This window comes from Myotis nattereri (assembly GCF_964212035.1).
Source record: "Myotis nattereri genome assembly, chromosome: 5".
NCBI lineage: Eukaryota > Metazoa > Chordata > Mammalia > Chiroptera > Vespertilionidae > Myotis > Myotis nattereri.
This window is the reverse complement of record NC_138080.1, coordinates 58963399-59107577: the sequence shown is the minus strand read 5'-3', so window position 1 is coordinate 59107577 and position 144179 is coordinate 58963399. Positions and strand designations below refer to the sequence as shown.

At 39.7% G+C, this 144179-nt stretch overlaps 1 protein-coding gene across 4 annotated transcripts; it reads left to right on the top strand.

Moving 5' to 3' along the window:
• Positions 1-49143: 49143 nt before the first annotated feature.
• On the top strand, positions 49144-132873 carry HHIP (hedgehog interacting protein). 4 transcript variants are annotated; one of them, XM_081091825.1, is made up of 14 exons: positions 49144-49956; positions 55734-55926; positions 62406-62562; positions 63391-63592; positions 104372-104523; positions 104942-105115; positions 105887-106030; positions 109549-109670; positions 112274-112397; positions 113470-113600; positions 117332-117413; positions 127403-127551; positions 131133-131261; positions 132086-132873. In XM_081091825.1, the coding sequence occupies exons 1-14, from the start codon at positions 49678-49680 to the stop codon at positions 132094-132096; spliced, it is 2049 nt and encodes a 682-aa protein (XP_080947951.1). In that variant the 5' UTR covers positions 49144-49677; the 3' UTR covers positions 132097-132873. The 4 variants fall into 4 exon arrangements, with proteins under 4 accessions (XP_080947951.1, XP_080947950.1, XP_080947949.1 ...); XM_081091824.1 differs by having other exon boundaries at positions 49169-49956; positions 131133-131257; positions 132086-132689; XM_081091823.1 differs by lacking the exon at positions 132086-132873 and having other exon boundaries at positions 49169-49956; positions 131133-131985.
• Positions 132874-144179: the final 11306 nt, after the last annotated feature.

Sequence of the window (144179 nt, the reverse complement as noted above, 5' to 3'; positions counted from 1 at the left end):
ATGTACTTCTGAGACCCGCCAAAAGTTTTCAGAGACAAAGTAGGGATGGAGGAAGCATTCTTGCTTTGCTGTACCTTAAGCAATGTTCTGAGATTCCCAGTTTATTGCTTTCAGAGGCTATTAAGAGAAATGAAGTTAATCATCTGAGACTCAGGATGCTAATGACCTGAGTGTGGGCATCGTGCTTCCCGTCCTGAGGGCAAGTTCTTCTTTTTCTTATCAATCAAATCTATGTGATTCTCTTGGCCTCTATTCGTTTGTAAAAGTTCATGTACAGACAACTGCAAAGAAATACCACACCTCGGCTTCTATCACCTTCTAGTCTTAGCTCTTTGTGTTGGAGACTTGGGCCACAAAGCGAAATTAGAAATGTCAGTTTGGTGAGGTTCAGACATTAGTTTCATATTTGCTGTCTCGACAGCCACCCAAAAGGACAAATGAATAAAACATTCAGCACAGTATTGTGAGGGAGGGGTGGGGGGATTTACGTCATCTATTAATCAGTGACCTAACCAGAACAACACTAGTGAGTGACTAAAGAAAGATGACCCTAGGGGGAATACAGGGGGACTCAGACAGGCTTTGGTCAAGGCCCCCAAATCTAATGTAATTTCAAGCTGGCCTCAAAATTCAATTTGTGTGGAACCTCTAAGTCATGTATTCCGCAACGACACAGCGTAATTGCATTTGAACGGCTTCCAGCACAGCCCTGAGAAAATGCCATGTTCCGGGCCCTGAGTGCCCGCAAGGAAGGCGGCCCAGATGACCACACAGGAGGCCGGGCTGAGTAACGCCGTCTGCGGGTCCCACCTGCTGACCGTTGCCCTCCACAGGAAGCACATGTTTCTGCTTAATTCCTGCCAGCTTTTGGCTGTCAGGTAGGGCATCTGCCGTGGGCAGCTCCCAAGGGCTGCCACCTGGTGCTGTCCGTCGGCCCCAGACCAAGGAGGAAAAGGGAAGGCATTCATCTATGTGCTTATTTTTCTGTGTTTAGGGTATTTCTTGGGACTTAGAGTTTTCACTTGGCAAGCGAACTGGTCTCTTTAGTTAGGAGGGGGGGAAAGGAATTTTGCTTGCTTTCCTTTAACTCAGAGTTCCCTTCTTTGGAAAGGCTGTTTAGTAATACCTGGTTCACCCTCATGAAATCCATGCAGCTCCTTCAGAATACCTCCAACCTACTGGAAAATATGCTCAAAAAGTATATCCTAATCATCGGCATTTGAATAGCTATTAAGTCTCATCATTTTTAATGTGCAGTTATAGACAATTACAAATAGACAAAGACAAAGTTATCATTTAATCCCATTAAAAAGAAAAGACAAAAATGAATAGAAATAAATGTCCCAGGAGAAAAATGGAGCATTCTTAGAAAAGACCATTTTTGGCTCCTGTCTCAATAGTTTACAACATGCAAAGGAATAAAAGATTCTCAATCAATGTCAACAGTTAGAAAATATATCAACCTCAAACAGGCTGCTTCTTTTGATCCAAAATCAACTTATTATATAATTCATTTAAACTCATAAGTTGTGTTTGCAACGTTCCATAAAGTCAATTAGGCACAATGAAGTTGACTAATGAGGAAGTATGTTTTGCTTTTACCAGATTCCTTTAAGTCATTGGACAACTGTGAACAGGAATCAACACCTAGGATACGACGACAAAGGGTTCCTATATGTTTAGGAACTCTTTCCTGCCCTAACGACGCAGATATTTTTGTAGTGGCTTCTTGCTTGGTTTACCCTACTGATGAGTGACAAAAGCAGTCATGATGATAATGTATAAAGATCTTGAGTTAAGGATAGTATTGGTAGTAATAGGAAGTTAGATGCAATCAAATGCTGGATTTGCTCAATAAACTTTAGATTGTATATCAAAGCACCTATAGCTATTTTTTTAAAGTACACACCCAAACACTTATTTACATTACCATAAACATTAAGTTTGTTATCTCTCTAGCTCTGAATCCTATCTTTACCTCTGAAGCAATTCTTTTCATCATGTGATTTTTTTTCCTGTATATAACAGAGGATTTGGGAGGAGTACAACCATCACATTATGGCAGAAGAGAATGTTCGGAACTTCAGAAACACATTACTGTGGAAACTGGTGTTCAGAAAGTCAAGTGGAAAATGCCGTGAGTTGGTTTCTCCTTAATGGTATGTTTCGCACTGGACAGAATCACCGTGGAGACAGAATCAGAGGACCCTCCGCCAGCATAGTGATGCACGTTTTCTAGTAAATATAAGCACTTCACTGCCTCTATTTGCAGGGCCATATTTTCATTCTACCTGTGTATTTTAGGAAGTTCAATAAAATATTTTCTCAGAAAGTATTCCGGACATGTGAAGGCATGAGGTGCCAAGTCATACAAAGAACTGGATGCAAGAGAGGAATAGGAAGTTGAATGAGTGAAAAGTGGTTGGGCAAAGAAGTACAAAAGGGATTTAAAAACACACACACACACACACACACACACACAACAACAACAACAACAACAACAAAAAGGAAACAAGCAGAATGATCCTTCAGCATAAGAGGAATCAGACCATACCGTTCAGAGCAGAGACTGTTTTCGTAACTTCTTGTTCTACAAAAGGTGTCTCAATGATCTTAGACCTCTGATGAGCTGCCTGTGCTCACTCACTGTTAAGGGGAGCCAGGAGCCATGAAGCGATTTTAACTTCATGGGAGGTTTTGGAAACATGCTTTCTGTGCATGCTCCAAGTTCTCATCTGTGTACTTAGCCCCATGCAACAACTATACTGTCCTGCTAGTTCTCCCAGCATCCCTCAGGGTTGCTGATGGAGACAGAGTGGCTATCACAAGGGGATGCAGGCTCCCCACACCTAGGGAAAGGGCTTTAACTCAACAACCCTGATGAATGCCCAAGGGAACTCCTTCAAGGGAAGTCTGCAGCCGAACACGTTAGCTAAACTGAAGCGATTTTTCTGGGCAGGCAGAGCATGTGCCAGGCTTACAGGTCAGGAACATCTCAGCCTGCCCCTGGATCCCCTCTCCTGGGTTTTCAGCTGTGCTGCTCAGAACTGCCCGTCGACATGCAGGAGAGCTTGCTGCATTACATTTTTTTAAAAAGGATACAATTAGCCGAAACCGGTTTGGCTCAGTGGATAGAGCGTCGGCCTGCGGATTGAAAGGTCCCAGGTTCGATTCCAGTCAAGGGCATGTATCTGGGTTGCGTGCACATCCCCAGTAGGAGATGTGCAGGAGGCGGCTGATCGATGTTTCTCTCTCATCGATGTTTCTAACTTTCTATCTCTCTCCCTTCCTCTCTGTAAAAAATCAATAAAATATATTTAAAAAAAAAAAGGATACAATTACAAAGAGTTCCTAAGTGTCTAGGTAGATTCTATATTCATGTTCACAAAACAATATTGCACATTACTTGTCTCTCATTCAGCTGGCTCTAAAGTGGAAACAGCCATCCCCCTGCGTGCACTGTGAGAAATTCCTAGGTTTTGTTTTATGAATTTTTCATGGAAAGCAAAACAATGTTTTTGTTTTTGGTTGTGGTGTGTGTGTGTGTGTGTGTGTGTGTGTGTGTGTTTACAGAGAATTTTCAAAATGTCTTGAACTTGCTTTGGGTATTTAATCAGATCAGTTTTTTGTAGTGTTGCTTCCCACCTTCCTGTTCTTCTCTCATCCAAACCCCAAGTCCTGCAGCCACTAGCCCTGGTTTGATAACCCTGCAATTGGAGGGTGGAGTGGGAGGAGAGGCCTCATACCTTTGTTTTTCTGGTTCTCCCCAACACCCTGGTGGCCTACTTGGGTGTCCCACAAGCTCTCAGTGGAAAATAGTGCATCCCTTTTAGCAACAACCCCACCTAGCATGAGCTCCTGAGCTATACTTAAACAAGGGGGGAAGCGAGCTGGAATGATTGAGGCCTGCGTTATGCCATGCAAGAAGAACCGTTTCTCTCCATGGTGGCGGGCCACAAAGTAATTTCGGCTTCTACTTTGGCAACCCATGGGGTAGAGGGAGTGAAGTCATGTTATTTTCCAGTATGACAGAAATGCAATTGGTGTTCAAGGGTATATTTTCAGAGGAAATTTTCAACAAAGCTGAAAGGGTTCCTTCTTTTTTAACCTAATAAAAAAATATCCAGAAGGACATTTTTCTGTTTCCTAAGGCTTCTAGTCATGCTGAATTACCTTTTTATGTAAGGAAAAGGAAATTGATTCTGTGTAGCTCAGAGTAGCCATGTCCTCACAGCTGCACAAAATGATCACACGCTTTCATAGGGTGTCTTCAAAACAGCCATGTCTTTTGTGTTTTGCAATATTTATAGAAAAATATGGATTAACTTCATGGCCCAGCTTTTGAAGCATCTCAACTATTTAGAGTGTTCCCGCTAAGCACTAAAAACACGCTGGGGAGGAGGCGTGAAGATGTCAGCGTTCGCCTCTTGAGAACTGTGAGCTGAGCCTCCGTTCCTCTTCAATAATCAGTATGGAAAGTGCTCAGGCAATTTTTCCTAAGTACAGAGTGACTAAAATTTAATACTCACACCCATCTATTAAAGTCCTGTGACGTAAAAATCTACTTCTGGGGCTGGACCCTATTACAGCATTCCAAGACCACCTTCTGCCTCCATTCTATTCATACCAACCATCTTTCCTTTGTGTCCCATGGTACCCAATGTCTTTGTCTATCATTCAATCATATTTCTTATAACATTTTATTATATAGATCATTATACCAACTTGTTACATGAATTTCCGCATGAGTTCTTAATCATTGCAAAACTACCAAGGTCAGGGACACACCTAGAACTTACCGATGACTAATACATGTTTGTTGAAGGAAAGAATGAATGAGTAATAGGCAGTCAGAACTGACATAAAGACTAAAATATTTACATGTTTTAATATATATATGCATATGTGTGTGTGTGTGTGTATGTATCTTTAAAAGACACCAAAAGAATAAATAAAGTCACTTTTTGTACAGAATCTTGAAAAAAAGAAAAATAATTTTCTGACCTTACTTGTATACTTTCTAAATAAACTCCCTTTTTGGAGAGCAAACAATACACATGCTTTTAACAAGATGGCAACATGAGGAGTCATGGTAATGGCAGGAAGACAGCTAAGCCTGAGCAAAGCTAGAGTCTGTGCTCAGGATAAGAAAGGAATTTCTCTCTAGGTGGACCATCCTCACTTTAGACCTACTCTAGGATGCAGTTTTCCCTTTTTAAAACCACCCTGCTGCTATAAAAAACAAACAAATAAATAAGTCTAGTTGTTTGTTTGTTTTTGTAGTAAAGGGTTGAAAGCTTGAATGCACCCTATTTGCCTAGTTTGAATTCTACTGGTGGAAAGAAAAAATATGGACTTTCTCTCTTTTGCATACACTCAGGGGACTGGGCACAGAAATGAAATAAACAATTGCTAGGACTCACAGACATTACACCGAAAGCCTAATAACATAAAAGACTTCTCTAACATCAAATTTATAGACATATGAGAGCAAATTTATTTTTAACAAAAGTAAAAATAAAATTACTGTGGAATATATATATCATATAGATGAAATACTATACATATTGTGCATCCCTATAAATTAGATATTCTTTGGGGAACATTCATGTTTGTAATTAAGAAGTAATTAAGAATATTTAAAGTTAGGCATCCAAAGCTAGAAGCCTATGAATTGCAAAAAAAGCACTCTGTTACCCCAAAGAGAGATTTTATAAATAGAAGATTTTGTATATAAGCCTATTTATCTGTCTGGTAAAGAATTGAAAACTGTCTAGAGAATGTGATCTAAGCAGGCAAACAATTCAGATAATGTAAATTGCAGTTCAAGGCCTAATACATACAGAAAACATGTTTAGTCTAAAAAAAAACAGAGAGACCTAAAATGGCATGCAAATTCTGAGAAAAGTTTTTCTGGGACTGGACAATATGGAAACACTAAAATGTAAATTAAATCAAGGAGACTTTGCAGTTTAATATGATGTGTCAAGATCGCTGCTCTGAACAACTTGTCCCAAGCTCCCATTCAATTCCCACGGAGACATGCAAAATTGAAACGAAGGCGAATTATCTATTGCAAGAGCTAGAGATGAATTTTCATAAATAAAGCAATCTGAAAACAAAAAAACAATTGATAATCTATCCATGCTTGACCTCTTCAAACAGAGCAGCCCCATATACCTAGAAGAAGGGAAGACCTTTCTACTGATGTCCAGGACAGTGACCAGAGCCCTTTACTAATAGGAACACGGGGCCATATTTTTCACATCCATTTTGAGGCTGAATATTCCAGAAAATAAAGGAGCAATAACTTAGAGAGGTATTGCTGATTATGCATTGCTTTCTTAGTGGACAGAGATGGGAGAATCCTATGGCAAGTACCGTATTTGCTGAAGATGCCATTGGTTTAGCGTGTGAAATAACAGTCTGTGGGCATAGGGACCTGGATGTTGTCACTTATTTCACTGCCCTTCAAGGCCTTATGTTGACTGAGGCAAAATTAATAAAAGAGGACCCACACAGAGATGTGAGCTAAAAGATTGTTGAAATAGTAGGACAGTATCTAGATAGAAAATGCACGTCAGCTACAGGGGGACTGAAATTTGGTTGGCTTTCTTTTCAGCAGGAAAGGTCAGAAGACAATGAAACCATAGCTGCACACAGTTTTGCAAAAACAAAAAATGTTTGTAAGCTAAAAGTTTAATACCCCAGCTACAATGTTTTCAGTGTGAGAAGACTGGTCCTTGGTATGTCAGGTCCAAAAGCAAGCAAACAAAAGTCACATGCCCTTCTAGAAAAAATTATAAGACATATTGGTCAAGATTTATTTTAAAAATAACAGCCTCACAGTTGGAAAGTATTCTATAAAAGCATTGGTGGTAGAACTCCCTAAAATCTATTAAACACAGTTGTCTAAGTAATAATATAAATAAGTAAAAAATGGAATGCAAGTTCCCCAAGCCAATTTCATAGATCAACTATAGATAAACTGACTATAAAATAATAATAGTTTCTATTGATTGTTAGTATGTGCTAGACATTTACTCTGAGAACTCCTTTAATCTCAGCAATAAAACTTATAGGATGGGTGCCACTGCTATCCCTATCTTCCAGATGAGAGAATTGAGGCACAGAGAGCAAATTGTCCTAGATTACATAATATCCTAGAAACTGGATATAATAGTCTGAATTTACAACTGTGAGATTTTTTTAAAACTTAAAATTGGAAGAAACTGGTGGTAAAATCCCTTTGATGTATTATACATAGAAAAAAACCCAGAAATTTTTATTATTTTTTTGTTGTTGTTAGTCCTCACCCAAGGCTATTTCTCTATTGATTGTTAGAGAGTGGAAGGGAGGGGGAGAGAAAGAGAGAGAGAAACATCAGTGTGAGAGAGACACATTCATTGGTTACCTCCTGCATGCGCGCCCCAACCAGGGCCAGGGATTGAGCCTGCAACCGAGGTACACGCCCTTGACCGGAACCAAACCTGGGACCCTTCAGTCCACAGGCTGACACTCTATCCATTGAGCCCAACTGGCGAGGGCCAGAAATTATTTCCTTTTCTGCTTCTATAACTTTCTAATTGATCTCTTAATTTTTGTCCTCTTTTCAATTGACTCTTCACCTACCAACCATAGAACATGGCACCATCCTTAAAGTTCTCCAATGGCTGCTCACTGCACTTGGAGCAGGACTCTGGCTCCTTCGAGTGTCCTAAGTAGCCCTGCACATTCCAGCCATTCCCTACTCCTTCCCTCTTATCAGGAATTTGGCATACCCTTCTCAGCTTCTGACATCTTATGCTTTCAAATATATATATATATTTCATTAAATATAGGAATGATATAACAAATATATTTGAATCAATATGTTTATGTCTTTGTCTTTCACTCATTACACTCCAGCCACACTGCTGGACAGATCTGAACAAATGTTGGGTCTAATAGAATAGAAAGTTATAGGGTAACTAAAATACCATTAAAGCCAGGGCAAAAATGATCAGCTGTCACCAAAACTCTATGTAGAGATAAGACTATAACCGTAAATACTATTTTTTAAAAAATAAAGATTACAGATAAATTTTAAAACGTAAACACAAACTGATGGTTGCCAGATGGAAGGGGTTGGAAAGATGGGTGAAAGAAGTAAAGGGATTAAGAAGTACAGATTGGTAGTTACAGAATAGTCATGGGGATGTAAAGTACAGCGTAGGGAATATCGTCATATAGTCAATAATATTGTAATAATTACATATGTTCCAGATGGGTACTGACTTATTAAGGGGAACACTTCATAAGTTATATATATATATATGTCTAACCACTATGTTGTACACCTGGAACTAATATAATATATAATGTCAACTGAAATTGAAAAAATAAAAATTGAAAAAGTAAATAAATAAAGTTATGCTATTATTTTTTGAGAACAAACAAAATTACACATAAAATATTAGAAAAATATAATGCTATTTTTTTAAAGAGTAAATTCTTAGATCTATAAGGTTATTTTCCAGTTCTGATTATTTTTTTAAAATCATAAAAATTTAATCAAGGAAAAATTAAATTGAATAACAAATCTAATATGGGAAAGAAAATATATAGGGATGAATTCTTATAATTTTAAAATCTTAGGAAACACTATGTTAATAAAAATGTAAATATTAATATTCAGTGCTGATTCCACAGCATACTGAACAGTACTTGGGACAGGGAGGTGTTCAGTAATATTTGGTGAATACATAAATCTTATAGAAAATTATTACTTGTCTCAAGAAGTAGAAAGCCTGAAAAGAACAACAACCATGGATACTTCATGTTACCAAAGAATTGTCTCAAATTCTGAAATCCTCTCATTCCATAAAACTGAGCACTTACTATATGCTAGGAATGACTCTAGACCAGTGGTTCTCAACCTTCCTAATGCCGCGACCTTTTAATACAGTTCCTCATGTTGTGGTGACCCACAACCATAAAATTATTTTCGTTGCTACTTCGTAACTCTAATTTTGCTACTGTTATGAATCGTAACGTAAATATCTGATATGCAGGATGTATTTTCATTGTTACAAATTGAACATAATTAAAGCATAGTGATTAATCACCAAAACAATATGTAATTATATATGTGTTTTCCGATGGTCTTAGGCGACCCCTGTGAAAGGGTCGGTCAACCCCCAAAAGGGTCGCGACCCACAGGTTGAGAACCGCTGCTCTAGACACTGAAAATACCCATCTTCCCCTTCTCCCCCCACAAACGTCTTCATAAAGTTCTATTTCTTTCCTTTTACCATGTGTAAAAAAATAACCCCTAACCAAACAGGTGATGACTTGTGCTATGAAGAAAACTACAGCAGAGAGAGAGGAATAAGGAGGGGGCATCCATGGATGGTCATCCCTCAGGGGAGTCAGGAGCAGCAGGCCTGAAAAAGATGCGGAGTAGCCTAGCCAGTATTGCTCATTGGTTGAACATTGATCCATGAACCAAGAGGTCATTGGTACAATTCCTGGTCAGGGCATGTGCCTAGGTTGCAGGCTCAATTCCCAGTGGTGGTCATGAAGGAGGCATGAACTGGTGATATTTCTCTCTCATCAATGTTTTTATCTCTCTACTCCTTTCCTCTCTTTCTAAAAAAATCAATGAAAAAATATATATATTTTTAAATGAGGAGTATAGCATGCAGATAACAAGCAAAGCCGTTTCCAGAGGGGACAGAAAGTGGACGAGCCCTAAGCTGAAGGCACGTGCCTGTGCCTGGAACTGAGTGAGCCAGGCAAGAGCAGTAAGACCAGGTGCCATGGGCCTCAGAGGCACTGCACTCTTAGTAAGAAGGGAAGCCATGGTGGTCATGAGCTAACCTCCATTTGAAATCCATGCTGTGATTGTGGTGCTGAGAATAGACTCTGAGGTCCAAGGTAAAATTTGGAAGAACAACTTTAATACAGGTCATTGCTCTAATCCCAGCAAGAGATGCTGGTGGCTGAAACCAACAGGGTCGCAGTGGAAGTGGCTAAGAGGTAGGGCTTTGGGTCTATTAGTGGCCAGATTGTGGATTCACTCTGATCAGGGAGCTGACAGGATTTGCTGATGGTTGGGAAGAAATTATACTTTAAGACAGTAAAACATCTTATAAGCTGCAAAAAACAAAGAAACAAAAGGAAGTAGAGCTCTGGTTGAGTGCAGAGATCAGTAACTTGGCCTATATAAAAGATAACCCATTAACAGATGCTGGGATATATTTTTTAACTGAGTATATGATAAGCATGGCTTTACAAATCAAACCTATGGAGAATAATTATTCAATAAATGGTGCGAACATAATTCATTCCCGATTTTTAAGTCATTTTTAGCTATAACGTATGCCAAAGAAATGGTAGGTGAAGAGATAAATTTAATGTCAATGATGTTTAAGGCAAATGTTAATATAGAGAAGACACTGTTGATTAACTTTTATCTGAACTCAGTAGCCATAGAACTGTTAAGTTAAACAGCAGCGAAAGAAATCACAATGAGGAAAACATACTAGGGTGTTAACTAGATAAAACATAGAACTTCTATCGGTCAAAGATGTATAAACAAAATGAAAACCAAAGAAAGTAGAAAATTTTACATAAATATAACAACAGATAGTCAGTAATCTAGTTATACAGAAATTTGTTAAAAATAAAAACAAAACGCAAATCCTCATGACCATGCTTAGAAACTAATTTAAAGACCAAAAACAGAAAGAGGAGCTCAGTGGAGCTGTGCTAACACGTTTCTTTCCGGAACCAGGAACCATGGGGGCCATAATTTCTGCTTTCTTAAATTCCCCAGCTTTGAAAATACACCTCGATGTTTCCAGATAGAAGGAAGACTGGAAATGTAAAGCTGAAATGGTTAACTAAATGATGATACTATAGAACGTTCACGTAGTCAGTGAGCTATAGCTTAGACATATGGGAAGAATTGCATTTGGGAAGAAATATCCAAATAATACTTATGAGTGAAGGAATTAAAACTAAGAAGGAGTCCTAACTGGTTTGGCTCAGTGGATAGAGGGTTGGCCTGCAGACTGAAGGGTCCCAGGTTCGATTCCGGTCAAAGGCATGTACCCTGGTGCAGGCACATTCCAGTAGGGGGTGTGCAGGAGGCAGCTGATCGATGTTTCTCTTTCATTGATGTTTCTAACTCCCTCTCCCTCTCCCTTCCTCTCTGTAAAAAAATCAATAAAATATTTTTTAAAAAACTAAGAAGGAGTTCTAAAAATTATAGGTTTAAAAATGAAGTAGCTGTTAAATGTAAAATAATTTTAGCATTACATTAAATATACACAAAATGAATGTCTATATTAATATGTAGAAATGTATATTCTCTTATAATTTAGAATGAAAATGGTTTATATTCAATATTCCTAATTTACAAATTACAGTATGCTACTCATTGAATATAAGATCCCAATACTTTGCTGTGGATAAAAGGAGCAATAAAATACTTGATATAAAATGTGAAAATGTCACTCAAAACCACAGTGGACTGTCCCTGGAATATTATATGCAGGGACTAACAGTCGCTGAGCATCTAGAGAGAAAGGAAATTGGAACGCTCTCAGGAATTGAGAGGTTTATGAAAATAAACTTTAGAAAGCAGGATTCCTTCTCACAGGTGCAAAATTAAAATAATACTAAAAAAATGTGCTATGTGTTTACTGTGAGCCAGGCCGTATGCTAAATTCTTTCAATACAATATCCCATTCAGTCCTCCCAACCAGCCCAGGAGGGAGGTATTCTCATCCCCACGTTTCAAGTGAGGAAGTATGTCTCTGAGCTTGAGGTCACACAGCAGAGAAGAGCTGAGCAGGGACCCCAAGGTGGGCCCGACTGACTCCAGAGCACGTTCTCTTAGTTGTTAGCATCCATGGGCTGTGGAAACAAGCCACATGGGCTGGTCTGCCACCTATTACACCTCGGGGGTATTCCTTAACATTTCAAAGAGGGAAACCCAAGGGCAAGTATTCTGATCCCCAGCAGCACCAGTGGCATTCCCTCCCTGGGAGGGCAGAGCAGGATGAAACACAATAGATTCAAAAAGAGTCTTCATCCACTTCTTCATCTCTCCAACAAACATTTATCGAGGCCCTGCTATGCACCAAGCATGGTGCCAGGCACTGAGTGTTGAATTCAGAATCAATTTCTCAGGGCAGAAAGGTATGCTTAGGGTGAGCAGTCTTGGCTTTTCTAGCTTGAACTTATGCAGGACAAGCATGCTTTCAAAAGAGAAGCCTTTTCTTGTCCTGGCATAGTGAGCACGATAAACCACAAATCTGACACGTGTCCTTCTGTCTAAATTTAAACCATGTACGTTTGAGAGGTGGCACATTCGGACTATGGGTATGGCTTTCTGAACACTTGAAGAAAACAACACTAGGTCATAATTTGGGAAGGCTAAGACGCAGCCTACTTTTTAAATGTGAAATCTGCTGAGATTCCTTATACATCTAACCCTCTATTCCCAGGGACCAACAAAATAATTTTAGAGCTGGTTTATTTTCTACTATGATTTAATTTTATATTGTCAATGCTTCCTAGTGTTTATCTTCAAGTTTCTACATCCTCTCTCTCATGATGTCAATTTCGGGAGTATTGCAATATGCCCTCTATAAAGCCTGGGAAGAGAGCACAAATTTTCCTTAAAAAAAACAACAACAACAACATATAAAAGAAAAGGATTAGATGGGGGTGAAACTGTTCTGAGAGCCATTATATTCTATCTGAGCAAATAAAATCATCGGGATATTTCCATAGTTAAATATGCTCTTGTAAATCATAGAGAAGTTAATTTTATTGATTGAATTTGATCCTGGCTGACAACATTTTCCAACTTGGGAATTTTATATTTGTATAAAATATTTGGAAAATAATGGCTTTGTATTCACCAGCCACTGAAAGTCTCTGTGTAGGACAACAGACTCCCCGAGGGATGGCTCCGGCTCAAGTCATTAGGAAGGTGAGGCTGGAGCCCAGGAGGGAGGAAGCAGATTGCGTTGCACATGAGCATGACCTAGTGGCTGGTTCACTGAGTGGCATTTATGGCAGGAATAGAAAAGACTACTTGTCTGTTCTCCAACTGTCGGAGTAAGTGACGTATATGCAGCTGTTGCTCACCCAGAGGTGAAGAACAGGAAAGAAAAGCATCCTAGGAAGAAGCATAGATGAAAGGACATCCACGATCTCTTAATAGTCAGCAGTTGGATCTCCCCACGGCTTTCAGGACCCTGGACCCATCAAAAGCACTTGGTTGTCTATGTAAACAGAATGCTCTTACGGATTCTTCACAAGGAACCAAAAATGATAAACTTTGCCTCGTACTGGCTCCCAAGTCATTGTGGTGAGTTTATTTAGACTGCGAGACACTTAACAGAGCTGGCTGTGGTCAGCATGGCTTGCCATAGTCACTCCATCAGGGGCTTACTGGCCAGTGTGCAGTTATATTGCTAAATAATGTAAATATGATGCATTCACCTTAGAGAAATGTAAAGCTGCTATGTTTCCTAGCCAGACATGCACTATATAAGCCTAAGCACTTCTATTGTCCCTTGAAAACATGGCTTTGCATGCCTGTCAACATCTTGATTAAAATTGATTAGATGGCAAATTATCAGAAACACTTTTTATAAACCCTCAATGATAAGTATTTCACCTTAAACACATGACTATTGATATAACAATTAATATTTTCTTCCTATCAGATTTGATAGATCTGGACATTTCCTAGCCAGAATTGTGGACTTACTACAATATTCCTATAATCAGTGTCTCAGCAATTTTGTGGGAAAATAAGGCCAGAGATACAGTTTCAGTCCTGCTAAAATTAAAATTAAAAAAGTCAAGTCTCAAGTACCTCATTTGAAAATTATGTTGCATAAATTTGCATATTATCTTCATGAGGCTCATCTGTATAAATTTAGATAATTGTTGGGCCATACTGCCTATATACTCAAATTCATTATTGAGCAGTAAACCCATGAACTGCTAAGAGATTTTTTTAAATGATCACATCTCTGATTAGAAGCAAAAGTAGCAGCATTGGAAGTATGATATAAAGTATGATTGAGTAAAAAGGGGTATGGACTAGAGTACAGAGACCTGGGCTCTAGTTTCTACTTAGTCTTAAAGATGCTGCATGATCCAAGCCTTCCGTTTCCTGTTCTCAGGTCATTGCTGGAGGGGGCGATTCACAATGTTCTCTATTAGAATGATTCATGTTGGAAGGACAGGAAAACCCAGCTCAGATTAGCTTAAAGAACAAGGGTTTGTTTTTATTTAGGGAATGTGAGTCCAGGGGCAGGCTGTAGGGCTGGGCTCACACCCCACCTCAGTAGTATCACTAGAGACCTGAATCTCCAGCTCTCCGGCCTGGTGTCAGCATCACTCTTGGTCTGTCCACACTCACAGTCACCAGACAGCTTCCAGCATCTGAGGATACACAGTCAGAGACAATGTGCCTGCCTCACATTTAAAACAAAATACTTGTATTTTTACTCTGATTTAAACTAATGGGGACTGCTACCCAGAAGTGCCTCGGCTGTGTGGGTGAAAGCTGCTTGCCCTCTGAAACTCTGCCATTTATATCCAGTACAAGAATTTTTTAAAGCAATTTGACCTTCTACTTTTCTAAGTTTCGTGGGCCTCATTAAATTTATGCGTTTATTCAACAAGCACTTATTTAAAATCTAAATCATGAACCCTGGCCCACTCCCAAGGAGATTACAGCCTGGTTAGAGAGATAAGAGAAACAATTATTTCAATAACCAAAGGAGAGATTGTATAAAAATGAATTAAATCAGAAACAATGGGTGTGAGGGAGGTATGATGTAGAATATGGGGCGAGGCATAAGGCAGCAATCTGAGGAGCAAAGAGAAAGTGGCCAAAGAACAGGCTGGATGGGGAAAGTGGGCAGAAGATGGCACAAAAGATTATAGGGGTCAGACTTTGAAGAGTCTTTGTGTCCTAGTAGAGGAAGCTTCTACTTTCTATATAAATATATCCAGGTTTCTTTGGGGAAGTGGAACACAAGATTGTAATTTTCAAAAGACAAAGTGTGATGTAGGTTCATGAATATAGGTGGCCAACTCTAAACTGTGTTGATTGTTTCCTTTGCTGTGCAGAAGCTTTTTAGTCTGATGTGGTCCCACTTGTCTGTTTTAGCTTTTGTTGCCTATACTTTTGGCATCATATCCAATAAATCATTGTCAAGGCCAATGTTAAGGAGAGTGAAACTAACAATCCACTGAGCCATGCTACCTTCTGAGAGAATAAAAAGGGAGTGGTTTATTAGTTTCAGGTGAAAGGAATTCAGTGATATACCTTTTTCTTCTCAAATATAAATCACCTTTAGCTTTCTGAATTACTACTGCCTCCAAGTTAATATTCTAGAGCAGGTGGAGAGACTGAAAGGTAATGAGGAACCTTGAGTGTGGGCCAAAAGACAGACGCAGATGGCTGTGAATCAAATAAATACTCAGTTTCTTCATTCCCAGGTGAGCTGAGGCTCTAGGAATTTGGGGAAATCTCTGGAGGATGTAACTTTGGATCAGAGAAGATTCCAGAAATGTATTTGGAACCACTGCAGAGGGAAGAATTCCTAATGTAGAGGAACCTACTTGAGCAGGGTGAGCCCTTACAGAATTGCATAAAACTAAATTTTCATCAGTGTCCTGTGGGACTTCTTGAATGACTACCATCCTCTGGATCCTGTATTTTCTTCTGTGCCTGTCAAAACACCTGGAGTAGATGTTCCTTTGGAGGAAAAGAAGATCAAGGTAAAAACAAAGCCCCCAAAGCAGCTGTGCATCCTTGGAGTCCCCAAGGACCCAGCATGATCCCACTGTTTCCCAGAGATTCCTTGGGTGTCACAGGGCTGGGCAATTAGGCCCCAGTGGTCCAGTCTCTGACCCTTAGACCCCGAGGCAGGCCTGCTGATTAACTTGGAAGCAAAATGTCCTTTCTGTATTGCTAGGTGCCATCTTCATGACGCAGTTTGATGTACAACAAAAGGTATTAAATTATGGCTCCATTCCAAGGAAGAGGCCTTACTCATTGCCTAAGTGCAAGTAAGAAATGCACAAATTTATTTCCAAATGGGAGGCAGCGGGTGACCGTGAACCAACTCCCATGGCCCCATAGCTGAGGCCAACGGAGATTTTAGCTTCATTCATCTCCCGGAAAACTGTTCAGCCATGGACATCAGCTGGAGTTTGAAAGCAAAACAAGTAATGCAGAAAAGGGAAGAATTTTAAAGGAGAATAAAACCACCACAACAAGACAAACAACCCCGAATCACAAATGAGAACACTCCCATTGGCAGAGACACAAAGGCAATATTTTGACTAGAATGAATAGCCCCAGAAAAAATTGTTCTCCAATATCAGACACAACCAGGCCTTTCCTTCCATATGAGACATGAATGTCTCCTTTTTCCACTTCATCTTTTTCAGTTATCCAAACAAAATTTTAGCAGCAGAAAAAAATAATGAATTTAGTCCATTTTAGGTCCAATATTTCCTTGTTAATGTATTAACTCCCTGGCTGTAGTCAAACAGGGCACTCCAACTCCAGAATATTTCTTTTTCTTTTATCACCTTCAGAATTCCAATGTCACCTAATAACTAATTATACTCTACTTCATTTTCAAGAAGTAGACACCTTAAGAGCACATTAACTTCATCCTATGGAACCTTTGGGAGACTTTGTATAGCACAGAAGCTGACTGCTATTTCTAATGTCTTTTCTCTAATGTTTGTTAGAACACTTTCACTTGAGCCACTCTACCAAGAAGCTGTCTAATTAAAAGTGTACACAAAGGAGAGGATCCCCACTTGTGGACTAATATTTGCTTAACAGTCTTCATCTCCCTAGTGCCACACTATTCAAGCACTCTGTAGACCTTTCTCTAGCTGTCGTGATGGTAAGTGAAGAAAATTTGCACCGTTTCTGAGTACAGCTTATGCCCAGAGTCTAGTATTTGGCCTCATGTTTCTCATAACTATTTGTTAAACAATGCCTTTACTTTCATTTGAGAGTAAGGGGCAAGCGGCAAGGACAGGCTGTGGCCCGAGGGGTTCGCTCAGGCCAGTTCCTTGACTGTGACTTGCCGCTCCATCCTCCAGAAGCTGGAACCCCCATTGCTCCTCTTTTATGTAACAATTTTGAACATAAATGACTGCCATCCTGCATAGTGGGATTTAAAGTAAACATAATCACAAAAGAGAGAGAAGAAGAGAGGAGAGGAAGAGGAAGGAAAGAGAAGAAAGAGAAAAACTGTCGACAGAACCAAGATGATGGTATAGGCAAACATCCATACTCACTGCCTCCCACAACCATACCAAAATTACAACTAAAATACAGAACAACCATCATCCAGAACTTCCAGAAAGCTGGCTGAATGGAAGTACTACAAGTAGTAGTAGAGAAGTAAAGAAGAAAGCACATTGAGACTGGTAGGAGGTGTGGAGGCACAGAACAGGCTGGTCCAGCACCCACATGTGCCACTTTTTAAATCAGGAAGAAGATTGGCTATGTAGAGGCCGCCTGGAGGAGCAAGGGGTCCCAGCCCCACACCAGATGCCGAGCCCAGGGTCCCAGAGCTGGGAAAAGAAGTCTCAACAAGCAGTAAGAACTACGGGCTGTAAAAACCAGTGCGGATTGGGGCTCAGTGACACATAGGTTACTGGAGACCCAGCTGCTCCTCTTAAAAGTCCAACACACAAACTGAACTTACAAGCTCCCACTTCCTCTGAGCTCCAGTACCAGGCGAGGAGATGCATAAGAGGAGAATCTGGACAGTCTGGCATCAGGGCAGGAACTTGGGAGTGGCTTTCTCCCAGACGGAGGTGCTTGCAGCAATCATTATTCCTATGCTGGGACCTTTCTGGTTGCAGGGCTGACTGGCAGTCATTTCTGTTTGCTCCGCTCTGTTGATTCCCTGAGACTCCACCTCATCCAATTTATAACCCCACCCAAGCTGCTTGCAGCAGCTTTTGCATATAAATAGCTTGTTCTTGCTCAAGGTAAAATTTCTCAAAGGAGCTGCAGCTGGGTCAGGGAGCCCCAAACCTATCAGTAAAAGGCCCAAGACCAGCACCAACACCAGCCTGCCTTGCTTCACAGCTGGACCTCGTCTGGGCACTTCCAAACCTGATACAAAGAGGAAGAATCTGCAGATCTCTCTGTAGCTCCTGCTGGGTAGCTCTAGGCAAGTGGATGACTTTACACCTCCCAGGAGACCCAAGAGCCAGTGTACCCAGTGGTCAGTGTTAGATCATGCCAGATTACAACTTTACATATCCATAAGCAACACACTCAAGGAGCAGACTCAGTGAGCACCAAAGCTGCACTGAAGCAAGTCCTGTTCCATAAGGGTATCTCCTGCACAGCAGCTCTCCCACTGTAGTTGCAACTGGTCCCCACAGCCAATTGGCCTGGACGTCAATTCCTCCCAGTGACACCAGCACCAATCAAGGCTAAACTACAACAAGACTGTGCACACAGCCCACAAAAGGGTGCACCAAGTGTGTCCACCTCAGGTGATTGGGGAGGCTGAGCCACTGGGCCCTATAGGACATTTACTACACAAGGCCACCCTATCAACTCAAGGAGACTTAGCAGCTCTACCCAATACATAGAAACAAACACAGGGAAGTAGCCAAAATGTAGAGGCAAAGAAACATGTCTCAAATGAAAGAAATGGAAGAAAGCAAACTACTGGATATAGAGTTCAAAACCATGGTTACAAGGTTATTCAAGGATCTTCTAGAAACCTCCAAGAGGGACTTAGTGAGATTTTCAAGAATCTTAGTGAGAATGCAAAAATAAATAAATAAATAAATAAATAAATAAATAAATAAAGGAAAAGGACCAATCAGAAATTAAGCATACACTGACTGAAATAAAGAATAATAATATGCCAAAACCGGTTTGGCTCAGTGGATAGAGCGTTGGCCTGCAGACTGAAAGGTCCCAGGTTTGATTCCGTTCAAGGGCATGTACCTGGGTTGCGGGCACATCCCCAGTAGGAGATGTGTAGGAGGCAGCTGATCGATGTTTCTCTCTCATCGATGTTTCTAACTCTCTATCTCTCTCCCTTCCTCTCTATAAAAAATCAATAAAATATATATTTTTTTAAAAAAAAGAATAATATACAGGGATTCAACAGTAGACTAGAGGATCCTGAGAATCAAATCAATGATTTGAAACACAAGGAAGCAAAAACACCCAACCAGAAAAGAAAAAAGAAAAAAGATCCAAAAATATGAAGATAGTAAGGAGCTTCTGGGACAACTTCAAGCATACCAACATCCTAATGATGGGGGTGCCAGAAGAAGAGAGAGAGCAAGATATTGAAAATCTATTTGAAAAAAGAATGAAGAAGACTTCCCCTACCTGGTAAAAGAAATGGACTTACAAGTCCAGGAAGCACAGAGAACCTTAAACAAGAGGAACCCAAAGAGGACCACACCAAAACACATCATAATTAAAATGCTAAGGGCTAAAGACAGAGAATCTTAAAAGCAGCAATAGAACAGCAGTTAGTTACCTATAAGGGAATGCCTATAAACTGTCTGTTGATTTCTCAACAGAAACTAAGCAGGCCAGAAGGGAGTGGCAAGAAATATTCAAAGTGATGAATAGCAAGAACCTACAACCAAGATTACTCTACCCAGTAAAGCTATCATTTAGAATTGAAGGTCAGATAAAGAGCTTCACAGACAAGAAAAAAGCTAAAGTAGTTCATTGCCACCAAACCAGTATTATATGAAATGCTGAAGGGTATTCTTTAAGAAGAGGAAGAAGAAAAAGAAAAAAAAAATATGAACAACAAAATGGCAACAAATACATATCTATGAACAATTGAATGTAAAAATCAAATAAGAATCTAATGAACAGAATAAACTGGTGAATAAAATAGAATCAGAGACACGGAAATGGGACAGACTGATGATTCTCAGAGAGAAGGGGAGGGTGGGGCAGGAAGAGATTAAACAAAGATGCATGTATACATTAGCTATGGACACAGACAATAGGGTGGCAAAGGCATGGGGCAGGGCAGGCACTGGGTGGAGGGGAGCTATGGGGGGAGAAAAGAGGGACATCTGTAATAATCTCAACAATAAAGGAAACAAACAAACAAACAAACAAATTGTCCATATAGAAAGAGCTGGAACTGCATTAAGGTAGCCATTGCCTGAGCTCACTGCTCTTGGCTCTAGGTGATGGTTGGGTACAATCCAATGTTGTCAATCATTCACAGCCAAAGCTACCATACACTTGAAGCTGCAACACAGAACAGCAATATCAAAGAGAGGAAGGGTGAAGAGAGGAAGAATAACATCTCAGTGCCTTGAATGTTGCTACACCTTTGCATTGGGAAAGATTTCAAAGTGCCCTCCATTACTTTTTACCTTTCCTCTACCTGACCTTCATTTTCCCCTTCCCTTGTAACCTCACGGCTTCCTCTTGGGAAGACACTACACAGTGTATCTAAAGGCAGGGATCCCTTCTAAACCGTGGAGGAAGGTGGAAGGCAAGAAAGACGTCGGCTTCTTCACACCTCACACACGTGCCTCCTTCATCCATGCTTCCCACCAAACTTCCCAGCCACCTTTGCTGCTGTCAGTGGCTTCCTCAACACTGTGGTAGACTCCATCATTTCAAAACCAAGATCCCCAACACCACTGTGCCTTCTTGCCCATTTCAGAAAAGATTTTTAGCCTGCCTAGAATGCCTAACGATCCAAATGCCGTATCTTTTTAAACCACCTCTTCATTGCCATGGTGCTTTGATGCATTCCAATAACCAAACTCAGAGCAAAGCTATTTATTTACCCTCCAGGGGCTTAATAACAGCATGGCTTACAGGCCTCTCAAGGCTTTGCATTCTTGCTCCCAGGAGCTCTCAACTTTTTTTTTTCAGTGTTATTATACAATAAAGCTCTCTGTATAAAATTAGTTTTCAATTGAGTATTTGAAATAGAGAGGGGTATGGCAAGTCGTATTTACCTTCACAGTTTCATATCCATTCATCTTGAGAGGGAGCATGTGTCTCTTTTGGACCACTGGGCACTGCCGAGCAGAGCCAGGAAGTACAAAACAGTGTTCTCCTTCTGCTCACCCATAAACCATGCTCCGTGTCCGGAGCCAAGCGAGGCAGTGAGTACCGCTCTCCACAGCAACTAAGCCTGTGGTCTCCTCTCCCAGCCTCCCCAGGAAACAGAGCCTAGAACTATAGTTGATCCACCTCCGAATATAAGTGTTTTACTGTCTTCCTAAGGACAACCCCCCTCCCTCTGCCCCAAAGTCATTTTGGATTTTTTCCCTTTACAGGCCTCCCTCTCCCCCCAGACCTCTCTCTGCTCAGTCAACATGGCAGTTGTTTCTGGCTGGGCCCACTGGGCAGTAAATAGGTCAATTATGACAAAAAGGTCCCAGTTGTTGCTGCTGCTTCTTGCTGCAGGTGGCAAGCAGGTTCCTGTGTGCGTGATTCCCAAGAGGCTCTACTTATTATCAACAGCGTATCTCACTTGTTGTTTTTTCTCCCCCTCTGGCTCCTGGCCCATTTCTGCAAAAGTAAGAGTGTCGTTTCTTCAACAAATAAAGGATTTCCTCTGCGCACTCATAGGTTTGGTAAAACTCCATTACTTTAAAATTTCTTTGCCCCACTTAGGAGTTCTTTCCAAAAAGTGCTGCGCCACAAGTGCTATTGGATGGCATGCACTGTCAGGCTGTTTTTTAAATTTTCCTTTTGACTACAGCACTTGGAAAACCTCGCTCACCTGCCTTAGCCTGGGTTCTTACCAGGCTGTGGACTCGCTTATTCAGAGATTAGGTATCTAAGTCCTTTTCATTTACCTACCCTTTCATTAGGAAAGGAATTACATGGCATCAGAATTATACCATTTGATTTTACTACTGGTTGGTTAAGTCTTTACTTTGCAGAAAGGGTGTTGGAGCAATCGATGGAGAGATCAGGATTTTAAAGGTTTGAAATAATCTGTAAGTATTGTAGCCGTTTGCTGAGTGCTTCCCCCAGGCACTGGACTGTAGGCTTATAGACACTGCTTTATGTAATGGATTCAATAATCTTATGGGGGTCTCGTTACTATCTTCATTTTATGGATGCATAAATAGGCCCAGACTTTTTAGTCCAAAAATGGTCTCAAACAAGACAATATCAAAGCCGCATTATGAGTATAGATTTTATTGAATCCAAAACTTGTGCAACTAGGTACCCTGCCACAAGCCCTCTTACTGACAAGCAAATGTTTCAGTTGGCCAAACTCTCATAATGGTCATTTAGAATTTAAGGCACCATAGCTGCTAGCATTTTGTTATGGTTGTTGCTGGATCCTCTATCTACAGTTTTTTTAAAAATCTGGACCACAGATCCGCAGGACACTGGATATGCGTTTGCCTCTCCTGAAGTATGTAAGGCCCATGTGCTGAATTCGGGTCATCTGTGGACTCCTGTGGCCTGTCATGTGGCAGTGTCACAACCTCTCCCCTTACTTCAGACCGACAGCCTGACCATTGCAAAGCTCTCTCAAAGACATCACTGAAATACTTCAAACATGTCCCTGGCCTGACATGTTGAGAGTTAAATATGATGTTGCTCTCAGGTTTTTCTCCTAAGACGTTTTAGCATGTGCTCAAATTTCTCATTAATCCCAACCTCATTCATGCTTATGACACAATTTTCATACACTGTACAAGTGAGACTACCCTCTCATTCCAGACAACCCACTTGAGTCAACTTCCACACGTAAGCCATCCAAACGAATCTGAATTTACCCTGACATGCAAACGGCTTTTAGAGTTTTTCTACTCCCATCAGCATCAATGATTAATATTAATAGTAGACATTTGTACAATTACTTCAATGCATATTTCACATGTATAATTTCACTTCATCCCCACAACATGAGGCAGATCCCATTTTACAGGTGGGAAAACAGACTCAGAGGGATTGCTAACCTACCGACAGCTCATAGCCAGGGAGTGGTAGAGTTGGCAATTAACCCTGGGGCATTGACGCCGAAGCCAATGCCGCTATCCTGGTGCCAAACTAGCAGATACTTCCTTTCTAGAGCTTTATAGGGACCTATAACACAAGTCAAAATATGCCCTTTCGCTTTTCCCTGAAGGAAGGAGTCCCAGGGTAAACAAAAAGAGACAAAGAAAAACTTAAAGCCATACCAAGTGTCTTAGAAAACATTGCAGAGATGAGCCATTATCAATTTATTAGGTGTTTTTTTTTTCTTTATATGAGAGGAATATGGTTCTGCTGACCCAATCACTTATAAAGTTCAAGTTTGAAATATTAGAACTAATAGTCCATGAAATATGCTTATTCATAGAAGCTGGTTTGAAAAATCTAGGTTGCTAGCAGTAATAGACATCATAAATTATGATAAATATGTATTCCCTAGTCATTTTGCATTTTGGAATGACACAGTTCCACGCTCATATGAGGCAGGTTTTAAACAATGTGCAGTGCTCCCGGGTGGATTCTTAAAGCTTGAAAGACAGAAAGGAAAGGCCAGTAGATTCTGATAAGGAAGAAGGAGTGTGGCCAGCATGGCTCAGTGGTTGAGCGTCCTCTTCTGAACCTAGAGGTCACGGTGCAATTCCCGGTCAGGGCACATGCCCAGGTTGCAGGCTCGATCCCCAGTAGGGGGCATCCAGGAGGCAGCCGATTAATTATTGTCTCTCATCATTGATGTTTCTATCTCTCTCTCCCTCTTTCTTCCTCTGAAATCAATAAAATATTTTTATAAAAAGTAGGAGAAGAAAAAGGAATACAGAGGTCTGGTTAATATTATTAAACTTTCCTAACAGTATTCATTTCTTTACTGCTTTCTAGTCACCTACCACCTCCAGAGATGACCAACAAGTGCCCCATCCCTTTCATTATATCTAAGCGTGGTAGCTATTAGTCCGTGAATGGTGCTACTGACACATGGTAGGGTGGGCTCCTGGGGCTGCTTTTTATGTTCATCTGCTCTCTCTCCCCCAGCTGTCCCCTGTGCTACTCATGCATTTGTGAGCATCGGTAAGACTACTGACAAAGGTCGAAGCACATTTTGTCTGTGGCACTGATGAAACCTAATTAGCCCAGTTATTCGACCAAAACCCATGATACCGGAAGCATCAGCTTAAGTGTTCCAGCCAATCAACACACTTGGGGGTGTGATTTCATGTGATTTCAACACTTCCCATACAGTGTTCACTATTCTTCTAAAAGGAAGCATGGAGGCCAAGCCAGACAACCTGGGTAAGTGACTGCCCTGCCACAAATTAAGCATGCCATGCTGGGCAAGTCACTTAAACCTCCATGACTCTCGAAGCACCTGCTTTACAGGTTGTTGGCAGGATTAAATGAGTTGATACCTTTAGAGCATCATCACTCGCCTTTACCCAAAGGATGAAGTCCATTTCCCTTCTCATGATTTAAAAAGCCTTCAGTTTGCTCTCCGGTCTCATCTTTGCCATTCCCCTTATAGCTCAGGCATCAGCCACACTGAATGTCTTTTTCTTCCTTACACATATCACTCCCGTTTGCACACACTGTTCCTCTTCCCGCCTCCCCATCCCTAACTACTTTGCCCTCTTTCTCTCTCTCCCTCTCCTTTAAATCTTAGATCTGACATCGCCTCTCCCCTCACCATCAAACCTGCACCAGAACGCTAGGTACTTTATATACAAAATCAATCACTTGCTCACTTAACAAATATTTATTAAGCACCCAGGGACTGCTCTGGGTTCTGGATAGAGGGCACAAGAGGGCCACGGTCTCTGCTACCATGCTAGATGGACAAACAAGAAAGTAAGTTAGATAATCAGTGCTCAGTAACATTTGTAACTGTTCATGATAAATTGGATAAAGTTTTTAGAAATAATTAGTTTGTACTCAAATTATGAGGAAAAATCCTTTATTTTTAAGAGATTTTTGGAGTTAAAACTGTAGATGAGGATGATAGGACAGAGAAAGGCTTATGAGGAGGGGACGTGGATATTGGGTGACCCAAGAATGAGTCTCTTAGGAGGGGATGTTGGAGCTGAGATGGGAAAGGTGCGTAGAAGCCTGACATGTAGAAGTCTGGGGCAGAGTATGCCAACCTGGACGAGCTTCTCAAGCAGTAACCCATAGGGTGAAGCTGCACGTTAATGATTCTCTCATGATCTGCCTCCTGCTCTAGACGATAAACTCTCTCACTGTGGAGATCATGTTTTGTGGCCCACGTGGCCCAGTGTGAACACCAGTGCCTGGCACCGAGTAGATGCTCCAAAAACATTTGTTGAAGTAATAAAAGTAATCCATTAACAAAATAAAAGTAGCTAATTATTAAAGTGTTAAGTGAGGGATGACCACTCTAACATAAGAATATCAAGATCTTAAAGAACCACAGAGGAAGATAGTAAAATCGACACCCAGTGATCTCCAACTTCCACCTTTCTGCCTTGTCCACTAAATTTGGGAGCCATGAGTTGCGCACATGGATCACCAGCAGTGCCCGTCCACCAGCAGACACTGGGGAAAGAAAGGCCTCACTCTGGGATGCTTGCCAGTGCGGTGTAAGAAGTGTTTGCTAAAGAGCAAAGCAGATGCTGAGATGCCGTCATAACTAACGGTCATGCCCAGTTAGTTAGAAAAGCACCCTCCCCCTAATGCAGGCTCACACCTTTCCCTCTCCCAGCCTCATGGGCCCTCCCTTTGGGCCCAGCACCCTGAGCTACCCAGCATGCCCAGCAGTGAGAAGACACTGCCATCCTCACTCAGAGCATGATTCCATGCGCCAAACCTTAACATGAGAAATAGTCCCTAAGTAAAGCCCCTCCCTAGAGCCCCTCAGAGCTTCTCCTTACTTCCTTCAGACTAGAATCCCTTCAGGGCTCTTCTGGAACCCTGTGGTGTGAAAGATACATGATCACAAAATCAGAGGCTGAAAGAGATATTGAGAGACAATTTGAGTTAAAGCTTCAGAGACATTTAAACAATCTGTAGAAGGGGAGAAGCTACCATCTATATTATTTTAAGTCCTATAAGCAGGAATTCTATGATCTTTCATAATAACTCAAGTTATTGACAGTGATGGGTGACTTACTTCTCATCCCATGAAGATCAGTCTTTGCTTAGATCCAATAACATTAAAAGTTATCAGGTGCTACCCACCCGGTGTGGCTCAGTGGTTGAGTGTCAATCTATGAACCAGGAGGTTACAGTTCAATTCCCAGTCAGAGCGCATGCCCGGGTTGCAGGCTTGATCTCTCTCACATTGATGTTTCTATCTCTCTCTCTATCTTTCTCCATTCCTCTCTGAAATCAATACACACAAAAAAATTTTTAAAGTTATCAGAGGCCCATATTAAGGATATGAGGGTTTAAGGAGAGGATGGGGTAGAAGATGACTCAGAGCTTTGTTGTCTTGGAAACTGGATGAATGGTGGCAATATTCACATTAGAAGGGACATCAAGAAGAGTTGTGGGAGAAAAGGCAAGGCTTACTACTAACTTCTTAAAACTACTGTTGACTAGAACCTTGATAATTTTAGCACAAGTTGAGACAATGAAACAGGAAGTATCAGTGCTGGACACTGCCAGAGAAGAAACACACTAATTAGTTATGTTTTTCCACCTTGCCAAATCTGTCTTTGATTTGCTTTCCACAACCCCTTTGTTGTTTGGCAATTGCTCCATTAGTGGGTGGAATAAAACATACAGATACAACATAATTCAAATAAGCTCACTTTGCTACTTGTCAAACAAAGTTTTGACTACAAGAGGAATTTTCCATAAAGAAACCTAATTAAAGAATATTGAAATTCACACACAAAAATGGTAAAGGTCATAGGATAAGCAAATAGATTTCCTCCTTTCAAACAGCCCCCTAAAAGCCCTTTTGATTATTCCCTCCAACATGGCTTAATTTATAAAACACATCCAAAAATGTTACCTATAAAAGTATAGCAATATTATTCTTAACTTGCATGTTAAAACTGCACCAAATAAGATCACAGTTGTATTTATGCTAAGATTCATGGATCCTTGTTCTCCTTGACTGTTATCATCAATGTTAGGACACCCACAACTTTACTGTGACTCTTAAATTTTAATCATATTTGAGACCCAGAAGTCAATTGTAAGAGTTTTAACTGATTAAGCAATGTTACAATATAGTTATTCCTACTTGTATTACCATGCATGCTATATTAGTTTTCTTTTTTAAATTGAATTTATTGCGGTGACAGTGGTTAATAAAATTATATAGGTTTCAGGTGTACAATTCTATAATTCATCATCTGTACATTATATTGTGTGTTCACCACCCATAGTCAAGTCTCCTTCGATCACCATTTATTCCCCCTTGACCCTCTTCTATCTCCCGCCACCCCCTTATATTGGTTTTCCATTAGCAGCTTAAAATAATGCCCATTTATTGGCTCACAGTTCTGTAAGTCATAAATCTAGCGTGGCATGACTTTGTTCTCCACTTAAAATAACACAAGGCTGAAATCAAGTTGTCAGCCATCTGGATTTGAAAGTTCCAGGATAAATCCACTTTTTATTTGTTGTTGGTAGAATTCAGTTCCTTGCCATTGTAGGACCGAAGCCCCCACTTTCTCACCGGTTATTGGCTAGAGGCCATTCTTAGGTGCTTTCCATGTGGCACCCACAAGCGGTTCATATGATGTTTGCTTTCTTCCAGGCCAGCCAGTGAGAAGCTCTAGGGCTTTCTCTTCTACTACCAGCCAGAGAAAATCCTTTGCTTTTAAAGAATTCCTGGGATTAGGTTAGGCCCACCCAAATAATCTCACGATTTTAACATCTCTGATCAGTAACCTGGATTACATCTCCAAAATCCCTTTGCCACAAGGGATTTTGGTAACATAATCACAGGAATACACCAGGAGGCTGAGATCATGGGGCCACTTTAGAATTCTGCCTGCCATACGTGCTATTATATCTTATCTATCGTTGTTTATAATAATTCTCATAGCTATAAAACATTCCTAATAAATCCTGAACGTGTCCCTTTAGTTAATTTCCAGAGATATTAAGTTCCTCTCTTCTTTTCTCTACTTGACTTTTTAAAATTGTCTTCCTTTTGCCTTACTCCCTTCTAGTACACTTCTTTGTTTCTTCTTTCCTTTATGTCTCCTTAATTGTTTTTTCTCTATCCATCTCCAAACTCCTTTCTCTGTCTCCAGGTAAGGATATTGCCATTTCAAGTGTATTTTACACAGAGACACTCTGTAATTAGTTATAATGATATGCTATACTTCTATGTGTCGCTCATCAAATCCTCAAAGCTTATAAGCCTTAATTATGCCTCACAATGTATTTGTGAGGATGAGGAGGAGGATTATTCCATTTTACGGATGGGAAAATTAAGACTCAAAGGGATGGAGAATCATCCTTAAATCATCCAAAAGAGAGGATTGGAGCCGGGTAGACAGTCTTCTCCAACCTTGATAATTCTTAGGGCGTTTTTAAAAGTCCTTCCCAATGATTGTCACTGTAGAACATACAGTTCCTTCATTAATCTCCCTTCATTGATGGTATCTCTGCTGCCTACTGGAATCCAGGCAGGCATGGCAAACTCGGGAAGGAGCCACTGATGAGTCACTTCAAGGCCTGACAAAGAGTGAGGAAGGAAATTGTTTAGGAGAAAGAGAACCAGAGCTCAAACTCAGGAGCAGCCAGAATTAACTGGGGAGAAAGGGTATCAGACATGGAATTACCAAACCCCTAAACTAAAAGGGACCACAAAAGCCATCTAGTTCTCACTCGACAAGTAATAAAAATATGGCTTAGAGACATGAAGTGGCTTAAACTTTATTCCAAATTGAGCCCAGAGCTGAGCTGGTATCAGAGTCCCAGTGCTGGGATGCCCAGAGCAATGGTCTTTTAGCTCACTGGTCAAAACAAAAATCAGGACCCAAGAATTTTGGAGCATAATGATCCCCTAACTTTGAAATAAAAATCCATTTGTTTAGCAAAGGGACAGGAAAGAAAAAACATGTTAAGAACAGCTATGTCTGAATGATTTGCTTTTTATATGTTTTCAATGTTTTACAAATATTTTATGTGCTATTATCATCAGAGCAATAAATATAATTTAAAGGTATTTGAAATTGTAGAGATTGTTGCAGATTATATAGAAGTTCTATTCAAAGTAACAAGGGAATATATGCCTTCCAGCCTCTTCTGTTTTATATTTTCCTCTGAAAAGCTTTCACATCCTTATAATTTTAAAGGGCTCCAAATGCAAAAATAGCATGCTTGAACTCAGCATCTCACCTATACTCCCTCCTTCCAGCTACCTGTTGTGCCTTCCTGACTAGATGTCCTTCCAGAATCTCAAACCCAACACAACAAAAACCAAAGCAGATTTTCCCGACTTCTATATTTTTTGAAATGGTACCACCAATGTTCTAGTCCATGTAAGCTACCAGGATATAATAATATAACCACTTTAATTGGCCAATGTACGTAATGCAGAGAAAAAGTGTTGAAATTTTCAGGCATTTCTGGGAATGCTTGAGAGACCTGAATTGAGACTTTAAGGTGAACAGGTATTGGTCAGGTAGGCAAAGTAGAGTGCATAGTGTATTTGGAAAATGTCATATCTCTAATCTGACTAGAAAACCTATTGCATGTAGGGATGGACACTGAGTACAAAAAGTGGTCTGAAGCAAAGATCTAAGGGGTCTTCAAGTCATATAAGAAGTATTAACTTTGTTTTTAATGGTGAAGAGCTATTGAAGAAATTAAGTGGAGGAATGGGATAATTCAATTTGCATTTTAGAAAGACAAGCCAGTTGGTAGTGTTCAGGATGGTCTGAAAGGAGGGAGGGAGCCAATATGGATGCTACTGCAACAGTCTTGGCCAAAGATAATGAATGAGGAGGGAGAGGAAGAGGGATTTAAAAACTCTCAGGCATGTAGATGTCATAGGATATCATGAGTGATCAATGTAACAGGTGAGAGAAATGGGAGTATCAAGGACAACTCCATGTTCTGGCCTGTGCAACTGGCATCATTAATCAGGTAGTTTCTGTTGCTCATTTGAAATACGTCTTACACTCACTCATTCTACTTCTCCTGTAGTCAACCTAGTTCAGGACATATTGCTCTCCCATCACTACTTTAAGAGCTTCTGACTGGTATCCAAGACTAGAGTTTCTTCTCCGGTCTTTCAGCCCATTGTATATATCATCACTCAGTGCAATCTTCAACGTCTTCAAACGTTCGCTATTGCTTACAGCAATATCAGGCCAACTCCTTCCAAGGCCTCCTCAGTTAGGTCACAAACTCTACCTTCAGTAAGACTTTTCATGCTTCCCAATTATTAAAAAAATTGATACCTTGGACCTCATTAAAATTAAGAATTCTTCTTCATCAAAAGGCAACATTAAGAAAGTGCAAAGATCATCCACATGGTCGTGGGAAAAGAAGTTTACAACACAGAAATGGCTCATATCGAGAATATATAAAGAACTCCAAATCAGTTTGAAAAAGATAGGTAATTCAGTAAAAAATTTGGAAATAATTTTAAACAGGAAATTCACACAAAAAATATCCAAATGGTTAATAAGCATGAAAAGGTACTCAGTTTCGTTTGTCATTAGGAGCAAATTAAAGCCTTACAACAAAACCAAACGTTAGTAAGGACAAAGAGCAACTTAAACTCTCTATAACTGAGTGCATGAACTGATAAAAATCACTTTAGAAAACTATTTAGTAATATTTACTAAAGTTGGGCATACTGTTTGACTGGGGAATTTAATTTTTAGATGTATACCTAACAGGGGAACCTACATATGAATACAAAAGGACATGTACAAGAATGTTCTTAGCAGCATGATTTAGAGTAACTAAAACTACAAAGAATCTAAATGTCCACCAACAGTAGAATAAATCCTTAAATTATGGTAAGTTCAGATATTGGAATGCTATGTAACAATGGAGATTTGCAAACGACTGTTCACAGAACTACAAAATCTCCTAACTACGCTTTTATCAGAACATGTCCCCACCGTTCAGTGCACGTGACTGTACTGCCAGTGATGTGAGGAACAAACTGTCCTTTGTTTCTGATCCAGAAGTGTCATGTCTCTTTGGCTGGATAATTTGTTAGTTTGCAAGCAGGGTAAATGCTCAGACCTTTCATACGGCTTGACATTGATTTGCCATAAAAATCACAACATAAACCTTAGTTCATGGCATGAGCATCAGACATGGGCTTCATTTATTGCACCCAGAGGGAGACACTGCACCTTCCAAGGCTGTTTGCTACTAGTATATCCTTGACAAGATAGACTCTGAAATAGGCACTCGGTGTCTGCTCTCAGCACCTGCAGACATACAAGAGACCCACGGAGAATCGTGGCTCGCTAATCCATAGGGAAAAGAAGCACTCAAATATTTAATGAGTAGCTAGCTACCTTTTGTCTGCCATGATGAACTTTCTTGCACGTTAAACTTACTATAGGCTCAATATTTAAAGCTGTTATAAAACAGAGGGTTGGTGATATAACATTTTTAAGATTACTTGAGCACAGAGTTCACATGGTGGAAGGATGACAGTTTTCGAGTCCTGAGTCAAGATTTCCACAACTTCTTCTAAATTCTTAGCTATATTATAGTAGGGTCTTTTTAATATATATATATTGATTTCAGAGAGGAAGGTAGAAGGCGAGAGAGATAGAAACATCCGTGATGAGAGAGAGTCATTGATCGGCTGCCTCCTGCATGCCCCACACTGGGGATTGAGCCCACAACCTGGTCATGTGCCCTGACTGGGAATCAAACTGTGACCTCCTGGTTCTTAGGTCGATGCTCAACCACTGAGCCTTGCTGCCCAGGCTGGCAGGGTCTTATTCATACCCCAAACCCCTTGCCTCAAGTTCAGGCATTGAAGGAAGCTGGTACTATTTCCTTTATCTCTATTTTAAAGGACGTTTCAGGTAAAAAGTGACAGGGATGATATCAGCCACTGGGGGGGGGGGGGGGAGTATATATATATGTATATATCAGAGAGAGAGAGAGAGAGAGAGAGAGATGGTCACTCCCCTTTATTAGTAGAAAGGGAGAGAAAAAGAACTAAAGTTGCTAAACAACGTAAGAAGTACTATCGTGGTAAGAGAAGTGACATCACAAAGGTCAGGATCATCAAATCATGCCAATATTTTTATTTCTAAAAAGCCATTATCCTTAGAAAGCAGCAAAGGGAAAGCAGCAGTTGTGGATATTGTGTGAGTAAAATATTTAATCATTCAAGCAAGCAGAATTAAATATAATTAAATAAAATGGCTTCTCTAGAATGTGACTGCAAGATTAAGTGTTCTTTTTGCAGAACCCTATGGAAAAGAAAACAATTAAGACTCAGCCTTAGGAACGCCCATGAGTGTTAGTATCCTTTCCAAGTTTAAACTAATAGATGATTTTTTTGTTCATTTAATAAATAAGTTAAATAATACATCTTTTGAATGAGTTAAGTGTAAATTAACCAGAAATACTCGTCCTTGGTAATAATGCCATTTATAAAATAATTTAGTTTGTTCAGGGTGCTGCTAATTTAAACAAGGTAACGGGCCCTGCACATGACATTCTTGCATTAATTCGGAGGTTCTTGGCTAATAGTATCAGAATTTCCAAAGGACATTCCAGAAAACATACACATAGTAGGGACATTATCATAACAGGCCTCATAGCCATCACTCACCAAGACCATCTTGGTCCCTCTACTCTTTCATTCAGAAAATAGTCTCTGGAAGGAAAAAAAAAGAAATAAAAAGAATGATGGGGCTGAGGGAGTCGTTGGAATAAATTGCGAAAACGGAACATCTATGTTTCTCAGAATCACCACTTTTCCTGTGGAGTTGCAGTGAGTGCTGTAATTTATGATATTATCTTTGCTTTCATGTTGTCTTGGGTGAGACTCCTTTCCATCTTTCCCTTTGAGTCATGTGGAATGGCTACTAATGGGAACGATGACAACACGGCCTGAGTCATACAGTCAAAGGGGAAGAAAAGCTGCCGCAGCTGATCATCGCTTCTCCAGATGCCACGGCAGAGGTAAAGCAGCCGAGGATATAAATTATAAGTGCAGGGCCTTTCCTAGGCAATGGCAATTAAACAGAAAATCGATAGACAGTGATAGATCACGTGTTTATTGTGTGGGATGTCTTTGGATACAAAATACCTTCCGGTCTTCAAGAAATTGGCAAACCAGTTCCAAAGACAAGCCATAGACACATAGGCTAGCAAATAACACAGTGGAAATCTCAATCTTCAGTCCTCTGCCCTTCACCAGACGGTTCTTTCTACCGCCACACGCCCTGAACACAGACCAGGAACAGCATGTAACCGCGCTTTCATGAGGTAGGGACATGACTAATCAGTTAACATTCCACAGGAATTAGTTAACGCTCCTGGAGAGAATTTCCTTAAATATACATTTTTATTGATTTCAGAAAGGAAGGGAGAAGAAGAGAGAGATAGAAACATCAGTGATGAGACAGAATCATTGATTGGCTGCCTCCTGCACGCCCCCTACTGGGGATGGAGCCTGAAACCCGGGCATGAGCCTTTGACCAGAATTGAACCCGGGACCCTTCAGTGTGCAGGCCAACACTCCATCCACTGAGCCAAACCGGCTAGGGCCTGGAGAGAGTTCTTGATCCATGGACTATAGTCTGCTTGAATGTAATCAGAAAGGTAAGAAAAGAATTAGAATGTCCTGACCCCACAGACACCTAAGCAGGTGAGTTTCAAGATGGCAGTCATCATAGTGTTCAATGCTGAATTTACTCATGGGTCCTTTTCTCAAAGTGCTCCTCTCTTTTGTGTCTCATGATCCCACCTTCTCCATTCACAGTAGACCTTGGAGTTTAAAACTCTTCACCACCCAACCACCACATCCATTGGCCACTTGCTACCCAGTGTGATTTCAGAGACAGTCTAGCATTCACCCTTATGCATCGAGTCTTTTTACTGCACAGCCACAGTGATATGCCATTCATGGTTGTTAGCTAAGACATGTTAATGCAGTCCCCTGTGTCCTTAGTCTTTTCATGAACTTTTGTAACTTCTGTGCTTGAAATGACTAACTTCTTAAGGAGATTGGGTTTGCCTCCATCAGCATTTCACTGAGAACTGAATTTCAAATTTGTCAGTGTTGTAACTGCTGAGCTGTTCTTTAGCAAATGTCACAGGAACAGATATATTGCACAGTTTGAAACCAATGACTAATATAAAATTATGGACTATTTATGCAAGATGTCACTTCACATTAGCAGAAATATCTGAGGTTCAACTTACCTTAAACACACTTATAAAAACCGTAGTAATTTACTCAAAGACATTTGTTTCCCACAAATGATCTACAAGTAACTCTGTTTCTCTGGATTTAGATAACCTGAGAAACTTTAAAAAAAAGAAAGAAATGTTTTAAAGAGCATTTAGATTATAAAGTTACAAGAGGAGTTTGTCTTGTGGCTTATAAAATGGTTTTGAAAGCAATTCCAAGAGAGTGATGTGAAATTCTGTGAGTGAAGCAAGCATCGGCAGAGTAAGCATCTGGTTTTCTTTCCAAGGTGACTATTTTCCAGGGTACAATGTCAGCTTGCCTGTATAGGTTTTGAAGTGTCTGTTTAAAAAAAAAAAAAGGGACTTTTCCACTTAAAAATTATACATACCCATCATTCAGATAAAATATACTCAATTTTTCAATAATAATAGGTATCAATTTTGCCTTCAAAAAAATACAATTTTTAAAAATATACCAAAATGTTATCAGTTTTTATCTTGGGGTGGGGTATAGAAAGGGATTATGATGATTTTTGTTTCTTTTGTGGTTTTCTGTATTTTCCACATTTTCTACATTGAGAATGTATTTATTTCATAATCAGAAAAAAAACATGTGTAAAGTTAGCTTATTCACATTGTACTCTGGGGATGTTAAACAGCACCATTATTCTTTCTGAGAAAACCCCAAATTTCCTTTCAAGGGGGAAAAAAATAAGGTTTATACAAAAATTATATAACCAGACTCTGGTTGGCACCCTATTGAAAGAATTTTCTTTGAGTGACTTTCATGATCCAAAATATTAATTCAGCACATTTCAATTTTCTCTGCTCTGGGTGGTGCATTAATTTCCTCTCGCTGACTTCCAGGGAGCTCTGAGCGTGAAGGAGCCATCCAGGGAGAGGCGCTGAAGCCTGGCCTCGCAGGCGCTCCGCATCTCCTGCCCTGGTTCTCTCCATGGTTTGTATAGCGCAGGGTTCCTTTTGGCCAGGAAAGCATTTGTTTATGAAGTTTTCCTTAAAATGCCTGTGGATTTTTAAAAGAAAACTTCTTTAGAGAAAAAGCATGTAGGAGGTTTTCATAACACAAAAGCTTTGAGAAAATGGTAAGGTTTTACACAATCATTTGCTTCTTTCAATCAGAGTAATGTTGCTTATCCAACTTGGGACAGGCCTCTATTTTTTTAAGGTTCTTTTGAGATGGGTAGCCACTAAAAAATTATTCTGTTTGTAAAATAATTAAAATCCCAGCTTTTTCACTGACTTAAGGACTTTCTTCTTTATGCGTGTTAGCTCTGCTAATTCAGGTAATAGTATAAAACCCAATTTAACAGTTACATATTGATGAGTAAAAGTTAAAAGTTAGGTTCTTCTAGTTTTCATAGTTTACCCCCAGCTCCCAAAGGAATTATTATTAGGGAATAACAAGCACTATTTCTCTAAATATATGATTCAATATTTTCTCTTTAACATTATCAGCATGACATTAGACATGAAAATCTGATTTTGTCAGTGGAAACCAGAAACACCAATCAGAACGGATAAGTGCACCCATATGTTCATAGCAGCACAATTCACCATAGCTAAGATCTGGAAACAGCCTAAGTGCCCATCAGTAGATGAGTGAATTAGAAAACTGTGGTACATCTACACGATGGAATACTATGCTGCTGTAAAAAAAGAAGGAACTCTTACCATTTGCAACGGCATGGATGGAACTGGAGAGCATTATGCTAAGTGAAATAAGCCAGTCAATGAAGGAAAAATACCACATGATCTCACTCATTCATGGATAATAAAGACCATTGTAAACTTATGAACAATAATAGATACAGAGGCAGAGCTGCCTCAAACAGATTGTCAAACTGCAGCAGGAAGGCCAGGGAGGGTTGGGGGCAGGAGGGAGGGGGGTAAGAGATCAACCGAAGGACTTGTATGCATGCATATAAGCATAACCAATGGACATAAGACACTGGGGGGTAGGGGAGGCCAGGGGATTGTCAAGGGCGGGGGGGAAAAAAAGGACACATATGTAATACCCTTTGTAATACTTTAAGCAATAAAACAATAAAAAAAATTTAAAAAACTTTTTTTTATTGATTTGAGAGAGAAGGGAGAAGGAGAGATAGAAACATCAATGATGAGAAACAATTATTGATCATCTGCCTCTTGCGCGCGTGCGCGCACACACACACACACACACACACACACACACTGGGGATCAAGCACATGCCATTGGCCAGAATTGAACCCAGGACCCTTTAGTTCGAAGGCCAATGCTTTAACACTGAGCCAAACCAGCTAGGGCTAGTGGATTTTGATTTAGTAATGAAGTAATGGTAAAACAAAAAAATTCCCAGGTAGTTTTAGATTAGACAATTACTTGTCTATATTTTTAAAGGCCACTTACCTCTGTGTTATTTTATTTTTTGTGTGCATGGGCCTCACCTCCATCTAAACAGCATGAGTGAAATGGTATTGGTTAAGAAAGTATCAGCAGGCCAGGGCATCTTTCACACCTCTGTGAGATACTCTTCCCTTGAGAGTGGGTGGGACCTCTGACTTGCTTCTAACCAATAGAATACAGCCAAGATGATGAGATGTACATGATGACATCTATGTGATTACATCACATAGCAAGATTGTAATGGCCACCTTGAGAAGACACCCTCTCTCCCTTGCTGGTTTTAAATAAGTAGCTGCTGTGTGGTAAGATGACCCATATCCAGGGCCATGTTATTAGCAACTGAAGAGGGCTTCTGGCCAACAGTCAAGAAGAAATGGAGGCTTTCAGTCCAACAGCCTATAAGAAACTGAAAGCTGCCAATGACCACAGGAGCCTGAAAGCAGACCCTTCCCCCACTCTTGCCTTAGTTGAGACTGGAACCCCAGCCACCACCTTCATAGCAGCATTGAGGGACACTGAAGCTGAGCCTGTACTTCTAACTCACAGAAACGATGAGATACAAAGGTGGAGTTTTTTAAGCTGCTAAGATTGTGATGCTATTGTTATGAAGCATATATAATTAATAGAGAGGATGTAGTCAATGAGAGGAATGTCAAGCCAGAGGTAACCATAAAGCACAGGGTGTTATCTCAGAAGGCGGTGGGGGAGGTGTGGGGAAGGAAGGGGTCAATGGAAATGAAGACAATATGGAAAAACAGGCTGAGTTGTCTGTTCCACAGAGATCAAGATGTTATATACGCAATGAACTTCAGGCTTAAAGATGTATGATAAAGCAGGCACTGAGGACTCCCAGCAGTGCCTATGCTGAAAGGTGTGGTCTCAGATTGGCAATGAGAAGATGAGCACAATGCAGGGATGTCTGTATTTAGGGTAAAACTATAACATAGCTTTTGGAATCACCACAGGGAACTGACTGAGAATGATCTTTCGACATGTCTGTGTTTGCACCAAACTACGTGGCCAGGGTAAGTTTCGTCAGCTCACTGAGGTTTTGTTTCTTATGTAAAATGTATCTACTTCATTGTAGGGTTGCTACAATAATTAAATGAGATGATATATGCACCTGGCATAAAGTAAGGGCTTAAAATATCTTCTTCATACTTTAAGATTTTTCTTATTGATTTTTAGAGATAGAGGAAGGGGGAGAGAGAGAGAGAGAGAGAGAGAGAGAGAGAGAGAGAGAGAGAGAGAGAGAGAGAGAGAGAGAAAGAAATTGGTTGCCACTGTTTCCTGCACATCTGCTACTGGAGGTCAAGCCCACAACCTGGGCATGTGCCCTGAGCAGGAATTGAACCAGCAACCTTTCGTGCACAGGGCAATGCTCAACGAACTGAGCCACAATTACCAGGGCATCAAATACACTCTCTCTATTGACTTTTCACACAAAAAACTTCATGTCACAAAAATAATTGAGCAAATGAATTCAAAGACAAGGGAAATGCCACATAGGTGTTGAAGAAAGAAAGCTCTTAGAAGAACCTATATAAAAAAATAGCCATTCACTTATACAAATAGAATAGCACAAAAGGACATGAGAGATGCATTACATCTCAGAGGGCATAAAGAAAGAGGAAAGTGGTAGTTTTGAAAGAAATAAGATAAGGCTAGAATCTAGCCTTATAATACCGGCTCTTCCACAAAACACCGACTTCGGCACATGGCCCACGAAGTTTCCGTCGCACTGTACGTGCATGCCCGCACGTGGTATTTTGGGTTGGTCCCACATGCAGAGCCTCTTACTTTTTCAGGTTGAAAATAAAACCATTCTTACTCAGGTGTATATTAATCATGTTAAGCTATTCTTTAAAAGCAATAAACAATGCACATGTGGTGATTAGAAAAGAATTATTTTTCATAGGAAAATAAAGTCTGACTCCATATGTTTTGGATTCATTCTCCCAAAAATAAACCCAAAATTCCTCATTCCTTTACCAAAAAGGAAAAAATAATCATCTGTTTTAAAGAATATGGAATCCTGACATTTTGGTTAATTTACATTTATAACTCTCCAAATATATTTCAAGAACTGGTTAATATTTAAGAATATATATTTCAGATATTTTAAGTAGGGAAAAAAAACACATTTTATGTAAGGTAAACAAACCAAAACACCAAAAGTTGAATCTTGAGGAACCTATGGTTTTATGACACACACGTAGATTTTAAAGTTAGAAAGCTTTCTCTTATATCCAACATTTATTCTAAATTTATGCATGTGAAAATATATGTAATGTCTACAAAATGCCCAGGTGTTTACAACATTTAATAAATGAAAATGTTTGCGGAACTTCAGGCTCTTGGGTAGGACATAAAATTTAGACATATTTCCAACAAAGAACTGAAGAACTTCTTTATAAGTAAGCCACTCATTTTGAAAATAAGTGGATACCTGCTATTCATGAACTTTAAAATAAGGCAGACTCTGTGGTCTCAAACCACACCACACAAATAATTTTTTAATTATATCAAATTCTATCAAATCAGATATATGGTTGCCTTACATGTAATGGTTTCTTTGGTCCTAAAATTTAATGGCTAAATTTTTGTTTCAGTCTGTGAGAACATTCTTTCACAAGTATATCTGTCCCCTTCCAGACCATGTAACCACAAGACTATTGCAAATCCACATTTTTAACTACCAGATAAAGGTTTTTATAACATACCATTTTTTCCAGGGCAATTATTTATAAGATAAATAATATTTTAAATGTTTATTTGAAAATGTTTAAATGTGCATATATTTAGGTTTGATGTAACTGTTTTCATATTGAATTTCTCTTTTATATTTTAAAGAAATGGTTTTGCCAGATTGTTAAATTGTCGCAATTGCGCACAGCTTAGTATCTTTAAGGATTAGTTCTGTATCTTGATTAAGGTGGCCTGTATTGAATAAATAAGTCTTAGCATTTTTACGTTACCGTTGAATTAAACATATCTAGAAATAGAGCATGTTTTCATTCAATCATTAGTAAACATTCATTTGCATAGGTTGTTTTCGTGGATTAGTTGCCAAACATGTAGTTAAATGATACATAGATACTCATTGAGGAATTAAACTTTCCTACAGGGTGGTCTTGATATGAGTCAAAGCCAGAAAAGTAATGCTTAGTTTCCAAAACACCTAATGCACACAAAAGTAATTAATTCTATAGCTGTGTGGGCTTTCAATTCTGTGAATTTATAATGTCTTCCACATTTTATTAATTGTTTACATAGCTAAGGTATTATACTTTCTTACATCATTTACATAGGGTTGAGATACAAATGAGTTAATTTAATTGATGTAATCATTAATTACTGAATCATCTCAGTTGTGATTGCTCTGTTTATGAGGTAATTTCATGATGCCACTGTTTTCCATTATTTTATAATTAAGTCCCATTTCTGCACACCCTCTGGTCCCATTAACTCACCCTTCCAATTCCATCGAAGGAAAACGTATTAGCAAATTACACGCTGCAGCTGATTCAGGTACAGTATTATAAGAAATTGACATTTACTAAGGAAAAACTCTAGCACATACTATAAAAATAACAGTTTAAGTCACTACCATTAAGTGAGGCTATTTAAAAAAAAAACCCGTTTTAATTGACAAGATTCAATTCCAAGAGACACAACTCACAGCCATCACAAGAAATCTTCACAAGATACTCCTGATGCAATGCCCAGGGGTCTCCGCCCCACTTCAGTCTCCCTCACTGACACCAGCTCTAGTCAATGTGCAGAGTGAGGATGTTCAACGGCACACCCACAGTCTTGGAGACTCAAACACACATTTGAGATGCAAGGCCGTCTGCACAAAAGGGGCTGGTGATAGTGGCCATCGCAGCCCCTGCAACTGTGGCCAGAGACAGTGAATGCTGCAGATAGATTCCACCTAATTCAGACATCATTCCATCCTGATTCAGACACGATTAAGGACCAATTGCAGACACTTAGTAAAGGCCAGCTATTTGTCAGGAAACCAGGTAAATGCCACCTGCTAATTGGTGCTGCTGCTCTTAGGGAATTTATATCTAGTAATAAAATTGTATGCAGTTCAATAAGTAAATATAATATGTAAAGTATAAGAAATAAGGCATAATTAATATGTAGTCTCCAAAAGTTATTTTATAATGAATTACATATAGCAAAATAGTTATAATGAATTATGAAGGAATTAAATATAAACAGAATGAAATTCATTATAGAATTACAATTCTATTTCATAGGATATAATGAGTTAAAACACAGTTATTTACATCAACATAGTAACTTTAAGAGTGAATATCATGAAAGGAAGCTTGAAAAGGCAACACAACCTAACCAAACTATATATATATTTTTGGAAAATTTATAATCAATACATTTTAAAATATGACTTTGCTCATGACACCAAAACAAAAAAGTAACTATGTGAGGTGATGGATGTGTGATTGTGGTAATCATTTCACAATATACATTAAATCCTCACTTAACATCATTAATAGGTTCTTGGAAACTATGACTTTAAGTGAAACAATGTATAAACAAATCAATTTTCCCATAGACTAATTAGATATAAACAAGAGTTAGGTTCCTACAGCATATTTATGATCACAAAACATCGCCAAACTTGTAAATAAAGACCCAAAACACTCCTAATATTTAAACAGTGAAATAAATGTGAGCTATATGTACATTTAAAAAAGATGAATAAAAACAAGATCATTATTTTCCAACCAGGTTGGTGCCAGTTCAAGGTTATAAACTGAGCATATAAATTTATCTCCTCTCACTCCTCAGACCCCATTAAAATAGGAATCTACCAGTTCAAAGGGGGGGAGGGGGGGTAAGTAGAGAATAGTGAGAAAAACATGAGGGAGTTTACCAATAGATGAACTATTTCAACGCAGTTCGAGAAGATGGAAGGCGAGTGGAGGAGTGAAGCAGACTAGGAAAAGACAAAACCCAGAATAAATATGAAGAGGCTGCAGCTCAGGAGGGCGCCATTCTAACCCTTCAGAAGCTGGAAGGGGTTATAGGCTCGGCGATGCCAGGTGTGATGGGCAGCAGCGTTCAGCACCGGGCTGAAAACAGAAGCGTTTATTGAAAAGTCTGCCGCTGATTTCCCCATCCTTACATTCAGAATACACAGCAGCCAGGTGTTACCCTCTAGGCAAAAAAGTAGAAGAAGGGATTTTTTGTGTGTTTTCTAAATAAGTTTAACACACTGTCTAGCATAAACAAAAGAAGTAACTGTTGCTGTTGGAGCACAAGTTAAAAAACATTCTGAGAGCCGGGGTTCCCCAGGGGAATGGCAGAGCTGGGAAGAAGACCCTGGCATGGCTCTGGGGGAGAAAAAAGGTGGTGGGCAGAGCCCTATGGGCTTGGTGCCAGAAGGGGAAATGTCATCAGGATCAATACTCACAACGAAGGGCAAACATGAAAAATGACTGTAAGGAACTCCTGCCCGACTACTGTGTGAGGGTGAAGATTATATGAAGTTATTTCTCCCCACTGGCTTGGTGACTGAGCCTGTTAGGACCTATTCTATGGTGCAATTCATGTTCTGGAGGTGCCATGGGATCAGGCTGAAGCCAGGCTCTGCTTACATCTTTAGCTTCATCCTTACGTAGCTTTCTTCCCCTGCTCCCAAGAGTACTCCTTCAATAAATTGCTTGCTAAGGTTCTCTGTCCTGGGCTCTGCTTATCGACAGCCTGACCTAAGTCAGGGAACAAGAGGGAGGCTGGAAGGCAAGGACGAGCTAGCGGACTGCTTCTTCCTTTCTACCTGCTCTTCTGTCCGCACCGCCTGGCAGTGAGGCCTTCCTTATCTTAGTTATGAATTAAATTGTGTCCCTCCCCCCACCCCCCAGGAAAGGTGTCAAAGTTCTAACCCCCAGTGCCTATGAATGTGACCTTATGTGAAAATAAGGTCTTTGCAGATGATGGAGTTTTACTGAAGTGGATCTTAATCCACTGTGACTGATGTCCTCATAACAAGAGGAAGTAAAGGCACAGAGACAGGCCTGCACAGAGGGAATATGCAGCGAAGATAGTGAGAACACCATCTACAAAACAAGGAGAGGAGCCCCTGCCGCTACCAGTGTGAGCAGGGAGGCCCAGAGCAGATTCTCCCTCATCCTCAGAAGAACACAACCCTGCCCACGTTTGGATGTCAGACTGTGGCCTCCAGAGCTGAGAGGGAATGCGTTCCTGTTGCCTTCAGCCACCCAGTTTGTGGTGCTTTGTTATGGCCACTGAGGACACTTCCAACACTCCCATAACCACCTTCTTTCGCCAACTTGGGGGTATGCGCACCAGTGGGGCAGCCGCCCCATCTCTTCCGACCCACGAGGGCCCTCCTGTCAGCTTCCATTAGCCCTTGTTCCTCAGGGCCCAGGGGTGGGAGCTGCTCCCTGCGGTTACCATTGTACTTCAGTGTTCTCTTTTTGCTTTTTCAGTTTCCCGATACCCATTTAGCCAATTCCTCTGCTTAATTCATTTGCTCTGTGGAAATAGGAAATAGCAGAGTCTCTTTATTTCTGACAAGACCCTTGAGTGATCATTTCATTCATAGTGAAAGCCAAAGCCCACAACATAGCTTACAAGATTCTATGCCAGCCATGCCCCTGGCTCCTTCTTTGCCCTCATTTCTTGTTATTTCCTCTGTCACCCACCCTGCTCCAGCCACATGGGTCCCTTTACTAACCCGTAAACATGCCAAGCATGCTTGCTTCGTGGTCTTTGACTTGCTCCTCCCTGTGCTTGCCAACATCCGAAAGCAAGTGGCCTGCAGCATCCAGTTTCTGCCCTAATTCCCATGCCCTAGTCTGTGCCCATACCTCTGTCAACACCTTTCCTGACAATGTGCGGTCATGTACTGCTTGATGACCGTCAGTTAATGACTGGCCGCACACACAACTGTGGTCCAGTAAGATTACAATAGAGCTGAAAAATTCCTACCACCTAGTGACATCCTAGCCATGGTAATGTCATCATGTCAGCCACAGCACAAGGTATTAGTCATGTGTCTGTGGTGACACTGGTGTACACAACCTATGGCGCTGCCAGTTCATTAAAAGTACAGCATGTACAGTCTGTGCGTCCATGATACTTGATAATGATCAGCGACTATGTTACTTCTTTCTGTGTTTCCTATGATATACTATTTTATTGTTGTTTTAGAGTGTACTCTTTCTACTTCTACCAGTAAAAAAAAAAAAATGTTTTCTGTGTGATGGTGGCAACAACTTTATTCATCGGCGTTGATCGTGTCTCTTGATTGCATCACTTTCTCTTGTGCCCGATTTAAGCTCGTGTTGTTTTGTACAGTGACATGCTGCAGAGGCCTGTAGCCTAGGGGCAACAGGCTAGCCCAGGGGTGGGCAAACTTTTTGACTCGAGGGCCACAATGGGCTCTTAAACTGGACCGGAGGGCCGGAACAAAAGCATGGATGGAGTGTTTGTGTGAACTAATATAAATTCAAAGTAAACATCATTACATAAAAGGGTACGGTCTTTTTTTTTTTTAGTTTTATTCATTTCAAACGGGCCGGATCCGGCCTGTAGTTTGCCCACGGCTGGGCTAGACTGTTTCGCCTAGGTGTGTAGTAGGCTATCCCAACTCGGTTTGCACACATGCACTCTCTGTACATGCACACAACACGTTTCTCAGAACATATCCCGTGTTAACCAGTGTATACCTGTAATAATCATATATAACATTTTTTCTCCCAACCCCCGCACTCTCCTTCCCCGTGACCTCCTTTCTTTGTAGCACTCGTCCCTGGCAGACTGTCTGTTACTTTCCTTCCCTAATAGCATGTGAGCTCCACGAGACAAGTCTTGTTCACTGCTTTGTCCCCAGTGCCCAGAGCAGGGTCTGGCACACAGCAGGTACCAACTTTTGAAAGACAATGAATAACTAGAAGAAAATAAAAACCCTACCAGCAGCCCTAATGTTGCATCACTGTGTTTGAATTACAACCAGTCTCTAATTTTAAAAGATGTATATTTATTCTTTGGTTTTGTTTGCTGCCCTTCCTCTGCAGAATCACGCTTGATAGCAATGGCTCCTGAAAATTCCTTAGTGATAATGTGTGGTGTGTCTTCCTTTCTGTTTAACAATTTAAAATGTCATAATGCAAATATTTCCTCCATTTCTAAACCTTTAAAAAGTATTAAGTCAAACAAGATTGGCCAGTCAGCAGCGTTTATTGGGAGGCTGGCACTGTAGGATGAGACTGAACTAGACTCTTTTCTGGGTTCACCAAAGAAGAAGGAAACATCATTCCTGTTTTGATGGAGCTTACCATCTCATGGGTATTCGACTCCCATGTATGAAAAAAATCTGAGTCATCAACGCTGCACAAATGAAAATATAGAATGTAAGTGCTGGTTAGATGAGATGCAATGGCTGAAATGCTATTTGAACTTGAATAAATCCTAGAAATTGAGTAAAAAGCCAGAACTTAAAAATCTATGAGTATAGGGTAGGAAAGAAGAAAGGGTATTGTAAAAGGAAATGACAAATACATAACTTTATTAGCTACCTAGTCTATAATCCACACTATGAACTTGGTCTGTAGCCTCTCCTTTCTTAGTTATCGAGTGTATTCTGTACTTTCCCTTTAATGTATCACAGTCTATTTTGAATTCTAATGCTTCTGTACTTTAAATGGCAGGGTGGAGTCACTTCATAAATTCCTTCTGACTCTTCTCAGGTCTCTGCTTCATTTTCACAGAGAGGCTTTTTCCAGTCACTTAATCTGAAATAAGTCTGCCTTGATATTCTCCATTTGGGCATTTTTTCATAACTCTTACCATAAGTCATAATCATAAATTTATGAACCTATCATCCAACTTCCTTACTAGATTATTAACTACCTAGAGGCAGGGTGTTTGTATTTTTTTCATTACTGTATATAGATTGCTTAGCACAGTCCCTGACACTTAATATATATTTGTAGAAATGGAATGAAATACTGTATATTTCTGTGAAGTCCAGAACTCCATATACAAAACTGATTGCAATAACCCGAATAATTTTATTTTAAACATTTACCAAATTTAAGTTGTGCTAACTTCTGACACATAGAAGTATGTATCAACATACTATAAGTGTGTGCATATATAAATATATAGATACATAATTCATATACATGGTAATATTTGGACCTTTACCAATTCAATTTCAATTGTGTCAAATATTTCATCTTTTACAATAATCCTAAAATGTTCAAGAGAACCTTTAATCTATCTGAAGTAAGGAATATAATCCTGGCTAGGACTGGTGTATGGGGGTGGGAGGGTCCTAGTTGCTCCTAACCTGTACAGGGTGCCTTGGCACAAATCAGAAGGAGCCGCATTGCCTGGGCAGACACCATGCACCAGTCCAGTCTGCTTGGTGAGTGGAGCTCAGCAGGATGTCAGCTCCCATTGGCTGCTCAGCCAGGTGCCCTTGTTCATGGCACCGCCTGCATATAGGTGGCTGGCAGGCCTGGACAGGGCTGCTCAGTGCTGGTGCGAGCAGAACATGGAGATATGGCCATCCTTGTGCCGCTTGCTTTTAAAAAAGACTGATTTAATTTGTCTGGATGAGTCTGGCCGGGTAGGGGTCCCTTCTTCTTCTCACCACTTCTGATGATTTAGCTGAAGAAGGCCATTCTTCATGTTCAAGTGTGCAGAAGGCTGTGCAGCCTCCAAGTGGGCTTTCAAGGTTTAATCTTAGGAAATAACCAATGTTGATTCTTGATTCCTAGACAATGATGCTGTCAAGCTGACTATAGGTGAACTTTGCAATTTCCCTCTGCAAAATCAAGAATTAGAAGTTAGTTCATGTGTATACTGCTGCTTAGTGACTATATGGAAATTTTACGAGTGGCGCTGAGAATAAGCTCCTCTATCATCACTGACCCGATGTACTGACCGTCGTGACGGTCTCATTTCTGTAATCCTTTCCAAACTCTCTCTTGAAACTTAGGATCATGGGTTATAACAGCTTCATAATTTTTTAAAAACCAAAATTGATTTACCTTTAAGTGTCCTTAGTCTCTAAGTATAACCATAAGGAAGGCCTGTTTTGAAACTACTAAGATGGATTCATCCCTTAGAGCAGTGGTTCTCAACCTTCTGGCCCTTTAAATACAGTTCCTCATGTTGTGACCCAATCATAAATTATTTTCGTTGCTACTTCATAACTGTAATGTTGCTACTGTTATGAATCGTAATGTAAATATCTGATAGGCAGGATGGTCTTAGGCGACCCCTGTGAAAGGGTCATTCGACCGCCAAAGGGGTCGCGACCCACAGGTTGAGAACCACGGCCTTAGAGCAAGCGCTTAAAACAACTGAAATATAATTTTAGAAAGATTTTAATTTTGAAAAAAGAAAACCCGCTAAGCTGATATTTGGGTATAGAGCCTTGGATAGTGGAATGCAACCTAGATTAGGCCCCTGGGTCCTGGTTTTTAAACAACCTAATTAGATGTGATTGTGTGATTCAATCTTGATGGGATTCATCTCCAGAGCTATTTGTTACATAATAGTTTAAAGTCTTTATAACTTTATGCTTTATTTTATATTAGAAATCTGCAAATCAGGAAAAATGTCAGATAAAGCATCTGTGGATCAGAAGACACATTTGGGATCACATGTATAAAGGAGTCATGCTGTCCAACAGCCCCTGGGAGAAAGGGTCAGTTTGTTAAAGGGGGCCCTAACTGAGCTCAGGACTGGACCAAATATTCCAACAGATTCTTTTCAGAGATTCCAATTGGTTACCGTGTGTGTGTGTGTGTGTGTGTGTGTGTGTGTGTGTGTGTGTGTAGGGGGGGTGGGGGAGGGGGCAGCTCCAATCCTAAATCTGGACCCAGGAAGTGAAAAGGGCAGAGAAGCCTTATCTAGCCCCAGCACCCACTTTAACTAACAGGAATTGGTTGCATCCGTTATCCATCTCCACCATCACCAACTTTCATGTTAGTTTGGTGAAATCTATGCCCCAGAAGTGAAGCAAATCCAAATATGGCGAACATTTCCTCCATTGCCAAAATGGGAAAACTGCCTTATCTCCTCTTCAAGATCCCTCTAGCAGAAAATCGTCTCCCCTCTTAGACACCCAAGCGGCAGGAAGCACACCTTTTGTGTGCCATGCCTATAATGCCAGCTTGCAGGGATCCTGAAAATGTCAAGCCACCCCTCTTGATAGCATACAGATCTTTTCAGAAACACTTTCTTCAGGCAGACTCTTAACTGGGGAAAGTTTCGCTTATTTGGGTTCACGGGACATATGGGGCGCCCCGCTTCTGGACATCCACGAACCTGCTAGCAATTCGTCCGTCAGAACTAATGCCTCGGTACTGACACCCCCGGGGAACTCTTCCCGGGAATTTTTTTTTTTTTTTTTTTCATTGAAAATGAAGCTGATTCTCGGCCAGTTTCTTCGCCTCTCCTTCACCTGGGGCTGGGGAACCTGCGTGCCTGCGTTCCCGGGGATCGCCAGCGGGGCCTGGCAGAGTTCCAGGGCACAGGTGGGGCCCTCCCGGGGACGCCCCGGGCCAGCCCGCCCAGGTGGGGCACCCCTCCCGCGGGCGGACCCCGCCGTGCACCCCACTCCACCCCACCTCGCGCGCGCGCTCGTGCCGTTTCGGGAGCGCGCGGGACCTTAGCGAGGATGGGCATCCGTCCCGGGACAGTCTTCAAACCCGTTCGGCCCGGCGGCTCGCAGCACCTGGGTTGCACCGCCTCTCAATCAGACCCCCAGGAAGATCTTTACGGACTCGAGCTTCGCGTTGAAAATGACCCGGGGACAGGGGTGTCCATGCGAGCCAGGAGAGGAAAGGGGCCGGGGCTCCCTCCCACCACCTCCAGCTACTCAGCTCGTCCTCCTCCCGGGGCGAGGGGCGGGCCGGGCCGGGGCCCGGGTGGGGAGGCTCGGAAAGGGGCCCTCCCTTCTCACCTCCCGCGGCCCGCTGCTACTCACTTTCTCTCGGAGCCTCGGCTCGGCCGCCTTAGCCCGGGGTCGCGCAGCGGGGCCGCGGTCGGGAGAAAGGAGCCGGCGGGGACTCTCGGGGCCGCGACCGAGCCCCGGAGCGGAGGGTCGGGCCGGGCCGGGGACGCCCCACCCGGAGCTCCGGCGGAGGCGGGGGCGCCGGGTTCCGCGCCCCGGAGGAGGCTGGCTCCGGGAGCTCCGCCGGCCCCCACCTCCGCCCGCCGCCGCGGCCCGCCACCCCTCCCCGCGCATCCCGGCGGCCGCGGGGCCCGGGGGACGCGCTCGCGCCGGGGCCGCCCCCTCCCCTCCCCCAGCCCGGGCGGAGGCGCGCGAGCAGCGGTGACGTCAAGGGGCGCGCGGTGGCAGCACCTCCCCGCGCGCTAGTTAAAAAGAAGAAGAAAAGAGGGAACGAAACATGAGAGGCTGCGTGAGAAGCTGCAGCCGCCGGCAGAGGAGACCTCAGCATCATCTAGAGCGCAGCGCCGGCCCTGCCTTCGCCTGCCCCGCCGCCGCCGGTTCTGTCGCTGCTACTGTCTCACCTGCACAACTCCCGTTACACGGACAAGTGAAGCTCTGTGGCCGGCTTCTCCTCCTCTTCTTCCAACTCCTTCTCCTCCTCCCACTGCCCCGCCGCGGCAGAGAGCCCCTGACCCCACTGACACTGGCACAGCTGTCCGCGGTGTCATCCGCACCACGTTCTCTCGCTCCTCGGGCTCCCCCAAGGCACTGGACCCATCGCCTCGCCTTTCGTTTTTTTGCAAAGTTGCATCGCCCCCGCCACCTCCCTCGGCCTCGAGAGTGTCCCGCCGCCCCGCAGCCTCCTCCCGGAGCTGCGCCCTAGTGCCCCTGCTGGGCAGTGGCGTTCCCCCCCATTCGCCCGCGCCCAGCCCCGGCCGCTCCGGGCAGACGATGCTGAAGATGCTCTCATTTAAGCTGCTGCTGCTGGCCGTGGCTCTGGGCTTCTTCGAAGGAGATGCTAAGTTTGGGGAAAGAAGCGAAGCGAGCGGAGTGCGGAGGAGAAGGTGCCTGAACGGGAACCCCCCGAAACGCCTGAAAAGGAGAGACAGGCGCATGATGTCCCAGCAGGAGCTGCTGAGCGGGGGAGAGATGCTGTGCGGTGGCTTCTACCCTCGGCTCTCCTGCTGCCTGAGGAGTGACAGCCCGGGGCTGGGGCGCCTGGATCACAAGGTAGGCACGCACCCGCCTCGCCGCTGGGAGGTTGGCATGCTGGCTGGGTGGGCTTCCCCGCGGCTCCGGCAGTGCCCGGGGGCCGTAAGAAGGGCGGCGTTCGTCTGGGGAGTTCTTTCTGGTAACTTTTCGAAAGCGCCGGCGTGATCGCGTGGTGTGTGTTCCTCCCGGCTGCGCAGATACCTCGCCCGCCCCCCGGAGTCCGCGGTCGGGATGCTGTGCAAAACCGCCTGTCTCGGAAGAGAGGCGCTTCCGTGGTACCCTCCTTCGGGGGCTGGGTACATATTTTAAAAGAATCACGATTAACAGTGTGTTTTGGATCGAATAGGCATTGGCTGCGGCGAAACTGTAAATTAAGGTGGCTGTGGTTTCCGGTTTATTTTTCTGGAGTGAGGAGATGTGTGCAGCTCTCTCCACGTGCTCGGGGAGGGAGAGGGCTGCATCGTCAAGGATGAGGAAGCAGGCTTGGTTTAGGATCCCCAGCCCCGTCAGAGGGGGTTGTCTAACGTTACAGTCGTTAAATAGCGAAAAGGGAAGTCCTGGTACTCCCGCGGAGAACCCGAAAAACTGGCGAGAGATTTTGCTGGGGAGGAGTTGTCACATAAAACGGAGACGAGTCCCCCCCATCCCTGGTTGTAATGTTTGGTCATATTATCATATCAGTTCAGGCTTTCCCCTGGTATTTAGTTGCCCAGGACGATCTCCTCCAGAAACTTGTGTCAGGAGTAAGGCATTTCTATTTTCCTCGTGTTAATAAGTTTAAAGAAATAGGGAAATAGTGTTGGTTGACTGGAAACGCAGGCTTATGTTTGAGTTTGCAACATCTCTCGTGCCATGGGATGCAGTAATGTGTGCGGTCTACTGTACTCCGGAGAAAGCCTGGGGGACCACGTCATTAACAATCACTGCACGTGAAAAAAACAATCAGGTGTCTTTGCTCCCCCTCCCTTTCCCCATTTTAGGTTTAATTAAGAATTCCTCTGTTACAACACTGCAGTTGTCAAGGTCTGAGAGTCTCTTGGAAAACTTCTGCTTCAGTCTTGCTGGCCCAGGCATAATAAAAAAAAATAAATAAATACCCAGGCTGAATCTAATTTTTATGCTCAGTTCACGGTAGATTTCACTCTATTCTCATGTAAACAGCTCCTACGAATCAACATATGTGTCTGGGTGGTATCTCTCACTTTGTTTTGTAACAAAAAGCCATATTGCATCATTTAATTTGCTCAAGTCATGCAAATAGGAAAAAATCAATAGGACAAAAAGGGGTCGACTTATCCTCCTCCCCACTAAACTGCTGCCCACACACAGAGTCCTGTTGCTTATGGCAAAAGAATAACAACAACACCATTGTGTTTGTTAGTTGGTTCACTAATGGGTGAAACTAGAGAACATCATTCTCTTTCAGTCCCCAGCTCTGTCCAAATGTTCATGCCTTTTGAGGGAGCATTTGTCCAACTCCCTCTATTCCCAGATGAGTGAGAACTGTCTTGCTGCAGGTTTTCAGCTGCATCTCGCTCTTTATTCTTACCATATGCAGCAGTGGTCTGAGATTCAGGAAACAGATATTCCAGCATTTTATTCAAAAACAATGTCCTTAAGCTCCTGTGTTGTACTTGAATTAAATGACAGAAGAGCTACATTCACATCATCTGCAGGGTTTTACCAGGATCTCAAAAGAAGCAGGAAATTTAAAGGAAGGTTTAGAAATATTTGCCATCAAGTCTCCCTGTGTACAGTGTATACTGTGAGTACACCCATGATCTGCAGACCCCTGCCATACTAAACATGAACATGAGGAATGAAAAGTTTGTTCTTAACTAAATGTAGTGGAGATTGGAGTTGGGGAAGGGGGGCGCTGATGGGAATTATAATCCCTAAGAGGAGTTATATAAAGCTTTTTTTTTTTTTTTAAGAAATCATTCTTTAGGAAGCAAATCTGCCATGTTAGCTATCCATATTGCTTCCCATTTTACGTGCTCCCAATCTCCAACAAACCCCTACGCATTTGGGAAATGTGTGTGAATTAAATGTGGTACACTAGACTTGGCTGGTTTCATTACAAATGGTTTATAAACCAACAATACTCAAATTGTGCAACTCAGAGATTTGATATTGTTATGCCTATGCACTCTTGACCTATGTTAGCTCTCAAGTTTTAATAATTTTTAAAATATGTTATTTTATAATAAACATCACTGTTTCCCTCTTTCCCTAACCTTTCCTGGTTTATAATATATGTTAGGGTCTTATTTCATAATATATGGACAGGAGAGATGATGGCTTTTTGAAAGGACCCTTTTTTATTTGTGGGGAAAAAAATGTTTTCCCCAGAAAGATTTCTGCAACTTTTCAAGAAAATATAGGAGTAGCCTTTCCCTATGGGAAGAAACTTCATAGACAGATAGTAGCAAACTAGGAGTATTGAGCATGCTCAGCTGTGCCAGTAAGTCCAGTTTCCAGTCTCACACATATTCTTTCATGTAATGAACTAGCATTAAGTTCAATTCTGTAGCCATGGCATTATGTTTTTTATTTAAATATAGTTTAATGTTTTGTACATTTTAATCATTTTGAGCATTGTAATGAGATGGCTAACTACTGTTATAAATAACTACTGCCAAAATTTAGGAAGTTATATTGTCTTAATATTTTTGCAGCTCTTAAATACAACATGCTAAAAGGATCTAATTCCCATTTGCCAAATCCAAACAGCTACCAACTGAAATACCCCCATTTCTAAAACTTAACTTGTAGCCACAGAAGCATAGAAGATCTCTCTACCTTGGGTGGTTTCACAGCCAAAGCTGTCAAGGAATGGGTGAAAAGTAATTGTTTTCAAGTGTGCCCTTTTACAATCATTTGTTTGCTCTGGCTCTTTCAGGGACAAAGCCTATTGTTGAACACATCCAACTAAACAAATAACTCATCCTGGGATCCCTTTAACAGCTGCCTTAGTACAATGATCTATTTACATATTAGCCTAAAATTGAAACTGAACTCTTTAATGACATAATCCAGCACTATAGTCCAGAGACCCATGTGTTCTACCCAACAGCTGAAGAACATTGTAGGCATATGATTTTTAGAAATAACTTTTTATGTACCAAGTGATCTTAAGGTGACATCTTAATATACTGTCATGTATTTTCTCCTTTTGTCCGCTCATCAAACCCATGTGGGGGCCTTTCTATGCTCTTTGTTTAGTTACTTGATAAATAAGGAGAAATACAGAAGGTCTCTGTCACCCATTTTACTACTTGTTGATAAGCTATAGTTGTAGGCCACACTTCACTGTGTATTCCAGGATTGATCTTACCTTTCTTCTATGGGTTTTACTTTCATGTGGCTCAAGATTAAAGGATGACCTGCCAGATGTTATAAATTAGTCAGCAACAGCCACAATCATTACTAGGCATGCTGTAATAATGTTTCCAAGTTTTACATGATTTCCAAAGTATATTTAGTTTAAACCACTATAATTTGATGGTTTCGTATATGGCTTTTAGAAATCGAAACAGGAAATTAGCTTAAATTTCTTCTTAAGATTGATGACATTGTCAGACATAAAGTTAAGGACCTGTATAGACACAGACACATAGGCTGACAAGAAAAAATTCCCGACACACACACACACACACACAGCAGTACACATCTGTCTAAAACAGTGTTGCAGCTTGGGCTGAGTCAGTTTAATTGACTTCAGTAAGACTATTGGTTCATTGAAACCAAAGCCAGAATGATGGCTCTATCTATCTTCAAATGGGTATTTACACTGCAGACCTCACACAGAGCAAAATGTTACCATCCTGCTGGGCCGGAACAGCATGAAACCTTACAAAGAATAATATTATAGTTGATTTCAGATAATTTATTGAATCCTATTTCTGAAACTTTTGATGAGAGATCTTGTGGCCAGGACACATTCCAAAAATTATAAAAGACAAAATTCTTTAGGCACTAACTTCAAGCTCTTCCTGGACAGCAGCTGGGAGAGTATATGGGGATCATTTTGTTTCAGCTATAAAAAAATGGAAGCGTGCATATTCTCCATAAAACCAAAGGTAATTACATTGCAGTTTTTCCGCCAGCAAAGGAGGTGGTTTCAACATCCTGCAGTTGTTTTGTTCTTAGAGGACTGCTGTATGATAAACAAACAGAACAAACTTGAACAGTATTAATATTGAATGGATCTGGTGAGGTCTGCCAGAGTATGGACAATAAAAGACATTTAAAACATTCTTGGAATGCAAATTCTAAGTGCCTGGTGTATGTTTCCTTTTAGAAAACTTTAACCATTTAAGCAATTGTCATTTAAATAAGTTGATAAAAATTAAAATGTACATGTAATTCTGATTAGAAGTGACTTCTGAATATAGTAGATAGTTACAACATATTGTAAATTTTTTTCTGAAACTGGGTAACTTCTATGGAATTTAAGTTGCTTTGCTCTTGAAGATCCAAATTTTGTGATCATCTAGAATATATTTATTCTAAAAAAATAGAAGCCATACGATGTACTCAAATTAGAACCTCAGTTTGTGAATGAACTATTTGCTTTAAACAATGATCTATATATTAAAATATTAACTCCAGTTCATAGTTCTAAAGAAGTGATTAGGTACAGATATAGTTACATAAACTGGGAAAATGTTGAAGATTCAATCTCATTAGGGTTTTTTTCAATATGAAAAATCAGTTATTGGTTTAGACAGCACATCTCAAATATTGTGCTGATACTGTTCCTCTATATTAATTAGCAGAACTCCTGAAATCAGTTTTTCAAAGTTAGTACTAAGGCACTGAGACCTAACCTCAGTGAATCAATGACACCCAAATTGGTCTTATTGACATAAAAGACATACTACTGTATAAATAAAGATAAAAGCATGCCTTTTCCCATCAAGACTTACTAAATACTATACAAAAGCACTTTTATTAGACTCTTGAGTTTATTCATGCATATAACATACCTGAGGAGCTGGTTAGAAAGTTTTTCCTGGCTAAGATATAATGAATAATAAAAATGGGTCTTAAACCCGTTTGATTCAGCTCCAGATATTATTTTTATAGAACATGAAAGGGAGAAATTTTTCCCCACTTTAGAAAACTTTCCCTATGTAATTTTAAATTGAAAATTAATTAGAATTAGAAAAATGTAATTCAAGTTAACATCTTTGAGAATATCAAATTAGGAATTTCAGGAGTGAATTTCAAGACACAAATAAACCATACATATATTTTTTAATTCTGCTTTACATATAGAGGGTGTCCCCCAAAAATATATATACACACTCATTTCTGTAGATTCTCTTAAATTTTGAAAATGAACTGTATGTTAATAAACACTGACTTTATAATCATTCAAGGTGTATACGTTTTTTGGGAGACACCCTGTTAGTGGATAAAGGTATTTGGAATTTTAAAGTTAAGTATCAGTCACTATACACTTTGAAGCAGAGTAAAGTGATAAAGAGATAAAGGGTCTCACTATAATTGTCATTTAATTTTTTTACACCTGAAAGGCAGATAAACCACTTTGATTTGCAAGAGTAAGAAGCCTTTTGTCCATCCCCTACCCTTGGCTCTCTCATTCCACACAAGAGAGGACCTGTATATCCTTATAAAGGCATTCTCTACCGTCACATGGCAGTTCTTTTCAGACAGCTGTATTGGCTAAGTCACACTTTTCTAGTTACCTGATTACAAAATAAAAAGCAACTAACCCTAACTTCGAACCACTAAAAAGGAGTTTATTTCTGATTTACGGCTTTCAGATATTTTCTGTGAACAACAACACCGAATGTGGGAAGTTACTGGAGGAAATCAAATGTGCGCTTTGCTCTCCATATTCTCAGAACCTGTTCCACTCACCTGAGAGGGAAGCCTTGGACAGAGACCTAGTCCTCCCCCTGCTCTGCAAAGACTATTGCAAAGAATTCTTTTACACTTGCCGAGGCCACATTCCAGGTAAAAACGCGCACGTTACATCAACTGCTGAGTGTCCTTCCAAGACGCCTGTCCTTCAGGGCTTGCATCCAGGAGTGTAAAATGTATCTCATTGTTCAACAAACCTATTCTTTCCTCATAACTAACCTTTACAAGTTTGAAAACTTTTATTGCTGCTAAATGGGATTACTGTCATTTCGGTCCACAAGTAGTACGCTGGTTTTGTTGAAATGTTCTGCTTTTTGTTGGTAATACAGTCGGTGATCTTTACACGTGTTAGATTATCAGTACAAATTTCTTACTGGTTTCCCCTTTACCCATCTACATCAATATCAAGGCAGCCTCCCCCTCTACACAGTGGACACGTAAATGCAGATTGTCCACTGACTTTTAAGGTATTCCCTTAAATAAGATACAATTCAAAATCCAAAAAAAAAAAAAAAAGTAAAGCCTTACAAAGCACTTTGACATATGATGACTAATTTGCGCTTCAAAAACCCTGGGAGATAGGTAGGAATTGTCCACTTGATTGATAGGACACCTGAGGCTCTGGAGGCGTGAAATGCCTCCCCCCAAGTTGTGCAGTGAGAAAGTGAGAGGGTGCACAGGAAAGTTCTCATGCTGACAGTCATCCAAGTCTACCTGGTCACTATCATGTTTTGGACCCTAATAAGCATATACATTCTTGGGCATTGATTAATTTTACCATCAAATGTTTGTAAACTTTGGTTGTTGGTTTAGTTGGAAGAATCAACATAGAGGTAGAAAAGAATTTAAGGAGGCAGCTTCAGTTTAGTTAGGCAAAGTCACACACAAACAAATCAGGAGCTAAGAGTGTAGAAAACCCCATGGCACTGGAGGAAAAGGCAAGCTTTAAGAACTCGGGGATGCACTTAGATAACTTTTTTTTTTCATTGCTATGCACATTTCACTTTTTTCTCTGACCCAAAAGTATAGATTTCCTCTTTTTTTGGCATTTTTTTTATAGAGCCCTCTTAATAACCTAAGAAAACATTTTGACTAGGGTTGCTTGCTTCCTTTGGTGTAGCATAACATGGATCTAAACCCATTCAATGTGAAAATATTATTATTGTCTTTATAAACTACAGTCATGTTTCGAAGGCTTTTTTTAAGCCAGCTGTTTCTCCCTCTTTATCACATTCCCCAAAGCAAAGTAGAATAGGTCACAGTTGCCTCGATGGCCTGTTGAGAAGCGATAACAGATTAGGTCCCATAAAGGCCTGCTGCAAATCTCAAGCTTGAAGGTTCGCCTTGACCACCGTAAGCTGAATGTGATATGAACACTTAGCATTTTCATCTCCCTCCATCTACTTGAGTTCAAGACAACCAGGCTGTATTTGGGAACTCATCTATGGGGGTCTTCCTGCATCTGAAGTTATTTTAGCTTCCAAAACAAACAACAGAAAGCGATACCCACTGTCAGAGGGAGCACAGCAAACAGCTCAGGAGCCAGAGCGGCAAGCACCTCACTCCCCAGATCAACATATGTGGTGACGAATGACAAATTTATTTTTCTACCGAGTTTGTATATATGTAAAACTGCTGAAGTGCATCAAGATGTCAAGTGCTTTTGGTGGCCACCCAGGCTGCCTTGAAAGATAACCAGATGAAAGCTCCACTCCAGTGGTGGACGGAGCAGCCGGGCGCTTCCCAGGGACAGGCTAGCAGGCTGCAGCCACTCGCAGAGGGGGCCTTCCTCTGGACCCATCAAATGCAAATAATCGCTCTAAATACGGGTCCCCAAAGTAAGCTGTAATCACACTATTTGTGTTCCTCATGTTGACCAGTTTGTTAGCCAGACTGATCCTTGGCACACAGGTTACCATTTCCTAAAGTATGATGAATAGGATGGTGATCCTGCCTTCCGCCCTTCCCCCAAACCCAGAAGACTCTAGAATTCTAGAACCCTGATTTTTCAGAAGTTGCTTAAAAAGCAAGTTTGTAATATTTTTGCCTTAAGTCTATTTAGTGACATGGTTTACTTTTCTCTGAAGTTCAAAATGGTAAAAACAAAACAAACAAAAAAAACAGCTACTTTGTGATTTTTTTTTAATAAGAAACTAGTTAACATGTTTGGACTATGCTTTTTAATACCTCATCTTTCTGAAAATCAAAAACATGAAGAGGAAGGTACCCTAAGGTATGTATTTTGCTTAAAGCAAATGCTGAAAGGGGGTGAAAATAATTCCAGAGACACCTTCATTTCTTCCTCCCTTGCCCAATATATAAAATAATAAATATGTAAATGACCCGTCCCTTTGCTTCACCTTCGTGGTTTTAAGAACACACCGGTCACTTTGCAATAGACTGACACCCGAAAGATAGCTACTTTCTAGAAACTGTGATGCAGAAATATTCACGGCCTGCTTATTCCCTGCCCTCCGCATCCCATGAGAAAAGAATTTAAGTTAAAAGTCACAAAAGTGAGGATACACTAGAGTTTTCTTAATCATAATATTAGCTAGTTGTGAATTTACTTTGGGAGGTAATTTCTTAAAACTTCTAAAAAGTACCAAAATTACAAAAAACAAAACAAAACAAAAACCCATCACACGAGCTCCTTTCTGAACACCACAGGTCTTCTCCTCTGCCTGAATTATGACGGACAGAGTGGGTGCTTTGCTGTTCACTAGGTGATGGCACCCCACACTCGACAGCCTTGTTTCTTCCATTCATCCATTCATTGCTATCAAGATGATGTTTATCACTCTAAGACGTCATCTGTAGGTTACTGCAGTGAGAAATGTCTGTACACAATTAGTTCAATTGGTTTAATCCTGTTGCTAATGAGGCCAAGGTCAAGGATTTGATTCCACTGAGCTGCTTTAGTCCACAGCCACTCCTGACCACCCAGTCAGACACCTCACCCATGTGTCTTCTTAGTCGCCGAGACACAAACCAGAGCGAACAGATGGACACATCAAATCTACTACCTCTACTAGAAAAATGCTCTGGAGTGCAAGCCTTATTGACAGTTGGGCATTTTTTCTTTTTTCCATTTTTTCCTTATCATGATGAACACCACATGTAATGAGGAGAAATAACTTTTCTCCAGCATACATGCTGAGTGAGAGAGAAGCTAGAGCTGAGACTTCTCTACTGAGAATATTTACTCACATGTCAGGGTTTTATAGGGCACTTCATGGTGTAGTAGGACTGGGTTCATGATCCAGGAGAGAAAAGTGCCAGGTCCAAGAGAGTTGATAAGTTATCAGGAGTTTAAACAAAAAATATGGCTCCTGGAATAATCAGTGAAGGTCCATTATTAATGGACTTGATCATATTATGATGATCCAAGGTGAGCTAAACACTCTAAGATGTGCTTCCGTTTTCCAAAGAAGGGTACCATTTGGTGAATTACATCTTCCCTGGCAATAAATGTTAACTCAATGTCCTGAACGAGATCCCTTTCAGCTCCTCTCAGAAAAAGACATCTTATTCATCACTTTCCATTTACCTTAAATAATCCAAAGCAGATCATTTAAGGTAAAGTATTACAAAGAGTATTAGATATTTCAATTAAACTGTCATAACTGTAAGAAACATGTCAATTTTTTATGTAAAAGTCTTCTGAGTAGGCTTCCTCCTTCACACTTAGATGACTCAGTGAGTCTAGAATTTGTAAAAAAAAAAAACTCAGAGTAATTCATTGTGAACCTTCTGTTTTTGTTTTGTCTTTAATTTGCTAAAAGAGTGTGGTACCCCCAGGAACCATGGAGTTTATGAATCGGCACCATTAATCTTCTGATGTCCCATTTGAAAATGATTTTTCATTTCCTCATTTGTCCCCAGCTAATAATTCCTTATAAAATGGAATCAGCCACCAGCATTGTTCCTTCATTTCCCCTTAAGATGTTATTGGTTTGCAGACTGTAAGGCTGGAATGCAGACTTAAAAAAACAACAACAGCAAACAACCAAAATCAAAATTTCTTCTGAATTGTGCTTTGAAGTTTTTCTATGACCCAGAGGCAAACATCACATTAACACAAAATTTCTCCTTCATACATTCAGTTATAAATATATCCATAGTCTGACAGTGTTCCTAAATGCATGGAGTTCTTCCTGCTTGATGGTCAATTTATATATAATAAACATATATTTTATATGTAATGTAAATATATAGATATATTATACATAACATATATAATATAAATATATACTAGTATAGTATATGTAACATAAATACATAGATATATTACATATAATATATATACATATATATATTTTTTGGAGATATATATATATATCTATACTAGTATATATCTCTGAAAATAAAAAGATCTAGCCCAAAACTGTTCAAAAAGTTTGATTTAGCAGCTCAGTGTTCCTTCTCTTTCCTCAGGCAGACTTGTTGAACAACCCTAGGCAGCTTTCCTCTGTCTGCTTAGCCATTAAAGACTGGAGGAGAAAAGTGACCTTTTGCAAACAGTGAATTGCTGCAGATGAATAAATGTTGCAGCAGTCATCCCTCTCTTCAATTTCTAATTCCTGATTTTTTATTAAACAAAGGTAACTTCTTCCAGCTGCCTTGCCCTCCCCCGAAAGGAGCACCCTTCCCACCTGCCCTGCCTCCTTTTCTGTCCACACCTCCCACCCACCCCCCACCCCCACACACATACACACATACACACATACATTCTCAAGGACATCTGCTCTTTCTTGCCTGGTTCCCAAAGATAAGATGTTTCTCAGTAACCTAATCAGATACTGGCCTTGAAGAATCTGCCTCAGAAGGCAGATACATTTTACCCAAAAGTTAGGTCAAAAATCTATATCAAGTTTTAACCACTTGGGACCCTCAGTTCCCAAGAGTAGTTTTAGGTTTGAAGGGACTTTGGTCAAGCTCACAGAAAAGAAATATATCTTACATAATCCATTGATAAGCCTCACTTGGTTGTCCCCAAATTCTTGTTCTTAGAAATCCATGCAAACTAGAATGTATTATACAACTTCTGAATGTCAACTAAATTACCACATGCCTTTATCACAGTATTGATGAGACATGATAATCTGATTTGTTAGGTAAAAATCAAAACATTAAACTTAATAAAGGTATGAGACCAAAAGCAGGAATTTAGAACTTCATATATTTCATATAAAAAGTCAATTCTAGTAGCAACAAATTATTTTGATAGCAGAAATCATCAGAATATGGAACTGAATCATTAATTAATATGCCCTCCTCCCAAAAAACCAACACCTTATTAACTCAAATGTTAAAAGGAATGTCAAAATTATATTTGATCATAAAGTCCTCATCTTATTCAAATACTAGAGGCCCAGTGCATGAAATTTGTGCATTGGAGAGGTCCCTCAGCTGGCCTGCACCCTCTCGCAATCCGGGACCCCTCGGGGGATGTCTGACTGCCGGTGTAGGCCCTATCCCACCTAAACCGGCAATTGGACATCCCTTTTGTAATCCAGGACCACTGGCTCCTAACCACTCACTGGCCTGCCTGCCTGATCGCCCCTAACCCCTCACCTGCCTGCCTGATCACCCCTAACCACTCTGCCTGACTGCCTGATGCCCCTAACTGCTCGCCTGCCTGCCTGATTGCCTCTAACCACTTCTGTCTCAGTCCCCAACCACCATGGCTTTGTCCAGAAGGATGTCTGGAATGACGTCTGGAAGGTCGTTCAGCTGTCTGGTCTAATTAGCATATTACGCTTTTATTATTATAGATAGCTGTTTATTTCATAAAAATTGTTACTATGTAAGCAAAATTATTTGTCTTTCAGATGCCTATATTGCATTTTTTGTTTTGGCTTGTTATAATTATTTTTCAGTGAAGGGTGGTATGTCAGCTATTGTGCCTGAGAAAATTGAAAGCATATTTTAAATATAATTTTTGTTTTGCAAAATAGTCATTTTCTCCTGTGAGTGAAGGTAGGAAATGGCACCTACATATTTGAAAATGATGGCTTTGTTACAATATCAATTCATTGCTCAATCGTTGCACAATGAGTCAGTCATTCATTACAGTGTATAATGACCTTGTGATAGCTACTAGATTTATTTTTTAATCATATGTGAGTGACAATATAGTAAGAATTGTAAAATGGCCCAAACTGGCACCTGATAGTCTTTCTCTTTCTTGATTCTAATTTACTCTTCTTAGGAATTACTCTAGGGCAAAAAATGCTGAACAGTGATTGGATACGTTCACCAGTGCAACATGTGGTCACTGGGGAAGCTTGAAAATAAATCAATGCAATAACAAGAAATGTATAATGTGTATTTCATATGAGCCTTTTAAACTATCCAATATGACATAATTTCACTTTTACTGAACGTCTCAAGTTTTGGTTAAAAAATGAAAATCCCAAGCAAAAAAAGTTTTTCTTTCTTTTTTGTCTATATACTTTCCTAGACTATTCGTATGGTTCCTAAAAAAATCTTTCCTCGTGTTTTTATCTTTCCAACAGGATGTTTTTACACGGTACTATTTCTGATGAGCCTTTTTACATTTTTTAAAGGTTTCCTTCAAACTACTGCTGAGGAGTTTTGCTTTTACTATGCAAAAAAAGACGGTGGGTTGTGCTTTCCAGATTTTCCAAGAAAACAAATCAGAGGGCCAGCGTCTAACTACTTGGACCAGATGGAAGAATATGACAAAGTGGAGGAGATCAGCAGGTTCATAAAGATAATGCTCTTTAACCTTCTTTTAAAAAAAACTAACAAATCTTGTGGCTTTGAAAGTGACTCATCTTTCTTTGCTTATGTCTAGCAATAACCCTCCACATGCTTTTTTTTTTTTCTTTTAGTAGTTTGCTTCCCTGACGTCATATTAATACAAATGCTTTTAATACTTAGATTACTAATCTTGTTATGAGCTTGGCTTCTCTATGATTCATGTGAATTTTATGAGTATAGTTTTAACTTGAAATGTATGCTTGCTGTTAGGTTATGATGCACATTATTATTAGCTAATCACAGTTTTATAAATAGATCTTAGAACTTTCGAGCACCCTTCTATAATGTTTAATTATTGTGAGTAAAGCTCATTTTAATTATAGTCAGTGAAAGATGAGATAATGAGCTTATGAAGTTTTAAAATATATGTAGTTTTGGAAGCTAGGTGGTGTGTGAGTGGTAGTTCTTTAAAAAAAATTTTTTTTAAAATTTGTTCAATTAACAGTTTACACTCAATATTATTTTGTATTAGTTTCAGGTATACAGCATAGTGGTTAGACAATCACATATTTGACAAAGCGTTACCCTCAATATTTCCAATACACGTTTTGAAATTCTCTTTTACTTTCTGATTAGGGGGCTGTTCGGTTTTATTTCTCCCCAATTGAAAAGAATTTCAAAGAATACGATTGTGCCCTTGGGTGAGCAGCCGTTCAGGACCATCCAAGCCATTGCTTCCTAGAGGAAATGTATTTTGAAAGGATGCTAAGTGCATCCCTTCCACCCTTCACCTTAAGCACCGCTTACCGGCTTCTCTCATTTGTCTAGAAAGCACAAGCACAACTGCTTCTGCGTTCAGGAGGTTGTGAGCGGGCTGCGCCAGCCGGTCAGCGCCCTCCACAGTGGGGACGGCTCCCACCGGCTCTTCATCCTGGAAAAGGAAGGCTATGTGAAGATACTCACCCCCGAAGGAGACATTTTCAAGGAGCCTTACTTGGACATTCACAAACTTGTTCAAAGTGGAATAAAGGTTGGCTTTTTAACTTTTATTTATCTTTGCTCTGGCTATGTTAATTCTATTTTAGTGTTATCCTTGCTACAGGTATTTCTTTATAATAAAAGAATGTTTAAGGAGAAAATAAGGAAACACCATAAAGGAACAATAACTATGACAACTGAACCGGCACAATGACAATTTTCCTAACTTTATTTTTATTGCTGACACTATTACAGTTGTCCTCACCTGCCTGCCCCTCCTCCCCCCTTTAATGATGTTTGGTGACTATTAAGCGGTGCAAACAGATTGGTACTTGGACATGCTTTCCCTGTGTAATTTACACATTTCAAAATCATTCTTGGTTTTATAAAGTATTTGTTGAAATGTTACTTAATAGGCATAATACTTGCAATTGTAGATCTGTATATCAGCATTTGCTAATACAAACAAAGAGGCCTTTCGGTTATTTTGGCAACTGCAAGTCATTCTTTATCACATCTGTGTTTGAGCCTGTGTCATAAAAGATGCTACTTATACTGTGACTTCCTTGTATAATGTTTTTACAGGTAAGTGAAATATTTTTATCTATAACAAGCCATCTTTGTAATATATTAGCACAGCTTTTGCCTTCTTTCCCACTTCTCCAATTTGAGTTAAGTAATCTAATAGGTATGTAAATAAAATTACCAAATTTGTTTCAGAAGAGAGTAATGCCGTATAGTATTAGCAGTATTAAGCTATAAAGCAAATTGTGGCATTCTAAAATTGAGACAATAGAACAGGGGTCCTCAAACTAGGGCCCGCGCCCACATGCGGCCCCCCGAAAACATTTATCCGGCCCGCCGGGTGTTTTTGCCGCCGCTGCCTGTCCTGCTTAGCAGCCGACTCGTCCCGGGCCCGCAGTGCGCATGTGTGGAATGTCTGAGGGACAGTGAACTGGCCCCCTGTTTAAAAAGTTTGAGGACCTCTGCAATAGAACAACTAATGACTATTTTAGAATGAAACAATTAACTGTATGTGATTGGGGAAGAGCTGTATATGACTTGAGAAGAACTAGTTATCTTTTTCAATTCTTAACTGGCAAAAACATTAAAGGAGGATTTATACTCTTCTCATACAGAAATAAATTCCTCCTTGCTCTAGTCATAGGTAAGAACATCAAAACAAGAGCAAACAAGTTGGAAAAAATATATTCTCAGATCTATATATTTGGTACCTACCATGTGAAACAATTAGAATGACTTAATTAGAATATAGGAAATGCCACATTATTGGGACCACCCACCTCAACCTCATGTGTGACAGCGTCACCAAGACATACTGCCCAAGAGAGGTGCCTTATGGTACTTCCAGTCCCTTAAGGAAAAGGACGTTGGCACCAAGACACAGATCATTTGGAAAATCTGTTTAGCCCAGTAGGTTCAATTGTCTCCCAATAAATTTTTTCTTTAAAATTCACTGCAAATAATCAAAAGTCTCTTAAAATGATGCATTAGAATTTTGCACATCAGAGTTCAATCAAAACATTCTGAAATGTGTTCTGATCAGTCACTGCCAGTGTCCCTAATGAGGAAAGAATGAAGATGCAGCCTCAAGTGCATCACCCAACAGCAGTGTATTTTTCCCACTGTGCAAGTTGAGCAGGCTCTCCAGAAAAGAGAAAATTGGGGAAAGCATGTAAAAAAAACCATTGCCTATCATCCCATTAATTAAAGAATACCACTAGTAACATCTTGATATACTTCCTTCCAGTTTTTTATATTAACATTGAATGAATTTTTCCTGAGTACAAAGCTAATACAGGTCCATATTAATAAATGCAGAAATTCACAAAAGAGGATGCTTTCTGATAGTTTTTATACTAAAAAGCTTTAAAATAAAATTTAAATCAAACCATATAAACAAACATCTTTTTAGCCTTCTTTCTTCACCTAACAATATATCATGAATATGTTACCAGATTTGAAAATTTTTCTCAGTAAGTTCATTTCCTTTTTATGAGAAATTTGGGATGACTCTAGTCTTTTCTTTTTTATCATGGTTACTTGTCATTCTTATGGATGACTTTCTTAGAATTCATAAAAGGAGCATTACTGAGTTGAAGGGCATCCACCATATACATGCAACACTGTCAATTTGCTCTAAAATATAATGTTTTCAAATATTTTCAAGGTTAATGTATAGTTTTCTAATGTTATTTTAGTAAAAATGTTGGTGTTGAAAGGATACATATGAGCCCTAACTGGTTTGGCTCAGTGGATAGAACGTCAGCCTGTGGACCGAAGGGTCCCAGGTCCAGTCAAGGGTATATTCCTGGGTTGCCGGGTCAATCCAGTGGGGGTGTGCAGGAGAGAGCCAATCAGTGATTTTCTCTCATCATTGATGTTTCTATTTCTCTCTCCCTCTCCACTCCTCTCTGAAATCAATAAAAATATTTTTAAAAAAGAAAGAAAAGATACATATGATAAAGTGTAAATAAAAGAAATGAGCTAAGAATACTTGAAATTTTTGTTGTAAGAAACAACAACAAACTGGTGTTCTTATTTCTACTTTAACTGTCTTCCTTTTATAGAGTTTCTTCAGAATCTCTCTTTTTAAATTTATGCCCATTCACTGGGATATTGAATGAAAGTTTATCTTCTCTGATATTGAGACATGATAAAACTGCACACATCAGGCTGCAGCAGTGCGATGGTTCTGCCCTATGCATGACTGGCAGGCCTCAGGGAATTCTTCAGAATGGCCCTCCTCTCCTAGGAGAGCTCCAGGGCTGGAAATAAACTTCAAAATCCATTATCCTCTGTAGAATGAGTTCTTACATAATATGCCATGTTTTAAAGGGCAATATTTTAAATTCTATTCATCTTTGACACTTGTGACATCAATAAGATACCAATCTATCACATGGATATTTGAGTGTATACTGGATAGTGAGTGATGAGATCACATCCTTATCACCTCAAGGAGGTTATACGACCACTGGCCTTTATCTTAGTCTCCCTGGAACTCCTGTCACGCGTCACGGGTTGGAAGCATGAGAAGAGGCAACTACAGCTATGTTGGAGCAGGTGCCAGTGCATTCATGAGGTGATCCTACCACTGATTTTCATGGTATGTCCTTCAGAGACTTCTGAAGAGAAGATAGTTTCACAGCTATTTCACAGTAATGCTTCAGGCTTTCTTGATATATAAATAGTTAGTGTGCTCATGGCAATGTTCTGTTTGTTAATAATCATTTTGCATAAGTAATGCAAATAGGAATTTTCATAAATTACTATGCATATCACTTCTTTACTATTCTTTCAATTTTAAAATCCCAAGAGAGAAAATAAAGCTGTTTTAACAGAGCACAGTATTGATGGCAATACTCAGATCACAGAATTAATAATGTATATACTGAGCCTGACCTTCATATGTTTGAAATGAAAACAAGACAAACCACAGTGGGATCCCCCATGATATTAATTAATGACCAGCATGAGTGCATTAAATCAGACTTGAAGCGGAATTCCTGATTATAAGGGTTTCTAAAGCTAGTGTTGGCTGTAAGGAAATCTGGAATTCCTTTCCTGCTAATTGTCCATTAAGAATTGATAGTGATTCCTGGCACATGAAAAAGAACTGATCTTTTTGTGGCAAGGAGCCTGACTTGGTTATCTCCTTATTCTAGCCCTGATGATAGCCAGCAAAGAGCCAGTCCTTCAGGGAACTCAGACAGCTCCTCCCTAAGCGGGTCCTATTTGAGGCTAAAAGTGATGTCTTATGTTAAACACCAGGCTGTGCTGCCTACATTGTGGGCGATTTCAGTACTTGGAAGTGTAACTGTCTAGTTGCCTGGAGCGAAAGTTCTGTGCAGAAATGCAGAGCATAAGTGAAAGAATTGGCTTCCTTTTGCTCTAGAAAATAAATTGTGGCTTTGGATTAATGGAATAAATTCTATGCCATATGAATTTAAACTGCCATTTCATTTAGGAAGAGATAACTTCATTCACAACAGCTCAACTCCTGGAACACTGCGGTTTGTGACATTGCCAAGTAAAGAGTGGATCAGAAACATGTTTTTAAAATATGTGGTGGTTAGACAGATCTTTGATGATAGTGCGTTGTACAAGCTAACCACCAGCAGGGACACGGTGAAGAATGGCTCAAGTGTCCAACTGGTGAGGAAACTTAAAGTTTTCATTGTGTGTGTGTGTGTGTGTGTGTAAGGGGGAGGCATATGCATTATTTGTTATTGTGTTATCCCCAAAGGAAAAATTCCAAGACATTGGTGATTTGAAATCTTTAAGTTGAGCTTATGTCTGAATCCTGAGTCAGGACGTGGGGCAGGTACCAGAACCAGCTTTATCCCAAGTCCTTGGGAAAGATAGACCAGTGTTTTCTCAAGGATGACTACACAGTTAAATTGCCTGGGAACTTTAAAAAATTCCATTGCCCACTATCTGGGGTTAAATATACTAGGCATCGGTATGTTTTTAAAGATTTTCCAGGTGATTTTGATATGTACCCAATTTGAAAACCCTGGGTCTAAGACTGAGCCAAACCCTGGCTCAGACACACATTGAATGAGATGCATTTTTATCTGCCCAGCCTATGCCCAAACCCTAATACTGAAGTGACCACTGGATCCAATAGTTGGACACCACTTGTCATTTGTCCTGTAACGCTTTTCATTTACTTGGCCTCCACATACTACTAGTTCACTTTGATTGAAGAGATGAGCTAACTTTGGCAGCATGTAAGATTCTTGATATCAATTTTTGAAAACTGGTATTTAATTTAAAAATCTCAGCAATTCTAATTGGACGATGATTTTACTCATTCAATTTTTCCTGGTTTTGTTCCTTTTTGGAATCTGGTGTTTATCTAGTTGATAAAACTGTTATCATTCCTTAAATATGTAGTTTGCTAAAAATACCTGAAAACCCCTTGTAAAAAATGACAAGGACACCAGACATTTCTCTTGTGTGATTTCACCAAACTTCTCCTGACCACCAAGGATCTGAAAGTCCCCCTTGGCTTTGTGTGTGCACAGCAGCAAAGACCAGCCGTCACCTGTCACCTACAGGTGGCCCTTAGAAACCAGCAGGCCTTCTCTCTGCCCCTGAGCTCTCTTGAGTGGTCAGGGGTTGGTGAGGCTCACAGCCATGGCCCTTCGACTTGCAGCCCGCAGCAGACAAAGCTGAAAGGCTTGTCTGTCACTCGGACAAGTGTGACTGGACTCCTGTCCCTCTCTATCTACTTCGATCCTCATTTCAAAAGAAGCTTTTTTGAAGTGGCCCTTTTATGGGGGGAGGAGAGGACGTGAGGCTGAAAGCTGCTGATTGTCCGGGTGACTGAGCCCATTGAGGTGAGGCTCTTGAGAGACAGCAGCCGAGCCCAGGAGCATGTGTGGAGGACGCAGGGTGCGCGGGGGCAAGCCCGACAGGGCGGCCTCTGATTTCACATGCTTGTAAATCACGCGCATAATCACGGGCAGCGAAAGTGGGGTTTGTGTCCTGCTTTTCTGAAGTTAGTCAGAGACCTAACCTTTCACATTTCCCTCTGTCTTTAGCTTGCGATCTTATGAGACATTAGTGTATTTTTGTGAAAGTGAAATGAATCAGAGCCTAAGTTAGAAGCAATTTGCTTTCTACAGTAGTACTGAGCGCGTAGCACGCTCACCTGTACGTATGGTGATGACTGGGCCAGGTCTCAAGTGCTTCCTTGGGAAAATTGTTACAGGCCTGGGTGTGCTCCGCTAACAGAAAGCAGCAAGGTATATGTGGTAAACGTTACAAGAGACGAATCACCATTTGGGAATGTGAAAAGTTTTTGTTGTTGTTGTTGTTGTTTTGGCTCAAATTACTGCATTTGAAGCTGTTAAACTTCATCTAAAAGAGAATTGCTATAGCGCTGGAAATAACCATTAGGCAAATTCATTCCAAAAGTGGTCTACCACTTTTAATTGAATAGTCTTCCCCCAAATAAAAATTTTTCAATGTCTTCTCTCTTTTTTGCAGTTTAAAATTCTGATTCCAAACCATTAAGTTAAAATGTAGATAAAATATAGATCTACAAATAAAAAATTTTAATACTTATTTTTTATGTCAGGATAGTAATGATATGGCATTGAACTCAGGTATATTTTATTGAGTATTGCTGACACTTTACGTAAAAATGTCCTGTACTCTGTGAAAAACGTTTTCAATTTTAAATCAGTTTTTATTTTAAATCTATGAGTGTCCACAGAGAAAAGCAAAAATTCTCTTTGTGATGTGAAATAATCTGTGTAATCTTCTGTTTGGTAACATCAGTTTTCATTTCTGGTTTTCTTATTTCTTAATTGTGGCATTGGCAATTCTAGTGATAAAACAGTTTTATAACTGTGATTGTGCATCTATGTGGTGTATGCCAGTGTAATAAGCCAGCTTAATCTATAATTTCTTTTCCAACGTGCATCCTCTTTTACTGAAGCGATGTACACAGTGTCCCTCCAGTTGAGTAGAGAAAGGCCTACCTTCTCCCACATAAGCCACCTGAGTCACAGCTGAGGCGAGGAACGTTTTTACGTTCATGTCTTCACATTTATCTAAGACTTGAAGGACAGAGGCAATAGAGTCTATAAATCTGACAAGCCCTGTGGTAATCATTTAAAACAAGTGAAAAACCAAGAAATCTGGACCCTGAGACAGTCTCTGCCACCTTAAAAAACAACAACAAACAAACAAACATCTGATGGAACCTGGCAGCCACCATCTCACTGTATGTGACCACAAAGAGAAAGAGACCTATTGATGATGAGTTGCTTTCCTTTCCAGTAAGTATTTTATTTAATGAAGAGGAAATAGCAGGCATCACAAAACTGTCTCTAAACTGTAGAAGGCAGCACAGCCCTCCCTTTCAGAAACATTCAATAGCTTTTCTTTCCCAATGCTACAGTCTCCAAGCAAGACATCTTGTTAGCAAGGACACCCTTGTCTTCCACACTCATCATAACCACCAATTTTTGAGCATTTACTTGGCTAAGCTGTTACATAGATCATTTCTGTAATCCTTACAGTAAACATGTGAGGCAGGTATGCATAGCCCATTTCACAGATGAAGAGACTGAGGCCCAGAAGATAAGTCAGCTCCCCAAGATAACACAGCTAGTAAGTTACCAAGGCTGATTTCCAAGGCAGTTGTCTGAGGCCATGCTCACCCTGCAGGCCCTGCTGCTACCAGCCTTCCAAGACCAGCACTGCATGGGGCAGATTCAGGAGCACATGTCAGAAGCAGAGATTGGACGGTTGGTGTTAGCACGCTCAGGACAATGAAGAGGTTGAGGGCATGGGTTCCAGACTGGGTTCCAGGCACTGCATCAACACCAGGGGCTGTGTTGTTGTTGTTGTTGTTATTGTTGTTGTTGTTGTTGTGTTGGCTCTAGGCAAGCTATTTAACCTCTCTAGGCTTAGTTTCTTCATGTGTAGAATGGAAATAATAAAAGGTTTCACCTAACACTTTACATGCAAGACCTCACACGAGTCTATAAACATTAGCTGTTATCATCCATCTTACTAACATGAAAAGGAGGGGAAGGAAAGGAGAATGAGTCAGCTCCGTGAATGGCCCACTCACAAGCTCCCGTGGCCACTGTGAACGACACCCTCCCGGTAGCAACAGTGCCCTTTAAGATGGGATTGAATGATAACATATGGAAAGTCTGTGACGACGTTAGCATTTGCACCAAAACTATATGGCAATCCCATGGAAACAAAGTTAAATTGATGGATGTGTGTGGCTTTTCTTTAAATCAAGCAGATAAATCTAGAATAGACTTTTATTTGAATGCATCACTAGAGAAAGGCAACACCCTTGTTTTCCCAGCATCACCTTTCCACGTTAAGTGTAGGGCACTGCTACCTACCTTCTTCAGCCAAAGCCCCCGGTCCTGGAGTTTGTCAGGGCGCATGCCTAACGATGATGAAGCACACACCAGCTGACCCGGGAGTCTGGCAGCAACCTTTCATCAGAACTTCCTTGCTTTCAGAGTAGTTTTTCGAAACCTGGATATTATAATAATGTATGTCTTTCTGTGTGTTTATTTTGGAACACGATTTGTGTGGATCTGCCCTAGAGTTAATAAATTGTGGGATTTGCAAAGGAAATATACTGGGACTGAAAACTAAGAAGCCACGTATGTTTGCCCGCTAGCAATGACTGCTCAAAGCCCAGATTTAGAACCTCGGGGTCTGGGGAGGGGGCAATTGGGCAAGCTGCTGTAAAATTAACATGTAATGTCATGATATGGAGAGTGTACCACTCAAACAACAAACAATTTTTTTTAAAGCAGATCAGTAAAATGTTCCAGGAAGTCAGGGAAGGGAGAACTTTAAAGGAAGATATCTAAGTTAAACAACAGTGACAACAAACATCACTTAATGTGTCCGTGGAATGTGCTGAAGATCAGGTATAAGGGTATATACATGGTATGACCTCAGCTACCTCTTTCCCAGAGCTCAGCCTACAACAGACACTTTTCCTGTCACATTAGCTCAGTATTTTATAGAAAATTTCCTAAATCTGCAAGCATGTCTGCTCTTTGGTTTGTCTCTACCTTTCTATGACCAGTTTTGGGAGCTTACATAGCATTTTGCTTTTACCGGGCTTCCTTCATTTTTATGTTTATATAATAAATATATAGATTTACTTGTACAGTATATATTTATCTATTACAAATATGTCAGTTACTACAATGTATTTTAATCTATGTGTTGGTAGTATTCATCCATTGACATTTAGTTAAAGTCTACAACGTCTGTGATTATGTTGAACTATCCTCATGGCAAGGGGGCCAGAACTAGGGACCTATCTCGAGTGTTTTTTAAAACTGGATCACTGCCTAGAAATTAAAATCAACTTCGGACTCTTCAGTCAAACTGTGCTTTGGAAAATAAGGTGCCATTTATTGAGACCATTCTGTAATATGTTATAATGAGAAAAGCTTTTTCTAAATCACCTAATTTTCTATCCTAGCGTGACTTTGTCATACCAGGTGACAATGCATATGGTCACAGTGACTCTCAGGAATTATCACCAAAAGGGAGGTAAAATTTGAATTGTTTAGAGCAGGAGTGGGGAACATCTGGCCTGTGGGTCATATAAGGCCTGCAAAACGATTTGGTCTGGCCCTGCCAAGGCATTAGGGGTGAGTTAATGAAATGTTTGACCAGATCTAGCAGGCTAAATTTTAAGCTGATAATTTTGTATGGCCTGCAAATGATGTTATAAATATCCAAATGGCCCTGGGCAGAAAAAAGGTTCCCACCCCTGTGAGTAAATATCCTTTTTATTCTATCCAGGCATGGCATATACAATTTAAATTTACATTTTAAAATATTGTGTAATTCCACAAGCCTGAACTCCAAATCACGGAAAATCTCTAAAAAGATTTATCATTATGTGTTTAAGATAAAATATATACTCATTATTCTACCATACATATATGGGGTAGGACAAGAACAGAAAAGGAAAACATTAATGAATTTGGTCTAAATTAACTCCATCATCACTAGCAGTTGAAATTATTTAATCCGATCATAGAATTGAACCCAATAAACAGAAGCTAATATAGAAATAAGACATTATGACAAAGGATCTTAAAGGTTTGTATACTGCCACAAAATTTTTGAGAAAGGAACATTCTTTTCAACTATTCAAAGATCAAATATTCTGGCTCTCTCTTTAAGAGCAGCTAAATTCTTTGCCTTAAAAAAAAAAAATTCTAATAAGTCCTTTCTAAACCAGCCTCTTATCCTAAAGCACCTTTGATCCAAATGGATCACAAACTTAAATAAAGTGACATCTGTCCCCAGGCTATTTCTAGATAAGGGAAAACACATCTGCTCTGAGAACCCTTAGCCAACAGTTTGAAACTATTCAGAAGAATTCCTTTAAAAAAAAGAAAAAAGGAAAAAAAATTGTGTACACAGTGTGCAGGGAAGATGCTTGAGGTTGGAAAAATAAATTAGGAAAGCGCTAGTCTTAAGAGGACAAAAAGATAAGCAAATTTAATTCCCATTAAATATTTAGCCTTTGTATGAAAGATTTGGTGATGAGGCTCCCACAGTGAAAACGTCTTTGTGGATGGATGTGAACACACCTGTTCAGGAAAAGTGAAACAAAACCTGAACTGACTTCCCGCCACACACAGGTCACCAAACATCTGTCATAAGTTATCAATTACTAGCCTCGCCTGGACTCCAGCCTGTGACCTGAGGTTGAAAAAGCCACATAGCTCATTCTCTCCTATGCAGCCTGTGGCTTTTCGCTGTACCACCATTAAAGCTTCTGTTTAAATCTCCAGGGGTCTGAAGATCAGATTGACCTCATGACATTAATAATGTATTTACGCCCGGGGTTGCTGTGAACATTACCCGGGGGCTGATCTTAGTACGGATTCTGTGACATGCAGTAATGTGGCTTGCTCCAAAAACATTTACCTGATAGTTAGCATAGTTCCTTAATTGCACGAGTTTCTTAATTGCAACCTAGAGACAATGTGTCTTTGTGTGTGTATTGGTGGGGGGTGGGGGGGAGGTGTTAAGATTTGGCTTTGATTAAATATCAATACATATAACACCTCTGCACACAAATAAACAACAAACAAACCAACCTAAAAACTGCTGAGGTGAGCTTCTTTCCTTGTAAATAATTAATTAGAGGTCCCACTGAGTAAAACTTTTGGTGACAGCATCAGCTGTCAACACCTTTGATCCTAGAGTGTCACATTCCTGAAATATCACCTCAGTTGGAGAACTAGCCACTGTCTGGCCATAGCACTCATCCATCGCCTGCACCAGGACACCAGTTCTGCCTGTCATTGAATGATTTGGAGCAATTCGCTTAACTGTCTGGGATCTCTGAAGCCTCATCTTTGAAGTCTAGGCTAAAGCACAACTTAGGTCCTTTCTAGCTCTAAAATTCTGTGAAAATAGAAAGCAGTGCGAGAGAGAGAGAGGAGTGCAAGTGGCCAGCGTGGCTCTGATGTGGGAAGTCCATGCTTGCCCTGGTTCAGGTTGCTGCTTACTCTGCTTTATTCTGACACCCCCCCCCCCCCACACACACACACACACACCACACACACACACACCTTCCCCCCAGTTCTGGTCCAGAAATCCAATCAGCATCTCCCAATGCAGAGCCCACCAGGTACCCCACCTCCCGGGCAAATAGGTGCACTGTCCATTCTGTATGGTCACCACTGCTCCAATTACACTTCTAAAAGCAGAGTCACTCAGCATAAGCAAGACTGCGGGCTTTCCGTTAACGGCAGGAGAATGTCTTTAATGTGCAGCGATTACAGGGTTGTAAGTTTTCAAACCAAGTTTGAAGGTGAAGATATACCACGACCTTGAAGTGGGCAGTGCTTGGCGCGCTGCGCCGCGGAGGAAGCCGGTGTGAAGCTGAGTGAGGGGAGAGGGAGGAGTGGTCGGAGGGGAGAGCACAGGGTGGAGCGCCGGCTTGCTGGTGGGTGCTGGTGGGTGCTGGTGGGTGCTGGTGGGTGCTGGTGGGTGCGGGGAGTGGGCGTCAGATAGTGGGGGTCTTTGGCTTTTCCTCTGAGTGAAATGAGGAATCATGGGCGGATTCTGAACAGAAGAGTGACATGATCTGACAAGCTTTGAAACAAGGGAATAGCAGCCGTGTTGAGAGTAGACGGGGAGGGGCCGGAGGAGGAGCACAGGGTGGGGAGAACACTGACTCCTGGCCCTAGTGCTGCCGGATGCGCTGTGCCCCTGGGCCAGCCGCTGCCCACCGGGCCTCAGTGCTTCATCGCCAAGTGAGAGGACTTATACTAGCTGCAGCTCCTTTCCATTCCAATGCTCGGTGGGTCAGGAATTGGAGGAATACTTAGAAACGGACCCTATTGAGTGTAAGCATTGTGTACACGTGGTGTTTACTGAATTTATACTTCTTTCCCATAGTTTTAAAACACAAATTTTGAAACAGTACATTAGCAACACGGGACATTTAATGGGTTCTGGTGGAAAGTTTTAAGTTACAGGGGAATAGCAACTGTGGTAATGTAAAGAAGAGGGCTCGCTCTGTGCCAGATGTAAATGATAATTCGTGAGGAGGGTTACCACAACTGAAGACAGTGTGTGCACTCACGTTCCTCCTTGGGGAACTGTGCATTTAAATAGCAAAAGGAGGTCAGATGTTTATTTTTAAGAGGATAATTATATTGGATTTGGCATATAAGAGGCCAAATCAGGTATCCTGAAGTCAGAGAGGACTAAAATTGACGATAGAAGACAAAACTAGGGGCCTCTGATAAGGAGGACAGGCAAATGCTGTAGGGAATCTCTAACTCTTTAAATTATAAAATAATGGCCTGCGTTATAAAGTTCCCATAATTCACTCTCAAGGGTAGAAATTCCCAGATATATATGCTCAGTGAGTTTCTTTCTCCTTTATTGTTGGCCATTGAACCTCATGTAGCTAGTCAGTCTTCCAGGCTGTAAATTAAGCTGGGGGGGGGGGGGGCGGGGGGGAAGGAGCTGTCTGCTTTTCTACCTGCATGTGAATCTACAAAAGCTGATTTGGTTGTGGACAGAGTAAACTAGACATGCACAACTGAAAAGGGAGGGAGGGGAAGGCCTGATCCTCTCACTTGCACATGTAAGGATTTCAGTGTTGTTTCCTAGGGAGAAATCTCGTGGTGCCAATTAACCTAACTTATTCCAAAACAATTCTCTGTTTGGAAAGAATAATTTTCATTGTGGGTGTTCCTGGAAATTGTATGCCTCCTTCCCTGTTATTACTGAGATGTGTGCTTTGCAATTGAACATCCCGGCTTCGATTCCACACGCTGCGTAGATTCAAGCTGTATCCCACACACAGTGGCAGGTAATCTATTTTAATTTTGTCCAGTGCACACATATTTTAACCTTTAGTAATTTTTTTAAAATGTGGAAAAACCATCTCTACCTAATATTAAAGCCAAATATTTCATGTCAAAATTATCAAAAACACGAAAAGCAGGAGATTTGTTTTAATCAGGAAATAGCTTTTCTTGCAAAATGTTTAAAGTACGTTAACTTTCTTGGCTTCAGTGGCATCTTCCTTTTTCTTTGAAATACCGTGAATGCATTTTCCCTCCAGTGTGAGAGCAAACTGGAATAGGAGAGATTGAAAAGGATTTAACTGACTTGGTAATAAATACATTCTCCATTTTATTAGGCTGTTGTGGCTATTTGGATTTCTGGAGTATTTAAAAAAACACACACAAAAAACAAATCAATTAACCAATGTTCATTTAAGATTTAATTTGGTGAATAGACTATATGTGCTTTTCATTGGGTCACGCATCTTTTTTTAAGTCTGAAACCACCACACACAAAAAATTTAATTCTGACAGACATTTGTTCTTGGCATAAATACTCTTAGGGCCAATAGTTGTCCCCACTTAATCATGCTTCTTAAAAGTGAATTCCAGAAGACTTGAGGCTCCAAATGACCCCTGATAAGGTGAGTTGTCAGTAAATTACTTTTATGATGTGCCCTAGGGAAGCAGGCCTGCTAGAAACTTGGTAGGAAGCTGGCCCCCTCTTGCCTGTAGGGGGTTGACCTTTGACTTTATCCAACCTTTGCACTTCTAATTCTACATTTCTGGGAGGCATTTAGTCACATGGTTGGATATCATATTAAAAGAGAGACCTCTCCTGTGCCCACAAGATAGTGTTAACCACACATTTGTTGTGAAAACCCCCAGATGAAGCATGCCAGTAAGCCTTTTATTTCCACCTTTTAATTTTAAATACCGAACAATTCATGAGTTGAAATAGAAGTGAGTTCAAAATGGTTTCATAGTCAAATCATGACTGTCTTGAGTGCCGTTGGGAAAGCAGAGTAGAAGACATAATCCCAGTAATTTTGCTAATTTGAATTCATTGTGGCACTTGAAAATATATAAGAGACATTAAAGATGAATAATGATATTGCATCAGAGGAAATTTTTTTCACAAAATATTTAATTATTGAAAAAAGGTTTTGTCTATTCTTATGTTGTGTCAGTATGAGCAAGGTTTTATTGTGCTATTTGGGGATAATAATGTACATCAAAATGATCAAACAGAGGAATTTTGATTAGTTTTGGGTGAAAAGATATACCTTTATTTGGCTATAGTAGACTGAAAACATTGGGAGGTAATGCTTTTTACAGGATATAAAATACAAAGTGATTGCCCTGGTTGGTGTGGCTCAGTTGGTTGGGTGTCCTCCCAGGAACCTAAAGGTTGCTGGAACCCAACCCAAAACCTGGTCGGGGCACATGCCCAGGTTTCTGGCTTGATCCCTGGTAGGGGGCATGCAGGAGGCAGCCGATCAATGTTATGCTCTCAGATCAATGTTTCTCTCTTCTCCTTTCCTCTCCCTCTAAAAATCAGTAAACTATTCTTTAAAAAAAAACAACAAAGTGATCATTAATTTTTCATTAATGGCCAGGGCCCAATTTAGATAGACTTAAATGTCTATGTTTTAGTTCCATGAATGTCTAATTTTTCTAATTTTCCCATTAGTTCTGAATAACATTTAATGAGCCAGTATTTTTAATTCTTCCCTAAAGAAAGGTATTTCATTGCTCAGTTTTATTGTCTATAAGTGGTATTATATGATTTTTCAATATGTATATACATATTTACATATTCACATATATATAATAGAACAGTGGGTGGTTGAATGAAATATTACTAAAGATAAACTTTTCAAAAAAAATTACACACCTAATTTTTAAGCAGACAATGTTTAGGTATATAAGTGCATAGACTAAATGTGGAATATTTCCATAATCTCTTTGATTTATATTTCATGTTGTAGCATAAGCAAAGTCAAGCAGCGAGAGCTTTGCATTTGATATCAACCCTTTGAGGAGATCAGCAATAAGCAGTCATAGACGCAATTAATGTTAACTTCAGTAATTTTTTAGGGGGGAAGGAAAGAGATCAGCACATTCTTTCCTGTAAACCAAAGGATCTGGCTCAAGAGTGTATATAAACAAGATGTAAGTTTTAAATATAGCTTAAATGCCACCCAGGAGTGAAACTCAATGGTAGAAGAGTTGTCAACAGACAGAGAACAGGTTTTTAATGATGGGGGAAATATTAAACTGATGACACTAATGTGAGGAGTACACAGGCATCAGCCCAGAATGTCCTCTTCCCCCGACCCCACCCCCAGTTGTTTATCTTTGGATCTGGAGGACGTCATAGTAAAACAGAATGTAGCCATAACTCATTGATAACCCTAGGAAGATTTTACTTGAAAAAGATGGCAGTCAAACTCACTATTTTGAAACACATTTGAAAACAATAGTTAGAATAAAATAGATGAGACATTAAGACACTAATATTCAAACTGTCCCATAGTGTTTGCTTATTTTAATCCTACCAAAAGCATTTCTTTGTCATCATGCCTGATACTGCTGAGATATGACTCTATGATTTTTGTTTGTGTGTTTGTTTTGTCAAAAATTCTGATGGTTTTAACTACTATAGCCTGTTCCATGGTATCATTGTTTAGAGACATGTTGTTCAGTTACCATTAAACAAGGACTAGGAGACACATTCATCATATGTGTTAGGTACTGAACAGGGCCCATCTCTGGAGCCATCTCTGGAATCCAACCCAAAACACAGGACCTGGACTGTGGAAGGTGGTTCCCCAGGAAGGCACGGTGGGCAGGATAAGCGACAGGGAGAGAAACCAGAATAAATTACCTGGTACATGCTATAATCAAAGCGAGGTATAAGCAAAGTCTGGGAGAGTCCAATGGGAAGAGCAGGTAACTCCCTCCCCCTGAGGATGGGGCACCTCACATAGGGAATGACTGCTAACGGGGATGGGCAGAAAAGAGGGAAAAACCTTTCTTGCAGGAAACATCTTGAAGGGAGTGAGATCAGGCTAGACATGTAACCTGAGTCAAGAGGCAGTACCCAGAAAGGGTCTTACACACTCAGCGAGGGATTCTGGGTCTCCATCTACAGGAGACAGCGAGGACCGTTATGGTCAGTGCCCTGCAGCGTGTTAGGCTCCTGGGGTAGCAGTGGTTTCTTTAGGCTATTGTGACTGTCCTACTTCCCCTGGGAGGGGTTTGGGGAGCTTCTGGTCTGGAGGGCAAGGCGGCTTAAGAACTGAATCTAGAAAGAATTGAAAAATGAATGCAAGGAGAGAAGATCCTCAGAAAAACAGAACTCAATTCAAATGGGCTTAATCAAAAGACAAAACAAAATAACTCTTGGCTTGGCTTCCCCTGCCCTGGCTTCACTTGCCCCTGGGTTGGCTTCATTCTTGGTCAGGCTTTCTTCCTGTGGCACAAACCGTAACAGCTCCAGCTCACATCCTACCAATTTAGCAAACCCAGAGGAGCAAGAGCTGTTTTTCCCTATGAGTCCCAACAGAAGTCGCAGAACCTATGCCACTCCTGGGTTTCAGAACATGTGCTACCATGATTAGCCTGGGTATGTGCCCTTCTTGGCAGCCATGGGCAGTGATCAGCATAGTCTAAAGCAGCAATTTTCAACTGGTGTGCCATACGAATTAAAAAAAAAAAATTGACAACAGCCAACACAATAATGTCCATCTGGTATGAATGAATCAAAATTATACTTTTTTTGGTCAGGTCGGCAAAAATTATGAAATATTTTTTGGTGTGCTGCAGAATTTTAGTCATTAGTTTATGTATACCATGAGAGAAAAAACGTTGAAAATCGCTGCTGTAAAGCACAGAAGTTTGAAAGGAAAATCAACATGCTATTACCAGTAGACTTTCCCTACTCCTTGGACAAATAAGATTCCTTTAAATTGGAGTCCAGGCTCTTACTACTCAAGCCTGCCTTCCTGCCTCCCCATGCTTCTTACTACTGGACTTTACTCTGTGGCACACTTTAGGGACATTCAGGGTCAAAAAGCAACCTAACTAAAGCTTTCTGCTGGTACAATATACCTGATTGGATGGTACTTTCTTAATGTCCACATAATCCTAGTTTCTTGCTTATGTCTACTTTCATTTTTAAGATTTGTAGACCAATATACCTAGATTTGATGTACCAATGAAATAGGCACCAGGAAGCATTGCTGAATCACCAGAAACAATGGGGTCAAAAAGACTGACTTAATAACTTCTAAGTTGCAGAAAATGACTCAACTCACCCCCCCCTCAAAAAAAAAATAGGTGAGGTCCTGAAAAAAAACCACATCTATATAACCCCAGTTCTCTCTTTACTTTGAAAGGCTTTTGTAAAGTTTCTATTTCAATCACATCCATTAATCATATTAATTAGTGAGTACTGTCAAGTTTGTATCCAAACCTATAAGAACATCGGAAGTATGTAGAGGTCTACCTGCAAATGCTTAAATAGAGAGTAGAAAGCATTTAATGATAAAGTTTTGTGTTTTTGAAACATATAATTCTGGAATATTTTACAACCTCTGTCTCTACAGTTCACAGCTTCTTTACAATGATGTTGAGCTCCATTATGTATAATTTAACTAACTTTGGTAAACAAGTATGATATGTTTTTAACTTGTCTTTAGTCATACTAGTGTGATTAATGTGCTGTAGACTAAAGAGTAATATTGTCACTTATTCACATAAGCCTTTTAGTATGCCATTGCTAAGTATTTAATATGCATATTAAAATCTGTTCTTATTTATTCCCTTAAGTAAAAGAAAAAATCTAAAAAGCACAAATTCTGACTCTATCCAAGAATGTGTGTATTTTTATCTCAGGAAAATCTTTAGTCAATTATTTTCTCATTAAAGCCTTTGTCACATTTAAAACATATTCTTTGAATTAATGCTAACTATATTCAATAAGCAGTCAAAAATAAAAAGTTAATTTCTTTTTAATAAAAAAAGCTAGCTTATGTCTTATGTCTGAGTTTTAAGTAGGAATGATGCTACCTATGTATATGACAAACTTTCCCGTTAGTCCTCTCTGCTTGAAAGTGTGCCTATGTACTCACGATCCCTCACTAAAGTCCTCGTTTTCCTTAGCATATATTACACCATTGCCTGTCACAGTCATTCCTTCTAAAAGCAATGCTCAATGTATTCGTGTAGAAAGTTGAAATGATTTGACCCTTCTGCTTTTTAACACCATACTGGCCCCTTGTCAGAGTATTCTCTCTGCCACCTGATTATGTCCATTGATGGGAAGCATTTTCCTTTGAAACCGGCTTTTCATTCACAGAAGATCCAGGTAGGATCCAGCCAGAGGATTGTAAACCAGAAGACAGTAATAAAGCTTCGTACTGTTTGATCAGAAAGCTGACAGAGCTGTGGAATCCAGTTCAGAAACCATCTGTTTTCCGAAGGTGTCTGTGTAGTAGTGCACTGACTGTTTGCCTTGTGCTTTGTGGATCTGCAAGAATAATATGGCTCAGCCCCATATGAGGGAGATACTGTAGGTGTGTCATTCATTCATTGGTGGATTTGTTCATCCAGCTAATGTTTATAGGACTTCTAACTGAGCCAGAGGAACTGGGGAAAGTCCAGAAATTCTGTCTCTATAGTGTTGATGGATTACAGTGAATTAAACTGTAAACAGATAGAGATTAGAAAGATGGAGGGAATTAGGGCTTTTGGGTTAGTGTCTCAGGGTTACTTTCTAGGCAGGTTCAAATACTTCCGCATTTACTTGTTCCCTTATTTGGCATGAGGCCATCTCATTGTTCCCAGTGTTGACCTACAAAATACTAAAGTTAATAAACTTACCATTTATCCATACAGGGAATGGGGACCTTTTATTAACTGAATATTTTTATTAACTAATAATTGAAAAGATACATGGTGAAAAATACCAGTTTTCAAAGAACGTACTTGAAATTTTCATGAAAACAGTACCAAACACTGTTTATCCTTAGCTGCAAATGTTTGAGATATTGTGGTATTCAGGTCATCATTAGGAATATATACTGAGCTTGCCATTCCTCACCATCCTGTACATGAAACCCTTAAGACTAGGTAAGTTTCAGAATTTGGGGATTTTCAGGTTTATACTAAGTCAATCTGGTTCACATACGATGCATTACCTGACAACCCTGGTGGGGTCTGGGATAGGACCTCATAATATTATTATTAATATTAATATATCTGCAGAAAAACATCTGAATAGTCCAACTGAGTAGGATAAATAAAGACCTTAAACTGCTTCACCACAATTCAGGTCTAGTTTTTCTGGCAAATGAATTTGCACTAAACATGTTTTTAAACAGCCTTTCAAAGCTTTTGGGGCTCAGAATTGCGTAGGAGAGATTGTGGACTGCTTAGATCCCAGCGCTGTGCTTCAGCAACTCACTTGTCTGGCCATCAGTTCAATATCAACTTTTAGGGACAGAGCTGGGAAAGCAAAATTAAGCAAAAACAGCTCCTGAGCTTCAAAGAAAATAGCTGTCACTAAGTGCTTTAGTCACAAAATCATACAACTTTTAGAAGTCAAAGGGACCTCTGGAGTCATTCTACAGTCAAGGAAACTAAAGCCGGCAGAGGTGAGGTCATTTGAGGTGGGTCAGCCACACAGAGAGAGCCATGCTGACATGGAATGCTATGTAAAATTCATCTTCCTTATTTAACACGCCTGATGTTTTGCTATAGGTTTTCCCAGCATGTTCATGTTTCTGAGCGGCAGGGAACAGTGGCTTAGAAACATGGGAGGAGATAGAGGGGACTCTCAAGGCTGCTTTTCTGAGAAGTAGAAACTGATAGCAGGGTGAGCAGCAGCAGATTTGCATGGAGAAAAAACTTCATGCTATAACCTACCCGAGGGCTAGACAGCGCGACTAATGGATTCGCGGCAGGGGGACTGTACCTGTCGGTTGTTCAGATGCTCTTAATCAAAGGAGACCAGTGTTTTTCCATGAACATAAAGGGAAGGTCTACGTGGCACTGCTTGTTGCCAAGCTATTCACCCCGGGTGAAACTTATTTCTTTCAAGATGCCCCCAAGTATCAAAAAGAAGAGAGTTGTCTCCACTGCTCAATGATATTTCAATTAGATGAGATTTCTTAAGGGAGAGCGATATGAAATAGAAACTACTGTTGTTTGCAAGATAAAATATGTGCAAAGCAAAATACAGACAAGATCGCTTTTTTAAAGGAGGATACTTAGACATAAAGAAAAAGTTAAAATTGTTATTTACAAAAATAAAGAGGTATGAAATATTCTTTTTATTAAAGATCATCGGTCTGATTTTTATAGCTTAGTCTGTGTTAAAATGCAAATGTCTCTGAGAAAGCAGACCATATCTTTATCGGACTTTTTAGTGTAGTGAGAACAAATTTCAGCTCTTTTCTCTAGTGCGGATTTTGATGGGGAGAAAGCTGGAGGATGTTTGGGTTTAGAAAAGTAAAAATAGCTTTCAGCAGAGAAAGAAAGGCAAAACCTGAGAGTGTTTGGGCACTGAAAACAAATCTCTGGTTTTGTAATCTGGCCCACATGAAAATAGTAACTTCCAGAATCAAGCTTCATTGAGGGATCATGGGATTTTATGTTTTTGGTTAAGAATTCTTAAACTTCATTAATTTGCTTAGACTGTTAATATGCAATCTGATGGATGTTTCTCATTCTCTTTTTAAGATAAGGACTCTTCAATCAGATTGAACAGAGATAAAATATTTTCTCAGTCTTGATCCTCATTTGGGATAAATGATCAGAGCCAATGCTATTTACTTTAGTCTTCATTTCTATAGAAGAAATAAAGAATAAATGCAATATATTTATGAAGATTTTCTGAATATAAAAGTTGACCCATGGTTAAAAAAAAACGGAGCTAATAATTTTCTTTTTGTTCTAGTAATGTTAAAGAATTAACAAAAGATCATTGTGGTTACAATGGTGGATTTGGGGAAATTAAATTTAAGATTATAGTGAAATAATTTAAACCTTGCAATAAATTATACCACATATATGGATATTATATAGCTTGTCGGCCGGAGTAAAGTATACTTAAGACATACTATGTAGTAATGACTTAGATTAAGGATTGGCAAACTACAGACAGAATCTGGCCTGTTGCCTATTTTTATAAATAAAGTTTTATTGGAATACAGCCATGCCATTTGTTTACATATTATCTATGGCTATTTTTGAGCTACAACAGTGGAGTTGAGGAGTTGCCATTCAGAGACTATATGGCCTGCAAAGCCTTAAATATTCACAACCTTAAGACAAAGTTGTCTGACCTCAGATTTATATGGCCAATCAGTTACTCCCAATATACTCCTCTCTAAGAAGTTATGTTGCTTTAAGTCTTTGAAGACACTAGACTATTATTTATACAGCAATATTTGAACACATTAGGGATATCTTGAAAAGTTAACATAGTTCTCTAAATGAACATTTTAGTTCTATCAAAAAAATCCTAATATTTTTATGGTTTATATTTCCTAGGGCTTCAAATTTTTTAGAACATCATTACAAAGAATGATTTTTGTTGTTGTTGTTACTCCTCACCCAAGGATATTTTTCCCATTGATTTTTAGAGATAGTGGAAGGGAGGGAGAGAGAGAGAGAGAGAGAGAGAGAGAGAGAGAGAGAGAGAGAGAGATTGGTTGCCTCCCACATGCATCCAGACCAGGGCCAATGATTGAATCTGCAACCCAGCTACATGCCTTTGACTGGGAATCGAACCTGAGACCCTTCAGTAAGTAGGCTGATGCTTTAACCACTGATCATACCAGCCAGGGCACAAAGAACTACTTTTGAGCATCCCATTTATGAGGGTAGTTAATAAAAGAAAGTGGTATAGGTGCTTTTGATAGCATTCTGCAACTTTCTCCTGTAAATTACTTGTGTGAGATTTCCATCAGTCATTGGCATGCCTGGGCTTTTGATGCATACGTATCTCACATCTCAATCCTGTTGTCTTGACCCCCTGAATACACTGCTGATCTCTACCACTAAGTGCACCACTGACTGTGTAACTGCATCCTTCTGCAATATATGCAATAGCTCAAGGATGCTCTTTATGAGTTAGAGCCTTTACTGTGGCACTAACCTTAACTGCCATCATCTGCCATACGTCCTCCCTTGAGGACAGGGACCATACTAATGTCATTAACACACATGCCGGCCTTTGGCACCATTACTATACAAAGCTGTTATTTTCACCTAAAAGTGTACATTTAGAATTTTCCTTCTTTGCCCCTCAGTAGTTGAAACATGCATTAAAGTAAGGGTGACCATTGAATTTACCACCCAAACTGGGATACTTGTGAGAGTAAAGAGTCTCTTAACCATCTTACTAGAATGTAGAGCAGAACTGTGTCCAGGCAAACTGGGATATGTGGTCAGCCTATGTTTCATAAATTTTGAAATTATAAAATATCCTTAACTATACCACATCTGATCATTAACTATTTATCATAAAATAGACACAAAAATGACCTTGATGATGGCAACCAAATGACTAAAAGCAAAACTATGTTAAAAATTGAGGGGATGTCAGTTAACTTGCACTTAGCACTTTGTGTCTGCTGTGAGCATCGTGATGACCAAGCCTCCTCCTTTTGCTTCCTACTTCCATACCTTCTCCATGCCTTCTCCTCCTTTCAATCATCAGGAAAAGCAGGTGGCTGTATGACAGGCAAGTGCCATGAAAAGCAGAGGGGAGGGGGGGCAGGAGTAAGAAGAGGGCTGATGTAGGGTTGTGTCGGGATTAGGAAGCAATATCTTGTACAAGCCATCCTGTTTCATTTTTCTTCCTTTTAACCACTGCTTTTTAAATAAAAAAAAAAGCATAATTGAGCATACATTGATCTTTCAATAAGCTTTACTTATACAGTCAAACTTGAACACATGTTAAATTATGCAGTTCACTATATTAAGCCAGGACTTTCCAGTCCACCCAAAGTTTCCAGTAAAGTTCTGTTTGACCTTTGTATAAAAGACCACCTTTACTAGGTGACTTATTTTTGCTGCCCTCTTGGGTGGTCGAATGAGACAGATTTCCCTGTTGAACAACATACAACCTTCTTTTTGCCAACTGCACATTACACTGGGATGTGGCTTGGAGGAACAGTTTCTCAATACTATAAACAACGGCTTTCTTGGAACAGCTTGTTGCTTAAGCATAAAGAGAGGTTACTCTTGGTTTCGCCTTGAGTAGCATATAAATTGGTTGAGGAAGTAAGTGTGGCTGACCCACCAAATTACAGTGGCCATAATATAATTAAGTTCAGCATCCTCCCTCGAGGCCCTAAGAAGTATTATTATGACACCAAACTTAAGGAAAAGGAATTTTTTAAGAGCCAGGAAATTAGTGAGAAGCAGTCTTTGGGGAAATGTTGCAAAGTTAGAAAAAAAATCAGTCAAAGTTGCTCAAGAAAAAAGGCTGTTTAAAATACAATATTTTGTTTTCTGTGATCCTGAGTATGTTAAGTCAATATCTTTCAAAAGAGTAGATTGTCTAGGGATTAAAGATTTAGGATGGGGAATAAATGGGGGTTCAAGATGCACTTGAAATACTGAAAACAAAGGAAAGATAGGAAATGTTCCTAAAAGGAATTATTGGAAAGAAATTATCTCTCAGCTTATCCAAGTTAAATTGTACTTAAAAGTAAAGTTCCTAATAACAACTTGGACTATTAAATTATAGACTTGTTATAAACTATTAAAAAGTTATTAAAGGCATAAATGACTAAGTGGAAAGAAGGGGACAAAGGAATGAAATTGTAGAGAGAACTCTGGCTCACCATAAGGCTACAGCGTTCTCAGCAAAGCCACCTGTGCAGCTCAGCTGTCAGAGCCCTTTACCCCTCTCCCCCACCCCCTACCGCACCCCCGTAAGTCTTTAGACTGGCCTCAACAGTCACAGGGGCAGAGTTTCTCATAATACATATGAAAACATAAACACCAAAAAGAAAGATACTTCGACTAGGTTTCCTTCCATTGCTGTTCAAGGCATTGCTCTTATCTCTTAGGCTCCCTGACAGTTTGGCTTAAAATGAACGATCAAAGTTTATTTTATAATCAAGGACAAGGGTGATTTATTCTTTGGTAATATACCCAGCTTTGTCACTTTACCTAAGGGTCCTATTCAGCTAGTCCTCATACCATTCATTGATTATTGCTGACTAACCAGGTAATCCTACTTATGTGTGTTTGTCTAGGCATCAGCCATCCATGCAGTAACTCATTCGGTATCCTAGTAATATTCTCTTCACGTATCAGGAAGGCTACAGTGCCATAAACATTGCTTTCATATAAGTAGAGTGCTTTGAGGTAGGGGAGAAGGATTGTCTCTCTGTATGAAGTATGACCCCACAATAGTGCTGGTCAAACAGATCAAGGGACTAAATGTAGTAGCTGGCAGATCCAAATCTCACACAGCCAGTCTTCTATATACCTTCAGATTAGACGATGCATTCATTGTATACTAGTATAAGACTTAATGCTGCGGTCCTGCTTGATTTCTCCCAACTCCATGGAGGATATTTCAGCCTCCTACAAGTAAGAACTACAAGTTTATTAGATAAGCTCAAAAATCACTGAGCTTTACACAAGAAAGGAGAATTCAGCCCCTTCCAGTTCTTTGGTTCTATGTGGAGCTGCCCTAGATTATAGTAAACTGGTGCTTCAGTATCTTCCTTCCTCCCACCATCAATCCTGTCATCCTCCCCCTACAAAGCCATACAAGTTACTGGGTCTAGTGCTTGCTTTAGGTGTTCCAGGTGCCTGATAACTTATGGAATGTTTTTGCTGTTGGCCCATAGGCCACTTTAGCATTATCAAAGCTAAAGCTAAATCTTATACTCTATTTGCATACATATTTTCCTTGATAAGGAAGGCCATATACCTTTTAGAAGTTCTACCAGTTTCAGGGACTTCACAAGACACTCCCTATTTAATCCTTGCAATAGTCCTATAATCTGGGTATTATTATTCTTATTTTATAGATGAGAATATTTAAGTACTTGCCCTAATAATCTACATCTAGAAATTAGGATTCAACCTTATGTCTGTCTGACTCTGGTAATGCAAATCCATCCAACAACCATCCAAAATCCAACCTGTGAACATTTGAAGACAGTTTGTTCCAGAATCAGCACTGATTCCCACTTCTGCTGTCTTCTACCAGCATTGCCCAGTAAAGCCACACAAAGTTAGACTGGGATCCTGTTCCTGCTCCTGTCAGCCTCTGTTCCCAAGTGTGGGTCAACCTTGGCACAGCTTGTTGAAGCAGAAAAGAAGCTACAGCTTGATTTAGCCTCGAGCACTATGAATTGTAAAGGAAGTTAAGTGTGGCTTGCTAGGAGCCCCAGTTTGATGCTGGTTGATGGAGTGTCCTGCTATAGAATTAATTGGAGATTTCTTTTTTTAAGTCTTAGACAGTCAACAGGTGAAAATACATTATTCATAAAAGTTTTGGTAGAAAGACTCACCTGTGATGAGATAATCCCTTGGATGGGTGGGAAGTTGAATTTTTCTACCAAAATAAATTGGGAGCCTAAATATTAGAACTTATGGAGAAGGATTACACTCTTCTAATGTATGTGAAGAAACTTCGTTCTTTTGTTTGACAAGTCCATGTCATACTCCAAAAAACACATGCCACGGGGAGCATGTAAAATGTCGGAGAAACTGTAAACTGGTAGCCGTTCACTAACTCTGCCAGATGAAACAGTTGCAGAACGGGATAAATGAGGAAGTGCATCATCTAAGAGGCTATATGCAAGAATGGAAGGGTTGAGAATGCAGTCTCATTACACAAAACTTAATTCTCCTGTCTCCTATTCTGTGTAAGTTGTAATTACTTATAAATTGAATGTGGATAATTGCCATGAATGTTTTATAGATTTAAAGCAGGAGCACCAACAACTATAACTATAAATGTCATCGGAGCACTAATTTCTCCAACAAGTTTGGTGTGTTGCAAGTGTCATTCAGGGCCCGTGCCATACCGGTAGGCAAATATCATTTGGATGCTGAGACCATTTCAGTAACAGATAAATACCTTCCAAAGAATTTAGGTTATAAAAATGAAACCAGCTTTTCATAGGTTTCTGGATTAGGTCACACAGTTGTCTCAGTCCATAGTGTTTAAGCTACATCAGTACACTTGTGATTTACAAAGATAATTTTACTTCAGAGGGCTTTTATGAATGTATTTTACTTTACCCAGAAAGTGTTCCTTATAATAAACAGGAAGCCTCACTAAATATAACCCAAAGGTTAAGCAATGGAAAGGCACATTGATGATGTCATACATTATAAATATTTTTTGTACTTGCTAGTTTATTTCTAAGGAAATTATGAGAATGACATCATAATGATGACTGGCTTTTATTAGTGTTTTTGCTCTGAAGCTCTAGACAAATAGTTATGAAGAAAAAAAATTGTCTAGCTATCCCTTAATACCTTACCTGATGTTTTCTAGTGACACTGATCCTAGGAAGTAATTCTAAGATTACTATATTACCTTTAGTTTTCTTTTACACCTCTGTCATGAAAAACAGCATGGTAGGTAAGCATGAATTTTCTTAAAACTCGTAATAGGAAATAATTACCTTTTTTTCTGAACTACTGCTTGAATTAGTCTATAATTCAAAAAATAATTTTAGATTATCATTTTATAGACCATTACTTGTTGCTATCAGAGGAAGGCCTTTTTTAAATTGTGTATTTTAGCAATATACTTCTTCGTTCTACTAATACCAAATGAAAGTCATTAACATCCTATTACTTCTGAAGCTTTATGCTGGCACCTTTTCTAAATTAACTCTTTCAAATGCCTTCATTGATAAAATTGAGCCTTAGAAGACTGTGGAATAAAGATATATATCACATGAGATGGAGCTATAAGTCTTATAGTCTTTTATTCATACACTCAATAAATATTTGCCTAGGTGCAGCCATTGTGGTAAGTGCTGGGATATAATCAAAGACTAATAAGACATGACTTCCGTTCAAGATTTCTTCTTTATGGGGCAGGAAGACTAGTCTGGTGTCCTGGCCGAAGGTGTTAGGAAGAAAAGAGAGGGACGTGCTGAACTCGGGTCAGAGAAGGCTGCAGAAGAGTTCTTGCAGAGCAGCCAGGTGGGGATCCAAACAGGGAATAACCGCATGTAAAGGCATCAGGATGTGAAAGCCCAGGGAGTAAGCTGACTGGCGGGAACAAGAACACGAGCTGGAATGGCAGCATTGAGGTTGGAAAGAGAGGCTGGGGCCATCTTGTGAAAGGGTTTCGTGTTCCCTGTTAATCACTTGGTCGTATGTTTTAGGTAATGAGAGTCAGAAAGTTTTCTCTTGTTATTGCTTTCAGGAGGCAAGGTACAACAATGGGGTTTGTCTTTTACAAACCTGTGTGAAGGTAGTGGGGTAAGGCTCTTATCATTGGACGCAGCCAGTAGAAACTAAAGACTTGCAGCCAAAGAAGAAAAACGAGCTGTCCTTTATCTTGTCCATTTAGATTTATATCCGGAAATTCATTGAGTCAAAGAAAACTTAGCAGAATTTGTGCTGTAACCAGCTCAACAGCCACAGATGCCGAAGTCACCCGGCAGCAATCAGGGCTGTCATATCTCAGGCCCTTTCCTGCTCTAGATTGTTCTGGAATGATGTATGGTAGTATGCAAAATAATATCTCTGTATCCGTGATGGTCTACTGTTTATCACGTGATAGAAAGATTGCCAATTTTCCAATTTAAAAAGATAACTTGTAAAATCATTTTTACAACAGTAAAATATGGGTTCCCAGAAACCTGGGTTTTTAAACAGTCACATCAATATCACCTTACATTTTGGTTATAAGTGTAAGAAAAAAATACTTTAAAAGTTTTATATCATGCATATTAATATTGATGGGTAATTTTACATTTCCTGATTCCCGCTAACCAGGCATAGTAGTATAGGTGTAACATAAAAGATAATATATTTTTGCATCTAAAAATATTTAAGAAAGAGTAGAATGAGGCAGTATTTTTTATACTGCTGATAAATTTGTGTCCATAATTGAGCTGATGAATTACTACTTCTAGAAATTTACTTTGTTGACTATATGATGATTCTTGAAATATTTATGTAGCTTCTGCTAATGTATTTGTGTTTAAATTTCTTATATTCATAAATACAAGTATCTTTGTTTATTTACACAATTAAATAAGTCTGTGAATTTAGATTTTATATATAAAAAGGCCTTTTTAAATTGTTTTTTATTTCAAATATTAAAAATGTACAGTAAAACAAGCAGCTTTACTACAAATGTCACACCCAAGGAGACTAAGTGTCATCATCAATGGCCCCACAGAGAGTGTCACTCCTAAAGTCACTTTGCCACATGTGCCATCAGATGAGGAAAAAAAATCAAACACTGTATCCAGCTATGGAGTTCCACTTGATGCCATCAAAATGCAAAAAACACACACAGTTTTTCCTATCACAATGAAAAAACTGTAAATGCTTAGGAGGAAAAATTGAATTATCATTTCTTTTAGAGCCGACTTTATACATTTCAAGGGTGGCATTTTGGTTTGGGGTTATAGACAGAAAAATAAATGAAAAAATGATTATGACATTTAAGGATAGCACTCCTGTCCACTGTCATGTCCATGAACTACATGCCCATCCCCCGCCCTCCACCATGAGGAATAAAAGGGCTGAGAAGTAAACAACTAATACTGCCAGCTGAGTGCTAGTGATTTAAAATTTTCAATTTGTGTATTTTTCATATAAAAAGAAACTTTATGATGTAGAAGTTCTAATTCATTTACAATAGAAAAAGTCAGGGGAGTGGAACCTTTCTCACCACTTCATTTGCCCTGAAGCTCAAAGGTGCTAAATTACTTCTGTAAAGTCAAAGACTGTAAGTCAAAAAGCAAGGGCGCAAACCCAGCTCTGCTATCACAGAGCCCACATTTGTTCCACTCTGTTGACATGTGCCCTCAGATAGAACTCTTCAGAGTCAGAGAGCAAGAATGGGAGCGTGTATGGACTTTTGTACTCTTTCTCCACCTAGAATACAATAGCCCAGCCATGGCATACAGTAATACTGGAACGGTTAACTTCTATTGAGCACCAACAGTGTGTTTGGCCCATTAATCTATGAGATAAGAAATGTCCCCCATTTTAAAGAAGATAAAACTGAGACGCTGAGAGCTAACAAGTAGAGGAGCTAAGTTGCAATCCCAGGCAATCTAAGTCTCCGAGTCCATACTGTAAACACTAATGAATAGAAATTTGATGCACAATGTCACGAAAGCAATTGGCTTACCGTATTTGCCCCTGATGACTGAGTGGAGAGCTGGGATCTGAGAGCAGGAGCTGTGCAGCAAGTGAGGACAAATGGTCATGACACTGTAGATGCCGAAGAGTGTGGGTGCCGGCAGTCAGAAGAGTGCAACACTTCAATTGCCCTGGGATTTAGAACCAGGAACTTGTCTCTGCATGGCGATCCTGTGAATTAAGATGGAAAGCATGCATGTGCCATCAGTTTTGTCCAAATTGCTATATATGTTCAATTATGAGTATATTAGAAAACTGATCTGTCACTGTTTGGCTCTTCCCTCAGTTAACTAAGAACACAATCTCATGCAATTTGAATATCAGAAATTCCCTCAAATTCTTCCTTTTGGTCCAAAATTATATTATGTCTAGCTACTTACTGTGTATTTTCCATTATGGTCACAAGTATAAGGAACATACTTCCTTTGTTTTGAAAATACCTACTGGTGAAACTTCCATGGAAAGGGTGAACAGCCAGACACTGTCCTCCTTAAAATAAATCTTCAAGAGGTTAAGGCAGTTAAAGGTACTCAGATTTGTTTTTTAAACATAAAAAATCCAAGTGCCCCCCCCCCCTTTAAACTTTCTCCATAAATCCTTCTCTGACTTTATAATTACTTTCCTATCTTTAATATGGGCTCCAGATTTTTCAGGTACCTGTACTATGCAATTTCCACACTTAGTTCATCTTAGCAGAATAATATCATACTTTCCTGATTACAGAAAACATGGAACCACAGCACTTTCTATTTTAAATTTTACATAATTTAATGTAAAGATGCATTTTCAGAAGTATATGTTAATTTATTTCATTCAGAATTAGCATAAATATGTAATATATCAAACATTAAAAAGAGTTGCTTAACTGGATATCTGTGGCATAGCAAATGTTTAATTTCTAAGTGTTGACTTGTAACTAATGATATTTTGGTATTTAATGTAAGATAATTTTAATATAAAAATGGATATTTAAGTTAATCATTATGTTAGTCCTTTCATGTTGCTAGAACTCTGCATTTGATCATTTTGTAAAATTGTGACTAATGAAAATACCAGAGAGTCAAAGAACTTGATTTTGCTATTTTGGTAAATTACAAGTTTAATTGACATATAAATCACATAAATACAAACTCTACTCAGAAAATAATTTTAAAAGTACCATAATTTTTATTTGACCTTGAAGTTCCAGCAATCTATTGCATAACTTCTCAAGAGAAGTCACATAGAGGAAACCTCATATTTTCTTAAATTTATTAGTGCTTCTTGGTGGTCTAAACTGTTGGAGTTTTTTTTCTTTTCTTCAAGGTTTCTTTTTCAAAGCAATAATCTTACTTAATTGATTAATGTTTGTTCTCATATAAGTCAATTTGAGTTCTTCTTTAGAGTAACAATAGGAAATATGCAATAACAAAGAGCAGTGAAACACAACTAGGAAACTCAAGTCTACCAGTGTTGTATTTCTGTATAATGATGTGAAGATAATGCTTTTAGCTGCATGACCACCATATTAGCCACACATCATAAAAAACAAACTTTATAAAATCAAGAGGTCAAATTCATTAAAAACAATTTTGTTCCCTTTGCTATAGTTAAGCGTTTATCTTTAATATTGTAATCTTTCTTTCATAGAAAGGACCCTGAGTATCCCATTTTCTGATAGGAGAAAAAAATGTTTTTCAAACTACAAAGGTATAAGTCAGGTGAAACTATCAAGGAAATGCTTTATGTTTAGGGGTTTAAGATTTAAAACAAAATTGTCAGACTTTGTGCTGCAGAGATTTTAGCTATCAAGATGGTAAATGAAATCATATGAGTTCATTTTATTTTATTAATTTTAATATAAAAATTAAATATTACAAATAATTACATTAGAAATTTGCTTTTATTCTTATACAAGTTAATAGTCCTTGGGTTCAAAAGACTTTTATTCATAAATTGGGACAATTATTTTTCTTTATTATAGACTCAACCATCCTAAGAAAGGTATTTCCAAGCTGTAAGACAATCAAAGGACACCTTCTTCTTACCCATCAAGTAAAATAAATTTGGGGGTTTGAAGAATTTAATTTAATGCATTTTCTAAATTGTCTCCCTTGTTCCAAAGGAATTATTTGCTTTTCAAAAAGATATGCCCCATATTTGTCAATATAGTAATTTTTAGAAATAGTCATACTTTAAGAATGATCCTAAGAAGGAAATCCTTAAGAGAGTGAGAAAAAGAAAAATTGAAATTCCCCAAACATAAGCAAATATTTTCTTTATTCTGTGGCATTATCTAACTTGGGGGATATGTTTATTTTTTAATGGATGTACATATTTTAACATACTCTTTGAGCAATCTCTTATTCTTTATTAGTTTTTAATTGGATATCCAAAACTGAATCCGGATTCACTATCTTATATAAATATGTGAAAATATTTCTCTGAGATAATTTTCACAACTTTGCCAATATTAAGAATGCATATATAAATCTTGGAAGTGCATTTTTGTATAGAGTTTGTTTTTGGTGGGCAGAAAATATATTGCGATTTGCCATCAGTATTATTAGAGAACACACAAATGTTGGGGTTGATTTTGTTTCCATTACCCCCTTTCTTTGTTTATAAAGACATTATTATGTTTAACTTTACAGTATATAATCTCCATATTTTTTTAACTGAAAAAAAAGTAATATTCCTTCAATGGCCAGGTATGTATGTTTCAACTCTGAAATAAAAATTCAGATTACCCTCAAGTCTTGCAAATCATTCATTAATAAGCCACTGGTAACATATACCCTCTAAATTTCCCAAAGAGATAGGGGCAGATCTTTATCAAAACTATGTGGTGAGGCTGATGCTAAAAATAAGTATAAGTGTGCTTTTCCATGCCTGCAATTTTCTGAAGTCCAAAAGTTCTTTGGGTGGTGGGCAGCAAGATAATAATACTTCTACATAATTTAAATGCATTCCTCTTTGGATTAAAATGTAGGGCTACATGTTGTCTCCCTCCAAATCACATTTCCATCCAAAATCTTATTAGATGGATCAATTGAATTTAAGGATGGCTCTTACCTCTCTGTTGTAATAACTGTATCTTCAATTCAAATGCCACATTGGAATTTACACAGTGACTTTGATTTCATTGCCTCCTGTAATTCTCTGTGTGAACTTCTGGGAGGGAAGGAAGATTCTTACTGAGGACTTTTCACTTGCCTCTCTCCCCCATCAAACAACCAGGTGAACTCCTTGTCAGGGCTGCTGAGTGTCTGCTTTATTTTTTGGTGATATGCTAGTTTTTATGTATGTTTCATCTAAAAATCCAGTAAGAGATACCTTTTTCTTCCTGTTTAATTAATGATCTATTTAATTCTTTAAACCCTGGGTTAATATACAATAAGATTTGGGTGCCTCACATTAAAAGCAACAGGTGTGACAAACATGTTAAAAGAAAAGAGCAGAATAATCACGGAGGGAAAGAATCAAAGAGGTTTGAAGGAGAATAGAAATTCTACACTGGTGGTCACAGGCTTGCGAGAGCTAACTGTGCCTGGCTCTGCACACGCCAGTCAGTGACATCAAGTCGTCCATCTGAGATCGGCCGTGGGGACAGTATTTACGTCATGGAAGAGCACACAAGTCAATTCTTTTCCAGATTGTCGGTTTATCAGCACATCGCCCCAAACCCTAAATTAACCTTTGTGTTAAAATAACAGATATAAGCTCCATGATATTGCACACAAGTTAAAATAACTGAGGTGTAAGCTTCACTGTGTTCCCCTGTGGCGTTTGGAAACCCAAATGAGGCTATGTCAGTCCTGCCCCAGTCCGTGAACAATGGGCACTGATGGGGGAATACAGTCCATTCTTTGTTAGCTCGTTTCTTCATTTAGAATACACTTGGTGGGGTGATGTAACAATGATTTATAGTATTTGTTCTCCAATCACAATCTCTGGCACTTCTGATTGTGCATTTTGAGAAAGTTACTCAAATACTTTACCCCCAAAATAAGGATAATATAAAATAGCATTAAACTCTAGAGTTGTTACAAAGTTTAAGAAGATAATGCTTGCCAATTACTTATTATCCTCTCTGGCACATAGTAAGTGCTCAATACATGTTACCTTTTATGATATGGCTTCTACTATTGATGAGATCCTTTGTAAGGCACCAGGAATACCAACATGAAGTCCCTGACTTCGGGAAGCTTACAGTCTAGAGGAGAATTGATCTAGTTGTTAATTTACACACCTGAAATTTTGCCATGTCTAACAGTATAACTGCCCAATATTTTACCCTTTTACAAGTCAGTCTAGAAATGTACACTTTTAAAAATCTGAGGTCTAAGAAGTATTCAACCTGTAGGTTGTAATAGATGAGGTTAGTGTAGTTACAGAGCTTTTCAAATTGTCATTTGTATTCATTTTTAATTCCCATAAATATTCTTGTAGTTTTTGCTAAACCTTTTCTTTATTTTCATGTTACCTAAACAGACACACAAGCATAAGAGCTTTGCTTTCTCTGTGTGTTGCCAATTTTTCTATAATTTTTCCTTCTTCAAAAAAGTGTTTAGTGCTAGGATTTTGTTTCTGAGAAAAGTTTAGACGTTTTGTCATTTTATTATTTTGTTACGTTATTATTGCAAATAGATGTTTCACAGTTTAACTTTATTGAAGCATTTTATCTTTTGGAAAAGATGTTTTGGAGAACTGAATTTTGGAAAACCACTGATATTATTAATATTTCACACATATTGAGACAATAGTCCCTAGTGTTCACGCCATTCCCTGATATATTGGATTCCTTGGGCAGCAGATAGTAAAGGCTCTAACACAGCTAACCACCACCTAGACAAGGTGAAAGATACATGGCAATCCATTAAGCAATATACCATACTGTATCAAATATCATAGTTCAAACAGGTAAAGAGCCTAGGGAAAAATACAGTTATGAAATTCAATTCCATTTGACAAAGATAAAGCTTATGTAAAATAAATCATGTACATACATACATCAACTATTGTGACCATAATCACTTTAAAGTATATAACTGAGTGTGCATATATATCTTCCCCCATAGGCTTGAGATGTCAAAAGAGCATTAGTGTAGGGGATAAGCAACAGCTGGGAAGTTGGACATTCTAGGAAATAACCACTTCTCGAGTCTTCCCTCTGTGTAGGTTGTAACTTAAACCCAGGGTGACAGATTTATTTTGTTCATGTTTGAGAAGAGTGGGCAGGAGTCAGTGAAGAAAGCTAGTGTGGCTTTCAGGTAGTTGGTCTCCATCTAGAATATATTTCATTCTCCCACTTGCACTTTGCTAATCTGTGTTTGCATTTGCTACCTGTGGAAGATAAAATGTGGGATCCTAAACACACGTGACATGGACCGATTGCTACCTACCAGAAATTAATACCCTGTGAGATGCTTCCTAAAAACACTGACTTGCTGGGTATCTTCTAGCAGCTCTCCTCTTGAAGAAGGCTGTGGTCTTTGTCGGGGGGGACAGGGGGGTGCAGGTGAGCTTGGGTCCTGCCAGCATTTGAGAATCATATATACTTTCTCAGAGCACACGGAGTGATGAGTAAAGACAATTAATCAGAAAGAGGCCTTGAAGAGATGAGCTGATCCTTAGTATTTGGTTATCAGGAAACCAGAGAATAACTCGAATAAGTGAAAGACTTGTCTGAAAGAAAAGCCAAATCTGGAAAAATAGAGGAAATTTTAAAGAAAGGAGAATAACTCATGCTTCAAGCACCAACCACAAATGGGTGCCCCAGCTACCCACATTTCTGCCCGGCTGACTACAAATTCAGTGTTTCCCATATTGGGCTCAGTAATTCACTAGAATAATAGAAATTGTTGTACTTACTATTATTGATTTATTTTAAAGACTAGGACTCAGGAACAGCCAAATGAAAACAATGCATAGGGGGTGAGGGGAGAAGAGCCTCCATGTCCTCTTTGGGTTCGCCCCCCTCCCCGACCCCCACACCTCAATGTGTTGACCAGCCCAGAGCTCCATACACCATTGCTTGTGGGAGGGGCATGGAGGGATGATTGATTGGATCACTGCCATTGGTGAGTGGGCCCAGTCTCCAGTGCTTCCCCCACTCCCAGCAGGTTGTGGGGTGCAGGTGAGGCTGAAAGTTCCAATCCTGTAATCACATTTTTTTGGTTCCTCTGGCTACCAGCCCCATCCTGAAGATTTCTAGGGACCCACCAAGAGTTACCTCATTATCATAAACTCCAATAAAGCTGACAGGGGTTCGTTATGAGTAACAAAAACAGTCCCTTCACTCAGGAACTGGGGATCAAGACCAAATATGTCTTTCATTCTATCACAGAAACAAATCATGCAGTATCTCCCCAAGCTAACTGGGGATCCTCAGGGGATTGACTCCTCTTCTGAGACCAAATTAGACTTGGAACCAGTGAAAAGCCACGCTTCTCATCTTTTCCAGTAATTGTGAAGAAATTAATACTCTACAGTGTTTCAAAACTTAGGAACAAAGCAAAATAATACCATTTCCATGAGCTTAAAATCTGCCAGTTAGTAGAACTAACGTTGAACTTAACCTTCTTGATTAACAACACAGGAGCCTTGCTCTTGACAGAGTTCTTGTATGAAAGGGTCACATGCCCACGTTACCAGATGGTCTTCTCTTTTGCCTCCTCCTCCTCCTCCTCCTCCTCCTCATTCTGAAAGGCGCTTTGCCTCATTCTGAAGTGAAGGCTAACAGTGACAGCTTTCCTTAGTAACTCCTTGTAAACTTTTAGGTGAACTTCATCAGCCACCTCTTCATCAGGGGGCTCACTTTTGGGCATGGCCGAGATGCTTCAAGTAAGCCATAAATAGATCCTTTTTTTAAACACAGATTAAGATAGCCAAGTGGTGGACAGAATAATACCCTTCTCTAAAAGATGCCTGCATCTTAACCTCCTGAACCTGTGAACATGTGATGTTACTTTACATGGCAAAGGGAAATCAAGGTCGCCGTGGAATTAAAATTGTTAAAGACTGCGTAGGGAAATTATCCTGGATTACCTGGGTGAGCTCCATGGCATCACAGATTCTGAGAAGTGGGAGAGAGAAGAGGAGGTCAGAGGCATGAGATGTGCGATGTGATAAGGACTCAGTCCACTGTGGCTGGCTTTGAAGAGGGAGTACAGGGGACACGAAAAGGAAATGCGGACGGCTTCTAAACACTGGAAAAGGAAATGGATTATCCCCTAGGGCCTTCAGAAAGGAACACAGCCCTGCTCCCACATTTATTGTAGCCAGAATGAGACCCACGTGGAACTCCAACCTACTAAGTTTGTGGTGATTTTTTTACAACAGCAATAGAAAAACGAATACAACCTGGTATTGTGTTTGAACTACCAAGCCTATTTCACATTTTTTGAACAGCAGAAAACTCCTGCCTAAGAGAAGCCAAGGTGTGCACAAGGAGGGGCCGTGTCAGTCTCCAGGTCCTCGTGTCCCTTTCCTGAGGTGTGCCAGCCAACCGCAGGCACGGGAATGGCCAGCAATAAAGGGAATGTGATGACTTGCCTTAGAATGCAGTCCATGTTTCATGGAGAATTAAAATTACCGCCACTCTGTTCTTACAGCAATTCTCAGAAGCTCCTTCATTATTAAGAGGACAACTCCACGGGACGTCTTCCTACCTGCTCACCTGTGTCATGTACATAAAATAAAGATGGTCTTACTTTTTGCAGAAACTGCCTAATTCTTCATGTAATTGAGCTTTCATTCAGCCAAGCTTTTTTCTTTTTCTTACCAAGTTTTGAGTGCAGAAACCTCAGGTGTTAATATGCTAATCAGCCTTTGTGTCGAAGTTACCCAGATTCTTTCTTTATTCTCTTTACTACTTGTCTTTGGGTCGTGCACATTTCTCATAGTGCAGCATTGCTTCGCCTGCCCCCAAAGTCAGCATCGTAAGAAAGTGCGGTGGGAATAAAACAGCTGAGAATGGTACCTTGTTATCTGCTTCCATGTCTAAGCTCCTTAAGGGCAGGGGTTGGTGTGTTTTTTAATAACAGAGTTTTTTAAAAATTGATTTTAGAGAGAAGAAGGGAGAGGGAGGGAGAGAGAGAGAGAGAGAGAGAGAGAGAGAGAGAGAGAGAGAGAGAGAGAGAAACATCGATGTGAGACAGAAACATCGATTAGTTGCTTCTCATATGCACCCCAACTGGGGATAGAACCCGCAACCTGGCTGGGAATTGAACTGCCTTTTAGCGCACTGTATGGTGTTCAACCAACTGAGCCACATAGGGCTGGTTTTTATTGATTGTCTTAGCCCTAGCACCCAGCACAATGCCTAACACATAGTAAGGTATTCAATAAATACTTGTTGAACGAACGTCAAATACAAACTTTTGTTTTGGACAAGGCAGTAACAAGGAATATCCTGAACTTAGCACTGCATTGTCTACTTTAATGGATGTTTCATTTATTTCTCAATGCCAGAGGGCTGTTTTGTAGACTACTGAACTTGAAGCCAGTCACTTGCCAAAAGGTCACTAAGAAAAACTACGCAAAAATGAAAAATGCTGCTTCCGGTTCAGTGCTGCCCAGTCCTGTTTCCTAAAATATACATTCCTTGAAAGAAATTAAGGCAAATTTTTAAAGAGGCCAGCAATCAGGAAAAATTACCTTGATCCCTACTGAGAGTATGAAGGGAATGTTTTCTTCAAAATAATATCACAGCCCTGCCAGTGTGACTCGGTGGTTGAGCATTGACCTATGAACCAGGAAGTCACAGTTTGAGCCCCAGGTTTGATGCCTGGATTGCGGGCTCCATCCCCAGTGTGGGGTGTGCAGGAGGCAGCCAATCAATGACTCTCATCATTTATGTTTCTATCTCTCTTTCCTTCTTCCTTCCTCTCTGAAATCACTACGAATATATTTTAAAAATATATAATGTCACAATGAAAGACCATGCTCCACAATTCCTCTTAAAAAGAAAAAATATTTTCTGGCATAATCATTTTGTGAATACTTCTCTTTTTCAAATGCTACATACTTTGTTTTCTTCAGAGACCAGGAATATTCTCAGCCAATTGGTTAGAACTTTGATCTGTCTACCAGGAAAGAGTATCCTCAAACTATAAGACTAGATCTGATCTTGTATTTATACCAAAGTCACCAATACTCTTTGGGGAGGTTTTGCCTTTCTTCTGTTGACCCTGTGAAATTTCTCCTGAGAGCTGAATGGTAATTGGAGTGGCAGTTAACTACTTATTAACAGTCCCTAAGGGTGACAGGGGTGGAGTGGTTATGATTTACTCTGAAACATGCGTTAATCTCAAAGTTCCACAGTGCATAGGGACATTATTTTCAAATCATTCAACCATCTGATTTTGAGGAGTCACTTGTGCTTGGTGTGGGGCTGTCTAGAAGTAGATGCAGTATTGCGGGGGCCAAGCAGAGGGGAACCAGGGTCTCATGTTAGCTTTGGATACTCCTGAGAGGCAACCCTAATGTGTTTGTAAATTACTTGCTGCCTGCTTGTGATAGGTGACACTTGGGATTTGTATAAATCTCTTTTCCCATCAGTCTTCCCACAGTACAGGAATTCTACATTCCTAATTCCTGAAAAGCAACCAGCACAGTTTTAAACCATGTTGCTATCCAACTCCAATTGTATTTCAGATGATTTGATTAGAGACTACAAAAGAACTAATTTCAACAAAAGCTTCTTAGAGTGGAACACAAACAGTTGTGAAGTGGGCATGCAGCCCTTTCTCTGCACTCATAGCTTCAGAGGGAAATCTATACAGAAGAGGAAGTAGCCACACACTAAATCCCACCCCCAGGCCTCCTTATGCATCTGTCAAGGAGGTTTAAATGTGCAGTGACTTTTCTATAACCGAATCTTAGTTACACACCCCAGCTTTCAAAGTCTCATAAGAAAGGGCAGAGATATTTGTGTAACGAAGATGTAAACAGAAAAACATCAACTCCATATTAAAATCATCTTTACAAGATAATCCCTGCAATCGAGGCTCATACATAAAATCATAGTCATTAGATCCTTACCCTTCAGTGAGATTGTTCTTTTAATTTAAATTAATATTAAGCATATTGTGATATGCAAATGAGGAGGGTGACTTTTTTGACATTTGAACAATGATTTGGTAGTTCTGGGATATTTGCATTGACTTTCTTATTTATACCATCTTAAAGTGTGGGTGTTTCCACTTTGGATGGCACATATCTGAGAGCATTTTTTTCTCTATTCCAGGAAATCAATCAACAATGTTTACTAAAACTGAGCTTTTATGCCTAAAACTTAAAATACTCAAATCCATGTAGAATACAAACTATGTACAGTCTTATGCTTTGCTAGGAACACATGCTATTCTAGGGACAAAAAAAGCACCAGCGTGCCTCCATTATCACTTTGTGAAGTAATTGCAGGGGTAGAGATTTTTCCCTCCTTGAACACTTCTAAGGAGTAATGTATAGCTTTCTGCCCGAGGACACGTTTTTAAGGACATGGTGTGTGGAAGGTGATGTACTAGCAGCTGTCCATGTCTGTGGTCACTGCCTTCACCTCTGTGGATGACTCATCAGACTCCAGAGGAGATGCTTGCTGCCGTACTAGAATTGGGACTCGAGTCTCTGATCTAGATAATTTTAGATACTTTGATTTCATTATAGAAATTCCTAGACTACTTGTGGGATAAAACAAATGTTGAGACCATATTGAGTTTCAAGCTGAATTAGCAGAAAAGATAAAATGCCTTTCTATTTAAGAACATGATGATGTTTTAATTGTTACAGCATTTGGCATGCCTAATGTACACAGTCCTTGACATTCATATAATAACAAAAGAAAGTTGTTTGGGATTTTTATTTCCTAGTGTCCCCTTTCCCCTCTAGTATTTCTCCCGCCCCCGCCCCAGCCCTGGCTTTCCGCTCTCCTCCCGTTTCCCCATCCTTCTATAAAGAAAATCTCTGAGCATAGAGGGGATGCATGTGAAAATACCTTGTTCTACGTAGAGAGACCAAGGCTGCTTATTACCTAGCGATGATGAACAGACCACCAGCGTTGTGACAACCGATGCAGATGCCTCCGGGGTAAAACAAAGGTTTACATATTACACAAGCAATTTAACTGTTTTCTAAACATATTGCCAAGACAGTGGGAGTTGGCAGCCCACACTGTGTTTTAGGTTTTGGAGACTTGGATTAGAAGTGACTGCTGATTATGAACCTTTTTATTTGTCTTCCATGGATGACAAGCAGCATGGTAACCCAGCAGAGAATTCTTCCCAGCACTTAACCTTGTCTTCCTAGCTTCCCAAGATCACAGGCACAAATCACTTGACAAAAGTAATGCGACGGTCTTGTGCATAGATAACCACGTGAGACGACGGGCTTGTTCTAACCCTTAAAGAGTTCCGCAGAGTGAAATGTTTTATAATCCCTTTTTGTGCAGTAGGCAAGGAAGAAAAGAAAAGAGTTTGGGCAAAGATTATCCAAAAGAAAGAAAGAAAGAGACTCTTTCGGGGGTTCTAGTTGAAACACAATAAAGAACATAATTAACTTTGCGATTCTTTGTGTTTTTCATTTGACTGCAGGGAGGAGATGAAAGAGGACTGCTAAGCCTTGCATTCCACCCCAATTACAAGAAGAACGGAAAGCTGTATGTGTCTTACACCACCAACCAGGAACGCTGGGCTATGGGGCCGCACGACCACATTCTCCGCGTTGTGGAATACACAGTGTCCAGGTATCGCTGAAGTGCACGGGGGCAAACCTATTTTTCCATCTCATTTTCTCTCTATCTCTTCATCCTTTTTTTGTTTAGAAGTTACAAATGGATAGCCACCCGGTGGCAATAATTAAACCCACAATCTCCATCTTGCTTAAAGCCCCATGCGTGGCTTTAAGGAAAACTGAAAGAACAACAACAACAACAACAAAACGATGGCTTGGGCCCTTTTCCTCAATTACCTTGCAATCTAAACGCTACTTCTGAACGTTGGAAAATAGCGTAATTGTTGGTGGCTTTTATTAGCCCCATTTCAAGTATGTGTTTCCTTATTTACAGGCCAGGTGTTTGCTTCCCTAGGTGTGTACGCGTGACTTTCCAGGGGCTGCGCCTTCCAGCTCTAACAGTCACGGTCTTGTTTCTGCCCCCGATGTAGGAAAAACCCCCATCAGGTTGATCTGAGAACCGCCCGGGTCTTTCTCGAGGTTGCAGAGCTGCACAGGAAGCACCTGGGGGGACAGCTGCTCTTCGGCCCCCACGGCTTGCTGTACGTCATTCTCGGCGATGGGATGATCACGCTGGATGATATGGAAGAAATGGATGGGTTAAGGTAAAAAAAAAAAAAAGAAGAAAGGAAGAAAGAAAGAAAGGAAGGGAGGAAGGGAGGGAGGGAGGGAGGGAGGGAGGGAGGGAGGGAGGGAGGGAGGGAGGAAGGGAGGGAGGGAGGAAGAAAGAAAGAGCAGGTTCCCACTTGATGTGAAAATGCCAGGAGAAAGGGTCGGGCCCAGGGGGTGAAAGGCAGTCTTTGAGTTGAATCCCCTGGTTAAATATTTAACTTGGTTCTCAGTGCCTGCCTTGGTGACGTGAAGAGGCCTTCAGGAGCACACTGATGTGATATTTTTTTTAAAGTCACTGCACTTCGATGTCCTAACACCACTTAAGGCTGTGTTGACATCCTTCCCCGAGCCAGTATTTAGCACTCTCTTCTAGTAATGCACGAAGCAGAGGGAGAAGGCAGAGAACTAATGCAGCCCTGAGACGCAAACAGCACCTCATCTCTGCGTGTCCACGCTGCGGCCACCACTCCGCAGCATGGACAAACATACTCCGTGGAGCTAGCTTCTTGCGGAACACAAAATGCACGGGTCAGCAGAAAAATAAGAGGACAGACGCAAACAACAGTCCCCTCCGAGGGTGCAGTCTGTGGCCACTTGTCTGAAAGTAGACTGCCCCTAGCTTTATTTCCCACCAGATGGAATGGGGAACGGGAATAATTTTGTCTCAAACAGGGGCACGATCTGTAGAGCAACCTCTCTGCATTTGGTTTTGGTGAAATAAGTAATCAAAACGAAAGCACTCATGTCGTCCTCTTATTTCTCAGTGACTTCACGGGTTCTGTCCTCCGGCTGGACGTGGACACAGACATGTGCAACGTGCCTTATTCCATCCCCAGGAGCAACCCGCACTTCAACAGCACCAACCAGCCCCCCGAAGTGTTTGCCCACGGCCTCCACGATCCAGGCAGGTGAGAGCACCCGCAGCCGCTGGCCTGCGTGAACCAGGCTGGGCCTTGGGAACTGAGAAAAGACAGACAGACGGGTCCAAGCCCAGAACAGCATGAGTGGTGCGCAAGGCTGTGCCGCTGAAATCCCACAGGTTCACTGTCCGAGCCAGGAGTTAGCATTCTCCTCTCTTAACGCACGAAGAAGATTTAGGCCGCAGATTAGACATGAAAAAGGACAATTTCATGCAGAAATATCTCCTTCAAGTTTTGGAGGGCTGTTATTAGAGAAGCACTGGTGGACCTGTGTCATGATTCAAACTCCATCTGAATAATCAGAGATAATAAACCTTTTGTCTCCTTAAATCCGTCTAAACAAGTGGTTCTCAACCTTCCTAATGCTGCTACCCTTTAATACAGTTCCTCATGTTATGGTGACCCCAACCATAAAATTATTTTCATTGCTACTTCATAACTGTAATTTTGCTACTGTTATGAATCATAATATAAATATCTGATATGCAGGTGTATTTTCATTGTTATAAATTGAACATAATTAAAGCATAGTGATTAATCACAAAAACAATATGTAATTATATATGTGTTTTCCAATGGTCTTGGCGTCCCCTGTGAAAGGGTCGTTCTACCCCCAAAGGGGTCGCGACCCACAGGTTGAGAACCGCTGGTCTAAACGATGCTTTCCTTACATTTTAGATGGGGGTGGTACCTTGCAAGGATGCTGCAATGATTAAAAGCATGACACAGTGTCTGACACACGCGGTAGATTTTAAATACATTAGAGTTCTTATTTTCATCACTTGACTTAATACATATGATGATATAGTACCAACTTGTAAGGAATTGACTAAACATTAGCATTCTTTTCCTTGAAACAAATTACAAATACTAAAGGAATGCTAAATGAAATACTGACCACTTACTAGAATGAACCATAAAGAAAGGAACCCTAAGAAGAATGTAGAGGGAGAAGCTTGGGGTACACTTTTAAAAATCTATGAAGTCTACTAAAGTCATTCTGTGCTGAAAACTTTACCCTATCCTACCCATGATCTGCTGGTCATGCTAAGGGCTATCGGCCACATCGACTCCTTTACTGGCTAAGGTATTATTGCTATTTAATGTTTATTGAGTGTTCACTGTGTGCAAGGTGAGCAGTTTTCGAACTTTTTAGTTTTATAATCCCTCATGCCCTTCATCTCCCCTCCATCAAAGTCCACGTCTACAGTTCATTTCCTTTTTGGCATCTCAGCAGATCTTAAAATCTGGGCGACAGGGAATACTTAAGGTGGGTTCAGGATGTGGAGGAAGCCGTCACATTCCATTCCTGTAGCTCAGCGCTCGCAGATACCACCACAAAGCAGCACTTTGAAGTCCAGCAGCCTGAGTCACCACAGTCCCGCCGGCGCTTTCGTGCAACCTTCCCCGGGGGTCCTGGACCCTCAGTGTAAAAACACAGTGGGAGGCACTTTACAGACCTGACGTAGGGCGGGACGCCGGTGCTGCGGAGCCCCTCCCCCGGCGGCAGAGGGCTGGAGGCACACTCATGCCTCCCTCCAAGGTTATGTTGGAACATTTAATAAAGCAGAAAGGAAGCTAAATAATTATTATTGGCTACACATTAAGCTGCCTTTTATGAAGCACCTGGGTGCAGAATACTGAGCTAAGTATCTTATGCTCCTTATCTCCTTATGCCTCTCAGGGGTGCTCCGAGGTAGCTGTCATCAAGCCCCTCTCCCCCTTTTTTGAAGACTTTAAACTTTTTTTTTTGAGCAGTTTTAAGTTCACAACAAAATTGATTGGAAAGTAGAGAGATCTCCCACATACCCTTGCTGCCACACATGCAGAGCCTCCCCCACTATTGCTAACCCCACCAGAGTGGTCCATTTGCGATAGTGGAGGAGCTAGCGTCGACTCATCATAATCACTCCAAGTCCGCAGTTTCCATTAGGGTTCACTTGGTGTCTCACCTTGTATGGGTTTGGACAAGTAAATAACAACATGTCTCTGCCTTTACAGCATCATACAGAGAAGCTTCACTCTCAGCCTCTTTTTTACATAAGAAACTAAAGGTTCGAAGGGTCAAGTGGTTCTCAGTGGACCTAGTATTCAGCCAGATTAAAAGCCTCATGGCCCCCAGCAATGAAACCACTGGGAGACCTGGCCTTTTCTTCCAGATTGGCTCTTTCTTACCAGAAACAGGACAAACCTTTTTATTGTTATGTTATAGTTTCATCTGAAAAAGAAAAGCAATATAGGAAAATTTTCTCACCCTGCGTGGATTCAGTTCCACCTTCAGTCACAGCATGTGGATGTCATGATCCCTGCCAGGCACTGTATTCTGTGAACCCTTGAATTAAAGAGGGAAATTAAGAGACTGTTGCCACAGAACAGCTAACCCATCTCTGGCAGGTCAGGCTTATAGTTTCCCTAATATGGATGGGGGCATTTGGAGGCAACAGTTTTTGTTTTGTTGCCCAAGACCCAGAACCTACTCCCAGATTGTTTTATTTCTTAATTTATTAATTTCCCCAAGCGTTTTGTTTTTAAGTCATTAATGTGTATACCTATATATTTTTACCGAAAACAGTGGTTTTTAGAGGATGAGTTGGCAATGTCTAGAAACATTTTGGGTTTTCACAACTTGGGAGGAAGGGATCATGCTACTGATATCTAGCAGGTAGAGGCCAGAGATGCTGCTAAAGGTCCTACAATACTCAGGACAGCACTCTGCCCACCACCACCACCACCCACCAAAATATCAATAATGACAAAGTTTGGGAAACCTAAAAACAATGCAACACCATCTTCCACATTTGTGAGAACTTCAAAATTATAGTATTCAACTTTATTCTTCCCACAACCCAAACTCCTCATGACTTAACCATTGAACAAAATAGTGAGCTCTCTTTATATTCCCAGGTTGGAACTAGGTAATACAGAGATGAAGGTGGAAGTGGCTCCTGTCCTCGTGGAGTTTATAGTCAGTGACGTAAGTCACAGAAAAATTCTGGCCCAGAACATGAAGACTAAAGTCCACTAAAAGACCTCAATGGTTGTGGGACCAGCTTTATTGTGTTCCCTAAATTGGAGTGTACGCTTTCCTTTGTTAGAGCAGCCTGAGTTTTAGAATGTAGGGGTTCCATGGAAGACACACAAAACTAATACTACAGCTAATTTTACGTTGGGTGTCGCCAATGTGGGCTGTTGCTGATTCTTATACTTTACCAGTTTGTTGTACATGTGATATTCCTTAATAACAGACTAGCAAGTGTTTGAAGTCAGTGTGCACATTCACAAGACAGGGAGATACCCAGAGAAATTAAAAACTCTTCTCTAGAGATCATTAAGCTTCAGCAGAGTCCATAAACACATCAGGATGTTTCCTTCGGCCTCTTCTAGCGGATCCAAACCAAATCGCCCAAAGGATCCGCCAGCCCACAAAGGCCTCTGGGTCAGAACTCTCCAGTCTGAGCGTGGAAGACACAGGTAGGAACTCATGGGTGTCCCCTTTTGTTACACAGATGTGCCGTGGATCGACATCCCACAGACATCAACATCAATTTAACAATACTCTGTTCAGACTCCAATGGAAAGAACAGGTCATCAGCCAGAATCCTACAGATAATAAAGGGGAAAGATTATGGTGAGTAGAGCATCATTTGTTGGTTTAGTTTGGTTTTATCTTATTTTAGAATATAAATTGAAGAGAAAAGGATTTCTGCAGAAAGAGCTCTGGGAAAGCATAAAAACACTGGCCTAACAGGGGCGAAGGAGTAAATTGCTCACTTTTTAAAGGTCCAGGAACTCTTATAAGTCCCCAGGGTTCCATTGGGGTAATTACCTTTCCCACAGATTAAATGGTGCTCGGTCAGTCCAAAAAATGTAATGGACCTTCAAAAGTTAGCCGTTTATATTTTCTCATCTGAGAATCAAGATGAATAACTTCTATTTATGTAATATATAAGGGGGAACTTGTCTTAACATCTTATATGCAGAGCAAAAAACAAGTGTTAAGTGTAAGGAATTTTTCAATAACCACCATGCTAGTCTTAGCAATTAGGAAAATTATAAGTGTTTCAAATAAGAATGTAATTTTTTAAATGTGTTTATCTTAGGGAAAACAAGGTAATAGCTTTGCAAAGACATGTCATGGAAATGTGATGTTTAGACATTATTTTTAATAACGTGACTACTAGAGTTATTTAGAGATACATATAAAATTGGATAATTTGAAGTCAAAGATACTTAACATCTTTCAACGTTTTAGTATTTATTCCTTTTGGAGGAAGCAACATATCAAATATTATGATTTAGGGAACACAGTAGATTAAGATTATTAAATTGATTGCTTCTTCTATTTACTCATTAAATACAGATATTTATATTCAGTACCAGGAATGAAGCAGCTGTGTTAGTTCATGTGGTATTCGGTTATTTTACTTTATTTTTTTTCCAGGTATTCGTGTGTGTGTGTGTGTGTGTGTGTGTGTGCATCTTACAAAAGCCAAACCAAAGAATAATGTGGTTTGGAAAAAAAAAATCTAATGAGTCACTAGCTTGCTGGAATTCCAGCTATATTTGTAGATTAAGCTAAATTCTACAAGCACATTAATTGGGGTTCAGCTGAAAATGGTTACAATATTGGCAGCCCTATGTTTATGTATTAAAAACACACTGAATCTTTTCCCAATGTATACATATATCAAATCACCATGATGTACACTTTAAATATCTTACAATTTATGACCTAGCCAGTTTGGTTCAGTGGAAAAAGCGTCGGCCTGCAAACTAAAGGGCCCCGGGTTCGATTCCAGCCAAGGACATGTAACTCGGTTGCAGGCTCGATGCCCGGCCTTGGTCGGGGCATGTGCAAAGGCAACCAATCGATGTGTCTCTCTCACATCTATGTTTCAATCTCTCTGTCTCTCTACCTCCCACTCTCTCTGAAAATAAATGGAAAAATATCCTCAGGTGAGGATTAACAAAACAACAATAAATAAATATCTTACAATTTTATTTGTCAATTATACCTCAATAAACCTGAAAACAACAAGTAACCACAGCCACGGTGCTTACTACAAGCCGGCCCTGGCAGTAAGCACTTTATAAACTTTACTCATTTCATTCACAAAACAACCCTATGTGATAGGCACTAGGCCACATTGTCCAGATGAGGAAAGTGAGACAGAAAGATTAAATACCACGCAACATAAAGTGGCAGGGCCTGGATTTGAACCCCAGAGTTCAACAGCCTGACTCCAGAGTTCATGTCCTCAATCATTCAAATAGTCTACCCCAAGGCGTTGGTGGTGTAGTGGTAAGCATAGCTACCTTCCAAATAGTCGACATCTCAGAGTACTGGTTATTTAAAACCTATCTTTTCTACTTCTTATAATATCATATTCATCATAATCACATGGTGAAGGGGGGGACTTTAAAATTGCTGTCTTCCCAGGCACATTTATGCCTAAAATACTGCCTGCTGATAGTGACTTATTTATATTAAGCACATAATGTACTTAATGAGTAATAAGTAATTTTCAGATCAATTTGCGACTGACTTCAGATCTTTTTCATTGCAGTTAGCATATGTGTATTTAAGTGTATCATGACATGTGTGAAAAAAGTGAGGCCATGTCCATACACGTGATTCAAAGGGAATGACTGCGTTTGGCTTTGTTAACTACACAACCTTATTAAATATTTTAAATGAAGATATACTTGACTATGTGACAATGTTTGAAATGTGCAAATGTGGTTTTAAAGACCTTTTATGCACTATACTTTTATTTTCATTAAAGTGTGAACTTTTAAACAGTTTATATAATGTCTAGCTCAGTTTACTAAATATATGCTGAAGCATTTCTATAAAAAAATCCAATATTAAAAAATTAAGTATTATTTTTAAGTATTTTGGTTCTAAAGTAAGTAACTATGATTTTCAAAATATCCAGATTCTAATTGCATTAAAAACTTTCTAAGTCTTGGCAGTTACAATAACAGCAAGCACGTCAGAGCATTCCCATTTCATTAAGCTGTACGTGGAAGCCCTTTAAATTTATACCAGTTAAGCAACGGGAGCAACTATTTTCACTAAGTATCTATAGCAAGGCTCCACCTCATGCGTGATGGAACACACTTCAGAGTTAAAGTAAATGACTGGAATAATTGTGGCTGGGCCGACATCACTTTTACTTTATGAAAATATGTTTCATCTGATCTAATGCTATGTCCATTTCTTTCCAGAAAGTGAGCCATCACTTTTAGAATTCAAGCTATTTAGCAGTGGTCCTTTGGTTGGCGGGTTTGTTTACCGAGGCTGCCAGTCGGAAAGGCTGTATGGAAGCTACGTGTTTGGAGACCGTGATGGGTAGGCGTCCTGATCCCACAATTTGATATACTGAATGACATATACATTGATTAGGGGTCAGGCTGCCATAAAGTATTCAAGTGAGTGTCTCCCTTTGGGGGTCAGCTCTGGGACAAACACACAGATATTATTTATGTTTAGTTCCCCTATTGTATGGAGGTTTGAAGAACTACCTAAGAGATGCTTTTTAAACAGACTTGATCAAGTTCCTAAAATAATTTTCTTTGTGTCCAACACCACAAACATTAAATCTTGGAATAATATAATAAAATGATTGTAGCAACAGGTTTAAAATAAACCATACCTTGACGTTGTATCTTCATCAATTATAAAAAAATAATAATAATAATAATTTTCTGTAGTGCAGAGAAGTCCTCAGGACTTTTGAGATTACGTAGGCTCTTCCCTTCATCCTTACCATAAATTTGCCATGATAATGAGTAACTTGAAAACTATGGTTTTATATGAGTTTATAAATATTTTAAAGATAATCTTGGAAGGCTGAGAATTTTTGCTTTTGCCAGATTTTCAGGACTTTGGGCAAGTTAATTAGTCTCAAGTGGTAGGAATACTCCAAAATTACATTTTAGTTTAAAGTTAAGGTCACGTTGTGGATAATTATAAGAAATTCTGTGATGAAACCCAAATTCAGAATCTTGTTTCCCAAGTCGCTGGCATTCAGGCGCATGACAGAGCTGATTTGCTTGGTCACTACAGGAACTAGAAAAGTATACTGACCCCTTTATCTCCCCCTGCCCCTCTCTCTGATTGATAGCTCAGCATGGAATCTAGTCCTGGAGAGGAAGTATCATTCTCTGGATGAAGGGGCGGGCTTTTCTCAGACTCAGGTACTTTTAGTGCCCTGGGGGAACAAAATACTACCTTTCAGTACTTTCTCCCCACCTGGGAATTTCACAGCATTCACACACATTATGGGCTAGAATATTTTTCCCTTTAGAAGCCAGGCCTATGGCACAACAATTATTTATTGAGTTTTATTTTAGACAACTGCTTGTGTTTTTTAAGCAAAGGAGTGTGTTCACTGTAGGTTTATGGTGTGTTTGTGTTGCAGGAATTTCTTAACTCTACAGCAAAGCCCCGGGACCAAGCAATGGCAGGAAAAACCACTCTGTCTCGGCAATGGTGGTTCCTGTCGAGGCTACTTTTCAGGTCACATATTGGGATTTGGAGAAGATGAATTAGGTACCGTACAAACTTTTTCTATTAAGTTCTCTTCTCATTCCTTTGCCTGGAGGTTTTGTTCTGCTCGGAAGAATAAACACCACCCTCTCATCCTCCTGTGTTGGAAATGTCACCTAGAGCAAAGACGACCGCCTGGAGAGATTTCAGATGGTCCAGTTATTTCTTGGGTTCTTTCAATAACCTTTCTGTGGGGAGCTGTTACATCCGATTTCCACTCCAGAAATATGAAAGTCACCAAAGCAGGAAAATGGGAGGCAGGAACAAAAGGAGAACTTTTGAGTCCCGAAGAGAGGGAAATTTTAAATGTCTATGGATATTTTGGATGCATCTGAGTCATTTGTTTAGATTCTCTATCTGAAAAACCTTCCCATTTATCCATGCCTCTTGGAATAAATTAAAAATTTGTTGCAATCCAAATTTCACTTATCCTCTATTTCCAAATTTTTATTTTATGTCCATTGGGACATAAAATTTGTGCAAAATAATCTGAGTTTATAGATCTGCTTTGCAACAGAATAGAAATGATCTTCTTCTTGATGATCTATGGAATAACATACAATTTATTTGTTGGTATCTATAATAAAAGCCTAAGCGACCATTATGGTGTAACTACCAGAACGACCAGTCGCTATGATGTGCACTGACCACCAGGGAGCAGACGCTTAACACAGGAGCTGCCCCCTGGTGGTCAGTGCACTCCCACAGGGGGAGCGCCACTCAGCCAGAAGCCGGGCTCACAGCTGGTGAGTGCAGTGGTGGTGGTGGGAGCCTCTCCTGCCTCTGCCGCAGCGCTAAGGAAGGAGCAGCAAGCAGAGTGGTAAGAAGGGTAAGAAGCGGTGAGCAAGCAGGCAGTAAGGAGTGAGGGGTCCCGGATTGTGAGAGGGATGTCTGACTGCTGGTTTAGGCCCAATCCCTACAGGGAGCAGGCCTAAACTGGCAAGCAGACATCCTCAGAGGGGTTCTAGATTGCGAGAGGGCACAGGCTGGCTGAGGGACTCCCTGCCCAGTACATGAATTTCATGCACTGAGCCTCTAGTATTATCATAATGTCTACATAAAGAAGTTAAAATTAGAATGTGATCAAAGAGTAGAAATGCCACTAATTTTAAGTTTTAGAGATAAATGTCACTTTCATAATACTTCCCTTTAAAGAAAAATGGCAACTATGCCCCTTTAACATCAGGGATGAATTTCTCAGTGTTAAGAAAGAGTTGTGTTTCCCATTTCCCATCGAAATCAGAATATTTTCTCTAACCGTACAGACTTGGTTTTCCTGCACCAAATGAAGGATTTGTCAGAAATCGTTACACGCCATTTACTTAGGTTAACAAGGAACTCAGACAAGACTCCTGAAACACAGAACACATATTTCAGAGCCACAGGAATATAATGATTCAAAGAAGAGAAAGCCAATCTGTCCTTTTCTTGTTCCAGCATTGGAAGCATTTTACAATTAATTTTCCCTTGATATTCTCCTTCCCCACTTATAGGACCCAGAAAGATACCCTTTTTCTCTTAAATTCTCTGTACTATAATTTACATTTCATTGGCCAACTCTTATTTGAAAATACAAATTAGGATTAACTTGCTTGTGCCAGAGTCAGAGATGAATATTTAGATGCTGTGACTGAATCATTTAGATTTCCCTAGACCTTGCTACAAATGATTCACCCTCAATCATCCTATAAGCAGCAGCATCACTGGTTAAAATATCCAAGTGTCTGTCTACACTTAATACTATGTTGGGAGCAGAACCAATAAATAAAACATATACAATCCTTCCTTCCCCAAAGCTACAATGTCGTGTATACTTTATAATTAAAAATATTCTTTCACTGAATATTGATTTAATGTGAAACTGGGCTTAATTAAGAGCCATTTAAGGAAATAAGTTTTGGAATTTTTGATACAAAAAGTATTAAAAGTCTGTTTTTCCTATGTAGTTTTTTAAAATATATTTTTGTTGATTTCAGAGAGGAAGGAGAGGGAGAGAGAGATAGAAACATCAATGATGACAGAGAATAATTGATTGGCTGCCTCCTGCACGCCCCACACTGGGGATCAAACCCACAACTTAGGCATGTGCCCTGACAAGGAATTGAACCTTGACCTCCTGGTTCATAGGTCAAGACTCAAACATTGAGCCACACTGGCCAGGCCTATGTGCGGGTTTTTTTTTTTATTATAAAATCAGGATGGGTTTGTAAGAAGGATCAAATGAGGTAAACTATCTAAAGAACTTGATGAGATAAATATTCATTTTTTACTTACATTCCTTTGTTTTTCATTTTTACTTTTTCTGTTGTGTGTAAGTTTTGAGCGTAAGCCATGTCACATCCATTTCAGAAGTTAGAAAGTAGTAGGGTTTTCTTAATACACAATAAATAGAGGGGAATAGAGAAGTATAGAATAAATCAAGAACTATTTCACGAATGAGAACCAAATATAAATGTTATAAACATGTAACCATAAGTATAGATTCTAGTTCCCTATTCATGTGATCCACTCTGAACACTGAATTACATGGAGGTACTGGTAATAAGTAAACAAGAGTGGTTCTCTCCTGACAGGGTCTGCTGTCTGTTGTATTTCACCATCATGAACATAGCCTAGCACTGAGAGTTAGGGAGGCAGAGTTGGGATTGAGCAACCGTGTCTCTCTCCTTCTGTTTTTACAAATTTTTATTGATATTGTTTAAAAAGCTAAACATTAAAAAGACGAGTACCCCAATTCCATCTAGCCTCAAATTATCAATTAACAGTGACAACAGGGTAATCAAACCTTTCTGTCTTGGGCAGAATAAATCAAGATAAAACTTGCCATTCAACACTCATTCTACAAATATATTCTGTGCAAAGCTCTGTTCTAGGTGTTGCAGATACAGCAGCAGATTTAGAAAAATCTAAACTGTTGTCATGAAATTTATATTCTAAAGAAGGACAATAAAAGCAAATTTTAAAAATATATACTGTATGTCAATTGGTAATAAGTGCTTAGGAGAAAAATCTAGTTGTGAAGAAGGATATAGATTGCTGGGGATTGGGACAAGTGGAATTTTAAGTAGTAAAGTCGAGAAAGATGATGTTTAAGCACAGACTTGAAGGAGGGAGGGGGAGTGAACCCACTGGGGATCTACTGAAAGACAGGAACCTGAGGCAGGAGCCTGGGACAGGAACCTGCCTTGTGTGGTCAAAGCCAAGAGGCCAGTGAAGCTGGAAAGGAGTGAACAAGGAGGCAGAGCATTGCAAATGAGGCAGAACAATCAGGGGTGAGGGGAGACAGCAGAGGCCACTGTCAGAACTTGGCTTTGCTCTGAGAAAGATCAGAAGCCATTGGAGGCTATCGAAACAAGAGTGTGATCCAGCTCATAGGATCTAATTGGTTTACAAGAATCACTGTGGCTGGTATGTTGAGAGAGGACACAGAAGGACAAGGCTAGAAGCAGGGTGATCATTTAGGAGGCTGTTGCCATAATCCAGGTGAGAAATTAATACCTGTTTGCAGGCGAGTAGCAGTGGACTACAGAGAGAAGTGGGCGGAATCTGGGTGCGCTGTGAAGGCAGACGTGTGAGACTCTGTCATAGATTTTAGGCAGGTGATCTTCCTGAGGGTGTGTGTGGGTGTGTGTGTGTGTATGGGTGGGTGTGTGCACGCGCATTGGAGCACACACACATACACATGTACAAATGCATATACTGTGGATTAATTTATTGCATTTCTCTCTACATAGGGGAAATTTACATTCTATCAAGTAGCAAAAGTATGACCCAGACTCACAATGGAAAACTCTACAAAATTATAGATCCCAAAAGGTGAGATTTCTTTTTGTATTCCTTTGAGTCAAGAAATATTCTTCTCCACATTATTTTAGTGCATTCAAATTAGTGAAAGACAAATTACAATGAACAACTGAGAAAGATGGCTGCCTATGCCTTGTCCCCATGCTACAGTTGTCCTGAGAGGACCCTCGGCCCCAGTCTGTGAGAGCTAGACTGGACTATGCTGAAACTCAAAAGCCTTATTGCTATCACACATTCAGGTCATTCTTGTTGTCAGGGCCGGGGGGTGGGGGGGAGGGAGGGAGGGCAGCATTATGTTTGTGGAATGAGTTGAGTCCTCAGTTAAACGTGAGGAGGACCTGGATGTATGAGGAAGTGGCTTCAGCTCTCCTGGGAGAAACAATGAAACCACCCCCCCCCCTCCTGCCCCCTTGTCTTTTGAGAAAACTAGAAACATGCTGGCAGACGTTGCAGCTGCTCACTGTGATTTTTGGTAGGTAATCAGGATAAGTTATTTTGGCTGTTCAACATCTGAGCCTCATTTCAAAACTCCCTGGAAGTTCACAGCTCGCGTGCAGGCTTCTGTGACTAAACAAATGAAAACTGACAATGTGTTTTGTTATTTACCTCAGCAAAAAGGAGACTTGAATGTTTTAATCCTTTAAAGAGTATATTTATCCCTGTCCTGCTCCTCTCCACCCACCAATTGCAACACACACACACAGCGTTCAAATTATCTTGAATCATAATTAGTCAGTCGTTAATTTCATGGATAAAATTGGACTATCAGAAGCTGCTAACACTATATACGGTCAAATAGAAATTAGTCGCAAATTTGGAAACAACTATTACAGAACCTAGGTATCCTCACGGACATGACCATTGTTGGACACCAGTAGTCGTGGGAGCCCTGCTACCCCATGTGATGAACTTCAGATTAGTTCTACACTAACTTATCTTCATAAGCCCATTTACACACTTCAATTCCTGTTTCAAGTCTTTTAGAAGAATAAATTCTAGTAACCTGAAAAGTTTACTAAAAGCAATAATTTAGCTCTATTTTAGAAACATTTTCCCAAGTTGTAAATTGTGTATGTTTTTCTGAAAAAGTCACTAACAAAATGGAGATCCTTGTCCTTTTACCACAAAACACTGTCTTTTCCGAGAAAAACAGAGGTACTTCAGAACAAAAAGAAGAATACTCAGTTCTAAACTGTCTGTCGGAAGCATCGCATCTAGGCATCGTCCCACCGTGATAGCATCCCTTCTCCACGTAAGGCACACGTTTGCGTTCACAGTAAGACAAGGACTGTCTGTGCCCAGCGGGGGTTCTCTTCCTCCTTGAGTGTGAAGCCAATGTTCTCTTTGTGAAAAGCAAAGTAATGAATGAAAAAAAAAATGTCAGACACCACGGTAACTGTTGAAGTTGGCACTATGAAGAACGGAATTCAAACTCACGTTAATTCATAAAATGCTAGCATTCTAATGATTCCTAATGAGGTCTGGGGGTTTCACTCAGATCTAACGCCATTTGTTTCAAAATAGCCATTGTTATTCCATTACGTTTGTCAAAGTTGGTCTGCTTTTGCAAGCTTCCTGGTAGTGGTATAATGAATTCTCCCTCCTCCTCCTCCGGAAAATCTTTCTCTCTTCGTCTGGATTGTTTAGTCTGTTGGTGGTGCATGGAGGTGAATTTTACACCTTCAACCCATTATTAGTGTCTAATTACCAGGGTTGCCATAAGGGACCTTGGCTTTGTGATCTGAGGGCCCCCTCTCATAGGGTGGTCTCCGAGTGACATACCTGAAAGGCCTGACTTCTCATTATGGTGCCTGTTTCTGGTGAGTCGTGTCATGTGTGGGGCCAGGGTTAAGATGTGTGTTTGGTTTTCAGGAGGTTGGGGGAGTAACAGAGCCCCAAAGACACGGTCCTTGTACACAGGCAGAGGCACACATTTCCAAATCAAACTGACTGTAAGAAAACAAATGTTTTCATAAACATTTGTTGGGAGCCTCATTCTGTTTTGATTTGGATGCCAACGTTTATTATTACAGTATTTCGGCCTAGATGAATTGAATTTCTATATAAGTAGACAGTTTCGTGTATGTGAGCGGGATTATTTTGCAAACACAGGCTAATTACTGGCCTCACAGTGTTCAGAGTATCTGCTTCAAAGCAAAAGTGTTTTTCTAAAACTTTGGAGGGAGAAATGAAAGAAAGAGCCTCATCAACTGAAAAAACAATATATAGACATTTCTTGTCATATCCAAAATCCATGTCAAATTAAAATCTTAGGTTAACTCTATTCTTGTGGAGGAGTCCCAGATTTGTAATGTTTTCAGAATATCTTTCAAACATGAATTGACTCCTGGCCCTGGAAGAGAGGAACAACAAATGATAAAAATTTTATATTCTATATTAGATGTCACAGAAGTTACTTTCTTACCATAGGATTTGTCTGTTTCTATTTTTCCCTACACACACACGCACGAACACTCACATTTAAGAAAGATGAGGGAGTTTATAAACCATTTGTAATATTCTTTTTTTTATATATACATTTTATTGATTTTTTACAGAGAGGAAGGGAGAGGGATAGAGAGCCAGAAACATCGATCAGCTGCCTCCTGCACGCCCCCTACTGGGGATGTGCCCGCAACCAAGGTACATGCCCTTGACCGGAATCGAACCTGGGACCTTTCAGTCCGCAGGCCGACGCTCTATCCACTGAGCCAAACCGGTTCTGGCCATTTGTAATATTCTTTTTTTTTTTTTTTTTAATGCAAATTAGGTGCAGTGCCTTTTTATTTTAAAATTAGTTGGCAAATGACCAAGACCAACATCTGAACATTAACTTTTGTGGAATAGAAAGACAAAAAAACCCACTACGACTGGGATGTGGCAAGTTAAAATGGGGGAGGCAAAAAGAGGACACCTCTGAGCTATCCATGAAGATGGGTTTGGACATGGCTCTTTTAAAAACTTCATCGTCCCTTTGCAATCTTTTCAAGTTAAAAAAAAAAGTCAGCTTTGCCCTCTTGTAGCGGTTCAGTGTGTTAATCTCCTTCTGATTCAAGCAGCTTTGCACTTTGTTTTTTTTTTTGTTTTTTTGGAAAAAAACACCACTTCTATAAAAACACACAAGAAACAAACTCAAGTTTCAATTTAGTCACGAGCTAGCTACAGGACTCTGTTGCACACAAACTCCTGTCATGGGGGACTCTTCTCTATCAGCCCCTTGCCTCATTGTCAGAGGTCCTTCAGTCATGTAATATTCTTAAGTCACTCTGGCAAAAGCAGGCAAACTTCCCTAAGGACAATGTGGTCTGAGGCGGTATGCGACATAGTCACTTACATACGTGCTAAATCATTTCCAGGGGGCGGCCTTCTCAGAAGAGCGTGGTAAGATAACCTCTTATAAAAATCAAATGCTGAAGAGATCAACAGAAGGACTTGTATACATGTATATAAGCCAAACCAATGGACATGGACAACGGGGGGATGGGAGCATGAGTTTGTGTGTGGGGGGGAGGTTGGGGGTTAATGGGGGGGATGAGGACACATTTGTAATACCTTAACTAATAATAAAAAAAAGAAAAAAAAAGAAAAAAAAATCAAATGCTGCCCTAGCTAGTTTGACTCAGTGGATAGAGTGTCAGCCTACGGACTGATGGGTCCCGGGTTCGATTCCAGTCAAGGGCACAGACCTTTGTTGCAGGCTCTATCCCTGGCCCTGGTCAGGGCATGTGCAGGAGGCAAGCAATTGATGTGTCTCGCTCACATAAGTGTTTCTCTCTCTGTGTCTTTCCCCCTTCCTTCCACTCTCTCTCTCTAAAAATCAATGGAAAAATATCCTCGGGTGTGGATTAAAAAAAAAAAAAATCAAATGCCATTATTTATCATGAAAGAAACTTCAATGAGAACACAACCAGGTTTCTCTAAGGCTTCACCAGAACTCTGGAGTCATTTAAGGAAAAAGCAGAACATTTTGCCTCTGTGTTGGTATCCTCTGAGGTGGAGCATTACATCTCATGGTGGAGTCGCATTAGGATCAAGTCCACACCAACCACCCGCTTGCTGGGCCCACACACTAGGTCCCCCAAAGTCTGTAGTATGGGTTCTGCGTGCCCTATCTGGGAGCTCTTTCGGCCAGCAGTTCCAGAAAAGACTCCAACCCCACGAGCACAAGAGCTGGGCCACAATCCTAGTTTCACACTGTCGTGCCCCCTGAGCCTGGCCGAGAGCAGCAGCAGATCTAGCCTGATAGGACAGGGAGTCCATTGGTCTCGTCTCTGACTCTTCCTTAGTATGGGCCCTGGGCCAAGTGGGTTCCCGTGGTGTGTCCCTTCGCTTTTGATATGGTCCTGAGTTCACACTGCCCTACATCCTTTCTGCAGAGTGCTATGGAGGTCATTAAATACTGCATTTAAAATATTAAACTCTGAGTATTGTTGGTATTCGTTCTATGCCCTGAAGAATTATTTTCAGGTGATCTCTCAACATTTAAGTTTGTGTTAGTTCCAAAGTTAGGGTAAAGGTGTCCATGGAGCTGTAAAGAGCTCTTCATACCTAGTTTTCAAATATCCAAGACATGCCTTGGATGCTTGCTCTTTATGAAATCTTTTCAGAGGCAAACAGTGCTCCTGGGGGATAGAAACTAGAGAATTCCAAAAGAGTTATGCATTTTCCAAGCTTTATTATGTTTTGGGGTTTTTTGCACTTTTGATAAAAATTCTTCCATTTTTGTTTCAGATGAACTGAAAGCAAATGACTTTTATTTTTTTAATTTTGAAACATTTCTGGGGTTCTTTCTCCAGGAATTTATATAACAAAATCATTTCTAATCATGTTGGTTTAATTACCATGTACCCAGTTGTGCTGTATTTTAACATACTGCTTATCTGCTACCCAACCAAGTCCCACAGACCGTTCCCTTAAGGGGTCTATAAATGAACAATGCAAATTCCAGGCTTGAGAGGTCATTTTACAGAAATGCTGTACCTCAGACTCCTGTGTGACCAATATCAAAACCTGCTCCTCTTGCCTGCTCCCTACCGCTCCCCTCCACGGCCCCACTTACTGCCCTTTGTTTATTTTCTTAAAATATCTTCATCCTACTCCTTATTAATACTGGATGCTGAAGAGTGCTTTTTTAAAAAAAAAAAAAATCACTTCGTAAGAGGAAATCGGTTCTGTTTACCCTCTGCGTACGTCTCAGGGAGCCGGCAGGCAGCTCTGCCATCCCAAAGAAAGTCATGCATAATAGAGAGGCTTTAGCCCAATAAGCCAGTCTAGTCCCAATTCATCAGTCAAAGTTTTATGCAAGTGGCCCCCCTAGGTTGATAAATCCCCACAGCGCCTGTTGACCCAGCTGCCAAGTCTCTTGCTGCAGGCGGTGTTTTCATGGCCACCCTGACAGTAATACAAACTGTTTAGCAGCTCCATTGACCTTTCAGCTATTAACAGGGACACAGGCTCCGCTAGGGACTAGTTTCCAAACATGACAGAATTTCTTAACACTAGAGGTCATGAACAAGTATATGCCCTATAAAAATCCATTCAGCATGGTGGATTTGAAATCTAAAAGACAAGGAAGCATGTCCCACAGTTTGGCTGTCGTTATTTTTCTACATATCCAATAACTAAAAAGTGGATATATCTGCCAGGGTATATTTTACTCTTAATGTACTACATTTTATGTTGTGATGCACAATATCTTTTTAACCAGCAAATCCTTTCTAAGCTGTAAGACATATTTAAAGATATATTACCAAAAAATGGGGTGAGAGCAAAGTCAAAATTTCTAATGAATGGATAAGCATGCATACATAATATATGGTAAGAGCCAAAACATAACTGGAATTTTATTCATACTTTACCAAGATTTGCTTATGTTTTTGAGTAAACCATGCTTATGGAATCCATACAATGCTACGTGGAGCCATCACAAATTCCAAAATAAATAGAAAATATTATATAATAATTTATGGAAAGAAATATCTAAATGACCATGTTATTTTTAAATGGTTATATAATTCTTCTTATATGTATATCTTATTTCCTGGAGATATGATCTATGACCACAGCATTCAAAGGAATTTTCTGCTTTGTACTGTGTATTATATTCTTTATTAAATTACCAAATTTAAATGTTGGAATACCAGTTCCTAGAATAATTATATAGATTGCTATGAAAACTTGATTGAATTACCACTTATAAATGGCATTTGTTAAAAGGACATAAAATGGAGAATATAAATAGTGAAGAACATATTCTTCAAGATGACACTCATTTGTTAAGAGTTAAAACCCTTAAAAGCATTTCTTGGAATTCCCACATTTCTCCCCTGCCTGGAATGGTGGGAGACGTCTAAACCTTCTCAATACCTTATACTTCTATTGCAAGGCAAGTATCACCAGATGTTGTAGTACTTGAGATAAAGGCAGATTTAATCTTGCATGAAACAGTCACATATATTTGTAAAAAGATATTTTCTAGAGGAAGGTGTAATTTTTAAAGAAAAAAACTGCATATTATCATTTTTTCACTCATCTGTTTTAGTTGGGTTTTTTTAAAATCTGTTGCTTAAATGACTTGCTTTTTTCAATATTGACAAATGAATCAAAAAGTGTAACATCAAAATTTGGGAGTTTATCTTCATGGAGTTTATATATCAGAAAAAGTATTTGAGAAAGTTTCTACTATATGCATTCAGTTCAGTTTAATAAACATCCATTGAATGCCTATATGGTATTTTCCTAGCACCTATGAATATAAGTAGTTGAAGGAGATAAAATACTTTGGTGGCTTAAATGTCATCTTTCTATAACATCCCTCAGTCGTAAGCTAATTATTGCCTCCTCTGTATTCCTGTGTTACTACATTTGTGCCTGTATTGTAACAAAGATCACACTGGTTTAGTCTGCATTTGCATGTCTGTCTTCCCCATGGTTTGTCCATGAGGATCAGGATTCTGTTTTGTTTATATCTTATCCCCATGAAGAGCACAGTATTTGCCTGAGTAATGACTGGACTTAAAGAGGTTGGAATATGTAGTTTTTGTCCTCAAAGCTTTATTCTAATTGGGAAGGGAAAAGGAGAGGATAATCTATTCCTTAAGAGAAGTGAAGTTCTGTAAGAAACGGGCTATGTTTTATGTAATTTTGAGTTAAGGTATTCCCAATGACTAACAGTTTAAAAGAGAGAGGATTTATTGAACATGCTAAGTGAGGAATGTTAGTTGTCAACTTTATAAAAGAAGAAAAAGATGATTTTCCTAGGCATTTAAATAAAAACTTAAGGGAGTCATAACATTTATATATATGACAACCATACCATCTTATATATGCTAAAATAAACCAGCCCAAATGTGAAATATTTTGATCCATAGGTAGATAAGTATTCACTAAATCTTAGGCAGAAAAACAACTTAGAATTCTGCACATAAGCTCTATGTCCGCATATATGAATATATGGTGAAAAATAGTCAAAGCATCTAATTGGAGGGTCAGTGTGGAAACAAGGGTCGGATACCCACCCTGAAAAACTGCACTTCAGAACTGGACCCCTGTTCTCATGCCTGCCTTCCTTTCCTCGCCAAATTCCCACGGGAATCAACTTCCCTGCACTCTGCCTCAAACAGGCAGCATCTTCTGATTGCTGTCCTTTAACCCGAGCCACTTACATTCCTGATCTAAATGGTGTCTTCTCTTTAGATTCAGCTGCTCAGGCATAAGCCATACTGTCGAGTAGTACATGAGCTGTGTGCCTCCATGTTTTGCATGACATATAACATGTAATATATTTTTGATACATTCTACTTCTGGGTCTTTTTTTTAATGGGTCAAAAAAAAGGGTGAACAAGTGAATAACAAGTGGAACTGGATAACAGAATTCTAGTTACCAGTAAAATTTGAACAACACTGCTTACTGAGTGCCACCTGGTAAATGACCGTGGCCTATGACTCGGAAGAACTTCCTGGCTACTGAACAAATGGCTCTACTGATGGTCAAAGACACCACCATTGTCTCACAGAGTAAGAACTGTAGTTGAGGAAGACAGAGAGCAGATTTGGACTAGTCAACAACAGTTAGAAAAAGTCAGAGATCATGCTCTCACTTCCCTTGGCATAATCTTTTCGTATTTTCTCCACCATATCCAGCCCTGCCCTTCATCCCCAAAAGACACCCTTGGGAAACACATGGAAAATATCCATTAATGTTTTCTGAGTAAAAATATGCTCGGTCCACAGAATGCCTTAGGGGCCTTTCTAGAAATTGACCATTTCTAGATTTACATAAGGGATTGAATAGATTTAAGGGGGTTTTCTGAATTGTCATGTTAGTTGTAAAGCAGAGTACTTTCAACTCAGATTGGAACTTTTACTGAGAGAAGTAAAAGAAGTCACTATATATTTTTAATATGATTTTGAGTCATTGTAGAAACAGCCTGAGGTCAGCCTCCAAATTATTGCTGTTCACAGTGCCCACAGGGGCATAACAAGACAACCTATCTCAGGAACGGGAGACTCTAAGGGGCCTAATTATTTGCTCCTCTCAGAAAGCTACCTCATTACCTCTTGTGGTGGTTGTGACCTATAATTATCACTTTCTTTGATATGCTACTGAAGGAGTCCCACCGCTTTGGCCATCCTGATGATGGCCATTTGACTGGTGATGGTGCGTTTATTTACATTCCTTAACCAACAAGAGCTTTCTCATCACACTGGGGCACAGGTAACAGTTCCTGATGAGAAGTGTACCACCACATGTCTTTCCCCAAAGATTATTAGACAGTGGGTAGTTAGTTATGATCATGGTTCCAGCCTGACTCAGCTTGAAAGACAGCCTCTTCTTTCAAAAGCAGCGAGAACCATAAAAATCTTCAGAAGGCGTCTTGATCCCTCCCTAAATGATGGCAGTTATAGAGCAATTAAAAAAAAATCTACGACTTCTTACTCAGCAGATAAGATGTTTCTCTTCGCTACCAATAGCATTCATTTCCTTCATAGCAGGATAAAATTAAACATTTTAAAATGTGTATCTACACATTCATCTGTGTCTATACAGGCAGTCCTCGGGTTAGGACGAACATCCTTTCATGGTTATGTCGCCATCTCCATTTATTAAAAAAAAAAAAGTTCCATCATTTCGACGTATGTGCATATGTGCTTTATGTTTTTGATAATTTATTTACCACAAGTAAAGGTCAGGAATTGTTATCTTTCTTTTAAATTTTTTTTACTGTTTCACTTCATTACTTTCGTGTATGTGCTTCATGTGAGTGACGTAGGTGCTTATGTAGATGGGTTCCGACTTACAGCGAAAATCACGTTATGTCGCGCCGTAGGAACGGATCTCCGACGTAACCCGAGGACCTACTGTAAATATATATATATAATTCTTTGCATAAAGACTTGAAATTTTGAGTCAGTAGGATACACACTCATACAAATACACAGTGTAATATCCTTTGCAAAAAAGTCAGCCTAAAAATGTATCTCAAAATAAATGTAAAATTGAAACAAAAATGGATTTCCAAGCTTTTTAAGCTACAAGCATTTGTTTTGCTAAATACCCTCAGCCTTGTGATAATGCCAAATATTCCAATAACAAGTGAAACGTATCTCAGATACTACAAAAAATTTTTGTATATCTGGAAATAAACATTTTTAATGTCTATACATCTATATTGTTAAAGTTGTAATTGCTAGGAAGTTTTAGCCAGCAAATATAAAATATCACTGTAGCATAATTATATTTTAATCAATGAATTTTGATCATGACAAAGTTTCTTACAATGTTTGCTAATGTCCTCTTTAGTTCAAACTGGCTAGTTTGTTTCCTCTCTGGTGTGTATTTTCTATCCCTAGAAAGTTGTCCCCCCAAAAAGTTGTCAATCTTTCCGAGTCACTTAAAAAAAGGGTCTGCTTAGAAAGCAAGAGATATATTTTGTGAGCTACAGAATCACTAGATTTCACTCCAGTATTGATTTTCAACCAATTTCTGTCTTTTGTTTCAGACCTCTAGTGCCCGAGGAGTGCCGAGCAGTGGTCCAACCGGCCCAGATGCTGACTTCCGAATGCTCCCGGCTCTGTCGGAACGGCTACTGTACCCCCACGGGGGTGTGCTGCTGCAGCCCAGGATGGGAGGGCGACTTCTGCAGAATCGGTCAGTACTTCCATTGTCCCAGCGAAAGACTGGGCAGGGGACAGTCCTTAGGAACTCAAGAACTTAACACCAGGTTATTTCTTCTTGAATTATGGAGTATTCAACATTCAGTCATTTACAATAATATTAATGCTCACTCTGCTCCTGAACTAGCAAATGAAAGCTTTCCCATTTTCCTAATGTAAACATTTCACATATATACGTTAGTCATAAACATAAAAGACTTTTAAATAATTGCATCCTTTCCAAAAGTAAAAATTAAAAACAGATCATCTAGACTCCCAGTCCTGAGTTTGAGATTTCCCACCAGCCAAGGACTTCGTGTTCGCAGAGCCCCTCTCCCAGTGTCAGCATTTTCCAGACGCCCCATAAATGCCTCTCAAACTTAACTGCTTGTTTTCTGGCTACAGTGCACTAAAAATAGGGTTCTTCTGTGGGCATTATTAAATAAAAGGGGGAAACACAATTGCCTAGAGGCATATATGAGATTTTTTAATCCTTTTGGCCACTCCCTTGTGAACCATCAACTAGGTGTGCAGATGCTCAGAGAGAGGAAGGAGGTTTATTCCAATTCCTCTATCCTTTAACGAGGGGTTTCCTCAGTTACGTGCCATGATGTTCAAATCCTACTTGGTGTGAAGTAAGAAAGTTACATAACTTTAGATACTGAGTTTAAGATATCTATGTTGAAAATGCATTTTCAGGATAAATATTTTTTCCCTTTCTTTTCTTTATGTCTATATCAGATGAAGGGTGTTAACTAAACCTATTGTGGTAGTCATTTCACAATCTATGCAAATCAAAGCACCATGCTGTATACTTTAAACTTATACAGCGATGTCTGTCAATTATTTCTCAATAAAACTGGGGAAAAGATTGCCATAAGGATGGAAAATGAATTTTCAACAACCAGCATATATATATATATATATATATATATATATATATATATATATATATTGTACAATAAAAATTTTGACCTCTGCTATTTTAAGTATTAAAGTATCTCTTGCCAATGAAAATTAAAAGCCCCATTCTTAATTCATAAATGTTAACTTTTTTCTTTACCCTAAACATGTATTTGTTTCAGAAAAATTACAACCATAACTTGTCTACTTTGTATATTGTATGACAAAAAGTAGCCAATATTTAAAGTTACATATACAGCCTATATTTTAAGCTTAAATTATTTCAGCACTAATAACATTTCATGATTGATTAATACTATGGTTACTATACTATCAATGTTCAAATGCACTAATATTCTAATTTCTGAGACTATATCTCCCCTCTGCTCCCTTTGATTCCTGACAATATGCATTCTCTCTGCTTCTTCTATATTGTGTCCATTCTGTTTTATTCCTTACTTTGCATTTTGCCTAACTTCTCAAACTATTAGATCACAAATATTTATTTAGTGCCTTCTAGCAACAGTACATTTAAACTGATGGCAAACAAATTATATGGGTGAAATTATACATATACCATAATAGGTATCTACACTAATAGAAGAGAAATATGCAAATTGACCATACTTCATGACACCCCCACAGCCAATCAGGAGTGATTATGCAAATTAACCCAACAAAGATGGCAGATTAATTTGCATACACAGGCACCAAGTGGCCAGGGGCAGGGCAGCTGCTTGCGTGTGCACCGGTGCCAAGCAGCCTGGGTCCCGGGGTCAGGCGTCCTCAGAAGCCAGGCTGCTCTGAGCCTTTAGGCCCGCATGTAGGCCCAGAGCGCCTGGTGTCCTGGAACAACCCCCGGCCACTCCGGGCCTATGCGCACAGGTGCCGAGCAGCTGGGGGTGGGGTGGGAACATCCCCGGGACTCAGGCGCTCCAAGTCGGCATGCGCATAAGCGGCCGGGGGCAGGAACGTCCTCCGCAGCAAGGGAGCAGACAGCAGACAGCAGGGCCCTGCTTGCCCCTGGCCCTGGTGGTGAAGGGCAAGCAGGCCCCCACAGAGAGCAGACACCAGGGCCAGCGGTGGCATCAAGCAGGCAGGTCCGCAGAGAGCAGAGAACCATGGGGAGCAGGCCTAAGCCAGCAGTAGGACATCCCCTGAGGGCTCCCAGATTGGAGAGGGTGTAGGTCGGGCTGAGGGACCCAACTTTCCCCCCCTTCCTCCCCACCCCCATGCACAAATTTCATGCACCGGGCCCCTAGTTAATAATAATATGTGATATAAATGAAAATAGATATTCTTTGAGCTAACATTAAGTTTTATTTCAATAAAGTACTTTAATCTTCCCAGTAAATCAGTTTAAATAATTTAAACATATAAGATAAATCAGAACCATTTCATAAGATTAAACCATTTGTGATATTTGTGACCCAAGCAAGAATTTTATTCCTATACTCACATAGTTTACTCATCTCCCACAAATTTAAAAGAGAGAACAGTCTATTTCCTTTTTGTTCTCCCTTTTCCATGTGTCAACCACAGACCCCCTTTTTTTTTATTTTATTGCTTAAAGTATTACAAAGGGTATTACATATGTGTCCTTTTTTTTTTCCCCCGCCCTTGACAATCCCCTGGCCTCCCCCACCCCCCAGTGTCTTATGTCCATTGGTTATGCTTATATGCATGCATACAAGTCCTTCGGTTGATCTCTTACCCGCCTCCCTCCTGCCCCTCAACCCTCCCCGGCCTTCCCGCTGCATTTTGACAATCTGTTTGAGGCAGCTCTGCCTCTGTATCTATTATTGTCCATAAGTTTATAATGGACAGACCCCTTTTTGATTAATGCGTTGCAAAGGTTAAAATGACCCTGTCCCCTGAAAGTATAAGGAAATGTATTCAAGGAATTTGATTCTGCCTTCAGGGCTGTACATCCCAGATTTATCCTATCAGCAAAAGACAATGAAGTTATATACCCAATTTTCTCTCTCCATCTCATTTTAGCAGTAAATCTTTACATTCCCACCAATACTGTAGTGGTAAAGTCCTTTTATGGAGAGACTCTGTGCTGTAGAGTAGCCCTGAAAAGGATTGCTAAGAACATCCTTCACTGGCCAACTGCACTGATCCAGGAAGGACCTTCCATGTGTTCTGAGAGGCAGCATATGCTGGGTACCTCGTAGGAGCAATGAGGAGGGGTCCTAGGAAGTCCAAGTGCTCACTACTGCATCAAAACCGACACTGACACCTGACCATCCCTTTATGTTATTTGGAGATGCTCAAGCCATGGCCTCTCTCATGGGCCAGGCCCTTCCCACACTGAGGTCCTCCCTGGGGGAACAGGAACATAGAATTACATGGAAATGCCCTAGTGGGGCCGAGACTTGCAAAGAACTGAAATCCTTGTTTTAAAGAGTCTGTTTTGCAAGGGATTAAAATTGTTTCCCATGATCTATGCTTTTCTGGCAAGGTCTCCCATTCTCTGCTGAGGTCTGGTCTGCAAATAACTTTGGGTTTGAAAGCGTTCTTCCCTTCTTGTCTTTATTATCTTTTGGATTATTCTGTGACTGGCTTCTGCCTCCTCTCCCTCCCTTCCCTTACTCAATGACGACTTGTGCTGTTTCTGACATACACGACGTTGAGTGTGATTGTATTGCTCTTTTCTTTTCCTCCCAGCAAAATGTGAGCCAGCCTGTCGTCATGGAGGCGTCTGTGTTCGACCCAACAAGTGCCTCTGTAAGAAAGGATACCTTGGTCCTCAGTGTGAACAAGTGGACAGAAACATCCGCAGAGTGACCAGGGCAGGTATTCTTGATCAGATCATTGACATGACATCTTATTTGCTGGATCTAACAAGTTACATTGTATAGTTTCTGGGACTGTTTGACTATTCCTTTCCAATGGGCATTTATTTTTTATCCTGTCATTAAAAAGAAAGACTGTTATCCTGCTACACACTCCTGTGATTTCATTTTCTTTTTATTAATTTAAAAATAGTTTCCAGAAATGTGCAGATTCTGTGTGTGTATGTTGGCACGTCTGTTCACATACGCACGTACACACACTCACAACCCCTATATGTATGGTTGCATAACAGATGGGTTTTAAAAATATATATATTTCCTTGTGTAGAGTAATTTACACAGAAATTCCATTGTAAATTGATAACGGGATTTTTTATATTACCAGAAGAGATTATTTGACTTCCCAGGAATTTTCTGTCTGTAATAACTAAAGTCAACTTTAATGGAGTTTTGAACCATTACTGTGCAATCTGATGGATCTAATAAAAAAGGCAATATTTTTATATTAAAGGACTATAATGTGAGAATGTTTCAGAACTCCCTGATGAATTTCTAAATGGGCAACTTGATTTAAAACTGTAATCTTCATTTTCATCATTGTATCCAATTACAGAATGTTATGCACTTCCCTTTTTTTTGGCGGAGAAATCTGGTTACTCTAGCTTAATATCAAGATTGTTCTCAAGTGTTTTATAATTAAATCATAACAGCATATTCTAAAACCAATCTTCCTAAAAGGTCTGCTTTTATTGTATATTTTATTTAACAATAGGCACTGGGTTTGTGTTACATATTTATATTTTTTATTTTATTTTTATAATATAGACATCACCTAGATGAAACACCTTTACCCTGTCCTGTAAAATACTAAAGTTACATTTTTCACCATCTTAATTGGAAAGAAGGGGAGTGAGAAAGCAAACAGTCTTAAATGTGCTGTGGATCTAATCTAGCAATGTATCCTTGTGCCAACATGTAATCCTTAACGACGGATGAAAAAGCAAGAAAACAACCAATCCTTATAAAATGCCAGCATTAAACGTTTGTAAAGTGCTTTTCACCGTAGCAAGACTGTCCGTGTATGCGATTAGAGCGTAACAGATTGCACATCAACCGAACCTCACTGGAGAAGAGTTCACTCGCTTTTAAACAAATCCTGGCTATGTAAGCTGTCCCTTGTACAAACTTTTCATATAATAATTCTTGCCAAATATGACTTTTCATGTATATGTTCCTCCAGATCTCAATGAAGTTCCTCTTTGGTTAATGTATGAATAAATTTCTGTAAATGTTCTATTCAGGTTTTCAAAGAAATGCTGTTCTCACTCACAACTGTAACAAGTCTGATAGACATTTTTCTTAATGGGTTCCAAGGCCAGCTCTCCATGTCTGGATTATAACAAAATTATAAGGCCTCTTTGCACTACTGAAAAAAACACCTACCCGTGACACGCGCACGCCCACGACAGGCTGCCCTCCAGCAAACAGCTGTTCCTGCAGAATCTAAATTGGAGAGTGGTATAGATTATACAGCGCAGGCTGACTTCCCAAACCTGCTCCTTCCTTTCAGGAACAGGAACCTCAGTGAAAAAGAATAAAATCTTGTAACTAGTATTTCTCTACTGATTTAAAGCAGGAAGGGCTGCAGTGAAAGCACAGTGAGCATTTATACAGAAGCCACAATGTGGAAAGATTGGTTAAGCACACTGCTCTTGTCTTCCATATATGATTACTTAAGTTTCAAGTGACCTCATGCCACATGGAAATGGGTTGAGAAATCTTGGTTCAGTGCTTAGTGAACAATAGCTGCATTAAAAAGTGCATGCATAATTTTGCACAATTTAGATTCAATTGACAGTCTATTCAAAGAAGTCTCAGAATTAAATGAGCATGGAGACCAAATTGCCCTCTTACCCCAGAAAAGGGGTGGTCCCTTCTAGTCACACTAACACTTCATTGGCCCAACAGTGTGACAAATCTTGCAATGAACCCTGCAGTAGCCTGCATCTGTAGGTTAATAGCAGTCTTTTGTCTCCATTGCTTTCTCTTCATAGCCCTTTTACCGAATTCCATCACAGAAAGTTTTACAATTTAAAAAAAAATGTCCTGACAACCATTTTTGTAAATGGACCTTACCATCTAATCATCCCTTATTCAATGTGGTGACATTAACAAAATGTGAACTTTTTGTGAGGGAGCCGGCTGTCTGAATCTGTCAAATTGTGCAGTTTTATTACACATTCTCCTGGTCATAGTTTCACTGAAAACAATAAGGATACTGCTATATATTCAGTAAAATCTGGAAAATCCAGTGTTTCTTCTTACATTCTGAATCTTTCCATCTCTTCCAAAATAATATTTCCCATAGACAAGGTGTTATATTGTCATTAGTTCTCCTATTTAAAAATATCTATATTAAATTGAGCAGACCCCAGTTTTTTATACAGTCCTTTCCTAATGGAAGATGACTTAGAAAAACATATGTACCCCAGGTGTCATTGCTTTTTCTATTTTGAGTCATTAGAATGAAAGAACACAATCTTCTAAAAAGAAGATAACAAGATCTGTGGATATCATACCCAAGCAAAGAAAGGAAACTCATTGGAGTCATTTCTTTCTGTTCTTAGGAGAGACATAAGTAGCAATGATTAATGGATGCCTACAGATTTTATTTTATTTTTAAAGTATTTTTTGTTGATTTTTTAGAGTAAGAGAGGAGATAGAGAGATAGAAACATAGATGAGAAAGGGAGACATAGATCAGCTGTCTCCTACTTGCCCCTCACTGGGAACTGAGCCCACAACTCGGACATGTGCCCTGACCAGGAATCGAATCTGGGACCTCTTGGTTCATGGGTAGATGCTCAACCATTGAGCCACACAAACTGGACAAGGATAGCTACATATTTTAAACTCAGTGGTCATTTCAAACATTTTTTGAACTATTATTTCAAGTAGATTTTTTAAATATGTGACCGAAGAATTGTCTTATGATTCATAATGATTCATAATGAGAGACAGATAGGAATTGGTTAAAAAGTGGGAGCTAAGGAAAAGTTACTGTTTCTTCCCACAAATGGCAGCATCTCCACCAACTCAGTTCATAAAGCACACAGTCAGAATGGAAGAAATGTCCTTGTGAACGCAGGTGTGTGAGATCAAGATGAAATAGTGAAATAGAAATATATATATTGTTATGCCTTTATCTGTTCTAATATGTGGGTGTCAGTTTAATATGAAACGCTGCTATGGTAGACTAGAAAGAATTGGAAAAAAACTTCCTGCCACTGCTTCTACCACACTCTTGTCCTAGTTAAAAACATTTTGTTTTCTTGCCAATTATATAAGGTAATGAGAAGAAAATGAAATTGGCACATTATTAAAGTGAAAAAGAACGGATAATTTCAGAAATTTGAGTGATGATAAAAAGCACTTTTCTTCTTTGAATTTTGTTTCAGTGCGGCTTTTGTAAAATATATTTTTTATTTTATCACAAAGAATACTTAGATGTTTTCTCAGATTAATGGACTATCTTGTAAAGAAAGAGCAAAGAAACCTACACATTCAATATATGCACACAACCTAAATAGAAAACTCTTTTTCATTTACATACTTCAGAGCAGGCGCTTCTTCTGATTTATTTCTTTGAAAATAATTACATAATGATGTACTAACAATTTTTAATATATAGGGTGTCCCAAAAAATGTATACCCACACTTTGAATAATTTTAAAGGCAGTATTTATTAAAGTTTTCAAAATTGAGCTATCAGCTGCCAAGGTATGTATACATTTGAGGGGGACACCCTGTATTTCTTTTTAAGATTGTTTTTATCTCTGAATCATGTACTATACAACGAAGCGTGCTAGGTATAAGTTATGAGGTTAGATGCCACAACAAGAGTCTTCTAAAGTATACATAAATTTAAACTTTTACTAGTCCAACTTTCTTAGCTTTAAAACATAAAAGAAAAACCAAGTCCAAATTTGTAAGAGGAAAAATAAAGTATACCACAGGCAGCTGTAGTTGGCTGATCAATAAAGTTTCTGAGCATCTCTACAGAATGTTACCTATGATAACTATTTCTCTCTCTTCTCTCTCTCTCTCCTCTCTTTCCTTTTGCCCCTTCCCCCATATAGCTTTCTAACTTTTAACCTCTCCCTTCTCTCTTTCTCTGTCTCTTTTTTTTTTTTTTTTTAACAAAACAGACGTCCCCAGTACACCCATAATGAAGATGTCCTGGGGTAGGCTGCTACTGATTTTATTGACTTTTATTTAATTTTCTGAAAAAATACTGTCTCCTGATGTCACATTTGCTCAGACTCTGTACCATGAAGAACAATAGATAAACATACAAGACTGATCTATTACAATAATTGAAAGAAGTGACCAAAAGCAAAAATGACTACCAGCCCAGATGCTCCAGTTCAGCTGGCGTTCCATCACAGCTGCAGGAAAGACACAAAAATATCCCTAGGAGAGAGCTTCAGCCGACAGTAAGGAAAGTTAGTAGCTATTTCCTATTCAAGCAACAACCATTAACGTCTACTCAGCGGTCACCAAGCGGTGGTCCCTGGACCCCTGGTGGTCCTTCAGGTCCGAAAGGTTGGCGACTGCTGGTTTAAAGAAGCCTTTGGAGCAGGTCGCCAACTCTGGCAGAGTCTCCTTTCCCCACCCCAGTTGAGACTTGAATTTGCAGGGAACTCAAACAACAGTTCCATGCCCAGGAAATGTGTGTTTTTCTATACCACCCCCAGGAAGTTAGTGGGCCTATTATCGCGAACGCTGGCATTAGGTGCAAAGTTCCTCTTTAGAATAGCCAAAAGAAATATATGTTTGTTTTCTTACCTTCTTTCTCTTCATCACACCAACACGAATTAGTCATACCTCCAATATTTCATAAGATGTCAAAGAAGGCGGGAAACCTAAGAATAGAAGCATTTCAATATTAAAAATATTGAAAACATGATCAGAGAACCTGTCAAACGCTAGTCCTAGCCAACTTCAACACTCCTTTCTCTTAAATATCTCCTCATAAGTTTTGGAAGTTGCCTTAAAATAGGTGTGCAGGCGAGTAAGATGTATTCATGAAAGCGGGAGGGAGGGGCGTAGTGCCGGTTTCCTGTCAATCACAGTAGTAGTTTCTCCAGCTGCCATGAGGAGATTTGTTCAATTAGAAGATTAGCACTTTTCTTAAATTTTTCATTGAATGCAAACCCAAGATAGGTCCATCATTTACTCTGCTTTCTTTGATATAGCTCATATATAAATTGGTTAGAAAATAAAAAATAAGCAATGGATCCTTTGTATCAACACAAAAGTAGGCTTAAAACCTGTTATTGCTTTTTTTTTTAAGCCAGACTACATAGTGGCTTACCAAAAAATCCCCCAAAATATCAATATGAATTCTAAAGTTATATCTCACATACATCCCAAAGTCAAACACCATGTTTCAGTCAAGATGTTTTTGCATATGTAGATGAAGAATTTACTTAAAATCAAAATACATATATACCTATATATACAAATTCACTTAAAAGTTTGGTGAGTTATTTCAATTGGCTATAATCTTTGAAGTTCAAAAGACATTTCATTTTAGCACATAAGATAAGAAGAACAGAACATTAACAGTGATGGGAAATTCATAATAGCTAGTTAATTAATTGTGAAGACAAAGTTATAAAATAAACTTTGTCTTCACAGTTAAAAACTAATTCTTGTACATTTCCTTTTGAACTAAGAAATAGCTAGCCAATAGTTTCCATTCAGATGAACAATGTATAATCAGGTTTGGTATACTTTATGCCCAAAATATATGTTGGATATTTCTTTACCTCATATTCTTAAAATCTGAGGCATGACTTTCCTAGAATAAAGTAAGATTTCATTTATAGTAGAGCCTAATATGATTTAATACATTTATACATTCTATTTGTAATACTATTATTGAGAAATCAAGTTGATGACCTTATCAGGTATCAGATATTTCCCATATCTCATTACACTTACAGGACATTTTTGGACATGCATTTCACCAAGAACTATGTAGTAACAGGATAAATGACACTGAGGTATATTGGAATTTTTGGAGCTTGATTGCCTAGGATATGTGAAAGACAACTATTTATTTAAAAGAAACCCATCTAATTAAAATGAAAAAATTTACTGAATTATTATCCTTACTAAGCAAAAGACAAATCTGAAAAGAAACTCCCTTATCTTTCGAGGCTTTATCTGTGATTGATTTTGTGAAGTTTTAAAGAATTTTGTGCAGTTTTAAAGAACTTATCATCCTTCTAATACATTTTAGTTTTTCTAGTTGTTCATTTTCCTTCAGGTTGTTGACAATTAGAGCAACAATTTGTCTGTAATCTCACACACAGAAGCTACCAGAACCAATCCTTGCTGGAATTCCTGTTAATAAGAGGCAGAAGGCTGTGTGAGCAAGTATAAAAGCAGGTACAGGTTTGAGGCAGCAGAGTTAATAAATGTAGTAGTTGGGATTTCTATGTATGTTCTTCTGAAAAGTAACATGCAGTGTCATTGGCTCAGATAATCCCTCTAAATCTGAATTAATTTGATTTTTTAACCAACCTTCTATTATTCAGTCAACCAGCCATTCATTAATTCAGCAAATATTTATTGAAGTGCCTAGTGTGACTATGTGATATAGAAAAGACAAGGACATTGATAGTGGGGGATTGTGAGCCCAATGGGCATGATGAATATGTTTGAAGCAAAAGACCCTGATCACACCCAACCAACTCTAATTCAGCTCAGCACTAGAATCAAGCAATAATAGTACAGATGGCCTAAAGTACATCTGTGTGTATCTGTACATGTGCACACACCCATGTATATATATTTATCTATCTGTACAAACACTACATATGTATACACACTATCTATGTAATATATAATATATGTATAATGCATATAAATTCTAACAAGTGTATTTGTGTTATCTTTAAAATAGAACAATTGTATCTTGAAGTGGTAAATGCAGAGAATTGGTTTTTATTGTTGATCTGTGGATTTAATGATTTTTTTAGGTGAAAAGGATGTTTAAGTGTATAATTTCTTTTCTTAATTTAATATATTTATGTAAATGCATGCCTGAAATTTGGTTAGACTGACTGTGTTTTGTGCCCTTTAACGTGATCAAATGTATTAAACTTTATCTTATGACCTGATATACATGTGCTATTTTAAAATTTTTTATTTTAGTATTTAAAAGTTTTCGTAAATATTCATACTGACTATACGAACATCAATTTTTTTTATATTCTGTACCCAAACTACTTCAGAATATTCTTGCCTTTTGTCATTTTTCATATTCTAATTTTAAAATGTTAATCCCCCAAATATATGCCAATGTTAAGGGTTAGTTTCACTGTATGGATAGATTAGGTAGCCATAGATATTATATTGATTTCAATTTACTCTAAATTGTAAGTGACTTCAACCTGATCCTTTGAAATAAGTAAGAATTAATAAGTAAAAAGTGTAGAAGAGCAGTTGAGAGCCCTGACTACCCAACCTGAAGGGAAGAAGCATGTAGGAAGGGGAGGAGCACGAAAAAGGGGGTGGCAGATACCCCAAAATGTTGTTGACCTTGCCACTTAGCTTCCAGTTAGCCCCACCGAGAGTATTTCTATAAGCTCAGATATGCTCTTTTGAACATGAATATTAACTCTGCCAATATTCTTTAGGAGAACCAAATACTTTCATCTAGGTCTCCTTTCTCCCTGAATAAATACAGCTCTGACCCGTCAAGAGGAGAAGCTATTTCTCTATAAGAGATGACTATTTCTAAGAGAAAAAAATGTATTACAAGCTTATTCACAGACAGAGTCTCTTCGCTCAGGTGACTCTTGAAGCTTTAAGTTAGGCAATGTGACACCATGAGAAGCTTCCTTTCATTCCCTCCACAGGAAACACCAGAGACCTCTCTTCCTGAGGCTCTACCCTCCCAGGTCTTAGAATCTCTCCCAGCCAGTTAGTCCTTAATCACACTCTTGGTTTCCTGTGCATATCTGGCTTCTCCAACCAGATTATAAATCTCCAGAGGGCATATCTCCTGCTTTTAGAATCCCTGGCAGACTCAGAGCAGCTCCTGCATACTGGCCATGAAGAAAATAATGGCAAGGTGTCACAGCTTAGGGACAGAAGTGGTCTCTGGCTGCTGCTGACCTGGGTTTCTTCCGTGTCCCTTGATGGACTTAGCTCTGCCCTCACCAGTGTCATCAATTCCCTGCATTACATTCCCTGCATTGCAAACATTTGAAGTGGTTTCTGTTTTCCTCCTTTAGACTGATTGAGCTACATATATAATAAGACACAGATGAAAAGGGAGATAACATGGTAGAATTACAAAGAGACATGGAGATCATCTTCAGGAGAACAGGAGAGAAAACCATTGCCTTGAATGCCAACGTGATCACAGCAAGATGTAGTCAGAAGGACCCTACCTCTCAACCTGATATGTAACCCTTAAATTGCTTATGTGGCTCCCCATGGGAGAGGCCATTACTCCCACAGTTGTCCCTAAGAATTTTCATACTCACTTTTTTTTTTAAATATATTTTATTGATTTTCCACAGAGAGGAAGGGAGAGATACAGAGAGCCAGAAACATCGATGAGAGAGAAACATCGATCAGCTGCCTCCTGCACACCTCCCACTGGGGATATGCCCACAACTCAGGTACATGCCCTTGACTGGAACCGAACCTGGGACCCCTCAGTCCGCAGGCCAACGCTCTATCCACTGAGCCAAACCGGTTTCAGCCATACTCACTTTTGTGTTATTAAAACTATCAGCTTCCAGTTTGTCCAGGAGTCTGATAGTTAATGTGAGAGAGTTCGATGAAATTGCTTCTTTACACACACTTTTTAAAAAGAATTTTTTAGAATAATCTACTATTTCTAATGGAAATACAACTCAAAGTAGCAGCCTCACTTAGTATCTGATCAGAAAAAATAGTTGTTGTTTTCTACTGGAGTTCCAAAGAGTTTTCTCTGGAGATTAAATCCTACCATCATTCAAATAAATGACAGAATAAAAGGAAGAAAACAACTTGGATGAAATATTTCTTCTGCATTTTCATAATTTATGTTTGATTTCTATACAATATTTTCTATGGTTAAAACAAACAAACAGAATTTAAGAGGGGGAAAGGAGGAGGCAGGAAGAGGGAGGAAGAAGCCCGGGTGGCTCCTGACTATAAAATTCATTCTTCTTGGGACTGTGCCCACAGCAGAAACTACTTGAGCTCACTCTTGCAATTTAATAAGATGTCGTCAGATCCCTTTCATATATTTATAGCCTTATAATTAAAACTACTTGATGCAAAATCCATGTGCTTCATGTAAAGCAATTTAGATGATCATAGATACCCTGTTCTGTGATCTACAGTTACCAAAGCCATGCGTGCCAGGTGTACTTGCAGAATCCTGGGCCAAGACTGTCAGATGTGGCTCCTGGCCGCGTGTCCCCAAGTAACTAACTGGGTGACACTGGGTAAGTCCTTCACTGCACTGGCACTCGGCTTCCTTATGTATAAATTGAGACTGAGGTTCCTGCCCGCTCTGACAGGTATTGTTATTAGATATTCCTAATCCCAGGATACATCTGTATTGCAAATTTGAAATTGCAAATCTCAGACAGGAGGCTGTTAACTACTCCTTTGCATTAATGGGTGGTGGCTAAACAATGAGAAAAGACAGTCTTAGTCATTTTTCTCTAGTCTTCCAGCCTCTTCTCCTCTGCTCTCTGTGGTTATTTGTTACTTTCTCTGATGTGTTTGTTCTTGGAGTCTTTTTCTGGTCCTCCTATCCACATACTGTCATTCTTTTTTTTTTCAATTACAGTTGACATTTAATATTATTTTCTATTAGTTTCAGGTGTTAGACAATCATATACTCTACAAAATGATCTCCTCATATTTCAAGTACTCATCTGGCACCACACATAGTTATTACAATATTATTGACCATATTCCTATGCTCTATTTTACATTCCTCTGACTATTTGTAATTACCAAGTTGAACTTCTTAATCCCTTCACCTCTTTCACCCAGTCCCTCAACACCCCTCCCTCCCTCTGGCAAGCATCAGTCTATTCTCTGTATCTATGAGTCTGTTTCTATTTTATTTTGTTTGTTTTTTCTTTTATTTTGTTCTTTAGATTGCACATGTAAGTGAAGTCATATGGCATTTGTCTTTCTCTGTCTGGCTTATTTCACTTAGCATAATATCCTCTAGGTCTGTCCATGCTGGTGCAAATGGTGAGATTTCATTCTTTTTTGTGACTGAGTTATACTTCATTGTCTAAATTAAATGTACCACCACTTTTACCCACTTATCTATCGATGGGCACTTGGGTTGCTTCCATATCGTGGCTAGTGCAAATAATGCTGCAATGAACATAAGGGTGCATATATTTTTGTTGAATTAGCATTTTGAATTTCTCCAGATATATACCCAGAAGTGGAATCGCTGGGTCATAAGGCAGTTTTTGAACCCTTTAATGTCTCCTAAAACTTTCATTCTACATTTATGAAACACTTTCTGATCTATTGTGGGTATCCTTTGTGCTGGAGAAGTGCACTGTTGCAAGAAGGCCACCACTCCCTCCAGGGTCCTTAGTGCCTAGTTTTGCAACTGTCAGAAACATAATTGTTCCTTCCATGAACTGTGTTCCCAAGAGCACTATTGTAGGCACCCTACCTGACAGATAGATACCATATTCTGGGCAGATACAGGGCATAAACTTCTGGGAAATATTCTCTAAAAGGCGGACAATTCATGATAGAGAAGAAAGCGTAAGCACGTGTCTGCTGGGGCAGCCCTCACAGTCCCACCAGCTGGGTGGCTTAAGCAACAGAACTTGATTGTCTCCTAGCGCTGGAGGCTAGAAGGCTGACATCCAGGCGTCCACAGAGTTGATTCCTTCTGAGGGTGATAAGGGAAGGACCTGTTCCAGGCCTCTCTTCTTGACCTATAGGTATCTGTCTTCTCTGTGTCTTCACTTAGTCTCCTTAGAACACGTCTCTGTGCTCAAACTTTCCCTTTTTATAAGGACACCAGTCATGCTGAATTTGGGCTCAGCCTAATGACCTCGTTTTAATTTGAATATCTCTGTAAAGACCTCATCTCAAAATAAGGACACGTTCTGAGATACTGGGGCTTAGGACTCCAAAATATAAATTTTGGGAGGGAGGAAGACACAATTCAACCCATAATGCCATGCCCAGAAATCAAAGAGGCCTCATTTTTATTGTCTAAAGTGGTGCTTCTCCAACTTCAGTATGCCTCCTGTCACCTGTCACCTGGAGACTCTGCTACCATACAGACCCTGATTCAGGAGGTCTGAGGTTCCATGTCTCTGATACACTCCCAGGTGAGGCTCATGCTGCTGGTACCTGGGCCAATTGTTGAAGAACAGGATCTAGACCAGCGGTTCTTAACCTGTGGGCCGCGACCCCTTTGGGGTCGAACGACCCTTTCACAGGGGTCGCCTAAGACCATCGGAAAACACATATATAATTACATATTGTTTTTGTGATTAATCACTATGCTTTAATTATGTTCAATTTGTAACAATGAAAATACATCCTGCATATCAGATATTTACATTATGATTCATAACCGTAGCAAAATTACAGTTATGAAGTAGCAACAAAAATAATTTTATGGTTGGGGGTCACCACAACATGAGGAACTGTATTAAAGGGTCACGGCATTAGGAAGGTTGAGAACCACTGCTCTAGAGCATGGTTTACAGACTGTGCTAACTTCAAGGACAGAACAGGAACATGGAAAAGACTTGATGGACACATGACTGTCAGCCTCCAAAGCAAACAGTGATGTGTCCTATATCCTCATTCCAGGCTTGTGCTCAGTTGAGTGGAATGTACACAACACAGAGTAACTCCTTGTGTGTGGTGCTCCGTCATCGTCATGAGGCTACTTGCTGCTGTTACTACAGCTGCTGTTTTTATTTTCGGCAACAGCATCATAATCACCAAACAAGGACAATATTTTCATGGAGGTTGGAATCCATCTATCTGTTCAAAATAAACTGGGTTGCTAAAGCAATATGTACCATAAAATAAAATATATGTTTGTTTTAGGCGGTGTAAATTCTGCCAAAATTGTGTGTAGTAATAACAGAAACGGAACAACCCCTACCAAGAGAAAAAAGTTTGAAAGAAAAATATCACTATGAATAAATACATTCTTAAAAGATATAAACCTTGGGGGAAAAAAGAAAATGAACTTCTGTGTTATACTGAATTTTCAGAAATAAAATTTTATACCTTTATCTTAACACCAAGATACATTCATGTAACTTAAAGCTGTAAACACATTGAGAATTATATCAAAATGCCTGGAAGCAACTTTTAGTGCTATTTACTATAGAACAATACTGCCTATCTGGTTCAAACATTTACGTATTGTTTTCAAACAAGGCTGCCCAGAGACCTGTCTGTGATGATGGAAACACCCTGCCTTTGCACTGGCCAGCACGGTAGCCACTGGCCACAGCAGGCAATGGAGCACTTGAGAGGTGGCTGGTGTGACTGAGGAACTGAATGCTTAATTTTACTTGATTTTAATTAAATTTGAGTTGTTTACATAAAAACAAGAGTATCTTTTTATATTGGCTTCTTCATAAATCAGCACTAAAGGCAGTTCAGACAGTTCAGTTAAGATGTTTTGGTGATGTGTGTGCCTGATAATCCCTCACAGATAATTCACAGTGAAAGGCTTCCCATGCCCTTTGACTTTGCTTTGATCCTGCAGCTTATTCCAAATGGTATATTAAACATACTCTTTGCTCTGAAATTTCTCACATTGGCCTTTCACCAAAACCAATAAAGTGCTTCACTCCAGGTACAGTTTTATAGTACAGTTG

Excerpts from the sequence above, each read along its gene's own strand:
- HHIP (XM_081091823.1), top strand. The coding sequence starts at position 49,678 with ATGCTGAAGATGCTCTCATTTAAGCTGCTGCTGCTGGCCGTGGCTCTG. Across the intron at positions 104,524-104,941 it reads GTGGAATACACAGTGTCCAG|GAAAAACCCCCATCAGGTTG; the intron begins GTATCGCTGAAG and ends CCCCCGATGTAG. Across the intron at positions 113,601-117,331 it reads ATTTGGAGAAGATGAATTAG|GGGAAATTTACATTCTATCA; the intron begins GTACCGTACAAA and ends CTCTCTACATAG.